General features: G+C 44.6%; 2 protein-coding genes across 8 annotated transcripts; both read left to right on the forward strand.

Annotated features, from left to right (window-relative positions):
* The first annotated feature begins 2,190 nt into the window (after positions 1 to 2,190).
* Positions 2,191 to 68,761, forward strand: LOC146353026 (ovostatin-like). Its single transcript, XM_084835474.1, has 36 exons — positions 2,191 to 2,407; positions 3,042 to 3,225; positions 4,398 to 4,554; positions 5,781 to 5,833; positions 7,344 to 7,364; positions 10,754 to 10,922; positions 13,757 to 13,841; positions 14,095 to 14,206; positions 14,796 to 14,910; positions 15,064 to 15,173; positions 16,237 to 16,395; positions 18,697 to 18,939; positions 20,778 to 20,835; positions 24,334 to 24,479; positions 29,083 to 29,232; positions 29,558 to 29,725; positions 31,329 to 31,464; positions 34,297 to 34,408; positions 39,582 to 39,810; positions 41,341 to 41,467; positions 42,551 to 42,672; positions 44,982 to 45,036; positions 46,668 to 46,751; positions 47,701 to 47,877; positions 48,604 to 48,685; positions 49,583 to 49,739; positions 50,278 to 50,352; positions 51,642 to 51,807; positions 52,852 to 53,072; positions 54,345 to 54,560; positions 56,011 to 56,135; positions 59,716 to 59,806; positions 63,595 to 63,663; positions 63,750 to 63,852; positions 65,721 to 65,796; positions 67,484 to 68,761. The coding sequence occupies exons 1-35, from the start codon at positions 2,331 to 2,333 to the stop codon at positions 65,771 to 65,773; spliced, it is 4,407 nt and encodes a 1,468-aa protein (XP_084691600.1). The 5' UTR covers positions 2,191 to 2,330; the 3' UTR covers positions 65,774 to 65,796; positions 67,484 to 68,761.
* A 17,996-nt stretch (positions 68,762 to 86,757) lies between these two features.
* On the forward strand, positions 86,758 to 106,277 carry LOC146353027 (murinoglobulin-1-like). 7 transcript variants are annotated; one of them, XM_084835487.1, is made up of 9 exons: positions 87,631 to 87,889; positions 93,506 to 93,689; positions 96,789 to 96,945; positions 97,787 to 97,834; positions 99,334 to 99,392; positions 99,723 to 100,049; positions 102,427 to 102,529; positions 102,815 to 102,856; positions 104,765 to 106,277. In XM_084835487.1, the coding sequence occupies exons 6-9, from the start codon at positions 99,927 to 99,929 to the stop codon at positions 104,788 to 104,790; spliced, it is 294 nt and encodes a 97-aa protein (XP_084691613.1). In that variant the 5' UTR covers positions 87,631 to 87,889; positions 93,506 to 93,689; positions 96,789 to 96,945; positions 97,787 to 97,834; positions 99,334 to 99,392; positions 99,723 to 99,926; the 3' UTR covers positions 104,791 to 106,277. The 7 variants fall into 7 exon arrangements, with proteins under 7 accessions (XP_084691605.1, XP_084691608.1, XP_084691613.1 ...); XM_084835486.1 differs by lacking the exon at positions 87,631 to 87,889 and adding an exon at positions 88,708 to 88,786; XM_084835482.1 differs by lacking the exon at positions 93,506 to 93,689 and having other exon boundaries at positions 87,594 to 87,889.
* The last annotated feature ends 3,549 nt before the right edge of the window (positions 106,278 to 109,826 follow it).

Raw genomic sequence — 109,826 nt, forward strand, 5'->3', positions numbered from 1 at the left:
GACCGCCTTTCCGATATTTAGCCAAGCATACCTGTATTCCCCTCTTGTAAATGGCCTCCACTTTGGTGCTGCACTTGCTAGCAAACATGTTTTGATTTTTAAAGGTTGCTTCACTTTACACTGAAGTAAGAATAGCTGCCCCTAAAGTTTCTTCTCCCCTTCTGCCACCAGCTGTTTCAACTGCCCCCCCCCCTTATCCATGTTCTCCATTTTGGCACTTCCCTAGCTAATGAAGACCTTTTTTAAAAAAGGCTGTTTCTTGTTACACTGAAGTAAAAACACCTGCCCCCCCCATCAACCTCCTTCTCCTTCACCCAACAGCCACATTCAGCTCCCCACTCCCTTCATCCTTGTTGCTTCCCTCCACTGGTCTCTGTTGTTAGCTATCACATATACACATGCTTTACAGAGTAGTGAGCAGGATTACTAAACATACACAAATGTCATAGCAAGGCAGTAACACAGAGGGGAAAACTGTGCAAATCTCAAGGCAGGGCAGTAAAATGAAGGGGGAAATGTATGCAAATTTGAAGGCAGAGCAATTTATGCAAATTTCCTAGCAGTGGACATTTGCTCCTGCACACTTGCACAGGACTGGGAAAAATAACTGTGAACATATTTGGGATACTCTCCAGTGTCCTTTCTTCTCTGTTTTTAGGAGAACAGGACAGAGGGCACTGAGAAGGGATGAGAGAGGATGGTGGTGGTACCAGCGAGATCGTGAGAAATGGCAGAGGTTTTTGTCACTCTTGCCAGGTGGCTCTATAGCTGTGCCTGAAAACCCACAATGAAGCCACCTTGCTGGACATCAAGCCACCATAGGTATAAACAGCCCTAAAACAAGCCATGGGTTCTCAGGGTGGCTTGTTCGTGAAAAATAAGCCACCCTGCAGAAACTGCGCTGGGTTTGGACAATACGGCAAGCCACCATAGTTGATCAGCCATGGTGGGTTGTTGTGTCATGTGAAACAGGCCACAGACAAGCTTGTATGGCTTTCAGCCCCACTTGGAGCTCTCCATTGTGCTGTCCTATTATCATTCTTGCCTTCCTGGAAAAGCTGACTTGCCCAAAACCCTGGTAAAGGCCTGATCCATAGTGGAACCCTGTAACACATAGCTCAATAGTAAAGCACATCTTTGCATTCAGGTTCAAAATCCAGCATCTCCAGGTAGGGCTGGAAAACCTCCTGCCGGAAACCCTGGAGAGCCACTGTCAGTCAGTGTTGACAATACTGGGCTAGTTGGACCAATGGTATGACTCAGTATAAGGCAGCTTCCTATGTGTCCTTACCAAGGCCTCACCAGTGCCCAATGACACTAAGCAGTTACCATGACAGAGGCAGAACAGAAAAACAACACATATAGATGGCTTGTTCAGTTGTGAATGCGTTTGTTCTGAAAAACATTCTGAATAATTAAGATGGTGCCAAATATTTTCTAACTTCAATATTCACTTCTGAACTAGTATGTTCAATATAGCCAGACAAATTACTGAAAAATACTTGTGTAGCCAGACATTTACATTGTTTTGATGCTGTTCAGCACCCTTTTGTTATTTTGGCTACTTGGCACCATTTCCTTTTTCTTCTTTGACCTCACTGTCGTCAGCTACCTTTGCCCATAATGCCATGTAATCCAATTAGCTGTAGTTCCCCACATTATTTTGTTTATAATTATTCAGGACATCGTCACGTCAGACATAGCAGAATTATGCCACTGACAAAAATCAAAGATAACAAAGGAAAATGGTGCTGAGAAGAACAGCATAGAAAAGCATTAATATGCTTTTTGATACTTACAAAAATGAACACAAAATGAGATAGTAGTTTAGTATAAGCCCTAAAAATGATAATTACTTGAAAAACTCAAACTTTCGCAAGTAGCTTTTAAAACTCTATAAATTCCTCTAGAGGTAGGGAGGTGGCATAGCCATCAAATCAAACTAGTCTGACAGGCTTATTCTGGAATTTATTTCTTTTTTGTTCTTCTATTTTCTTGCATCAGGTTTAGAAGCATGGTCCAACGTTCTCTATAAAAGGTCATTTAAGATATTTAGTCAGCCACAACTGGACATAGTTGGATGGCAGAAAGTTCACATTTTCTGATAGGTTCTGAGAGGTGTCAGGGGAGGGACTTGCAGAAAGACTCATGCTTTGCTAGGATTATAAAGCTGCTGTCTTCTAAAACCAGGAAGCCAGGGAGGCAGAACTAGCCTTTTTCATTGTGGAGGCTGGAAGAAGGCATGCCCAAGGGCTGTCAAAATAGCCACTAACCACACATTCCTAAAAGGAATCCTCAGCTTTGTGCTTTCTCTCAAATCATTCAGGGCCATGATGTGGCTGCAAGTTTTTCTTGGCATATTCATCTCAAATTTTTGTGTAGATGCAAGAGGCGAAGAGGCAGACCTGTAAGTTATAACCTGCTTTTTAAGTATTTCTTATGATTAGCTTGTCTTAACAATTAATGCTGCTATAACTGCTGCTTATAAACTTTGGGAAATTAGACTAGAATCAGACTAACTTTTCAAGTGAGATGAATAGAATAATTCTTCTAGCCTTAGTCCATAATCTTGTGTATTATTAAAAAGTGATGGACAAGAGCAAAGAAACAAAGTTTAATTATAAGGTATCTCATCTAGGATGTTATTTAGCTTTTTCTTGATGACAGGTAGCCAGGCCCAAAAGGAGAGAAGGCCTCTGCACATTTAGCGGCTGTCTAGAAGAATGTAGCAGACAAGTTTTTTTTCATCGTTCCATGTCAAGCAGCACCTGCCAAAATGCCCTGTTCTGTATGACTATTTTGCACTAGGGCATTGGAAAAGAGGAGCTAGATTGTCTTTGCTCCTGTTTGTGTATGAACAATAAAGTCTTGAATCTGACAATTAACACCTACATCTTCTCACTGAGTTAATCCGTATTGTATGACTTACATGGTAACTTTCTTCATGCATCCTAAATCAGACCTGCTGCCCAAGTAACTTCTGATATGACAAAATGATTGCTACTACCAACTAACACAGCTACCCTTCTGGGATTTCACAGGCAGTATCTCCTAGCAGTGCCCTCAGTACTGCAGACCGACTCCCCAAATACAGCCTGTGTGCATCTCCTCAACCTCAATGAGTCAGTGGACCTGAATGTTCTTCTGGAATATGAAGGGCAGAATACCACTGTTTTGACAGAGCATGTGACGGAACAGAACATCTTCAAATGCAGCAACTTTATTGTAAGTCTTTGTTTCTTTCAGGACAATTAGAAAGAGATGTAGAAGGAGAAAAAAGGAAGCAGAAGAATGAGATAAAATCATAGTAAGGAAGAGAAGCAGGAATATTTCAATATTTGGGAAGGGAATGAAATAACAGTGGAGAAGAAAAAGGCACAATATTTGGCTAGTGGGATGGGGAGGAGGGGCAAAACAGCTATGGGCCTCTAGCAGAAAATATGAGGGAGTGCTTCAAGGCTGGCCATTCTGTCTGCCCTGAAAACTATCTGCAAAGGCAGCCTTTGAAATGTTTCCATCTGGGAGTGTACACCTTCTGCCTGATGACACTCAGAAGTCACAGGAGTTTTCTGACGGATTCACAGAACAGTCGCCGTGGAAATATTGGTAGTGTCAGAATCCACAGTGCTTTTCTGAAGAGAAACACAGAAAAACAATAAAGACTTGGACAGAGGATGGCCTTCAAGTGTGTTCCATCTTTCTTGTGCATTATATCTTGAGTGAAATGGTTTAGGTGGTAAAGTCTTGTCTAGCACAAGAATCTGCCCTGGCATATCTTCATTCCTCAAGGTGGATTAGAGCACAAGGGCCTTGAGACAAAAAATCTAAATGGTATCCCCTATTCATGTTAATTGGCACAACTTATCAGGCTGTTCTCCTACACAAGCCCCAGTGAAATGGATGCCAAGCCCTTAATTGTTGTTCATTTCACTGTTCATTTCACTGGGACTTATGCAGGATTACAGCCTGGAAGACTGCCACATGAATCTGCCTGTTAAATTCATTTTCTGAAATTCTTAAAAGTGTTTAAAATCTGCTGCCAGAGACAATTCTCCCACCTTGCTAAATGATCAGGCTGCCTTTGTCACAGAATTATTCGTGCTGGACCCACAGTCTAAAAAATACACTGCAAGTAAAATTATGCCTTCCATTAGAGCAACTTGTCATTGAAATTCTGCATACTTTCCACATTTTTCATCAGGCTGTAGGTATTCAGAGACAAAAGAATCCAACAATCTGTCTTGTTATATGCCCACACTGATAATTACCAGGCAGGGTTGTAGCCATGAAACTAAGGCGAGGTGGCAGTGAAGGCTGGAATGTTTTGCAAAAATGCAGGGAAACTCAACAGAGGCATTCTTAGAAGCCTAGTGCCCCATTGTTTGTTTTTCTCCCAGGTCCCTCATGCCAGCTCCAACCCTCTGGCTTTCATCACCATCTCTTTCAAAGGCGCCAGTATCAATGGGTCAGAGAGGAGGGCTGTGGCCATTCAGAACGTAGGCAGTGCTGTCTTTGTCCAGACTGATAAACCTGTCTACAAACCTGGGCAGAATGGTGAGTAAGGGTCATCTCATTCTCACTTCTACAGCAGTATTTGTGTGCAAAGACTTCTATCACTCTTATCTAACTGATCTTCAGAATAATAATTCTCATGTTATAATAATTATAAGAAACTAGGGCAAGAACTGTATGTTCAGCAACAGAACCAGGTTTGAAAAACTGGGCCACTACTTTTCAATGGTAAATTTGTCAGGGTGGAATTACCTGCCAGGGAGAAAAGGCAGGCAAAAAAGTGCTAAGTCCTCCCCATCTAGCCAAGGTGTCCTGGATATGTGTCTGCCCTCATGACAGGAAAATGGTTTGTGAGAAGAGTTAAGCACGTCTTCTGTTCTCCAAATTCTGTCCTCATTTTGCAGCTATCTATCAGTGAACCAGGTTCTCGGATTCAGTTTTACAACCAATCACAGAGTTCTGACCTAAGCTTGAGTGAGAAGGCCTATTCGTGCATACACAAAACTGTGCAAACTCAATAGATGACAGGGAAGAAGGAGGTCTGCTTCCCCACCCCATCCTCACCTTGCCTCCATGTTTTTGTCATAGTGTCTAAATGGCATAAATAAAAGAATTCTAAGCATAAACACCAGATATGAACAAACTTTTCAATTCCCCCCTCTCCATTTTCGACAGTTAAGGACTGTAGGTAATATGTGCATAGAAGTCTACCTGCAGCTTTTGAGACATTGCCAGAAAGAGGCTGAAGCCACCACCATGCACTGCGTTTTCCTGTGGTTGAAACTTGAGAACCCTGTTCTAAACCATCACTGCTGCCACAGACAGACATTAGTGATATGGATGATAAGGAGGCATATTATGGATACCAGATGTAGAGGGCAGGTGGACTGATTGTGTTGGCATGTCCATGAGAAGTGCTAAAGATGAGTAGGGGCTGTAAAATGGGAGCAGAGGAGAGAGACAGAGAGGAGTACTAAAAAGGCTGGTCAAGAAATCAGATGGCTAAAGGAAGTGGGACAAAGTAGGCATAACCCACATATGTTTCAAAATAACCCACCTCACAAAGTTGCTGTGCACAGAAGTGGTCTCTTACTTTATGGCCAAACTGGAATTTGAATGCAGATTTTTTAGGCCCAAATCTCTGATATTTCATTTCAAATATTTCATTCTTTTTTACTGGAATCCAGCTACCGAGAAAAAGAGCTCATTATTTGGTAGGAAATAAGCAAGTGAATTTCCCTCATAACCTTTCATTTTTTTTCCCTCAGTGCTCATTCGAGTTGTTGCTTTAGATACAAGTTTCAAGCCAGTTCCTGAGATTGTAAGTATATGGTCAGGAGGAAGAATTTTCAAAAATCTCCTTACTTATATTTAAATCTTTGGGAATCATCTGATCAGATCTAGTTGCTGAAGTTATAACCACAATACCCAAGTGCAGACCGAACTGGAACCTCAATTCTCCCTCTGCCCCCCCGCCCCCATACGGATATGATGCCTTTTCTTATAGTAGTGGCCAATAAAGTAAAAGAAGTACCCAAAGCCTGAGACAAAGGCTTTTGGTCCAGTGTTCACTTAGTCTGATCCTATATAGTAGGTTTCTGGATGCTCTGACTTGGATTCCTGCATTGAGCAGGGGGTTGGACTCGATGGCCTTATAGGCCCCTTCCAACCCTATTATGCTATGATTCTATGATTCTATAACTATGGATGAGACCATATCAACACCCAGATTAAACTGTTTGAATGAGTGTTTAGCACACAGCTGCATTTTTTCTTTGAAGCTAAAACTGAGCTAATAATGTCTCCTGCTAAGCCAGAGGCTGCCTTACTTGTCTGAGCAAAGCTGAATCCATTGTGTTTGTGCGTGTTTTAGAATACTGTTTCTGGGAAGTGATGTAAGCTTTTCCTTGCTCTGAAGTCAGTAAATAAATTGAATCTAACAGCCAGTGTGGTGTAGTGGTTAGAGTGTTGGACTGGGACTCGGGAAACCCAGGTTCTAGTTCACACTTGGCCATGAAGCTGATGGTGTAACTGTCAGCCAGTTACTCTCAGCCTAACCTACTTCACAGGGTTGTTGTGAGGATAAAATGGAGAGGAGGAGCATGATGTAAACCACCTTGGGTTCTTTGGAGGAAAAAAGCCAGGATATAAATGTAATAATAATTAAAAAAAAAAAAACTTGTAGTAGAGGGAATGGAGCATCTAGCCACAGTACAAAGGCAATGATGAAATGTTAGTTATCCATTTCAAAAGTACAGCAGGCTTAGCAGCTGTTCTAACAGAAATTATTTGTATTCTCTGAAACCTATTGAACCAGCATAGCTAGAGTGTCCTCAGACAGTCTTACTATTTAGTATATGTTACCAATGCAGGCAGGCAAAAAATTGAAAATCTAAAATTCCTTTTACCTCCATACTGATTATTACAGTCTCATCATAACTACACTTCCCATTTGCTAACACAAAAGCAGGATCTTTGTGTATAGCTGGCTGCTTGTAGGAAGCATAGTTTTCCTAGACGTGTTTGCTCATCCTCATGCAGTGGTGTTACAGTTTTACACTACACTGTGTTTTGGTAGCAAATACTAAAAGTTTTTAATTTTGGTCACTGCCAGCAGAATTGGTCCCTTTGTTCTTCCACCATCACTGAGACCTGAGTTATTCTCCTCCATATATTTAACTAAGCTAAGCTGTGCAATTTTCATCCAGTGTTAAAAATCATCCCAGCCAAAATTTGCCTATTAGGAGTACTGCTGCTCAACTTTAATAACTTTAAAAGTTATTAAAATATTCTTCAGACACTAACATTTCCTCCTCATTCATCTCTTTCAGTATCCTTTGATCACCATCCAGGTAAGAGACTCTTCTTTTAAAAATATGCTTATCCATATTGTTTTGTGCTTGTGAAGGTGAAGCCGCTGACTCGGATTGGCTATGAGCCAAAAGAAGACATTACACTAAATGTGTGACTTGGAAGCATGTTGGGGATTTTAAAACAATTAATAATAGGTGTATGTATGTGTGTTTTTCATCAGGACCACAGGGAAAGGGGGTTTACCCCTTCCCTACCCAGCTATGATCCTGCTGAAAATCCCTCTGTTCTGTTATTTGCCTTAGGAAAAAAGTTCTCCTTGGTGTAAATGGAGGCTTTATTTATATTAGGGCTGTGCACCGCCAAAGGCCGAAGCCTGAATAACAAGGTGAAACAGGCTGATTTGGAGGTGCCTTGTCTTGCTACGAAGCAGATCAGAACAGCACTGAGGTGCCCCGAAGTGGGTCACCTATGTGGTGCCTCAGTCCGCCTTGTATATTCGGAGCTCTTCTTATGCCTTCTGAGCAGCCCAGACAGGCTGCCTCCAAAATATATCAACTTGTGAAAGATCAAGCCAGAGGTGCCAAATGTATCAGTTTGAGAGAGATCTGGCCACCAGGGGGGGCAGAAGATGAGGAGGAAGGGTGGACGGGCAGAGAAAGAGGAGGGAGTGAACTTTGCTGTGAGTCAGCCTCCATTTGCTCATTGTGAGAGACGTGGTGTTACTGGAGAGGACTTCTGAAAGTTATTTGGCTAGAGCAGTGGTTTCCAAAGTGGGGTGCACACACCCCAAGAGGTGCACAAGACAATCCATTGGGGTGCGTGAGCCGCCTGATAATTGAGCAGCCTCCCACTGCTCAATTGCCATGAGCTGCCATTGTGTGCAATGATGTTGGTGGTAGGGATGTACGAAAGTCACTTAACCTTTAACGAAATTTGATTCGCGGTGGGGGGGAGGCGCTCCGTCCCTCCCCCAAAAATTCTGGCTGGGGGGGGAGGCGCTCCATCTCTCCACCCCCGAATCCTGGCCGGCCGGGTCTGCAAATGGCGGCAGCCATAGCCGCCGCCGTTTGCGTCCCTGCAGTCAGCCGTGATAGGCTACGTAAATGTTTACGTAGCCTATCACGGCTGAGTAAAAAAAAAAAAGTGCTGGCGAACGCGCTGGCATTCGGCCTCCCCGAGATTCATGGCGAAATTCTCTGACATCCCTAGTTGGTGGCAGTGGCAGCAGCAGGATGGGATGGGAGCCAAGAGGGAAGCTCCAGGGCATTTCTCTCTTGGCTTCAATCTTATCCTGCCTATGCTGTGGCCACGGAAAGCAACTGCGCCAGTCTCTGCCAGGCATGGCAGAAGCCTTAACCCTTCCCACTTTCCTTTGGCAGAACAAAGCCGAGAAGAAAGCACATGCTATGACAGCTATGTTAGTGTCTCCCCACCCCACTCTTCTGTAATAGATTTACCATTCATTCTTGTTGTTTGTTCATTTAAAAATCCAGAAAATTTCACTGTAGTTGCTAATCTTCCCCCACCCACCCACCGCCCACACACACTTTTTCAATTCTCTCTCAACCATTAGCTTGCCCTTACTTTGATTATGTCTAGATTTTTTATATATATAGTACTTTCCTTGTTCTTGGCTCCCTTCCACCTCCCCTTCTCAATTCCTGTATTCCTTTCCTTCCCATTTTTGATCTTTTTTCCCTTAAAAAAAATTAAAAACCCTTTCTCTTCTGTTAGGATTACAGTCAGTCCCGCCCCCCCGCCTTACTTGTAATTTAGTGTTTGCTTTTTTCCCCTCGTGTGTGTGTGTATGTCTGTGTGTGCTTGTGCTGTGTGGACAAGCAAACAGTGTGTGTCAAAGGGGAATATACAGTCCACATTTCCAAAAACGGTGGGCAAAGGACTACACACATTAACAGCTATTATTTAAATAATATAATACTACACTCTGTGTTGCAAAGCGAACAAGCCCAATATGAGGCATCTTCGGGGTCTTGGCAGGGCCAGAGGTGGGCGAGGTGCTGCTGTGCCCTCCTGGCAGGGCTGCTGTGTTGCTTCCTGCCTCTGTCAGTCAAGCAGACAACTGTCATTGCTCTTCGTTCAAGTCAGTGTGCCCACCTGGCAGGGCTGCTGTCTTTGTTTGCTTCCTGCCTACCAGCCAGTGTTTTCCCAGGCAATTCAGCCAAAGAGACCCTGAGGTTATTAACTGTGAATAGGAAACCTCGTTGTATTTGCACTAGTCGTATTTGCACTTTAAAGAAACGTACAGCAGAGTTTAGGGATAGCGACCTCCTCACCACTTCAATACCTAACTTGATTTCTGAGTACAGCACATTTTACCTGCACCTTGCGCAAAAACTAGCACGCCAAACTGTCTGAGATTTGGCAGGTAGGATGCCCTCCAGGGGGGCTGTGCATTCCCCAACTTTCATGCACTTCTGTGCAAGCAGTGAAAAGGTATAGCTCTTTTCTTTCAGAGATTTCCTTGAAAAAAATGAAATTTCATCTGCACCTAGCACCTGCACCCGGGCCAAATTGCCTGAAATTTGGCAGGTGGACACCCCTCCAGGGGGCCTGAGAGTTCTTCAGATTTCATGTATGTATCATGAAAAGTGAAAAGGTTATGGCCATTTGTGTCTTTCCATGCAAGTCAAATGGGAAAAAGCCAAAAACAAGTGATTTGGATGTCCGAATCTCGCTTTGGATGTCTGAACCTCGCTTTGGATTCGGATCCAAGTTGAAGTGGATGGGATCTGAAGCAGCATCAGAAGCAAAGCAGGGGGTCTGTGCCTAGCCCTAATTTATATGGCTAATAGCTGTGTGGGGTGGGTGGGGGATCTTTGTCAGGAAGGTAAGGGTAATAAATCTCCCTTCAGCACCTATACTTATTTTTTTCAATCCCTGACATACTTCCAAGTGACGCATTTAGCGTTCAGTATTTAGAAATTCAGCGTGTTTTGGGAGGAGGCTATTATACAGATAAACCTTAGACTGGCACACTCCTATTGAATTAAATGGAATTTAAGTTAGTCATGACTAGCTTAAGTCCCATTCATTTCAATGGGTTTACTCTAGGACTTATGTTGCATTTTGCCCATTGTTTATCTATATTGGGTCTTTGTTTCGGTTGGTTTAGGATTAAAAGATTACACAGATCATAAGGACAAGAATGCCTTTGTGGGACAGGCTGACAGCTGGAAAGATGGACCAGGAGGGAAAGAATATAAGGATGGGTACCTCTTGCCAGACCAGCAGGCCAGAGGTTCCCCATACTGCTAGGCCCGACTGGCTTTCTCACAATCATGTTTTGCCTCTGCGTTGACAACTGAGAGCCAGGTAGAAGAGACCCAGATTTGTCCTGGGACAATCACTTGCTGACCCCTGGATCTTCTGCTTCCTAGCTGAACTTGTCTTTATTCTGCCCTCCCAGGATCCTCAGAACAACCGAATATTTCAGTGGATAAATGTAACATCTGAGGTTTACATCATCCAGCTCTCATTCCAGTTAATTTCAGAGCCAATCCTGGGGAACTACCAAATCATTGTGGAGAAAAAATCACGAACAAAGGTCTATTATTCTTTTACTGTGGAAAAATATGGTAAATATTTGCACTTATTTTCTAAGTATCAGAAAACAGCTAGGGTAGAAATAGTTGGACATTTTAAATGGTTGATTTTAAGCTTGGCTGTGGCTCCCATATATGTATTTTTAGAATCCACTGGGGTGGGGAGTATCACAACACACTTACAACACATCTGTGGAACTGCAAACAAAATGTTTCTCAATCTGTGCTTTGTTGTGCTTTTCAGTCTGTGACAGAACATGCCCCTGCCCCACTGGCAGGGGTTGAGAGAACAGAAAGAAAACCATCTAAAATCTTAATTAAAAATAAATGGTAAAACAAAACACTCCATGAATCAGCAATAAATGAGTCATAAATTAAAATTTAAAACACTAACTCACCAAATGGCCTTTTGAAAGAGAAAAGTCTTAATTCGTCTCCTAAAGGCCATCCATGAGTAGTCCTGCGCCTGACAACATTCCACTGTAGGAAATCACTGAGGAATGAGAGACAGAGACAGAGACAAGAGACAGAGACAGAGGCCTGCTGCTTATAGTCACTAGAGGGGTGGGGACTAGAAATGAGTGTGGAAGAGCAAGTGAGGTGGCAAGCCAGCTTGAAAGCAATTTATGTGATATAGATTTATGTGATATAGATTTATGGAAATATGAACTATTCTCTATGTATACTTTATTGCAGTTGTAGTGTCAAGGGGAAGATTGTTGCTGGTTTTCACAGTCCCTGTTGTAGCTAGTGTTGTGTAGGTATCTTAATGACAGAAAGGACAGGGGAATAGAAATGTTTTACAAAATAAATATTCAGCATGCTACAAAAACAGTAAAGCAAAGTAAGATGCTTCTTACATACAAGTAAGTCATGGGTGTGTGACCTGGAGAAATCACCACTCAGCCAAAGTGGCTTAGAAAGACACAAGTACCAGCCAGCTGGGGTCTGAGAACAGACTGAGCAAACACTTGCCGGGATTTAATTTAAACCCCCACCCCTACACACCTTTTGTTTCAGTCAGAATTCTGATATAATTTGGAGTGGTGTTTGCGTACTGGTCAGAAAACAACAACCTGACATGCTTTTATCAATTTGATCTGCAGACATTGGGGGAAGCTTTTCACAGCATGGAGGTAATGGGTGCTTTCAGGTGGGGGGGGGGGTCCTAGCGCTAACAATCCAAAGGCACTGTGCAGCAATTCCATCATTTCTTACCATTCCATCATTTCAGTTCCATAGGATGGTGTTCCTGACAGATGGAGAGCAATTTCAGCTCCCCTTCCTCCTTTTTAAAAAACCAGCTAGCTAGGCTTCTAAGCCCATCTAACTGACTTACTGTGGTGGATGGGGATGGCCACAGAGAGACTGTAGGATCCTGCAGTTCCATGCCTCTCCCCCCACCCCATCCTTCTCCCTTTTTGGCTTCCCCAAGCTATTCCGAGGCAGGATGAGCGCATGATAAAAGCCTCATCTGGAAGCACCCAATGTTGATCTCCATGCCCTAAAAAGCTTCCCCCACTAATGTCTGCAGATCAGGCTGCTGTTAAAGCCTCAACTACAGGAGATTGTTGAAAAGTCAGCAATAGTAGGTGGATGGCTGCTGCCATCTTGCTGTAGAGCATCAGCAGACATCTCTCTTGGTGAAAAACTAAAAGGGTGGTGTAAGGAAGATGTCTAACAATGCAGGAGGTGAGGTTGCCTTGTTAGGGCTCTGGCCATCTATGGACTTTGTAGCTAGTTGTAGCCTGTCACTAATCAAAGCTGAAGCTTAAGTCACTTCCTGCAGTTCTCTAGAGCTAAATGTCAGCTGCCACGTAATTGCTCCCCCTGACGCCTTAAAAGCATTTTTGCGGTCCTTGTGCACCCAGTGAGGGTTGCCAGGTCACAATACAGCAATAACAATATAAACTACCACTGGTAGAATTCTCCTTCTTTGCAACTCTTAAAGGAACTACAGCCCTCTCCAAGTCTATATTTTGGGCCTAACAATCCTGTTTCCCCATGGACTCCCTGTCCCACAATTCCCAGGCCCCCAAGCCTCCCTTACTTGCCCAGGTCCTGACAATAGTGTACAATCCTTCTCACCACTAGACGCTGTTGCTTTTTTAAAAAAATGGCCTTTTTAATTGGTTCTTCTTCACTTATGCTCTCCTCTTTCACCCGTTGTCCTCTCAAATCCCTGCTTTATACCTCACTGTTGCCTACCTTGTCCTGTCATTCTGTAGCCATTCCACCTCATAGCTAGCCTGCTTAGTACTTTTTCCTTGGGGCCCATAGCAAGCATTCCCTCCTGACCTTAAGGCTGACCAACCCCCTTAGTGCCTCAGTTCCCTGCCTCTTCTGCCATTTTCCTCAGGGCTTCTTCTCCATTTCCCCTTTACTCATGTTCTTCTTTCTCAGTGCACTGCTTACCCTGCACTCTTCCTTTAGACACTTTGACTCAGGGCCCCATGCCCCTTAGCTTCCCTGTGTCCTGAGCCCTCTTCTTAGCCTAGCCCACTGAGCTATTCCTGCTATTCTAAGGGCCCTTTGTGATTTAATCTCAAGAAAAGAGAGATAAATTATCCCTAACCACCAAAGTATCAACATAAAAATATAAGTGAAAAAAATCCCTAAAATGTACTAAAAATATATGCAAAAATATATTCACATAATATAATGATAAAGACTTTTCAAGTCAACAAACAAGAAAAAAAATGTTTTCCTGAAACATATGGAACTAAGGGAAAGGTTTCAAAACTGTATTGAGCAGCTGCCCCTGTCTCCATTTCTCTTGCCCCTCAAACGCACTAAAGTGTTCAAAATTTCAAATTGAGTCACTGGAAAAGCATGCAAAATGTGTCTTTTTCATTTTCACTCTCCAGTGTTACCAAAGTTTGATGTTACAGTCAGTGCGCCAAAAACAGTCTCTGTGGAGAATCTGGGTTTCATAGTGAAGGTGTGTAGCATGTAAGTATCAAGCAAAAGTAGAAGTTCCTAAGGAAGTTATTGCTAATCAACATACATCAGTACAGAATTTAAGTCAGTAAACAGAAGTCAGCTGACACTTCTTGAGGTTTAATGCAAAATTGAACATGAGCATTTGTCAGGGGAAATATACACCCCCAAATGCATTTCTGAATCTGGAGTGCTCTACTTATTTCCAGTTCTTGTTTATGTGAAGGCTGTCTTTTCTCTAATAGCATGTTTCCTTCCTCTCTAGGTACACTTATGGGCAGCCACTTGAGGGAAATGCTCAGCTCAGCGTGTGCAGAAATCTCAATTTTTATGGAAGCTGCAAGAGGGACCCCATTTGTGAATCTATTAACAAAGAAGTAAGATATGTATTTTCTGATCCTTTTATGACCTTCCACTCGCAGACTGAACATGTGGAGGGCGAGTGCAATCATGCCCACTGGGCCTGTATAGCTGAACATAAAAGCCTCTTTCACACCTTCTGCTGGATGCATGGAGGTCATGGGCACGGCCAGCGATCCCTCTTCTCCTTTTCAGCATAAGCATTGAGTAGGTCTGAACAGGGCTATAGTCACTATTGTCCCGACTTCACAAATGGTTATTGGTTCAGCAAAAGCATGCATGAGAAATGATACTTCGATCTGACCTTCTGCACAAGGAAGATTTTTGTCCTCATGTTGTCTTCATACTTTCAGCTCTTTTAGGAGTGCTGCAAGTACAGTACAGATATTGTATGTCTAAGGGCTAGGCATGGCTCCATGAAGTCAATAATGAGTATCAGCCTAAGCAGCTGGACATTCTGATCCAGAGGCAAACATCTAGCATGTATTATATCATGGCCTCTTGGAAGATATTTCCATTGTAATGGGTGGAATTGGGCAACGGCTAAGCAATGCCAATGGATTTTCTTGCTCATGTTGGCTTTTCCCTTCTCCTTTCTTTTATCAGCTGGGCAAGGATGGCTGCCTTTCCCATGTCTTCAACTCTAAGACTTTTGAGCTTAATCGTTCAGGCTACTGGATGAACCTTGACGTGAAAGCCATTATCACAGAGAAAGGAACAGGTAACCCTTCTGCCTTATAAAAAAGAACAAGGCTGCTGGGAAGGTAAAGAAACAGCAGTCATAAAAATACTTTGGATAACTAATTTGCCATATTTAAGTAACCTTATTAAATCCAAGACTGATTACCATTGTTTTCCTTACACTCTCACACAGGGATACAGATTGACCGTTCAGCCTCCATTTCAATTTCTCGGGTACTGGGGGCAGTGAGGTTTGAGAATATGGACCAGTACTACAGAACGGGTATTCCATATTGTGGGCAGGTAAACTGAGAAGCTGAGAATGTTCCAACTGAAATGGCTAAATAAAGAGATGGGTGAATAAATGTCAGGTTTTTTAGGAGTATTATAGTGAAACCCGTAAACTGAATAACTGGCTTTCTGCTTGAGCAGCAGCGCTAAATTTGCCACTGAAATTTCAACTGTTTGAAACAAACTGGGGAGGGGACCAGACATCTGAAAAAAGTTGAAGGAAACCACACGTATTTTGAAATCTCCAGATCTCTTCATCAGGCAAGATGTTACAAAAAGCAGGTTGGCAGAGGTGTGTATGTGTGTGCAGGGGGAGGAGTCTGACTTGACATTGAAGTCATGCTGTCTGTAGAGTCATAGTGTTAAGATGATATGGAGGAGAGTTTGCAGACTTTCGAATTGGCCTGTACCAGTTGATGTGATTGTTTCAGGTTTCAGCACCTTTAGGACAAGAACAAGAAAGTAGCAGACAATTGTTGATCCTCCATTTTTGAAAATATAAAATCCATCTGTTAACTCATAACTGTCTCTGTCCTGGGTGAACCAGACAGGTTCTGTGATTGGTGGAAAACAGAAGCAGAGAGAAATTAGGCAGACTTTATACTAACAGAGCTGGATATACTTTTCAATGATGTACTAGGTAAATGAAATTCGAAGTGAATTTGAAAGCTATTGTAGCATAGCGGCTAAGAGTGTGAGCAGCAAGCTGGAAAATCCCCAACTCAAATCCCATCCCAGCCACATATTCACTAGGTGGCTTTAGACAACCATTGCTTTTCACCCTCAATTTTGTCCCTGCCGTACTGGGATAATAATACTAACCTACTATAGAGGGCTTTTGTAAGAGTAGCTAAGATAATGGATGTGGAGCACTTTGAAACTCACTGTATAAATGTTGACATTAATCTGAAATTCCCTCCTCATGTGAACCATCTAAGGAATTTTAGGGAAACCAAAATAATTTATTTAAGACTAGGGTAATATCTTGGGGCAATTAATCACACATGCCTAATTACAGAACATTGCTGTATCAGAGATTAGTTTATAATTATCTGGGGTTTTGCTTTCCCTTCAGCTGAAACTGGTTGATGTTGATGACTCCCCCATCAGAAATGAATTGGTCCAACTGCTCCTCAACAACAAGAACGTGGGCAACTACAGCACCAGTTCAAATGGCACGGCTCAGTTTTGCATTGATACTTCAGAGATCTTGAGTCCAGATTTCTCTCTCAAAGTAAGTCATCAACAGAGCCAACGTGGAAAGAGGAAGTGGTTGCCAGGCAGAGAACCAGCTGAGTAGGTCCTCTCCCCTGACTTTAGCTCTGCACCCAAACAGGATGGAACAGCATTCCAGTGACAGTGTGTGCCTGTAATGGATTCCAGCCTGATACTTCATTTCAAACTTTTTATTGGGGCAATCATCACAAAGGCAAAGTCATGCAAAGAATAACAAATATATATATATATATATATATATATATATATATATATATTTAAACACATTTTGGAGGAAGAACATTTTAAATTAATACAAAAAAGTCCTGTCTCTTATTGTCAGTTTCATAAAAATTAACAAAAGGTTTGACCCCTGTGTTTCATTCTCACACATTAAGTTAACTTGATCATCTTTCTGACTTCCTTCACTTCCCAAAGCCATTAATCAATGGAGAGTTTTTTAGGCTGCCTCCAGTGAAGGGCATCACCCTTTTTTCTCCAGCAATTAATACATTTATATACAAGTGTGAGGGTGTGATTGCATTCATATCCTGTCATAGGCTTCATAGAAGCATCTGGATGGCCACTGTGTGAACAAGTGGACTAAATAGGCCTTTGGGCTGTTCCAGTAAGTCTCTTCTTATGTTCACTTACCTGCTCTTTTCACCCATGTGGGTAGTTGATACTAGGGATGGCAGAGATATCCACAATGGACACAAATGAGTTATATGAATCCAACCTGCGGATTCCGCAGCAGACTGGCTTTTCTCCTGTTGGGTGGATTCTACAGACCTGTGGACTGTTTTTCTAACTTTCCCAAATTGTGTGCAAATTTCATCATAGAAAATATGCAAAAGTTTTTTAAAAAACGACACATTAGGCGAAAGCGTGAAAATGCACATCTGGGAGAAATTTGTGCATTTTCGCACATGTGAATTCCCGCAAATGCAAATTTGTGTGAATTCAAAAACTAAAAAAGAAATCCGATTCCATCAATGGGCCAGAACAAAAGGCACCTGACAATCCACAAAACACAGACGGGATGGATTTTACACAATCCATACATCCCTATTTGATACTAAGCTGATACTAGAGTTGTTGCAATAGCTATAGAAATACCTGTGGTTTATTCCATATCTCAGAACATGACCTTGAACTCTGAGGGAGCTAGAAGGGCAAATTAACCAGGATATGCAAATGTGTGTAACAGAGCCTTGTAAAGAAAAGCAAGTTTGGGATGGGTTAAGATTTAGTGAAGAATCAGCGAGGGTGGAGGGAGGCAGAGCACTTTATCTTTTTCCTACTCACCACTTCTCCAGTACAAATTGTCCTGATCCCACAACCACCACCAAGGGCTGGGTTCCAAATGTGTGTTTCTTAGAATAACATGGGAGGAGGAACCCACTGAGGGCGATCTGGAAGAGGAAGAACCGAATGGAGAAAAGGTTAATCATTCCTTTCCCCCTGCACAGTTCTCCAGTCCAAAGTTCTCACTCCCAAAGCTGCTTTTCTCTTCTTTAAAAGGTGTTTAAGAGTGCAATCTTATGGCCACTAGACAGAAGCTAGACAGCCATTGGATTTTTCATTTTCTGGGAACCGAGTTCAGAGCCAGTGCTCCGAAGTCGGTTCCCAGAAAACCGCCTCCCCACCCGCTCCCTGCCACCTCATAGGTGGCACGGTTTGTCCCCAGCTCCATGCTCATAAGAGCAGTGTGGAGCAGGGGGAAAAGGGGGCGTTCCTGGGGGCAGGGAGGGGAGAGCGGAAGCACTGTTATGACTCTTCCTATGTGCTGTCCGCCCCCCCCCCCCGAGGCGCCCCGGCTAGACAGCTGGAATCGGCTGTCTAGCTGCAAATGCAGGGCGGCCAGAGCATGGAGGAGAGGATTCCCTCAACGCTCCACCTGACCTGCATTGGATAGTCAGTTAGCTCTGAGTTTGGAGGCAGGCAACTATCTCCATAGGATTGTGCCTAAACCTTCTTTAAAAGGTTAAACCTGTAATGTGTACAGATAGTGCCTGAGACCAGAAATAGTAGAGGGAAATGCCTACAAGAAGAAACCATTTATAGCACATTACTTCAGTCGGACTTGTTCTCAGGTAAGTGTGTATCAGATTGCAGCCTTAATCAAACTACTTAAGGCTAATCCTATTTACAGTTTGTAATCTCTTTACAAAGTCTGTTTATGGCCATGATATTCCACTACTCAAAGACCCTGAGTTATCTGATTTCCTTTATAAAAAAATAACGTGAATTGTACTGATTTCTACAGGCCACAGCAAAATGCATCTGTTCTTTCCACCCTCACCCCCTCTCTCTACAGCTAATATATAAACCCAATGAGAATTGCAACAGTGATGGCTGGTTATTGCCCTACTATCCAGAGGCCTATCATTCAGTCCAGCGCTTCTACTCCAGGACAGGTAGTTTTGTGAAGATACACCAAGTGTTTGAAGACCTGCCTTGTGGCAAGCTCAGGCCAATCAAAGTGTCCTACATCCTGAACAACATCCTGGATAACATTGAGAACATTAAAGGGGGCAAAACTGCAACCTTCTACTACATTGTAAGTACCAAATCACTGGTCAATTTTGTTTTGAGCATTTGCCAGAGTAAAAACATGACTGTAAAAAAATAATAAATGGAATGCAGCTCCAAAGGGAGGAGGTGACACTCAAACAGATGACAAGAAGATATTTTTTATTAAGTTATCTGATTTTTTCAATGAAATCTTTGTCAAAGATGACGGTTGTAAGTTATTCTCTAGCAAAAAGGTGCTTGCTTATTTATTTGTTTGTTTCATTCCCATACCACCCAATAGCCGAAGCTCTTTGGGCGGTTCACAAAAATTAAAACCACGGAGTGCAGCATAAAACAATATAAAATATGAAAGCTTAAAACCACAATATAACAGTATAACCAGAATAAAACCTAGCAGCAATGCAGAGATGTAAAATACAGATTTAAAACACTGGAGCTAAAAGATTAAGAAGATAAAATGCTAAAATACTGGGAAAATAAAAAGATCTTCACCTGGCACTGGAAGAAGTACAACGTAGGCAACAGGCAAACCTCTCTAGGGAGCTCATTCCACAGTTGGGGGCCACAGCAAAAAAGGCCTTCCTCTTGGTAGCCAGTTAGCCACCCACCTCACCTCCTTTGGCAGTGGCTCTCGGAGAAGGACCCCTGAAGATGATCGTAGGGTCCAGGCAGGTACATATGGGAGGAGGCGATCCTTCAAATAACCTGGTCCCAAGCCATGTAGGGCTTTGAATGTCAATACCAGCACTCTGAATTGGGCACTTTGATATTTGGAGTAAATGTGGAAGTTTCTCAGCAGGGAATCAAATCACTTAAAAGATCTGGGAATTATTGGATTTCTCCCATTATTTGCCTCCTGAATTCTGGAGATTTTAAAGTATCTATCTATCTATCTATCATCAACGTCATCATTATTATATAAATACACATTTATACACACATACACACAAAACTCCCCCTGGAATACATCTAGGGATGTACGAAAGTCACTTACCTGGTCCCGCAGCTTGCTTCACGGTGGGGGGGAGGCGCTTCGGTTCTCCCCCCGAAGTTCAGGCCAGGGGGGGAGGCGCCCCGCCTCACCCAGCCGAAATTCAGGCTGGGGGGGAGGCGCCCCGCCTCGCCCGGCCAAAATTCAGGCCGGGGAGAAGCGCCCCGTCTCCCCGGCCGTGAAATACAAAAGTGAATTAAAAAAACACACACACACACCCGTGATAGGCTACGTAACGATTTACGTAGCCTATCACGGCTAGATTTCCAAAGTCAGCTGTGATAGGCTATGTAAATCGTTATGTAGCCTATCACGGGTGACTTTGAAAAACAAAAAAAAGCACGTACGCAAATGGTGGCGCCCATGGGCGCCGCCATTTGCGTTCCTTATTTGGGCCTGGGTAGTCTACGTAAAGATTTACGTAGACTACGGCGAAAATAAGGGCAACGCAAATAGCTTTAGAAGTCCCAAGAAGGTAGCTTTAAAGCAGCAGCTAGAGCGTGTTCAATAAGTTAAGAATTTTCAGGAGTACCACTGGGGCTAGCAGGAGCAAATGCAACTGAGCTCTGCAATAACATAAGGACAGTTAGTAGTAGTAGTAGTAGTTAGTACAGATAGTAACTACTGCAGTGTAAGCACTGCAGGTTTTTGTACGCACATAGTCATTAACACATTTTTGTATGAAGTGAATAAGGACCCACTGGGGAGCTGAGAAAAATTTCAGTGCATAATTTCAACATTATTAAGAGCTTCCAGTCCAGATAATTTGAGATCCTACTGTAAGGGTGATTTGATGTACAAAAACTTTCCCATTCCCTAGAATTGCACTGTCAGATTTTCCTCATGGTTTATTTTCTGCTTGGTATACATAGGTATTGGTGAAAAACAAAATTGTCCACTCTGGTAAATACACCATCAACTTCAGTCATGGTAAGTAGTGTTGTGCTAAAATTTAGGCAGCAATCTCATACCAACCTATTTGGGAGCAAGGCAGGCTCACTAAATCAATGAGACGTAATGTGTAGGATTGCACTATGGGTGAGGTTCAATCTTGAATGTGAAAATTGCCATTTTAAAGGGTGCTAAGAGGACCATGGATACCCACCCCCACCATTCTGCCTTCTAGTTTTACAAAAAAATAAAATAAAAAATGCACCTGTTCACATTCATTGAACTGTTCAGAGTTCACAATTTGCTGCAGCTTCAGTTTTTTATAAACTTGAGTGAGCTGTTTGCCTCAAAAACTGGATTGTTTTGTGAGCATCTCCCTTCCAATACTCCTCAAATCCCAACGCCTTTTCTCCATTGGCTTGCACAGGGGACTGCATTGAAGGGCTGCACCTGGAAAAACTGCTGCTGGGGCGACCCCCCACTCCCACAGTGTAAGAGTCCCCCACAGCAGCAGTATTTCTTGTCCCCCAGCAGCAGTTCCTTTTCTTTTCCAGCCAGGAAATCAGGCATCCACCAATCTTCCTTCGAGGACCGCGCTGACTGCTGCCATGCACCCCCTCTGCAAGCTGAGTTTTTTTTTCCTTCGGGGGGATGCGTGGGGCAGCAGCCAGCAGAGGGACCAGAGTGCAAAGAGAACCAAGGTGGAAGGCCTGCTTGAGGTGGGTGGCGCCTGCCTTGATCCTACTTACAACTATTCAAGCAAGGAAGCTCTCACAGTAAGGAACTCCCTCATTCCTGTTTGGAAGGACTGTGCCTATACTCTTTTGTTTAAGCCACATTGCTTGGAGTCAGTGCTCGTGCTAATGCATATTGATAAACTTCTCTTAAAAATCCCTTGCTGTGCACTGATGAGCATAAACACAATTGTGGAATAAAAATATCCTTTTTAAAACCTTGTGGCTGTATGCTAATGCACAAGCTAGTGTGCATTAAAATACTCTTTGTTGAGCTCATTCATGTGCACTGATATGCATAAACACCTGGATTTTTTTAATTAAGAAAACCTGGAAGTTCATTTCAAGTGCCCTCCTCCCCAGAAAATATTGTCAGAACTTAGGAGTGTTTTTCCATGGGCATGAGAATGTTTGCAAAATTCAGCCAGAACACTAGATGTCTCAGTATGGACAATTTGCCTTGGGGCAGGGCGGGGGGGGGGGATAATGTTGCTCAGATTTGTCTTTATTTGGACTCCAGTTGGGGCAGGTCAGGTACATATAACCTTGGCAGTGGCCTGTCCAGCTGGCTTATGTTCTTTTCGGTTTGTGGATCTCAGGGAGGTGGACAAGGTGTCTGGAGAGGTGAAGGCTACCGCTTGTCTGCTCCACCCTTCTTGGCTAATTAGCTAGGATAGGACTGGCCACATGGCTAATGGAACTGATTAATGCCTCCTCGCAGGAGAGGCATGTTCCCTTTTGCTTGAAGGAGGCAGTAATAAGACCTCTATTAAGGAAGTCTTTAATAAGATCCGACAGATTTTGGAAGGTTCAGGCGTGTCTCAAGTATTCTGTTCTTGGCCAAGATGATCGAGAAGGTAGTGGCCTCACAACTCCAGCTGCATTTGGATGAAACTGATTATCTGGGCCCATTTCAGTTGGGCTTTTGGCCAGGATATAGGACCGAGACTGCTTTGGTTGCCTTGGTGGATGACCTAAACTAGGAGTTGGATGGGGGGAGTGCAGCCCTACCAGTTCTTCTGAACCTGTCATCAGCTTTCGATACTGTCACCAATAGTATCTTTCTCAGCCACCTGGTGGGGCCGGGCCTTGGCAGCGCTACGTTGCAGTGGTTCTGGTCCTTCCTGTCAAGTTGTGTCCAGAAAGTGATGTTGGGGGACACCTGTCTGGCATTCCAGCCATTGGTCTATGACAGGGTTTGGGAACACGTGGCACATGGGCCACATGCAGCCCTTGTTACCCCCTGGTGCAGCCCCCCTCCCCACAAGATTTGAAGTGATATTTGGCCATTTTAGGCTTCTGTAGCAGTTTGCTACAAAAACTGCTTCAGAAGCCTAAAATGGCCAAATATCACTTGAAAACAAGTGAGATTTGAATGCTTTAGGCTTCCTTAGTAGTTTGCCACTGAGTTTTGGCAGCAAACCAGCAATGGCTTTCCTCAGCCTCTCCCAAATTTGGCCACCCCTGCCTGATCTGTGGTGTCCCACAGGGTTCCATTCTGTCCGCTGTGTTATTTAACACCTACATGAAACTGCTGGGGGAGGTCATCCAGAGTTTTGGAATAAATTACCATCAATATGCTGATGACATTCAGCACTATTGCTCCAAGGAAGCAGTTGACACCCTTGAACATTGCCTAAGTTTGATAATGGGCTGGATGAGGGTGAACAAGCCGAGATAAAATCCAGACAAGACAGAGGTACTGTTGGTCAATCTGTTCTGGATGGGATCGTGCTCCCCCTGAAAAATCGGGTTTATAGCTTAGGAATGCTCTTGGATCCTGCATTGTCTCTGGATCATCAGGTGGCAGCGGTGGCACAACTATGTTTAATGTGCCAGCAGCAGCTGTTCTTGAGTCAGTCTAAACTGGCAACCGTTATCCATGCCTTGAATGCATTACAGTTAAACTATTGCAATCTGTTCTGCATAGGGCTACCTTTGAAGATCATCTGGAAGATTCAGTTGCTGCAAATGATGGCAGCTAGGTTGCTAACTGGTGCACAGTATCATGATTACATGACCCCAATACTGAAAAATCTGCAGTGATTGCCAATTATTTTCTGGGCTTAATTCAAGGTGTTGGTTTTAATGGTTAAAGTTCTAAATGGCTTGGAGCAGGAGTGGGCAACTTCAGGGGCCATTTTCAACCCCCAAGAGATCCCCACCCATGGGTTGCACTCCTGCTATTGCAGTGCCACTGAATTTGGCAGCAGCAAAAGAATGGAGAACAAGCTTTTTACCCTCCATATCACAAGAACAAGCTAAATTTGACCTATTTGCTGCCCTGTAGCAGTAAATCACTGGTTTATTTTTTTACTGCCATGAATTTTGGTAGTGTGGCAGTGGTGCAGGGGGGCACAGCCCCCCCCCTTGGCTTAAGGCCTAGCAATTGGACAGACCACCTGTCTTTGTAAGAACCTGCTCAGTTACTCAGTTACTACAGGAGAGCCCCTTTTGAAAATCCCCTCACTTGCAGTGGCCTGCTTGTCAGGCATGTGGGAAAGGGCTTTCTGAAATCTTTGTAAACTGCCTTGGTTGGCTTCAGAAAGATAGTATAGGAATACAGTACATACATACATACATACATACAGTATATACAAACATACACTGATAGATATTTCTATAGAATAGTGCATTGGATCTAAAACTGATCCTGAATGGTGTTTGAGCCTGTGTAAACTCTGGAAGTTATAGTGGACAGTCCCTTTATCATCTTCCTTTGAAGCGCTCTGCTATCAGTCTTGCATTTCAGGAGGATGCCTTCTGCTGATCCCAGCTTCTCTCTTATTGTTTTCTGTGGTAGCTGCCAAAGGCACCTTCAACATCCCATTTACCGTCAGTCCAAGCATGGCTCCAGTTGCTACGCTGTTGGTCTACACTCTGCATCCTGACAGGGAGGTGGTTGCTGATGCTGCCAGATTCCAGATAGAAAAGTGCTTCAATAATAAGGTAAGATAAGCGTAGTGAGATAAGAAATGCAACACAAAAGGGCTAAAATAGACATGTAATTAAGTGGGTGACTGCAATTAATGTGCAGATTTTTAGTTATGTAAAAAGCAGCCCTGGGATAATGCAAGGTAGGGAAAGAGAGTTTAACTCTTCATATCCCTGCCATGATTTCCACAAAAATCTCCTCTCCTAAGTAGGGATGGACATATCTGTCAATTTTGGTTTCTTTCAGTGTCTCATTTTTTCAGTCTGAAGTCTGGTTCATCTCAAACTTTGAGAATTCCTCCACTCATAAGCATTTCTGTGCACATTTCTCCTAATACATGCATTTGCTTAATATACACATTTATTGCAAGCAGTTTTTCTAATGTAATGCATTATTGACATCATTTCTTCAAATACAGAGATTTTGTATGCATTTTTTTCAGTTGGATAACTCAACTGCAAAATTCAGAGAAGTGTGAATTTTGAATGCCACTGAATTTCAGTTTGGATAGTGGTTCAAAAGTGCAAAGTTACCTACGTTTCACATTAAAATGCAAACTGAACAAATGCTTCCCCATCCCTACTCCTGAGGCTAATCTGGCTAATCTGCTAAATTTACATAACAAATGGCAAGATGCATCTGCGTGCTGTTAGTTTTTATTTCCTTGCCTCTCCATACAGATGCTTTTCTCTTTCCTCCTCCTTTCCTTTTGTTCCACATCAGAGCAGATGTGTCCTCCTCCTTGTTTCCTCGGTTGATCCTACTAAGAAGGTTTGCCTGTTTTATGGGCATTGTATGCCTGTTATGTATTCTAGGGGATATTGTGGGTTAGTTATTGTTTTTGAACCTTGGCAGCTCCTGTAGAACTGGAAGCAGCAACAGTGGGTGGAGTATCTGCTAAGCCCTCACTTCTGTGTGTGCTGAATAAGGAGCAGTTGTGTTTGAAGCCTGCTGGTTCCCGCAATCATTCCTACTACCAATACTACATTTTTTGGCAAAGTGGGATGCTGAGAGATATACAGGTAGCAAGGACTGTGAATCCATTTACACAGCTAACTAGTAAGGAGTCGGCTAGACCTACTTAAGAACTTGAGCAACTCCTGTGTTGTTTTTTAAAAGAGAATTAAAATCAAAATGGCTGCTCTTGGACATATCAAAGAGTTTAATGTTACTCAACCTGCTTCCTGGGATTCTTATGCAGAATGACTTTCATTCTATCTTGAAGCAAATAAGATAGCTAATGCTGAACAAAAGCGAGCTGTGCTCTTAACTGTTTGTGGGCCACAGACATTTGCCATACTAAGATGCCTCACTGTTCCTGCCTCACCCAAAACTAAGACATCTGATGAATTTTTAGGATTACTGAAGATACATTTCTCACCAAATCCTTCAGTTATTGTGTAGATATTTAAATTTCACAAACAAATGCAGCAACTTGGAGAGGGCATTGCCACTTATATTGCAGAACTGCATCATCTTTCTCAACACAGAAACTTTGGGGATATTCTAGAGGATATGTTGAGGGATCACCTTGTCTGTGGGGTTTATGATGAAGCACTACAACGATGCCTTCTGTCTGAGCTAAACTTGACATTTGCAGTGGCTCAAGAAAAAGCATTATAGCCAGTGAGACTGCATCACTATATGTCATAGAACTCAAGAGAGATGCAGATGATGTAAATGCCATCCAGAGCAAGCAGGCTGAGAATTGTGGATAGCAAAGTCAACAGAACACAGGAAACGCACCCTCCATAAAATCTGCAGATAGTCCCTGGCTTACCTATTCCTGCTCAGGCTGTGGTGGACCACATCAGTGCTCTCTGTGCAGATTCAAGGATGCTGAGTGCAGGTTTTGCAAGAAGAAGGATCACCTTGAGCAAGTCTGACGTTCAACATCTGTCAGCACAAGGCTAAGGAACTATAACAAGGAATCACTCCACCTAGCGTCTCATGGGGTTGATTATCCACAGGGTGATGAAACTCAACAGTAGGGATGTCAGAGAATTCCGCCACGAATCTCGGGGAGGACGAATGCCAGCGCATTCGGTCCCCTGAAATCAGTAGCGGAACGGTCTGCCCCCCCCGCCCCACCCGGGATGGGACTTACCTTGGGCGGATCTTCTGTGCAGCGGTGGTGCGGCGGCGGCAGCAGCAGCCAGTCTTCCTACCGGCCACCGCCGCCACCATTTCCAGGTAAAAAACAAAAAAACGTGATAGCCTACGTAAAGATTTACGTAGCCTATCACAGCTAGATTTTTTAAAAACACCGTGATAGGCTACGTAAATGTTTAAGTAGCCTATCATGGCTGATTTAAAAGAAAAAAAACCCGCGCGTACGCAAATGACGGCGCCCATGGGCGCCGCCATTTGCGTTCCTTATTTTTGCCGTCTTAGTCTACGTAAACATTTACGTAGACCAAGATGGCGAAAATAAGGGGAACGCAAATAGCGTAGTGTCTACGCTATTTGCGTTCCCCTTATTTTTGCCATCTTGGTCTACGTAAATGTTTACGTAGACTAAGATGGCGAAAATAAGGGGAACGCAAATAGCGCGGTTTTTTTTTCTTTTAAATCAGCCATGATAGGCTACGTAAACATTTACGTAGCCTATCACGGCTGACTGCAGGGACGCAAACGGTGGCAGCTACGGCCGCTGCCATTTGCAGAACCGGCTGGCCAGGATTCGGGGGGGGGATGGAGCGCCTCCCCCCTGGCCAGAATTTCAGGGGGGAGGGACGGAGCGCCTCCCCCCCCGGCCAGAATTTCAGGGGGAGGGATGGAGCGCCTCCTCCCCCCCCACGAATGTCACCCTTCGAAAAGGTAAGTGACTTTCATACATGTTTTGCAGGAGGAGACTGGCCAACACGCCTTGCCAGGTTTCTTGTTGCTCAACATGTTACTCCTTGTGCAACAACAGGAGTCAGTCCTGCGGAGTTACTAATGGAGCTATGTCTAAAATCTTGCCTTGACCGGGTCTGCCCAGACTTGGCTGAAGACTTACAAAGTGAATGGGAGCAAGCTCTGGATGCTGCTTTCTCAGCTCCTACTCTCTGTTCATTTGCCCCACCAGATCAGGTGTTTGCTAGGAACTATGGTACTGGACCGAGGTGGGTTCCTTCCTCTATTACTGAGGTCACTGGACGTGTGTCATGCAAGGCCCAGTGTGCAGATGGGTCAGTGTGGCATCGCCATGTTGACCAGCTGAAAAGGCGTTCTGGCCAGAGTGGGTTGTCATCAGCAGAGGTAGCTGCTGAAGATCTATCTGGAACTGATGAGTTTCGGTTATCACCTGTTGAAGTGCCAGAACCACAAAGCAATGGAAGCAATACTCCTTCCTTACCTACAGCTAGGGATGTACGAATCCCACTTACCAGGCCACTGCCTGGGTCCGCTGAGGGGGGAGGCGATCCATCCCCCCCCCCGGGAATCCTCCCCAGCTGGCTCCGCTCCACAGCAAGGCTGCGGAGCTGCCGGCCAGGGCCAGCCACAGCCAGACTTCTGGCCGCTGCCGGGCTGCTGTGGCCACAAATGGCGGTCGTCATAGCGGCTGCCATTTGCGTCCTTGCATTAGGCCATGATAGGCTACATAAATATTTACGTAGACTATCACGGCAAAGAGCAGGGGCACTGCTCTTTGCTGTGATAGGCTACGTAAGTATTTGCATAGACTATCACGGCCTAATGCAGGGATGCAAATGGTGGCCGCAGCAGCCCAGCAGTAGCCGAAGACAACCCAGAGCCGCCGCCACCGCCACCACAACCACCAGGTAGGTCCGTTCCAGGGGGTGGCGGGGGGCAGTAGTCCATTCCACCATGGACTCCAGGGGGCCGGATTCTAAAGAATCTGACCTCACTGGAGTCCATGGCGGAATTCTCCAACATCCCTACCTACAGCAGTTACTGAAAGGAAGTCATCGGAGCAATCTACACCTACTAGTCGACTGCAGAGTCCGTACCATAAAAGGGTTCCTCCTTATTGGTTGAAATACTATGATAGCTAAGGAGGAAGGAATGTTACGTATTCTAGGGGATACTGTGGGTTAGTTATTGTTTTTGAACCTTGGAATTGGGAGCAGCAACAGTGGGTGGAGTTTCTGCTAAGCCCTCACTTCTGTGTGTGCTGAATAAAGAACAGTTGTGTTTGAGGCCTGCCAATTCTTGCAGTCATTGCTACTACCAATACAACAATGTCCTATGCCAGAGCCATGGGACAGGTTAATACTTGTCTAATAGTGCTCACCAGCTTGAGCTCCCACACAGAGAAGGCCTCACATCTAGGTACCATCCATTGTTCTCATCAAGGGTGACCCATCAGAAGTGTTCAGCTGGAAGATGAAACAAATGTGATTTTCCCTGCCACCCCCCTACATATTCATATTCAGCTTTACAGAAAGCCCAGACTGATAAAGAATATAGAACCTGTGTGGCGCAATAGGCCACAGGAGGCATGTAAATCAGACACTGAAAATGGGGGGATAAAAATATCCAGACATCTTCTTATGCTGCCTTTGTCAGAGTCTGAGATGGAGAGAAGCTCTTATGTTCAAATTGTCCTGAAATTAGATGGAATTCTCATTAATAAAGAGGTAAACTCTTTTAATATCTTCTCAATTCCAGGTCAGGCTCCAATTCTCTGAGAAGCAAGCCCTCCCAGCTTCAAATGTCAGCCTCCATATTGAAGCTGCTGCCAACTCCCACTGTGCCCTGCGAGCTGTGGATCAGAGTGTCCTTCTCTTGAGGCCAGAGAGAGAATTGTCCGCTGAAAGTGTAAGTGTAAGAGCCCTGACTGATCTGTCTCAGTCCACATTAAATCTTGTATACTTTGTGATTCAGAAGAGAATGTTGCCACCTCCCTACTTGTCCTTCATCCCACAGTAAGAGTCACACACCATTCACGAGGTCTGGCATCTCTAGCACTTTTCTCAACATTGTATGGTTTTTTCTGTCCTCCCTCTGCTAGTCAGGGGACAGACATACGTTGTCCACCTCTGAGTTATCAGTCTGAGTTTTTGCTTGCTGATTTCCTGTGTTCAGAATTGTAATTGCTTATGCCTGGTTATAATAAGTCTCTGCACTTGTTTCTCCTTCTTAGGTCTACAGTCTTCTTCCCTATCAGATGTTTGGTTATTACTTCAATGGGCTCAACCTGGAGGATGACCCTAAAGAGCCCTGCATTCCACCTGATAACATCTTTTATAATGGCTTGTTTTATGTTCCTGCTGACTTCAGCTATGGCCCAGATATCTATGGGCTTATAAAAGTAAGATTTGCACATTGTTCTTCTGTGAGAGGTTATAGAAAAGAAGTTTCTAATGTTCTCTATTCTCCAGCGGATTAGGGGGTTTTCAGTGATTCCCAGTGATTTTCTGCCAGTACATGACTAACACATGGATGTGTGATTTGAATATTCCTACTTAGTTTTCAGATTACAAAGCAGTACATGAAATGGAGTCTGGAACACAAATAGCTATACATTCCAAAGCAGTATGTGGCCAATCAGCTGACCTACAGAGGTATCTAGCGGGTAGACTTTAGGTTTGATCAGGGGGCAGGACTGGAGAACAGAAATAAAAGTGGGGAATTACAGCGTAAAACATTATCTTGGCTGATGGAGGACTTCCAACTGCTTGGCTTATGCCTCTGGTGGGCCAAGAGGGAGGTGCCAGCACTATAACCGGGCTCCCATTCTGCAACTCTTGCTAAATATGTGTCTAGGAAGGAGAGGGGAAGTTTACAGTTAAGGGTGATCTCTGTGGCAAACATCACAGAATGCAAGCCAGCAGCAGAAGATGCAATTGGAGATGATTATGAGAACTGTAGAGGCTGAGCTGAATTCTGGTCAAAGACAACATGCTACAACTTGAAGTCCAGAGGCTTAGGCTAGGAAGACAGGAACTAGGTGGGAAAAGCTGGGGCAGGGGAAGAATGTGGGCACGCCTGTAGGTAGGAAAAAAAGAAGACTGACAAAGGCCTAGATGGGTATGAAAGAGCAACATGCAAGGTTGGAGTGAGTGTGTGTGTGTGTGTGTGTGTGTAAGGGGGGTGTCTGTTATCAGGTGTCCACAAAATGAGTTGGCAAAGAGTGGCATGCAATCCAGTGGCTGGTGTCTGCTAGAGCAGCACAGGTCATCTTGCTCAGATAACATCTTGTTTTGTGCTGAAATTCTGAATAAGTTGCCAAGGTAAGAACTTGTTTGTAATCCTTTGATTGAACTATGTGTGAGCTGAGAGAGTGTTGCTCTTCATTCATCTTGCTCCTGAATGGTAGGCACTGCCTTACTATCTCCAAGTAGTAGGGAAGTGGGGAATATAAGGCTGTGCAGGCGCTGAACCAGTGTCTGGAGTCAATAGTCAGCTGGATCAGGGCCAAAAAATGTAAGCTGAATCCCAACAAGATGGAGACTCTGTGGGTAGGAAGTTCTCATGTCCAAGAACTGGGTGTTCAGCCTATCCTAGAGAGCGATGCACTCTCCTAGAAAGAGCAGAGGCATAGGGGATATTCCTTCATTCAGCTCTGTCACTTGAGGCCCTGGTCACTTGAGGAGTGCCTTTTAACAGTTTTAGCTGGTTTACCAGTTATGACCATTCCTGGACAGAGATAGTTTGGTCCATCCACAGTGGCTCACACTCTGGTAACTTCCTGATTGGATTACTGTTAAGCATTGTTTGTGGGGCTGCCCTTGAAGACATCTCAGAAGCTTCAGCTAGGGCAGAATGTGGCAGCCAGTTGGTAAAGCGAGGTGGAATCACATTTGAAGGAGCTGCACTGGCTGCTAATTTGCTTCCGAACCCAAGTCAATGTGCTGGCACTTACTCTTGAGGCATTTATTATATTTTTCAAAAACTCTTCCTATATTTTGAAGAATACAGGTGTAAAGTTTGTAACCAACTCCCGTCTACAACAACCCGTTATATGTTCAAGTGGTCGCCCTTTTCCACATTCTTTTGAAGACTCTGTTGGTCGTTTCCCCACAACCACATCTCGTCCTACATTTGCAGGTAAACTGAGGTTGGGGGTGGTGCAGTCCTGAAAATGTAGATGGAGAATGGACCCCTTGAGGAGTCGGGGGGAAATGGTAGTGCGCTTATAGAACCGTGTTGATATAGAAATTGTAGAAATCATGAGTTAATTGTAGAAATCATGAGTTACAGCAACAGAAAAAGGTCTTGATTCCATTCTGATATCTGTAAATAAGAGATGATCCAAAAGATGGGAAAGCTGGTTCCACATTCTACACTTGAATGCAGTATGGGAAACCAATATTTAATAAAGTTTTCTTCAACTATGAATGATAATAATAATACTATTTAGTGCCAAGTCAAACGTTCAATTTTTCAAGCATTCAGATTGAACTTTTTTGTGGGGAGGGGCTGATTGAGGAAGGAAACTTTCCAAAAGGTTTGTTTGGCCGGGGTGCGTGGGGGCTTGCCTTTGGCAGTGAGTGGCAGAAATTTCTCCTTTCCTTTTCCTTGTCCTTTTCTCTGGTCTATCAGGATTCCATCTCTCTTGCCAGCAGTCCCCTAGTTACAAGAGATTATAATTTGACCTATGTGGTAGGATAGGAATTACCATCCATCCCAATGCCAAATCATTTCCAGATATGAGGGTGATGAAACAAGCAAGACAGTCGCTAGAGTGCAAATGGCAGAAGACTCAAGTCGAATTTGACTAGTCGTATTAAAGTCTATTTTGTGGCAGTGATGAATGCGAAGAATTTGCTTCTCCACCACCACCATATTGGCTCAGTGTTGTTCATTACAGTAGAGCTTTTGTATGAGGTAAAGCGGCCATTTCAATCTGAGCAAAAAGGTGATGAAATAGAAGCCTTAGAACCTGCTCTGACCCATTTATAAGACACTTTCATATAAAATTGCTCATATCTGCTCCAACTTGGATGCCACAGTTATGTCAGAATCAGTTCCGGAGGTCACTATAGTGATGTCTAGTCATTTTTGTTGGATGCCTTTCAGTCTGTGCAACCTGAGAATGTAGACAAGTTATTTGAAGAGGTGATACTTACCATGTATGTTCTGGCTCTTTGCCAATCCTGGCTTATTAAGTCTACTAGCAAAGTCTAGGCAGCTGGACTATAGAGATTAATAAATGTCTCATGGTGGAAGGGGAAGATTCCAGTGGCCCTAAGGGAGGCCCTGGTGAAACCTGTCCTGAAAGAAATATCACTTGACCGGGCTGATCTCAATAACTATCATCTGGTATCAAATCAGCTTTATCTTAGTTAGGATTTGGAGCATGTGGTCATGGCAAACCAGGTCCAGGCTTTCTTGGATGAAACTTGATTGTTTCTGGCCTGGTTTTAGAAGAGAAACTGCCTTGATCACCTGGGTGGATGTTGTTGTGGGATAGACAGGGAGAGTGCAATGCTGTTAATTCTCTTGGATCTCTCAGCAGATTTTTATATCATGCATCATGGTATCTTTCTGGACCACCTTGCTGGGATGGGACTGGAGAATACCATTCTGAAGTGTCTCCACTCCTGCATGGTGGGTTGGTTCTATAAGGTGGTGCTGCAAGAGTGTTGCTCTGCTGTGTGCCACAAGGTTCAGTCTGCATGCTTTTAACTTTTACATGAAACTGCTGGAGAGATCGTTCAGAGATTTGGGCTAGGGTGCCATCGATACACAGATGACAGCCAGCATTATCTCTCGTTTCCATCTGCAAATCCTAGGGAGGAGGTGGAAGTTCTGAATGATTGTCTAGCAGTGGTTTGGGAATGGATGAAGCTTAACAAGCTGAACTATAATCCAAATATGTTGGCTGGATCTTCTGTTCTTGGATGTACTGGATGCGGTTGTATTCCTCTTGAAGCAACAAGCTTATAGTTTTGGAATGCTCTCTCAGATCCAGACCTGAACATGAATTTTCAGGTGACAGCAGTGGGCAGGAGTGCTTTTTACCACATTAATTTTGTTACCACTAGGTTAGATTACAGTAATTTGTTTTATGTGGGCCTACCTTTAAAGCTTCAACTATGAAGCTTCCAATCTGGAAGCTTTAATTGGTCCAGAATGCAGCTAAAAGGGTTCTGATGAGAGCTGGCTATTCACTTCATATTGCACCTGTCCTCTGCCATCTTCACTGGTTACCCATTAGCTTCCAGGCTCAATTCAAGATGCTGGTTTTGACTTTTAAAACTATAAATGGCCTGGCACCAGAATGCCTTGGGAAGCTCATCTCCTGATATGAGCTTGCCCAGGACCTTTGTTCCATGTCAGAAGCTTTCCTTTGAGTCCTGCCACCATTTAACATATGACTGATGGGTACCTAGGAGAGGACCTTTTCATTTGTGGTGCCCACGCTTTGGAATGGCCTCTCAAAAGAAGTCCACCCAGCCCCATGACTGCCTGGTTTTAGGCAGTTAGCAAGGTTTTATTTAAGCTGGATTTTCCCCCCAGAATCTTTATTTTATTGTGAATTCTGATGCTGTTCTAATTGCTGTGTTTAATCTATTGTTGTAGCTCTGTTTTAATTTCTAAGTTGAATTTTATATTTTCCATTTTAATTATGTTGTTAGCTGCTTTGTGTCATTCCCTCCTCCTTCTCCTCCTCCACCTCTGCTGTTGCATGTTTCCCCACATCATGTTGCCATTATGTTGAGCATCTCCATAGTCCCTGCTCCACATTATTGATGTCACACTTCATGCTGTCAGTCTAGGTAGGACAGAAGCAGGAGCATTGTCCAAAACAGGCAGAGCTGCCTCACAGAACAAACACGATCAGATTGGACTTTCATGGGGAATAGCTGTCCCCTGCCATTTTGCTGCTACAAATTCACAGAGTTTAGTCCAACTGGTCTTTTAACATTTTTTTAGATTCTGCTCCTCCACCAGTTCCACCTCCAGGAGACGTATCTGGAAATATTATTATGGAGACTGTTCGGAAGTTCTTCCCTGAAACCTGGATTTGGGATCTGATTGTCATTAAGTGAGTTATTATTTATTGTTCCACTCTTAAAGAAGCCAGCGTCCACAGAGTCTGCACAGAACAATGAGTGTCTAGTTCAGGGATGCACAACCTTCTTTGGTCCTGTGGGCCACACACACAGGGATGGGGAGGTTTAAATCTTCTCTCCCTGACTGCTGAGATCTAAAGACTATCTGGGGTTCCTTAGTGATCTTCACTGAGATCTCTGTTGCTCCACAGCTATTAGTAGTGGAAAACATCAGTCCCTGAACTGGGGTTGCTGGGGGTTGAGAGAGGCAAATGCCTCTCCCAAATACCCCAGCAATCTCCAACAAGATTGTTGTCCCAGCACTTCTAAAAGCAGTGGTGGAGCAGCATTTTTCCCCTGCAATCCAGCTGTGGGGAAAAGTGGGAGGAGCCCCACCAACTTCACTGGCTGCATCAGGAGTCATGGATTGTACAACCATGCTCTAATTTGTTGGCAGTCCAGTTCTACTACAGGTAGAACTCCAAGGGGTGCATTCATTAGTGTGTCACCTGCTGGAGCGGGGCTGGGGGCGGAGGGGGGCCCCTGGGATGGCACAGCACAGTGGTGGATGGAGATTAAAGCAGCATTCTCTCTCTCCCCTTCTCTTTCTTTCTGTATGTGTGCGTGTGTGTGTATGTGTGTGTATACACACACATATATACACATACACACACAATCCCATCCCACCCCCTTTCCTCTCCTCTCTCATTTTCTCTATGTCCCCTTTTCCCCCTCCCTTCCTCACTGTGTTCCTGTGCTATGTTCTGAAAGGGGCTACCTTTCTCAGTGCAGAGTGAGGAACTCAAGCAAGCCAGTGATATCTTCCTGCATTTCCATCCCCTTTCTTAGTACCTAGCATGGGAGGCTAGAGGTTCACTGCCCCTGTTTTGCACTTTTCCCTTCCTGTATTTCTGTTCAATTATGCCATTGGCACACAGGTTCACACAAGCATGACCACATTGCTGACCAACATGTGGAGCAGGGTGGTGAGGTTTGAGCTCATGTGGTGGTGAGGTTTGACCTGGGTCCCAGTACCAGCAAAAAGCCCACTGTCCCAAAAATGCCACTATTTTCACTCAGCATGGGGCACCCAAGAATTTTCTTTCTTTAAAATATTTGTAGGATGCTATTTAGGGTAAACCCTGAAGTCCCAGTACTTTACTGCATGACCTGGGAGTAAAGTCCCAGCACTTTACTGCGTGACCTGGCTTCAGCATACCCTTGCATGCCTGTCTCCTCTAAGTTAGGGGGGGGCTCACTGAGGGTGCTTTGCCTCAAGGCTACCAAAATCTTGGAGCCAGCAATGGCTGGTTGTCACATTCTCTGCATTTAGTTCAGATTCTGTGGCTTACTCATCTGGTTGCTTTATGCAAACCACCGAAAACCTTCCACAGGCCTACCTGGCAATCTCTGCACAGTTTTAATTCCCTTCACCTTTCTTCTTTCCACAAGTAGGGTTGGCATGTTGGTTGCTGCTTTGTCTCTTTCCCTGTTTCTTATTAGGTCCTGTTGCTTCTTACAGCCCTGCTGGTAGCTAAAGGGAAGGGGGCTTAACCAGTAGAGGCTGATGGCTCTGACATCACTGGGGCTGTAAATCTGCTCTGGGTTTCAGCCAGAACTAGTTAGAACTCTAAAGGAGCTATCCAAGGTGCTGAGCCTATTTGGGGGTTAAAGTTCAGCACCAGATTCAGCACCTTGGATAGCTGCTTTAGAGTGCTGATGGAAACCCAGAGCATTGGAATAAACTCCTGCTTATTATTTCTGTCTTAGGCCTGGGTGCAAAGCATCCATCTCAGTGAAACAGAAAGAAGAATGTTAAAACATATCTACACTGCAAACACAGGACAGGTTTATACCAATTTAACTGTCATGGATTCCCAAAGAATCCTGGGAATTGTAGTTTGGTAAACTGCTGAGAACTTTCTTTTAGAGCTCTCCAGCCCCTTCGCCCCACTACAGTTCCCAGAGTTCCTTGGGTAGAGAGCTGACCATTAAACCATTTAAATGATGTGCCTTTAGTACGTATATAAAGCTATTGCTAAGCAATATGTCAATTTAATTAGCTGACAATCCAATCTTATATGTGTCTATTAAAATTCACTGACATCGGAGCCACCGGCCTCCACTGGGCTTAAGTCTTGCTCTGTAGCAAGCAGGGAAGAATTAACTACTGCAGGCCCTCCGCCCACCCAGAGGTTTGGTGGCTGCCCTATCAGCCTGCCCTTGGGTCTCTGGTTGCTGCTGTTAAATGACAGATCAGTAAGACCTCCCTTATCCCTGATGTAATAGTGTATGAGGCAGCCGAACTCGAATGCATGGCCAAGACCTGGATAGGTGAGCAGGAAGGAGTTAGACTTTCCTAGCTGTGCCCACCAGGGTACTTGGTTCAGTATCAGGGTAGACTTCAGGGGTGGGGGTGGGGCAGTTGCTGTGGTCTATAGAAATTCCATCTCCCTCTGCAGGCTCCCTCTCCATCTGACTACTGGTCTGTAGTGTTTGCACCTTGTGTTGGTCAGCGGGGCAGACTGGGGATTCTGTTGGTGTACCACCCACCCCACTGCTCAACACACTCTCTAGTGGAGCTGCAGAGATGGTCTCAGGTGTGCTGTTGAGGTCCCCCAGACTGTTGGTTCTGGGGGATGTCACATTCATGCCAAAGGTGCCTTGTCCAGGGCAGGGCAGGATTTCATGGTCTCTGTGCAACCATGGGATTGTCCCAACATGCCATTGGGGATGTCACATTCATGCCAAAGGTGCCTTGTCCAGGGCAGGGCAGGATTTCATGGTCTCTGTGCAACCATGGGATTGTCCCAACATGCCATTGACCCAACACAGGTGGCGGGGCATACTCTAGATTTGGTGTTTTTTTTCATCTGGACATGGAGATGGTGATCTGAAGGCAAGGGACTTTTCATCACTCCCTTTGTCATGGTCAGATCATCACCTGCTGAGATTTAGACATACGGCAGCTTTTCCCTGCTGCAAGGATGGGGGACCTATTAAGATGTTCTGCCCCCAGAGGCTAATGAATCCAGGTGGTTTCCAGAGGACTCTGGGGTGGAGGGTTCTGGTTGATATGGCTGACTCTCCTGTCAAAACCCTGGTCGATCCATGAAATGCAGAAATGACCTGGGTGGTTGACCCAAGTGCTCCTGAGCCCCTCTTCAGAGTAGAGCTCATACAGCTCCGTGGTATACTCTAGAGCCGAGAGTGATGAAGCAAAATAGGAGACAACTCGAGTGCATATGGAGAAAAACTCCCAATGGATGCAGTCAAACACTGGTGTGTGCCTATGGTCATATATATTCAGGGGTAGTGAGGGCAGCAAAGAAGCAATCTCTTGCTGCCTCTATTTAATCCTCTATATGCTGCCCAGTGGAACTTTTCAGGGTTGTCTGGGGCTTATTACATGCTGGCCCTAAGGATACTGTGATCCAACTGGGGCCTGCTGTAATATACTTGCTAAGCACTTCCAAGATAAACTCTCTTCCATCTGTGAGGGCTTTGAGTTCAATGCTGCAGCATGTGAATCAGGTGAGGTATCCAGAGCACAGCTTTGTCCAGTTTTCTTGAATGAGTTGCAGTTGGTACAGCTTGAGGAAGCTGGCAAGGGCTTGGACAGGTTCATGCAACCACTTCTGTATTGGATCTTTGACCCTCTTGGCTTATAAAAACTGGCAGCGAGGGGACAGCCCACTGAGCCAGGGAGATGATCAATGCCTCCTTGCGAGAGGGAGTGGTGCTGGTCTGCCTGAAAGAGCCAGTGGTGAGACCACTCCTGAAGAAACCCTACCTAGACCTGGAAAATCTTAATAACTTTAGGCCAGTGGCAAATGTTCCTTTCCTGAGCAAAGTCCTTGAGCAGGTAGTTGCCAACCAGCTCCAGACGCTCTTGGGTCAGACTAGTTATCTAGATCCATTTCAGTTGGGGTTGGGGCTGGGGTTTGGCATGGAAACAGCCTTGCTCGCCCTGTATGATGACCTATGTTGGGAGAGAGATGGGGGAGTGTGACCTTGTTGGTTCTTCTTGATCTCTCAGCAGCTTTCGATACCATCGACCATGGTATCCTTCTGGGACGATTGTCTGAGCTGGGAGTGGGAGGTGCTGCATTGCAGTGGTTTTACTCCTACTTGGATGGTCAGCTCCAGAAGGTGGTGCTTGGAGAATATTGCTCGGCCCTGTGGATCCTCCAGTATGGGGTTTACGCCTGTAATGGTGTGTAAATGGATGCTTTACAGATGGCATTTGCAAAAATGGGCCTTTATGATAAAAGCCAAGCCACCATTTTTACGCAAAATGGGGGGTCAGTGAGGGATCAGGGATCCCTGTGCTTGCCCGACTCGGTGCACATCAAGTTGGGCAAATGCAGGGGTACATGAACTAGAGTCCAGGGGGCCAAGCAGGGGGATGTCCACCAGACTCTACCCCCTTCCTGGACTCCTGCAACATCCCTATTCAGAAGCTACAGCTTGTGCAAAATATGGCAGCCAGATTTATAACAGGGACCAGAAGGTCCGTACATATAGTACCAACTCTGGCCCACTTTCGCTGGCTGCCTGTATGTTTCTGAACCTGATTCAAGGTGCTGGTTATGACCTATAAAGCCTTACACAGCTCGGGACCGCAATACCTGACAGAGAGCCTCTCGTGGCATGAACTTACCCATATGCTACGCTCATCACCTAAGTCCCTCCTTCAGGTGCCTCCTTCGAAGGAGCCACAGAAGGTGGCAGTAAGGGAGAGGGCCTTCTCAGTGGAGGCCCTCCAATTCTGTAAGGATTTATTCAGCAAGGCCCACCTTTCTCCATCAGTGTTATCTTTTTGGTGCCAGGTTAAGGTCTTCCTCTACTCTCAGGAATTTGTCAGCATGTGATAACGTCTTTAATTTGGGTCCTGGATTTCTTATTGTTGATTGTTAAAATTTATATTAGAGTGTGTGTGTGCATGCGTGAGAGAGAGAGAGTTTTGGTAAACTACCCAGAGAGCTTTGGCTGTATAGAAATGTAATAAATGAAATGAAAGAAAAAAGGGTAGCAGGAAGCACAGATTTGGAAATATCTCTTGCTGCAGTAGGGAGAGTTAAAGTTTTTTTTAAAAGAACAGCCTCTTCATCTCAGTAATGTGGCCATAAATAGGCAAACTCATTGTTTTTCTCTTCTTGTCAGTTCAACTGGACATGCGGAACTCTCCTACATTATTCCTGACACCATCACGGAGTGGAAAGCCAATGCCTTCTGTGTGGAGCAAGAGGCAGGGTTTGGCATTTCAGGGCCTGCCTCCCTGATAGCCTTCCTGCCATTCTTTGTGGAGCTGACACTACCCTACTCCATAGTTAGAGGGGAAGATTTCCTCCTTAAAGCCAATGTCTTCAATTATCTGGACCAATGCATCCAGGTGCATCCTCTCACATATTCTTTGCTCCCTTCCTTGGCTAGAAGAAGCATTGGAATAAACCCTTGCTTATTATTTCTGTGTTGGGTCTGGGTGCAAAGCATCCATCTCAGTGAAATAGACGGAAGAATGTTAAAGCATATCCCCACAGCAAACACAGGACATGTTTATAGCAATTTAACTGTCATGCCTTCCCAAAGAATCCTGGGAATTGTAGTTTGGTAAACTGCTGAGGACTTTCTTTTAGAGCTCCCCAGCCCCCTTGCCCCACTACAGTTCCCAGAGTTCCTTGGGTAGAGAGCTGACCATTAAACCATTTAAATGATGTGCCTTTAGTACCTATAGAAAGCCATTGCTAAGCAATATGTCAATTTAATTAGCTGACAATGCAATCTTATATATGTCTATTCAAAAATCAGTCCCACTGAGTTGAATGCAGCTTACTCCCAAATAAGTGGGTATAGTAATTCAGACTACAGCCTGAGTTAGATTTGGGGCCGGGGGGACAGACATATTCCCATTTACTGTTCTTGCATATTTATTTAAGCAATAAGATGCAGTTATATGGAAAGGATAGACTATGAACATTTTCAATGCCTCCTGATGGCTTACAGAGGGAATGTTGAACTATTGATTTGGCAGAGGTCTCTGTCTTCTCAACCACATATGCAAATTTTTACCAATACCAGTAACCTTTGTATATGGTCATACTGAATATATATTAATGTAATATAAAACAGAAAAAGATATTTAGTGGCCTAACATTTTTGGCATGTGAGCTATCAAGTCTTGATTGATATAATCAATAACACTTAATGATAGTCAAGTCTTTCTGGATGAATTAACTCCATTTCATAGGAAATAGGAAAACTTTTGGAAGTTAACAGTTCAGTTGTTCTGTTTCAACACATTAGCTGACTGTGCTCTTATTGTACTTCAGGCATTCTTGGAAAGCTCTTGGCAATTATCATTTCTTTTGTTTTCCAAGTAAATATCATCATATAGGTACCAATGAGGAGCAAAAGGACTAGGCTAGCTTGTCTTATTTACAAACCCTTCATACTCTAGGGATTAATAACTTTTTCTGCCTCAATAGGGTCAGGCAGGACAAGCATGATTTCAAAGGGTCATGCAGAGTCTGTAACATATAAGTACGTTCCTTCAAAATGGATGTAAACAGGAAGTGAAAAAGGACAGATGTAATTCAAAATCTGTGAGTCAGGATCTGACTGGTGTCATTTAGGGCCTATCTTACCAAAAATGTCACTTGGCATGCTTTGCTTACACCTGATCTGTGCTTATGGGGCATGGTACCACAGCATGGTTGAATTTTTCTGTTGGTAAGCGAATCTCTGCCCATACAATGGATGAATACTCCTAGAAATAACCTATTGAGGGCCCTGCTGCAGTAGAGGAGACTGAATAAGATACCTTATATTCTAGAGTTCTCTTCCCTGTCTGTGGTTAAACTTTTCTTCTCTGGGGCATGGAAGCCAAGCTTCCTATTAATACTTTGTTTTCCCTTGCTGCCAGGTCACTGTTTCACTGGCACAGTCCCAGGATTTTCAAGCCCAACTTCTTTCACCTGTGGGTGATAACGGATGCCTGTGCGGCAGTGAGAGGAAGACCTACATTTGGAATATCAGCTCTAAAAAACTTGGTGACCTTTCTTTATTTCTTCCATCTGTGTAAATGAAGAGAATTTGTCTACTCATAAACCACATAAAATAATCCAAGATCACCAAACCATAAACACTGAGAAAGGCCTGCACAATTTGAGACCCAGCAAACCTACTGCAGCCTATCAGCCATGTATTGCACTCTACCAAATATGTGACAACCCTTCTGTTTCTTTACAGTCTCATAAAGGCAGCAAAATCAAGAGATTTTATCAAGCTTACTCCTGTGGGCTGCATTCAGCTTGGTGGGTCACAAGTTTGCAGGCCTGCACTGGAGCAAATTGATAGTTCCAGACTTGATCAACTCTAATCTATAGTTACTGACCCTCTTGGAGTTTTTTTTAGTAGGATCTCTGTATCTACAGAACTCAGTACTTTTATTACATCATTGTTCACTTGCATGGACCAACTGTCCACCCACTTAGCATTGGGCTGAGCTCAGCTCCGTTTCAGCTTCCCAGTAAAATCTTGACCCTTCTTGTGTTCAGAGCTGTATCTCCTGAAGAACAGCTTTTCTACACAAGGTTGTTAATTTGCTTTCAGTTTCGTCGCAGAATTGAGATCCACACACTACATGTAGTGCATTTCCTTTCCTTTTTTTCCACTTCATAACCTCTAGGTGACACTGTGGTATAGCAGAATAGTGCAATTACAGAAGTGGAAAAGACATTTTCTTTCCCTTTCACAAATAAAAAAGCTCTAAAAAACTCGCCAAAAGACGCGAAACGTTGTCATCTAAAGAACTTGTAAATAACTGTGGGTAGGGCATGATGAGCGCACAATAGATTCCTCATATAGAAAAGCTTGGAATCTGAGAGATCCAACAATTTGTCATTAAAGGCTCTTGTTAGGGTTTCCTGCATGTTTCCCTGGAACCATCTCAAAAAGGCAACCCACCAGGGGAATCCACTAGCAAATTCAAAAGAGAAATGGGTATAAAGAGAACAAGGGCTTTGTGCAGAGAAGGCAAAAGAGCCAGGGTCTACAATGGGGCTTGAGAGGAGGGGTGGGATTCTCAGTATAGTAGAAAAGCCATTTTCTTTCTCTTGGCAATTTGCTTCCAGGTGAAGTGAAGTTCTCTGTTACTGCTGAAGCACCACAAAACGGTGGCACCTGTGGAAATGGAACATCAGAGGGCTTGGATGTGGGACGGAAGGACACACTGATCAGAGTCTTGCTAGTAGAGGTATAGTAGGAAGACTTAGCCTTGAAAAAGTATACACTACTCTCCCTGAAGAGAACTCTATTAAATTTATTTGTTTGGTTGGTTGGTTGGTTGGTTGTTTGATTTGTATACTGTCCAACAGGCAAATGCCCTTGGGGCGGTTTACAATTAAAAAATGAAATAACGGTGACAACAATGACAACAACAACAACATAACAAGAGGAAAAAATACAACAATAATAGTACAATACTAGACAACAATAATGGGGGCCGTGATGGCTTAGTGGTTAAGACGCTGAACTGCAGACCGGAAGGTCGGCAGGACAGCAGTTCGAGACCCGAGTGCTGCGTGACGGAGTGAGCTCCTGTCTTCAGTCCCAGCTTCTGCCAACCTAGCAGTTCGAAAGCAAGAAATTGCAAGTAGATAAATAGGTACCGCTTCGGCGGGAAAGGTAACAGCGTTCCGTGCACCTCAGTGTTCAGCCATGCCGGCCACATGACCACGGAAGCGACTTCGGATGGCGCTGGCTCTTCGGCTTAGAAATGGAGATGAGCACCACACCCTAGAGTCGGACACGACTGGTTGGGGACACCTTTACCTTACTAGACATTAAAAACACTATTGTATAAAAAAGCAGTAAAATTAATAGTCAGAGCTAGCAGTAACATTAATAGTCAGAGCAGCAAATTAAATGCCTGCTTAAAGGGAAAGGTCTTAACCCAATATCTAAATTTATACAGTCAAGAATGTTGTCGTTATTTGTATTTCTTGCATAATTTATAGTACTTATAGGTAATGGCTGATACCTCCCTGAGATGGTACCACTTTAGACTGCAGAAGGAGGTTCACATGACTGACTGCTCCTCCATAAAATCTCCACATAGAGAGCAAGAGGCCAGAGAAAAGGGCTCTCTCCTAGCCTTCTGACCAGTATGCTAGTTTTGTACATGCAGAAGATAATGTGCCCACACCTGCAGTCTGAAAGGCTACAGCTCAGACACAGGTTGACCACCCCACCCCAGTGAGAACAAGGCTTTAGTTGCAACAAATAGATGTAATTATTTTAGCCATTGTATTTCCAGGGCAGCTGATATAATTTAAATAATAACAGATAAAATGTGTAATTCCCTGCCTTTAGAGGTCAGGTAGGCGCCAACATTGTGTTCCTTCTGGGGCCTCCTGAAGACATTGTTATTTCAAGAGGCCTTCCTTGCACGACCAGCTGTGGTTTGTTAAATTCCACTTTGTTGGGGTTTGTCTTTTTTTTTTTAAAAAATACATTTTAACTTTTTTAACCTACTGTTTTATTCTTTTATCTCTGCCTCACAGCTCTGAAATCTTCTGATGTGGAGTGGCATATAAATATTGTTTAATAATAATAATAATAATACAAAATATAGTACAGCAAAACCCCAGCAGCATAAAGCACCAAATCATAAGCAGCATAAAACCTAACAAGAGCTTAAAAGTCAGGGAAAGTGAAAAGGTCTTTACCTTTCCCCCTAAAAGACTTCAGTAAGGTCATCATTTGGGTACACTTGTTCCTTCAGGTACCTAGATCCCAAGACAGGTGGGTTTTAAACATAAGCACCAGCACTTTGAACTGGGCTTGGAAACAGACTAGGCGCCAATGGAACACTTTAAGCACTGGCACGATATATTCCCAATGCCTGATTCCATTCCCAACTAAAACTTCACAGCTGTATTCTGCACCAAGTATACTTTCCAAGCCATCTTCAAAGGCAGCCCCAGTACAATATACTGTAGTAGTCTAGGTTGGAGGTAATCAGAGCATGGGTAATCATTGCCAGCCTGCTAAATAAGAGCAGGGCAGTGGGGAGGATATACTGTTCCGGAGCAATGACAGTACTCCCACTGCTCCCACTTGTTTTAGTGGGTCTTGTGCAAGATAATTACTTGGTAGATTTTGTCCTAAATATCTAAATGAATTAACAGTAATAAATATGCACATTGAGTGTATTAGCTTTCTGCTTAATACTGCCCTATAATGAGCAGAGTGGTCTGGGACTGCTGATCTCAAGAAGAGATGGGGGAAGGTGTGTGTGTTGGGGAGACTATAGATATGAGAACACAAACAATGTGTATATACAAGGGAATTTGTGGAGGAAGAATCCAGAAGCCTTCATTAGTCACTATAGACAGATTTAAGTTAGCATTGTGTTACATTGCACTGTTTCTTATTATATAGCCTCTCAAAGTATGGATGGTTAGTGATAGTAGAATATCACTTATAAAGATGAACGGTTTTTCTCCCTTTTGCTCTTGCATTCATTCATATGTCCTGGTGTCTGCTTCTTCATTCTGTTAGCCTGAAGGTGTTGAGAGAGAGGCCACGCAGAGCTCCTTCATCTGCACCAAAGAAGGTAAGAGACTGCTCTCTACTGGTGGACTAGCAAGCATGGGAACCTTCTTTCAAAAACTATTGAATGGCTCCTGGGATCCCCAGCTTCCTCCACCCTCCTGTCAGGTCACTCACCTAACCTTCCCTCTGCCCAGACCCCCAGACTCCCCACTTCCTCCTCTCACTCCATCAGATCACCTCCTGCTGTTGCCCAGTTTCCCCACTACCATCTCTTAGCCTGTAGGGATTGTGTCTACCAATTGTTGCTGCTTCTTTTCTAAATCAGCCCTGCTCAACTTGGTGCCCTCCAGATGGGGCTACAACTCCCATCATCTGCAGCCAGCATGCCCCAACTGCAGATGTTAGGAGGTGTAGCCCAACACATCTCGAGGGCACCCAGGGTGTGTTTCCACCACTGATTTACTCCAACCTGGCTGCATGTGGAGGTCACGCTGTTTACATGACGTTGTGGCCATCCAGCAGGCATCCTGGAGTTTATTGCGGAAAAACCGGTTCTTCCGAGACTAGTTATAGTCTGACTTTTCCTCTTTACTTTGGCTCAGTTACAGTTCTGTTGGGGCGTGTTCCATCACCCGCACTTGTGTTGGTATCATAGTCCTGCCCATGGGGGTGTGTCGCTCACCTGCCTGTGACCTCAGTGACCCAACCCTTTCCCTCCCTGTTTTCCTGACGTTTCATTGCCGTATTGGAGCAGGATGTCGAGGGACCAACTTTGAAAACATCATTGAAAATAAGCTCTAGAACACTAGCGCGTATAAGCCTGCTATCGCGGGCAAGCAAGTACTCCCACTACAGCCTGAAAATCAGGTTTATCTCAGGTCGCTTCCCCAGAACTACACGTGGGGAGGATCCACAACTAATATTCCTTTGTGTCCTTCAGTCCCATTTCACAAGCTTCATAGATCATCTTTCGTATTACATGCTAAGGCGCTATCTCATTATAACAACACTGCACAGATCTTCCAGCAATACGCATACCCTCTATGTCAGTATCTCACTATCACTCTGTCGCGAAATAGCACTAACACACATTTGTGCTATCGCACGCTAGCACTATCACACAATAGCGCATTAGTTCAGGGGCGCCTGCTGACTCCTGTTGTAGTCAATGAGGCTTGTTCCTGAAAATGCGCTATCGCGCATTTGCACTATTGTGTGATAGCGCATTTATTCGGAGGTGCCTGCTAATGTGGTAGTCCGGTATTTAGAGGAAAAGCGGGGGGCGGGGGGGAATGGATGGAATGGGGCATTGGTCCGGGAAGTCTGCTCAGAAGTAACTCCCGTTGCGGTTTGTTTCCAAGATTGCCATTAAGGGGAGCAGAGCTTGGAGAGGGGAGCCTCCCCTATTGGTTGAGCAGCCCCTGCCAGTCTGTTGATGCTCACTTCCAATCCCCCCACCCCACCGGGAAGTATGTTTCTGTAAGTGACTTATAAGAGGTGCTATGCAGTCCTTCATGGAGCTCTGTGTGGAGCCATGCCGATTCCATGAAAACTCCAGTGCTCCTTCATTTGCTTCACCCTTCCATTGTCATGGAAACACGGCCCAGGTTGCGGAAGGCTGTTCTATATGAAGCACTTGGTTTCTACACCCCTTTTCGTTTAAAGAAATTAAGTTTCATCTTTTCATTACAGATGCTGCCATCTCCGAGCCAGTATCTTTGAAGCTCCCTGAAAATCTGGTAGAAGGATCAGCCAGAGCTTCTTTCTCTTGTATTGGTCAGTTTCTAATGACAAACTGTTGCCTCTCACTCATTTGGGTAAAGCCTTGAGGCTGGTTTTATTGTAATCTTGTTTTAATCTGTTTTTTTTTTTTTTTTAAGAGCCTGGAGACTTCCTTCTTGTTGGGGGTGGGGGTATAATCTTTCCAGTTAGCTGTTTACTACTTCTCAATAGCTCTCAAGGGTTAATTTCCATTCTCTCTTTGCAATAGATTTCAGATACCATGCAACTCCTTCTCAGTCAGCTATTTTTGTCTTGGCCAAGATGTGAGGTGCACGTGCTTCTGCAACTAATCTTGCTCCCTCAATTAGCTTTCCTAATTCAAAGGTTGCAGCCCTCATTTGCAGGCTCCTGGAAGCAATTTCCACATGGTAACACTCCGTAATGGGGCCAAAATGATTGAAAGCCTTTTAACTGTGTGAACTGCCCAGTTGCATGGAAAGTGTCATGTTTTTGGCAGCCAATAAAGTTGGAGGACTCCATGGAATCAGACTAGTTGTGTGGAAAATGTTACTTGTCTTGCTGCATGGATAATCACCATACAAAAGCAATTTTAGCAGCCTTGTTCAGGGGGCTATATTGTATGAAGTAGTCATGAGATTCTGCAATAATATCACTGCTATAATTGACAAGCAATAGCAAAATTTGTTGTTTTTTTTAAGCCTTTTTAGGCCTTTACAGCAAGTATCCAGCCTCTTCACCGCTTATCATTCAGATCAGAAGAGGCTTTATCCTGTTGGTTAGAATAGGGAGAGGATGGGAAGGAGACCAGTATTATGTTTTACTGAGTACAGCATCCAGCTACACATTTTGCATTTTTTCTAATTTCAACTGCTGGTAAGTCATCAGTTGCTGCCAGAAATGTGTAGACTGGAAAACCTTTGCACAATTGCTTCAGCCTCCATTAGGATGCTGTGCTCACTAAACATGGATGTATTTTTGACAGGAGACCTCATGGGCACAGCCATGCAGAACTTGCAACAGCTCCTCCGGATGCCCTTCGGCTGTGGGGAGCAGAACATGGTGCTCTTTGCACCCAACATCTACATCCTCGACTATCTGAATGCAACAGGGCAGCTGACCGAGGAGATCAGATCAAAGGCCATTGGATACTTAACCAGTGGTAGGAGGCTTACACTTGCCTTGAGTTTCTCTTTGTCTGGAACTGGGGGTGGGGTGGGGTTTTGCTTTAGCTGCCTGATCACAAATGCACACAACACCGATGTTCCTTTGACAAATTCCACTGGAGAGTAAAGACTGTTTTGTTTTCAAAAGCTTTTTTTTTTAGTTTGATATGATAATCTAATGGGCTTTGTGGATCCTGGCTCTTAATCTGTTTTTCTTTTTCTTTTGGTGACTGAGGATGTTCTTATCACATAATCTTGTTTTATGTGACAGCCATGTAAGTAAGTCACCCTGAGCATGTAAGGGATGGCGAAACTTTGGGCCATGAGAGGTCCTCATGGGGCCCACAAGCTTCCCAGCTGCTTTATCTCCCATCTGTGATTGGAGATAAGGGATTTCTGTTCCTCCCTCCCATGCTGCAGTGACTTATTAACAATTACTTTATTAACAAAGTAATAAAGCCTTTTTAAAGCCTTTTTGCAGCGGGGGGGGGCAGGGAGGGGACATTTTCAGGTGCTGCTGCTGGGAAAGACCCTCCCCTCCCCAATGCTGTGATAACAGGTTGCAATCCTCAGCGCCCTTGCTCCATTGTACTACATTTTTACATCCTTAAATTGCAATAGAATGTATTTGGGGCTCTTTGGTTTATGGCAAATGAATGCTTTGTTTTTAAAAATGTGTGTGTTGAGTTTTAACTGGGGAGTATTTCCCACTCCGTTTTCAGGGTACCAGGGGCAGCTGTCATACAAGCATTCTGATGGATCTTACAGTGCCTTTGGCAGCAGGGACAAGGAAGGCAACACCTGGTGAGAGCTTGGAAAGTGTGGGGTGGCTAGCTGCAGTGACTGGCATCCATGGGTCAATGGTATCTTAATGCATTGGTGTCTTACTGGACAAAGTAGAGATTTAGTATTTTGTTTGTCTGATGCAGAGCAGAACTTTATGCTGTTTCCCTTGCCCATCTATACAACCAAAGAGGACCACAGCATGACCAGCACAGTTTGTGCTATGTGCCCAACCCAAGATAGAATGTGGGCTCTTCCATACCACATTGCACTTTTTCAGGAATGTTTTTCTGAATTTCTGTTTTGGTACTGAAGCAGGAAAAGAATCCCCTACAGGCACACTGTTCTGCAAATGCCTAATGAATACAGCACTCAGAAGACCACTATTGAGCCACAGGATGTGGCTCGTGCATCTAAACCAGGCCTGCACAACATGTGACCCACCAAGTTAAATGCAGCCCACCAGCCATGTATGATGGTCCACCAGTGGGTCAATAAACCTCCTGTTTTTGCTGCTTGGCTGGGGGTATAAAAACAAGAATTAATGTCTTTAACTCAAAAATTATGTAAACTGTACTTGCAGAATAATTGTATTTTCTAGCAGAACTTCAGTCGTAAAACCACATTCTGCACCTGTATTGTCTTTAGCTGGCCTACTTATGAGTAAAACATTTTAAAATCTAACATTGCAATCTTATATATGCCTACTCGGAGTAAGCCCCGTTTGGTTCAGTGGGACATACATTGAGGTAAGTGAGTGCAGCCTAAGACTTATCTAGGAGTATAACAAAAATCCATTATGACATGATTTACTAATCTGCTAGCCATAATAATCATCTACTTAGCAAAGAAGCTTGAACTGAGTTTGGCGGTGGAAACTGCTAATGGGTACTGATGTTTCATGATATTCCTTTGCAGGCTCACCGCCTTTGTGTACAAGTGTTTTGCAAGAGCATCACATAACATTTATATTGACACAACTGTCCAAACTCAAAGCTTACTTTGGCTCTCCAGCAAGCAAAAATCAAATGGGTGTTTCCAAAATGTTGGGAAACTCTTCAACAATGCTCTAAAGGTGATACAACTTAGTTTATTAAATTAATAAACTAATAAATTAATAAACTAATTAAATTATATCACTCCTAGCGTGGTGATGCTTTTTAAATCCCGGAAACTATCATGCTTCTTCCGCACCACACCCCCAAATCCTTGGGTGACCCTTGAATATCTCAGCCTAATCTACCTCACAGGGTTACTGTGAGGATGAAATGGGATAACTCCAATGTATGCCACCTTGAGATCCTTAGATAAAAGGTGGGATACAAATATGATTTTTAATAATAATCAAAATGAAAACACTGTTACTGAAGACCCATTTCCAGGATATTGGGGGGATCTGTCCGTCCCCCCGTCCCCCCCAGCACACACAACCTATCCTGGGTGGCTGGTGTTATGTGCTCTAGAGGCTGCTCTTCTCCCCACCCACTGCATGTGGGGAGGGGTTAATCCTTTCTTCTTTTACTATGGTCCTGATGAACCCTGCCCCCTTCTAATTACATCCTTATCTTTCCTCGTTTTTTAACTTCTTCTTTTTCTGTGTTTTGTATTTCTAGGGAGGAGTACAAGATGAGCTTTCACTGTCAGCCTACATCACCTCTGCTTTGCTTGAATCTGGATTACCAACCATGGTATTTCTTTTCTGTCATTATTCAGTTGATTTGGGGTTCAGTTAATTTCGTTCAGGCTCACGTCCTGCTAGCAAGTGCCCATGTTATTGGACTTGGAAGACAAAGTGTGGCTGTACAAGCAGGGGTGCGGAATCTTTTTCAGTCCAAGGGCTGAATTCTAGTCTGGGAAAGATCTTGGGGGCTATGTTCTATCTGTGTGTGTGGCCAAAATGTGATTCTTACTGATTTTAAGCCTAATCAGAAGTAAGCAGGGCAAGCCTCTGCATGTCTACTCAGAAGCAAGCAGGGCAAGCTTCAGTGGGAAGCAGGACTGAATCACAAAGCAGGTTCCTCCTCAGGCACCACCCCCTCTACATAGCAGGGAAAAGTTCTTATTTCTGATCAGCAGCTGATCAGAGACAAAAACAAAATCCCTGTTGAGAACTGAAACGGGCTCTATTTCTCAATGCTCAGGAGGAAAACACTCATATTGAGCTTTTCCCTGCCAGGGAGAGGGGGGTCTGGGCCTGGGGAAAGAAGCTGTTGGGCTGGAGGTTCCCCATGCCTATTATATATTTAATTTGCTAACTATACTTTTAAACTGCCCAATAACCAAAGTTCTCTGGGTAGTGTACAATACACTAAAAACATAAACTACAAACATTAAAAGAAAAACTGCCCAGAATAAAACCAAGATAAAACCAGCAGGAAAGAATAAAACCATTCCAGCACAGAAAACCAAATTAAAACCAGCAGCAGAATAGAACACTAAAAGCACTAAAAACAGTTCTTAAAATGCCCAGGAGAATAAAAAGGTCTTCACCTGGCCCCAGAAAGACAGTAATGTAGGCACCAGGCAAACTTCTCTAGGAAGGGTGGTGCCACCACTTAAAAGGCCCTCTCTCATGTAGCCACTGGTCTTGCCTCACTTGGTAGGGGCACCCAAAGGAGGAGCTCAGATTATGATCTTAATGCCCAGGTTGGTAGATATGGGAGGAGGCATTCTTTCAGGTAAACTTGCCCCAAGCTGTTTAGAACTTTAAAGGACAGGTCCTTGCCAAACTGGAATGAGCTCTTTAAGAAATAATGAATTGCAAAGACATTGAAAACTGCCCTGTGTGGTTCCCAGTTTGAAAATTTTTCTTTAAAGAAATCCCATTCTGGATGCCTCTCAGATCCTCAGTGCCTGTGAAGTTAGATAGGACTAGAGAAGATGAAGTGTGCCAGGAATGCTTCAGAACACCACTTTAATTGCTTGATGTTTTTGTGGCACCTGCAAACTCTTTGACAGAACCTTTTCCCTCCGCTAGCACCCAGTGGTCCGAAATGCCCTGTATTGCTTGGAGGCTGGATTAGAAAAGGGAAATATAACTGTCTATGACCAAGCCCTTCTGGCCTATGCCTTTGGCCTAGCTGGTAATAAGCCCAAACGGGATTTCTTATTGGATGAGTTGAATAAATCAGCTAAGAAAGTAGGTGAGTCACAATAATGTAATTGTCACTGTCTATTCTCTCTGCATTTCATTTCTCTCTGACCTCACTTACAACACCCCCTGTCAACCATGTATATAGTTGACCTCTAACTCTGGATAACATTCCATTTATCTGATGAAGTGGAATATAGCTTATAACAAAAGCTTATGCCATTAAAATGTGTTAATTTTTAAGGTTCTATCAGACTGAATTGTTTTGTTCCAACAGAAAACACAGCTATCCCTATGGAAATTTAGTACATTTGATAGACTGAACTACCTGTACAAAAACAAGAATGAGTAATTCAGTGAATGATATTATATAATGTTGTGGACACTGAAGCACTGACATGTAAAATGAAGATGAAAACCCTTATTAAATAAGGAGAGGTAATTTAGAGTGAATCATCACAGGTGGAGGTTCCTAATCCATTCCCTACCTGCCAGGTTCTCCCTTCCAGGGTCCTAGCTGTGTGTTTCTGGGAATAAGCATGCATCTGGAATTGGGTGAGGGGGGGAAGTAGCTGCGGGTGATTTGGAATGGTAAAGCAGAGGGCAGGAAAACAATTAAGTGGGCGCACATACATATGCACACACACGCACACATAATCTACTCCAAATCACCCCCTTCCAAACTGGCTTTTCTTTAAAATAAATAAAGATGGCATGGGTTCTGTTACATACATTTCCATGTAATGGGTAGTGGAGCCCTTATGGAGATATGCTGCCTGATTCTATCCCTGTTAGGTTCAATAGGACTTCTTCTGGATTTATACTAAATTATCTCCAACCGTATTTATTATTTATAGAAGTGCCTAAAATATGCTAGGTAGTGCATGTGAGTAAAGAAAATACACAGGTCCCCAAAGTCTCCCAATCTCAACACAGTAATGTAGACTGTGTGTGGATAGACAGACAGACAAAGAGATCTTGGGTTCTGTAGCATTCCTCTTCCTGGAACAGGAGGTAGGACATCAGATTTCTGCAAGGAAGCACTGCTTTGAACTGCCTCTGGGCTGCGTTCTTAGTCTCTCTTTGCAATTGTCAGGTGGCTCATTATACTGGGAGCGTGACGATAAGCCACTCGCAGAACAGTCACCTTCCTTCTACTCCCGTGCCTCATCAGCTGAGGTTGAGGTCACTAGCTACGTTCTCTTGGCACTGCTCACCAAAATCAACACAAATTCAGCACAAATGACAACGGCATCACAGATTGTGCACTGGATTACCAAGCAGCAGAATCCCTATGGAGGCTTCTCCACCACCCAGGTAAAATAACCATCAGCTGGAACACTTGGACTATGCCCAGGGCTCTGTTCACTCTACAGTAAAAACAACCCAGTCAAAACCATGTCCACAGTAACTCAACAAGAGTCAGTAGGGTGTACAAGACCGAGTTAGACTGGGGAAGCTCATGGTGTGGTGTTGGGTAAATTCATCTTAATCATTCCACCTATCTACAGAGTTGTTGTGAAGCGTAAATGGGATAACTGCCATTTAAGCTGCTTTGAAGTAAGAGTAAGATAAAACATGATCAATAAAAATACATTCTGCATCAATAAAAGCTGGATTCTGCAGCCTTTACAGATCATGTACATTTTCATGTCTTCTTAAGAATATAAGCAGCTGCCTCATACTAAGGCAGACTACCGATCCCTCTGTCTGTACTAGTGTTTTCTGCCGTGACTGGGGGAATCTCTCCTGGGCCTCAGGAAGGGGTATTTCACATCAACTGCCATCTGAGGTCCTTTTAAACTGGTGGTTAAACATGAGACCTCTGTATGCAGTGCATGTGTTCTGCCACTATGCAATGGCCCTTCCCATATTACTATTTTTTTAGTGTGCCTAGATTATTCTTCATTTTTTACTATCTAAACCTCTAGCTAGTTTAAATGACAAATACTTGTTTGTTCAGCACTCTGTAAGAAACAGAGCATGTGCAAGGTCTGCCACTGATACTTATGTGACGATGTCCATGAATCTTTGACTGGACAAACACTGTTCCATGCACAACAGCAGTTGTTATCATTGCTACAATTTAGTTGACACACCAACAGTATTGTAGCTAGAGCTGCACTGAAATTCTCTATTTTTTATCTTTGAGTTGAAATTTGCCGTATTGTTCGGGTATAAAAGTGTCCTAAAAAACAGAAGTTGTGATTTATTCATCTCTTGTCGAAACTGTTCAGCTGCACTGTGAACCAGATGACAGCACAATGTGATCTCACTAATCAGACTGGTTGAATTCAGATGTCATAAAGGGCAATAGAACGTGAGGGCAATATAAATGAATAAGCAAATATTTTCACAAGGAGTGCTGAAAAACAGCAAAAAACAGGAAGCATTTTTGCCCTGCTGAAAATGTTCCTGAAAAAATAGATGTTTCAGTTCAGCTCTGATTATAATTGCTGTCAGTGAACAGCCAAGTGCATGGGTCCCAAAATGGCACTGGCCTGTACCAAAATTGCTTGTAAATGTCTTCCACGCTGTATTCCAAAAAAACCCCTCCAATGTCCTCTCATTGCCACTATCCTCTTTCAGGACACAGTGGTGGCTATTCAGGCTTTGGCTTACTTCAGCCAACTGACCTTCTCTAAGGATGGTCAGAACTCTGTCAAGATCCACTCCAGCAATCTTTTTGAGAAAGTCTTTGAGGCAGACAATAGCAACCGCCTGCTGCTGCAGCAGACGTCCCTGCCTGATGTCCCAGGGGAATATACAGTGGATGTGAATGGCAACGGATGTGTCTTTGTACAGGTAATTATTCACATAGCTCTAGAGGGTTAGGTTGTTGGAATCTCTCAGTTGTAAAGTTGAAAGTTTTTGTTTTGTTTTTTGGCTACATGCACTTTATTCTTTATGACATTAGCTCTAACCCAGCAGCATTCAGTTTCAACCTTTTTAAGAGGAGGGAAAGAGCCTTGTTGAAGAGAAGTATCCATGCTAATGGGGGGCAGGGGAACCTCTGGTCCTCTTATAATATACAGATCAGGAGCTGTGCTGTGGGCAGGGGAAACAGACACACTTCGAAGGAGAAAGTAATGGAAGTATTCTCCAAAGGTAGGACATTGACAGAAGAGAAAAGGTAGACTTGCTTGAGTTCTAATTTTTTCCATTAAAGAACTACCCTAAGTTCTCATGCAGTAGAGGAGAGAAGCACTTATCTTGGAAAGTACAAGTTTTAAAAAATTAAAAGCCTCTTTTAAAAACACAATTTTTTTGGGTCTGCAGATCACACTGCCAGCTCAGAAACGAATGGATTTTGACCACGGATTGTGTCCAGATTAATATTTGGTCCAAAGGGTGCAAACTGGGTACATCCTAATAAAAAAAAACAAACTGAAACAAATTTCTCATACATCCCTAATTCAGGGGGAAAGTGCCCCCTCTTCCTGCCATGTTTTCACTGCAAATAACCACTTCCCAAAGTTGCTTGGCAGTGGCAAAATAGCCATTGGGAAAAATGTAGATTGGCCCACAAATGCTATGCAATGGATGCCCATGGCTGTGACACAAATATGGTATGCACAGGAGCACAACAGCCAGCAAGGTGGAGACTAGTTTCACCAGCACCCTCAGTTACAGTGTGAGTGCTGGGTTTGTAGCAATGCAATGTAGAGGGACAGTCTCTATTCCTCATTGCAATGGTAAGTGTTATACGCAGAAAACGTAATCTCTCTGAAATTGAAACCACTGTGCAAGTCCTTAGGGATGTGCCTCTCCTCAAGTGGAAAATTTGACAATTAATAGCTGGGTGTCTGCAGCCCAGCCTTGCTTATAAAGGTTCTTCATCCAGCTCTAGGACACAAGTCCCAGTTGCAAAGCAAGTGTGGCTTTTTATGAGGGAATAGATGGTGGCTTGGAGTCTATGGCAGGAGCTAAACCATAGAGTTGAAAGTGATATGAAGAGGAATCATCTCCTGTGATGGACGCACACATTTCTTTTATCCCATGGTCATCTCTGATCAGAGGTTTTGCAGCTTTTTGAGGTACTACAAAGCCCTGCAAAATGTGGAGCAGTGAACACCAATGATAGCAGAATACATGTGCTCACCACAGGCAACCATACCTGCCTCATATATTATTTTTAATTCTCTTTAAAAAGCTATAGACAATGTTCAGACTATGTCAGTCCTTGAAACACACTGTGGAGTTCACATTGACTCAGTTTGTTTTTCAATCATGTTCATTTTCCATCTTTTTCCAGACAACTCTGAGATACAACATCATCCTTCCCCAAAGGTCTTCTGGGTTTTCCCTTTCTGTACAGACTTCAAATGCCTCTTGTTCAGGCAGCTTCCAGATAAAGTTTGCCATTGGCATTACTGCCAGGTACCTTTAATGTATCAGCCTGATATGCATTGATGATAATGTATGTGAATGCCTCACTTAGGCAACATGGCCTGCGCTGAAGCATCAGAGATGTGCAAATCAGTAATCTAAACCCATCTTACCCATTCTCCAAGCATATCAGCCTGCACTGCAAGAGGTAAAGGCTGCTGCATCATGGGAATTAAGGAATGCTTCACAGTACATCTGCAGCTTTCTATAAAGCAGCAGCATGGCCCATCAGTCTTGTATGTAATTCTTCCACATGATGGTGCCACAAGGACTACTCCATTTGGAGGAATTTGAACCTACAATGTAGAACCGCCTAACCAGACCTGCTGTCAAATTACCAGTGTGCTATTGGTCCATATGATGAGGAAGAAGTGTAACTTAGAACCATATGTGAGTCAGTGGTGTAAACAGTGAAAACAATAACAAATGAAGCAGCATATTAAAAATAATAATGAGTCAGTAACTAAAAATCCATATACCAGCAGTAAATCCAAAAGGATAAGTTATTTTAAAAAGTCATTATATGCCATTAAAAGCCCAAGAGAACATGATGGACCTCACTTGGCACCTTAAAAAGAGAGCTGTGTTTGAATGTCACAACAAACCACGCCTCCCTAGCCTCTCCATAGGCTTGCATATGCGCCTTTCTCCTGCTCTGGTGCTGCTGCACCAGCTCTGGTGCTGCTGCAAAGAGATCAGAAGTTTACACTTCTGATTTTGATTAACCACATCTGAACCCTACATTGTGTTTTATCATAACAATGGTTTGTTGAAACAAGCCAGCTTAATAAACCATGATTTGAAGTCGGTTTGTTTCAAACAAACCATAGTTAAAATTACTTAGTTTGTAGGGTTTGAACAATACAACAAACTGCAGATAAATAAAAAATGGAAGCAAATGCTTCCACGTTCCTCTTGGCTGTACCAGGAGAGAGGAGGGGAGATCATGTGAACCTGGGGAGAGGCTAGATTCAGTCCTGTCATAATAAACCATGATTTATTTTGGTTTATCATGACATCCTAAGGTAGTTGGTAATGAAGGCAGCATGTGCATGTACCTAGTGAGGGATCTCCACAATTTGACTACCTCCACAGAAAAGGCTCTCTACTCATTAACCACTTATCTAGCCTTTAAAGGCAGAGGCACCTGAAGAAAGGCTTCCAAAGAATATCTTAACTGATAGGCAGCTTGATGTTGGAGAAGACAGTCCTTCTTATACTCTGATTGCATGCTATTTAAGGCTTTAAAGGCCAAGATCAGCACCTTGAATTGAGCCTGGTAACAAACTGGTAGCCGGTGCAACTTTTTCAAAACTGTCATGATGTTTTTATGGCAGTCATTTCCAATTAAACAATTTTGTATGAGTTTTGGTTTCCAGATGCTTTTCAAGCATATATAACGCATTATTGTAACCTAGCCTGGTTGTTACTAGGGCATGGATAACGGCAGCTAGATCATCTTTCCAGGAAGGGATGCAGCTGGCATACCAGCAAATGCTGGCAAAGGCACTGTCTGCTGGCAAAGGCACTATCTGTGGCCAATGCCACTAGTGCTTTCAGCAGCAATGCTGGATAGAGCAGCAACTCCCAGCTGTGAACCTGGTCCTTAAGGGGGAGTGTGACTTCATTCAGAAGAGGTTGAGTGTCACTCCCCTGGATTCACAATGGCACCTCTGTCTTATTTGGATTGAGCTTCAGTTTATTAGTCCTCATTAGGGATGGCCACTGTGGAGAAATCGGATCCTTTTTGGGTTTGCTGGATTTCCCTTCAGCCCCCTGCTTGAGTTGCATTTGCGAGCCGAGCTGGGGGCTTTTCCTCGAAATCCGGGAACATTAGCGTCTTTTCTCTCTCTCATTAAAATCAGCATTTATGCAAACTTCAGCTGTAATTTGCATAATTTGCGCAAATTGTGGCCTTAAATATGTTTGCCTTGTGCAAATTGCACTTGCAATTTGGGTAAATGCCAATTTTAACGGGGGAAAGACGTGAAAATCCTCAAGCTGAAGCAACTAAATACAGATCAAGTCGGGCCAGCTCACAGATAGGGATGGGCGGATTTCCTACCTGTCGTTCTGCAGGAGAATCTGCCCGCAGGGTGAGGCGATCCATCCCTCCCCCCGGAATCCGTCCAGGCCAGCTCCACTCTGCGTTGATCCTGTGGAGCCGTCCACCAGCTCCGCATCACTGGCGAATTTCATCGATATGGGCAGGCAGCAGCCATTGCCCTGCCGTATTGCTGTATAAGTAAGTCTCCGGATGCAATGGCATAGTGGGCGCCATTTGCAGCCGTAAAGCTGGTAGATTAGCCTAAATGCAGCCATTTACAGCTGCATTTAGGCTAATCTATCAGCTTTACGGCCGCAAATGGCATCCACTATGCCATTTGCGTCCAGAGACTTACTTATACAGCGATATGGCACGGCAATGGCTGCTGGCCATATCGACATTTACCAGTGATGCAGAGCGGGCGGCCAGCTCCGCAGGATCGATGTCGAGAGGGATCCGACCCGGACAGATTCCGCGAGGAGGCGGAGGCGAGTGCTCTGTTCCGCCACAGACTCCAGGGGGCCAGATTCTTTAGAATACAGCCTCATTGGAGTCCGTGGCGGAATTCTCTGCCATCCTGACTCACAGGTAAGCAAGCCGGAGTCCAGGGGGCCGAGCTGCTAAAAGCTTGGCAAATGTGACCCCCTGATGGATTCCTCCAACATTCCTAGCCACCATGGAGCCCGGTACTAACTCCAGGAACCTGTTTAGGGTATCCACAGCTATCCCTGGGCCTAAAGAAAAGGAGAGATGCCATCTGCATATTGATGGCACTCCATAACTGTGGACCAGCTCTACCAGTGATTTCAGGTAGATGTTAACCAAACATATATAACTATTCCTTCAAGGTTGTCTTGATTTTCTTTGGTGTTGGGTATCATAAATGAGTGGAAGACTCAGGCTAAAAGAGTAGCAACCACGCAGAACAATGAAGGTGGAAGAGACAAAACAGATCCCCACAAGTGTATAATATGCCAAAGAGCTGATCCCTGCAAGCTTGCAAATAGGTCATAAATGTGTTATTGATATTGCCTATTATGAAACAACATAGTCACCAAATGACTAAAGATGCTGGCAAGTACAGAAATTGTGTATCATATTAGCAATGATAATGTTATAAGAACTTCACATTGAACCTTGCAACTCAACTACATAGAAGAAGAGGACAGTTGTCTTTTCTATTAGCTGTGCCTCCAATCTCCTATCTACTGGAAAATTACTTCTTCAGACATTTCTGGCTGGAGTCATATTACCAGCCAAGCAGACACAGAATGACAGTGGCTAAGGCATTTGCATCTGAAGAGGTTGCGTGACTGCTCTGGGCTGGTATGAGATTACTGAAATTAAGCTTGGAATGTCATCTCAGGTAAATACAGAGTGCAAACTCGAATTTATAAACTACAAGGAAAAATAATCCCAAATTACCTGCAGGATGAAATGCATTTTAAGCAGTTAAAAAATACTGTATTCCAAGATAACTTTGGAAGAGGTATAAAAATTGTTGTAAGTTTTCTCTCCTTTCAGATACACTGGAAAGCGCAATAGCTCCAACATGGTCATCATTGATGTAAAGATGATTACAGGGTTTATACCTGAGCAGTCATCCCTGCAAAAGGTAAAGAACATCTGGTGTAAAATAAGTGTCTAGGGTGAGGGGTAGGATTCCAGGGTATGAGGAGATAAAAGGACATCCATGATTAATTACAAAAACACTTTGGTGCACAAGGCAGATTTGCAAGTAGGCCAGATTAGGGTTTTGGATTTCACACTTCCTAGAAGAAACAGTGTGTTGCACTTCCCATCGTAGCAATACACTCAACCTGAAAATCAAAACAGAAGAACACTCAGTGCAAGCCCTAATTTCCATGCACATTCGCACCATATGGTGGGCATCTTGCAAGTATGACATAATTTACTGCACACATATTTTATGTAATGTGCTAGCCATGACATTATATGGAAATCAACAGGTTTTCATCATGTCAACAAAAATACAAGTATAAGACCCTTAATTTGATCCTCGGAGATATTTAACCCATGGCAGCCTTCCCCAACATGGCGCCCTCCAGATGTGTTGGACTATAACTCCCATCACCTTTTGTCCTTTAGAGTATTCCTTGTATTGGTGAATCTTTGTAGAAAACTTGCTCCTGGGAAGGATTTTCCAGAATGTGCTGGGCATACAATAAATTCTTTCTCAGGATCTGAAGTTTCCTCCCTCCCTTTTTTCCTGTTTGTGGTGCCATCCTGTTTTCATCAGGGGCCGGGGGCGGGGAGATTAAATACAACTCCCATCACCTCCTACCATGGGGTTAATGGATGTTCTAGTCCAACACATCTGCATGGCACCAGGTTGGAAAAAAGTAACTACCATAAAACATTAGAAGAAATGGACTGGTCAAATGGAGCATATCTCTTCAGTTTTGAAATACCAACATTGTTTCTAAGCACAATTCAAAGTGCTAGTTCTAACACTTAAAGACCTTAACTGCTTGGGAATCAGGAATATGAAGGACCACCTTCTCCGATATGAGCCTGCTTGATTTTTAAGGTCATTTTCTGAAGACCTTCTCCAGGTAATGATCAGAGATTATGCAGGTAAGGACCAGGGAAAGGGCCTTTTCGGCTATGGTGCCCTGTCTATAAAATGTATGCACTCCCCAGGGAGACTCACCTGACACCAAATATAATGGCTTTTAGGTGCTGAGCAAAGACCTTTTTATTTTGTGGTTGTTTATTCGGTCAGTCGCTTCCGACTCTTCGTGACTTCATGGACCAGCCCACACCAGAGCTTCCTGTCAGCCGTCGCCAGCCCCAGCTTCCCCAAGGTCGAGTCCGTCACTCCAGAATATCATCCATCTTGCCCTTGGTCTTCCTTTTGCCTTCCACTTTCCCTAGCATCAGCATCTCCTCCAGGGTATCCTGTCTTCTCATGATGTGGCCAAAGTACTTCAGTTTTGCCTTTAATATCCTTCCCTCAAGTGAGCAGTCTGGCTTGATTTCCTGGAGTATGGACTGGTTTGATCTTCTTGCAGTCCAAGGCACTCTCACAATTTTCCTCCAGCACCACAGTTCAAAAGCATTTATCTTCCTTCGCTCAGCTTTCCTTATGGTCCAGCTCTCGCAGCCATATGCGGACCTTTGTTGTCAGTGTGATGTCTCTGCTCTTTACTATTTTATCAAGATTTGTCATTGCTGTCCTCCCAAGAAGTAAACGTCTTCTGATTTCCTGGCTGCAGTCAGCGTCTGCAGTAATCTTTGCGCCTAGAAAGACAGTCTGTCACTGCCTCCACGTTTTCTCTCTCTATTTGCCAGTTATCAATCAAGCTGGTTGCCATAATCTTGTTTTTTTTGAGGTTTAACTGCAACCCAGCTTTTGCACTTTCTTCTTTCACCTTCGTCATGAGGTTCCTCAGCTCCTCCTCGCTTTCAGCCATCAAAGTGATATCATCTGCATATCGGAGACTGTTAATGTTTCTTCCAGCGATTTTAACTCCAGCCCTTGCTTCATCAAGCCCAGCATATCGCAAGATGTGTTCTGCGTACAGGTTGAATAGGTAGGGTGAGAGTATACAGCCCTGCTGTACTCCTTTCCCAGTCTTAAACCAGTCCATTGTTCCGTGGTCTTTTCTTACTACTTGGTCGTTGCTACTTGGTCGTTATACAGATTCCTCAGGAGGCAGACAAGATGACTTGGTATCCCCATACCACCAAGAACTTGCCACAATTTGTTATGATCCACACAGTCAAAGGCTTTAGAATAGTCAATAAAACAGAAATAGATGTTTTCCTGAAACTCCCTGGCTTTCTCCATTATCCAGCGGATATTGGCAATTTGGTCTCTAGTTCCTTTGCCTTTTCTAAACCCAGCTTGTACATCTGGCAGTTCTCATTCCATGAATTGCTGGAGTCTACCTTGCAAGATCTTGAGCATTACCTTACTGGCATGTGAAATAAGTGCCACTGTTCGATAGTTTGAACATTCTTTGGTGCTTCCCCTTTTTGGTATGGGGATATAAGTTGATCTTTTCCAATCTCTTGGCCATTCTTGTGTTTTACAAATTTGCTGGCATATGGCATGCATCACCTTGACAGCATCATCTTGCAAGATTTTAAACAGTTCAGCTGGGATACCGTCATCTCCTGCTGCCTTGTTATTAGCAATGCTTCTTAAGGCCCATTCAACCTCACTCTTCAGGATGTCTGGCTCTAGCTCACTGACCACACTGTCAAATCTATCCCCGATACTATTATCCTTCCTATACAGATCTTCCGTATATTCTTGCCACCTTTTCTTGATCTCTTCTGCTTCTGTTAGGTCCTTGCCATCTTTGTTTTTGATCATACCCATTTTTGCCTGGAATTTACCTCCAGTGTTTCTAATTTTCTGGAAGAGGTCTCTTGTCCTTCCTATTCTATTATCTTCTTCTGCTTCCGCACATTGCTTGTTTAAAAATAATTCCTTATCTCTTCTGGCTAACCTCTGGAATTTTACATTTAATTGGGCATATCTCCCCCTATCACTGTTGCCTTTTGCTTTCCTTCTTTCTTGGGCTGCTTCCAGTGTCTCAGCAGACAGCCATCTTGCCTTCTTGTTTTTCTTTTTTTGGGGGACTTTTTTTGTTGCCGCCTCCTGAACAATGTTGCGAACTTCTGTCCATAGTTCTTCCGGGACCCTATCTACTAAATCTAGTCCTTTAAATCTATTCTTCACCTCCACTGCATATTCATTAGGAATATTAGTGAGCTCATATCTAACTGATCTGTATTCTCTTTAGTCTGATTCTAAATTGTGCAATAAGAAGTTCGTGATCTGAACTACAATCAGCTCTTGGCCATTTTAAGAAAAACAACAGCAGGAGAATGCTATTGTCCTCATGTCCTGTTTGTGGGCTTCCCATAGTTATTGGGTTGGCCACTGTGAGAAACAGGATGCTGGACTAGATAGGCCTTTGTCTGATTCAGCAGGTCTGCTCTTAGGTTATTAAAGATGAGATTCTCAGTAGCCATTAGAAGGAACATCATACGTAGTCAAGTATGGTGTGCCTTCTAATGCATAATGAGGACAATACTTCACACAGTTCATGCAGCACCACTAATTAAGAAATGTAAAGTCAACTTTAAGGTTATTAGTTTGCTACACATTCTCCACCCACTTTCTTTGGAGAGAGGTTTAGACAAAACATTTTCATCCTGTCTTTCAGTTTTTTAGAAAAACAACTTCCAAAGCAGATTTCGAGTCTGAAATAATAAAATTAATTAATAATTACAAAAATTATTAAACTATGAACAAATAAAATAAACTATGAACAAATGTAGAAGAGCAGAGAAGATAATAACATTGGTAGTTAAAAATACAATAATATCAGCAGTTAAATGGTTTCTGTGCTTCGTTGTTCACAGCTTCGTGATGATAATAGTGTGATGAAGGTGGAAACCAAAGAAAACCATGTTCTCTGTTATCTGGAGGAAGTAAGTACTGTTCAAATTTGTCTCTTGCTTTGTGAAATATTAATGGACTACAAGACTGAGCATTCTCCTGTGCTTTTATATCCTAGCTTTCAAACAAGGAAACCAGTTTCAGTCTCATAGTTGTGCAAGATCTTTCTGTTACAAATCTTAAACCAGCTTCAGTGCGGATTTATGACTACTATGAAACAGGTAGGTCTTGGAGCAGTAATATGCCTTAGGACTTTGGTGTTCATCTGAAGTTCTTCTGTTCTTCACCCAGTGCATAATTAGGTTTTGGGATTTGTTTCTACAAGATGTGGTGATGGGAAGTAGCTTAGATAGTTTTTAAGAAAGTTTTAGACAGGTTTATGGAGAATAGGCCTTCCAACAGCATTGACTATGAACAATATCTAAATGGAAGGTCCATATTCAGGGGCAATATATTTCCAAGTACTAAAAGCTGGGGACAAGCAACATGGGGTGACTGGTGCTTTCATGCCTGTTTGGGAAGCATCTTGTTCGAGGCATCTGGCTGGCCACTGTAGGAAATGGGGTGGTGGATTCGAGGGACCTTTGGTCTAATCCAGCAGGGCTCCTCTTGGGTTCATATGAAGTGAATCGTGCCATGGACATTCATTGGACTTAATGCAAAGTTCTACCATTCGAGAGAGAAGGATTCCAATTAGAGACTGTTTAGCTTAGGGTGCTTCCACACTAGTAGTAGAATTGCCATCCTCTGTTCACTCGTTTTTTATGGAGAATCCAAACATCCTTGCCAATCCAACACATGCCAGTCTTTGTGTTCTCCTGATTTTGTCAGATCTGATTTTTGGCTATTGGGGCTTGTGGAGAGGATAATAAAACACAGGGTATTTCTACACCAGCCTAAAATCCTGCATTTAAAATGGGGCTTTCTACTTCCGTTTTAAATGCAGGATCCCCCTTCCATTCCCGCCCCCCCCTTCTCCCGGTATTTGAGTCTTCCATTATCTTTCATTGATCTCACTCCTGTTATTGCCACTTTAACTCCTTGCATGGAGGAAACTGAAGTGGAACACAACGGGGTAATTTGATAGCTCAGTATCTGCAATCTATTTAAAAACAGAACAAAGGACATTTGGTGCGGGAGACACCTTGGATGATCACAGAGTCATCTAAAGCAGGGGTCCCCAACCCCCGGGCTGTGGACCAGTACCAGTCCGTGGCCTGTTAGGGACCAGGCCGCAATAGGGGTGTGGGAACCCCCCCTTACCTTGGGTCTGCAGGGGGGAGGCGATCCATCCCCCCCCCCCGGAATCCTGGCCGGCTCCGCTCTGCGGCAAGTCCACGGAGCTACCAGCCAGCTCTGGCCCTGTTCTTTGCAGCAATAGCCTATTACTGCAAAGAACAGGGACTCAAATGGTGTCCGCTATGCAGATGCCATTTGCGTCCCAGTGGCCGGAAGTCTGCCTCCGGCTGGAGCCGGCCAGCAGCTCCTCGGACTCACCGTGGAGCGGAGCCAGCCAGGGCCGGCGAGGATTCCGGGGGGTGGGACGGATCACCTCCCCCCTCCCACGTACCCAAGGTAAGGGGGGTTCCCACATCCCTACTGCAGCCTGGTCCCATCCCAGCTCCGGTCCGTGGAAAAATCATCTTCCACGGGACCAGTCCCTGGTCCCAAAAAGGTTGGGGACCGCTGATCTAAAGAACCCTCAAACCTCCGTGAAGGAGCAATCTCAATCACAAGATAAAAGCTCCTTGTGATGAAGTCCACAGTCACAGCACCAACCTGGCCAGTGAGAACTGGCAAAATACTACTGAGGCTTTGCAGGGCTATTATGCCTCCTTGCAGCATCTGATCATCTTATCGCTTCCTGTACAGTATGGCAGCACCATATAGCCTCTCAACTACCCCTTAATTAGTCAGTTTCCATTTCTCATGGGAAGGGAGCTGTTTTAATCTCCTCTCATTTTTTTAATTTCATTTTTTAAAATTGCAAGATAGTGCTAGTAGAGGGTTTATGTGAAATAGAATTCATTTGTCCCAAAGCATAAGGGCTGGGTGCTAAATAACATTTATGTTACTTTCTCTCCTCCAGATGAAGTTGGTGTTGCTGAATATGAGTCCCCTTGCAATGACAGAGATTCTTGAGCCTGTTGGATATTCTGGGGAGGGTAAGTTGGATGATAGAAACACCAACTTCAAAATGGGAGTGAGGCTAATGATATCTTGGCTGGTAAGTGGGAGGAGCAAAGGACATGAAAGAAAGAGGAAGGGGTTTGATACGGTTTCTAAATTGTGTTTTAAATGTCTTATTGGTGAACTTCTATAGCTTTATTGTGAATTGGTATGTGCTTTCAGCAGGAGATCAAAGAGTTTCAGTTGATATGATAGGGGAATCACTGGTCTCATTATCGTCTCTGTGCACCCGGTTTTGCAGTTCCTTGTATTGCTTCACAAACCTGCGAAATCTGCTTGAACAGAGAGAGCTTCAGTAGGACAAAAAGAATGACAAAAAGAGCCAGTGTGGTGTAGTGGCAAGAGTGCTGGACTGGGAGCTGGGAGATCCGGGTTCTAGTCCCCACTCGGCCATGGAAGCTCACTGGGTGACTTTGGGCCAGTCACACACTCTCAGCCCAACCTACCTCACAGGGTTGTTGTTGTGAGGATAAAATGGAGAGGAGGAGGATAATGTAAGCCGCCTTGGGTGCCTTGCAAGAGGAAAAAAGGCGGGATATAAATGCAATAATAAATAAAATTGTGTACACTATAGGAAATGTTGCTTAGTTTATATGTTGTTGTTGTTCAGTTGTTAAGTCGTGTCCGACTCTTCGTGACCCCATGGACCATAGCACGCCAGGCCTTCCTGTCCACCACTCTCTCCCGGAGTGTGCTCAGGTTCATATTCATTGCATCAGTGATGCTATCTAGCCATCTCATCTTCTGCTGGCCCCTTCTCCTTTTGCCTTCAATCTTTCCCAACATCAGGGTCTTTTCCAGGGAGTTTTCTCTTCACATTAGGTGGCCAAAATATTTGAGCTTCAGCTTCAGTATCTGACCTTCCAATGAGCACTCAGGGTTGGTTTCCTTTAGGACTGACTGATTTGACCTCCTTGCAGTCCAGGGGACTCGTAAGAGTCTTCTCCAGCACCACAGTTCGAATGCATCAATTCTTTGACGCTCAGCCTTCCTTATAGTCCAGCTCTCACAGCCATACGTTACTACTGGGAAAATCATAGCTTTGATTAGACGAACCATTGTCGGCAAGGTGATGTCTCTGCTTCTTACTATGCTGTCTAGGTTTGCCATAGCTTTCCTCCCAAGGAGCAAGCTTCTTTTAATTTCATGGCTACAGTCACCGTCTGCGGTGATCTTGGAGCCCAAGAAAATAAAATCTGTCACTGCTTCCAATTCTTCCCCTTCTGTATGCCAGGAAATGATGGAGCCAGATGCCATGATCTTAGTTTTTTTAATGTTGAGTTTCAAACCAGCTTTTGCACTCTCCACTTTAGTTTATATGACATTCAGCTTTATATCAGGACCACGGTTTTCTCTCACATTTCAGATGTTAAGCATAGCAAAGACAGAAAGATTGTATCTATCACCAACTATTGCTTTTGCAAATGATCACTGTGCTTATCTATACATCTGAGTTTTGCATTGACATGTTGCAAGCATTTTATGAACTTTTGACCCCACTGTTCGTATCATCAATCTCTCCATCTATCTGTTTCAGTATCTGTACCTCAAGCATCTACAAGTAGCTCTTAGAACTGAGTCATTCCTTATTTTTTAATGGATTGGTTTCTTTTAACTGAATCACTTTATAATAATAATGGTTTATTATGCTTATCTCCGTAGGACAAAATTGTGTCATTAGAAGATATGTTATCTCTGCAACCAGCCCAGAGCACGTTGGTGGTGCTGGTCGTGGGGAATGTTGTCTCAGGAGAAAATCACTGGAAAATCATAATACACCTTTCAACTGGGAGTTTTGCCACTCCAATGAGAGATGATTGCACCACATCGTTGTAATAAAATCTTACAATTATTAAAGTTACATGTCTTGTCTGTTCATCACAATTTCTGATATTGATAGTCAAATAGGCAAGAATCCAGGTTCAATTTACATTGTGTGGGTGATGTCTTCCAACAAACCTAAGTGCTGATACAGTAGCTACGAAACTGAGTTGTGACCTAGAAGTCCTTCACTGGTTTGAATCTTGCCTCTGTCTGCTGTGAATTCATTTAATGACTGATAAGCCACAATCTCTCAGCCTTATCCACCCCCACATTTGTAATGTGGGGATAATACTTTGCAGGGTTCTTGTAAGGATTACAAGATAATGCATCTTTTCAGCAGCAACTAGAGTCCATGGATGCAAAGAGGAGTGAAGGTGCTGTATGTAATACCCTAAAAAGGTTTCATGAGGCCTCTTCTGTTTTCCTGCCTTTTTTACCTCAGCATTTTTACCCATAGTGTGGTTACTCCTGCCTGGTTTTTGTCTTCAGTGCCTCACAGTAGCAATTTGGGACATTGGAGAAGGATCAGCCCTCAGGATCTCCTCTCCTGAGCAGCCTTCAATCTCTTCCTCTCCCCCTTATGAAGCATAGGGTTGGAGTGTGACAAGAGCCAAAAACGTCACAGAGAGGCCTAGCTTTTGAAGTACAAGCACAGTACAAAGGAATGGCAGCTCCCTGTCTCCCTCCTCTCCTAAGCAAACAGCTCTCCTTCCCCTTTTGAGTGCAACATAAGAGTGTGGCAGTTCTGAAGCCTAGCAGTTCAGATGCAAAATGGCGATGAGTGGAGCTCTCTCCTTTCTCCCTTAGGCAAGCTACCTGCTCAGAGCTGCCTAAGAGGTAAGGCATATATTGGGAACAGACCCAGCATCTTTAGGAATGTTACTTAATTCACATGCAGTGATTTCCCATCAGGCTCAAAGGATTCCCTTCCCTCAGGATTGTTTGGACGTTTTAGTGATTTTCATGTGCAGTGAGCCTCTCAACAAGATTGGGCAGCATCCCCCATTTCTCTGAGTATTGGTCCTTCTGTTCATGAATCTATTGAAAAATAAAATACAAAGAAGGAGCCATGTGGAATTCCTAAGTTGTATCTATAATAATAAAAGAGGGTCTGGGTTTGTCTGTCTGTCTGTCAGCACCAAGACCGTGAAACCTAGACACCTGAAACTTGGCATGCATACTAAGGGGAGCCCAGCAGTGTCAACCATAGGGCTATTTGGTTTTTGAAACACATTAATTAATTTAATTTAAATGTGTCCATGTAATTGAAACCTGCAGTAAGATCTTGAGCCACAAGGGGCAGACTTCCCTAACCAGCACATAGCTTTGCAGTCCATACAGTTTACATCCAGGGGAGAGTAGTATGTTGAGAGACAGAGTTATATGCCTGCCCCTCCACCCTACTGGGGGACAGTTCCCCCCCCCCACGCTGAGACTGGAGTGGACAGACATCTCAGGGGGCTATGGGGATGCACCATGGCAGGGGTTGTACAAGGGGTGACAGCAGGCATGGCTTCATTCAGTCAGGGTGGGTACAATATGTCCAAAGCTGGCAGATGTGTAAGTTTGTTTGAAGGCTTCACTGTATCAAACAGGGCTATTCAAACACATACAAACCCTGGTCTGTTCAAATAAATAGATTCTCTGGGACCAGAAAAAAATCCCAACTCTAGCAATTCTTCTTTTAAAGGTGTGTTCTGAAAAACTGAGAAAGTGGATTTTGGTTGAGTACCAAACTCCCACTACTTCCCAGTAGCAAGTCCAACCTGACACTCCACCCCAAAAGAGAGCAAGTATAATTTAGTAGATACTATGATACACTTTTACAGAGAGATGGACCCCTCCCTACATTACTAGGGGGTGGTCTCTGGGTGGTCCTGAGAATATCATTATTAGGAGGCCCATCAGTACTTTCCCCTCTTCCCCAGAGCCTTGTTCCCCAGCGAAGGTGGAGGGCTTTCTGGGAGGGGGGAAGTCATAGTGCTTTCAATTGTCAGGAGGGTCAGTGTACTTAGGAGGTGGCCCAAGAGCTTTTTTCCTTCCCCTGCCCTTTTGCCTGCTGGCATAGGAGTGTTTCTAGAGTGCCATATCCTGGGGCAGATTTTCAGTTTTTCACAGGTCCATGTCAGAGACAGGAAAATCTCTCAGTGATTGCCTCAAACCAAGGACCTCACTTAAGGAGGGATGTTCACAGCAGGTATTTGGGGGGGAATATAAAATAATACATTTAACATCCATTTCTTTGTTTACCTCAGACCACATAACAGTGATAATTTGATAGGGGCTTTCTTCACACGGAGTTTTACCCTGCGATTGCTCCTTCATGGAAGTTTGCGGGCTCTTTACATGACACCATGATCATTCAAGGAGTCTCCTGCACTAGATGCCCTTTGTTCCATTTTTAAATAGATCTCAGATAATGAGCTATCAAATTATCCCATAATGTTCCGCGTAGGGATGTACAAAAGTCACTTACCTTTTCGTGGAATCTTTTCGTGGTCCTCCCCCCCGGAATCCTCGACAGCCGGCTCCGCTCCGCAGCCAGGCTGCAGAGCAGCCGGCCAGGGCCGTCCGCAGCCGGATTTCCGGCCATGGACGGGCTGGTGCGGACGCAAATTGCAGCCACCGTAGTGGCCGCCATTTGTGTCCAGCCAGGCAGCTGTGATAGGCTACGTAAGAATTTACGTAGCCTATCACGGCTAACCTAACAAAAAAAAAAACGCAGCATATGCAAATGGCAGCGGCTACGGCGGCCACCATTTGCGTTCCCTATTTTTCGTCGATTTATCTTACGTAAATATTTACGTAAGATAAATCGGGGGAAAATAGGGAACGCAAATGGTGGCCACCATAGCCATTGCCATTTGCGTACGCTGCGGTTCTTTTTTCTAAAGAATCCGACCTCACTGGAAACTGTGGCGGAATTCTCCCCCATCCCTAGTTCCGCGTGAGTTCCCTCTGTGAAAAGAGGAAAAGCGGCAAGAAGAGGAGCGAGATCGATGAAAGATAATGGAAGACTCAGGTACAGGGAGCAGGAGGGGAGAGGTGAGGGGGAAAAGGAAGCTTGTGAAAAAGGATGTCATTGTGATCCTGCATTTAAAACGGAAGCAGAAAGCCCCATTTTAAATGCAGGATTTTAGGCTGGTGTAGAGATGCCCAGGTAGTCCATTTGTGTATCTTTGGCTTTGGCTTTCACAGCCATTTGTTTCCATGTTAGTAATGTAAAGAAAAGGGGAGACAACTTTTGGAAAACAGGTGTGTGAGAGTGCAGATTCCCTTAGGACAGAGTTCTGAAAATTATGGCAGTCTGTACCAATATGGAGGATAAGCATTAGAAAACATAAGCTGTTTAGCAGCTGACGCTGAGGAGCATCTCACTGAATGACCTCGTTTGTACAATCACCACAGCCCACTGTAGCATATTTAAGCCACGATGAGCTGCACTGCCTATGGGTATTTCACTGCTTATTCAAGCCCCAGCTGTGGCTTGTCATGTCATTTGAACAGAGGCAGCACTGCTTGTTAGATGGGGAAGCAACTTTCCAATAACCCCCGGCCTGTTGTAGGGTTATTGGAAGGGATGGCAGAGAATTCTGCCACGGATCTCGGTGAGGCCGAATGCCAGTGCATTCGGCCCCCCGAACTCCATGGCGGAACGGCCTGCCACCCCCCGCCACCCCCGCGGATCCTCCCCGGGACGAGACTTACCTGGGGTGGATCTTCCGGGCAGCGGCAGCTTCGGCGACGGCTTCGGTGGCGACGGCTGCGGCAGCTGGTCTTCCGACTGGCTGCCGCCGCCGCCATTTGCAGTCTTGTTAAAAAAACAAAACAAAAAAAATGACGTGATAGGCTACATAAAGATTTACATAGCCTATCATGGCTGGGTTAAAAAAAAACAAAACCATGTACACAAATGGCAGCGTAAATATTTTAGCCTACGTAAATATTTACGTAGGCTAAAACGGTGAATCAAAAAGGGACGCAAATAGCGCCCGCTACGCTATTTGCATTCCCCTTTATTTTCGCCGTCATAGTCTACGTAAATATTTAGGTAGATTAAGATGGCCAAAAATCAGGAACGCAAATAGCAGCCGTAGCTGCCGCCATTTGCATATGTGGGTTTTTTCCCCCCCAGAGCCCTCCGCAGCCGGAAATCCGGCTGCGGAGGGCTCTGGCCTGGCTGTGCCTGGCCGGCTGCTTCGCAGAGCTGCCACGGAGCACAGCGGGCCGTGGAGGATTCTGGGGGGGAGGAACGGATCGCCTCCCCCCCCGTCGAGGATTCTGGGGGGAGGGACGGAACGCCTCCCCCCCACCATCAACATAATCCACGGAAAGGCAAGTGGCTTTCATACATCCCTAGTTATTGGAGGGTTACTGATTTAATTATCACTTTATTTATTTTTCTTGCTAAAGGCCATAGCAGTAGGAAGTTTTAAAATCTCACTTTTGTATATATATATAAAAATACAACAAAGCATATAACTAGAACCATAAGAAGTGCTTTGTTGCAGTATAGCTGAAATGTTTGATTAATTAATCAAACTAATGAATCAATTAAATACCTCCAAAATGATTTAAAAGTGCCTCTGATTAAACAAATAGTATTTTAGAATGTACCAGCATTCTCTTTCCATGTATACTGTTGCATAACATTTCCCTTCAGTCTACCCCTAGCTTGGGTCACTCACAGGTCAGTGGGAAACAGTTAGAGGCTTACATGCTGGTACCATCGGTAGTCCATACCTCAACTCTTGGGGCAGTTGATTTGACAAGGAAATCGGATTATTAGCCCACCGCACCACACCTCCTCTTCCTTTCTTCCTCCTTCCCACTTGCCAGTCTCCTCCACTGCTGGTACATGCCTTCCCCTTGATATCTTGCTCTGATGGGTCCTTCCTCAGAGCAAGGCATTGGCAGAGAGATGACCCTGGAGACTGTCTGTGCTATGGCAGCACAGGTGATCTACAGAGCCACCTCACCCAGAATGCCTTGCTTTGAGGAAGGACCCCTTGCAAAGCGACATTTGGCCCAGCCAGGCCAGCTGTGGCATTGCCAATGGTGGGGCTCCCCAGAGAGCCTACCCGCTCGACGCCTCACTCTGAGAACCGATCATAGTGAGACATCAGCCAGTGCAGCTCTCTGGACTGCCAAGTAGGCCAATGCCTCACTCTGAGAATCCCTCAGAGCAAGGTATCAGCCAGTCACTCTGGAGAACCATAGCAGGAACTCTCTTGCTGCTGCACTTGTCGCATCGGATCGGGAGAGCAGCCACCGTGGCTCTCTGGAGTGACTGTCTGCCTATGCCTTACTCAGAATGAGGAATAGGGTGGGTGGCAGGTGCCCCTCTGGAGAGCCTCAATGGCTGCTTTCTTGCTTGGAGAAAGCTATCTTTGGGCAGGAATTGCCAGTATTGAAAATTATATCAGGTGCAGTAACATAAAGTTTTGCTGCTTTTAAGAACCGCTGGCATTAGCCAACTACTGACCTCTGGGATTTTCTGAGTTTATCACTTTGGAAATGAAATCAAACAAGCACATAACCTCAATGACAGATGACCAGAAAACATTGCTAAAACCTTTCTTGACCTGAGATTCAGACACAACATGAGGAAAGTACTGATTAAGAAAATGGACCATCACTTGGAGTCTCTCCATCAATACCTACTTAAAATGGGGGTTGCACTCCCTCTGAAAGATCAGGTCCATAGTCTGGGGGTACTCCTAGATCCATCATTGTCGCTGGAGGCCCAAGTGGTCGCGGCAGCTCGGAGTGCCTTTTACCAGCTTCGGCTGGTTCGACAGCTACAGCTTCTCCTGGACAGGGATAGTTTGACCATGGTGGTACAGGCATTAGTAACCTCAAGACTGGATTACTGCAATGCGCTCTATGTGGGGCTGCCCTTAAGGCTGGTGCAGAAGCTGGAGCTAGTGCAGAATGCAGCAGCTTGGCTGTTGTCAGGAGCTGCCCCTTTTCAGCATGTAACTCCTCTGGTGAGGGAACTGCACTGGCTGCCTATTCGCTACTGGCCAGATTTAAGGTATTAGTACTAGTGTACAAAGCCCTAAACAACTTGGGACCAGGATACCTGAGAGAGCGCCTCCTTCCCTACCAACCTGCCCAGTCACTGAGGTCATCAGAGGACACGTTCCTGGTGGTTCCGCATGGACCTATGGCCTGGTTGGAGTCCACCAAGAGAAGAGCCTTCAGTGTGGTGGCCCCCTTCCTGGGGAATTCCCTGCCTTTAGAGGTCTGGCAGGCACCAACATTGTGTTCTTTCCAGCACCTCCTGAAGACGTTGTTCTTTCAAGAGGCCTTCCTTGCATGACCAGCTGTGGGTTGTTGAATTCCACTTCACTGGGATTTGTCTTTTTAAAAATGTTTTAACTTTTTAAACTCTTTTAACCATTGTTTTATTCTTATGTTGTTCACCGCTCCGAAATCTTCTGATGAGGAGCGGTATATAAATATTGTAAATAAATAAATAAATAAAATGATCAGTGATTCAGAACATAAGATTAAGACACCATCTCAAACTACCTCAAAACAGTTCTTCTTCTGTGAAGACATCATTCTCAGGAACTAACTTCTTTCCTTTGCATACCAGTGCCGGGAATGTGGATGCAAGTGCACCTCTCTCACCTACTACTAATACTTTTAAGTTCAGTCTTTACTCAACCTTGGCTAAAGAACTTGAACTTTCAACAACCCAGGAACAAACCAACAAGCAAGCCTGTACTGCTTCTATGGATTATGACACCATTATTGCCAAGGAAAAGCTGAATGCTTATATGCCTGACAGTATATCTGTGAGCTTCACCCAACCAGAAAGTGACCCACTGATATACTGGGAAACAAAGAAGCATGTTTTGCCATTTTTACCACAATGGCTGTTTGGCATCCTGCCTGCCATCCAGCGTTGACCGAGTAGCTTTTCTCAACAACTGGAAACATTGTCACAAAGCTTAGAACAAGACTATCATCAAAACGTGTCAATCCTAGCATTCATTCATTCAAAGTATAAATGGATCCCAAAGCAACATGTTTCTCCTCCTCCACCAAGACCTGAGGAAAAAATTCCTCCAGATTATTCAAGCACTGAAGAAAGTGACAATGAAACTGCCTTATTTAGAGAGCGTTTGTCAGATGATGATTACATGAGGCGGATGGACATAAACGTTCCCAGGCTAGGTAGGGAAGTCGGTGCTCATGTTACTGAATGCCAGTAGCCCCAACATTCCCCCTCCAAATTACCAAGCAGGGAAAATGGTAATGGACATTAAGCCAACACTATCGTTTCTCTAGACTTCTATTTGGCTGAAGCCTACAGTTGCCTCCTTAGTGGAGAAGATTGTCAATCGATGTTTGTAGCTTTAAACCAACAGTGTCCTGTCTAATGATGCTTTGTCAAGAGGAATTTGCTGGATGAATAATGTTGTTCCTTTGGGAAGGGCCATAGATCAGTAGCGGAGCACCTGCCCTGCATGCAGAAGGTCCCAGGTTCAATCCCCACCAGGTTTTCCGGATAGGGCTGGAAAAACTCCTGCCTGTAACCCTGAAGAGCCACTGCCTGTCAGTGTTGATAATGCTGGGCCAGCTGGGCCAGTGATCTGACTCAGTATAAGCCAGTGTCCTATGTTCCCACCTCTGCTGCTTCATTCCGCATAAAATATGTCATGGCAGCAGGGGTAGTCCCTGATGTCTAAAAACCATAGACAGATCTGCAAGCGTACTGGAGACAGTGAATCCCTGGTGCCATTGGAGGCACATTTGGTGTGGATGCAAGAGAGGGCCCTCTTGGTGGCCACTCCCAGACTCTGGAAATCCCTGCCGAGAGAGGCCAGGTTGGCCCCCTTGCTGCTGTCCTTCTGCTAGCTGGCAAAAATTTTCTTATTCAAGGAGGCTTTTGGAATATAAACTAGGGGTGGGGGGTGGGGAATCTTCACGACAATGGAATGAGAACAAGAAGAAAAGGTGGAAGACAACAGAAGAAGCCAATGTGGCTTCACAAAAAGCTTAGGGATGACCTGAAAACAAAAAAGGACACATATAGGAAGTGGAAAGAAGGCCAAGTAACAAAGGAAGAGTACAGGCAGGTAGCACAGAATTGCAGGGATGGCGTCAGGAAGGCTAAAGCGGAGAACGAGGTGAGGTTAGCGAGGGATGCTAAAAACAACAAAAAGGCTTTCTTCAGCTACGTGCATAGTAAAAGGCAGAGGAAAGAAATGGTTGTTCAGCTATTAAATAAGGATGGCAAAATGATAACAGAGGACAAAGAAAAGGCAGAGGTGCTCAATTCCTACTTTGGCTCAGTCTTCTCCCAAAAGAGGGTCTATGACCCCCCTGGCAAAGGCGAAGTACAGGCTGAAGGGGCAGGATTGCAGCTTGAGATCGACAGGCATATGGTCAAGGAACACCTCATTACTTTGAATGAGTTCAAATCTCCAGGGCCAGATGAACTGCATCCTAGAGTCATAAAGGAACTGGCAGAAGAACTCTCAGAACCGCTGTCTATTCTCTTTGAGAAATCATGGAGGACGGGGGAAGTGCCAGATGACTGGAGGAGGGCTAACGTTGTCCCTATCTTCAAAAAGGGTAAAAAGGAGGAACCTGGGAACTACAGACCAGTCAGTCTGACATCAATCCCTGGGAAAATTCTGGAGCAGATCATAAAGCAATCCATCTGGAAGCACCTTGACAACAATGCAGTGATTACTCGAAGCCAACATGGATTTGTCAAAAACAAGTCCTGCCAGACAAATCTGATCTCATTTTTTGATCAAGTCAGCTCCCTTGTAGACCGTGGGAATGCTGTAGACATCATATACCTCGACTTCAGCAAAGCTTTCGACAAAGTGCCCCATGATATCCTGATGAGCAAACTAGCTCGAAGTGGGCTAGATGAAACAACGATCCGGTGGATCCACAGTTGGCTACAGAATCGGACTCAAAGACTGCTTATCAATGGGACCTTCTCAAGCTGGGGAGAGGTAACGAGTGGGGTACCGCAGGGCTCAGTCCTGGGCCCAGTGCTCTTCAATATTTTTATTAATGACTTGGAGGAGGAGGTGCAGGGAATGCTGATCAAATTTGCAGATGACACAAAATTGGGAGGGATAGCTAATACTTTGGAAGACAGAAACAAAATTCAAAGTGATCTGGATAGACTGGAGTGCTGGGCAGAAAACAACAGAATGGCATTTAATAGGGACAAATGCCAAGTTCTGCACCTAGGAAAAAGAAACCAAATGCACAGTTACAAGATGGGGGATACGTGGCTCAACCACACTACGAGCGAGAAGGATGTTGGAATTGTCGTCGATCACAAGCTGAATATGAGCCAACAATGTGATGTGGCTGCAAAAAAGGCAAATGCTATTTTGGGCTGCATTCATAGAAGCATCGCTTCCAAATCCCGGGAAGTACTAGTTCCCCTCTACTCAGCACTGGTTAGGCCTCATCTGGAGTACTGTGTCCAGTTCTGGGCACCACACTTTAAGAAGGATGCAGACAAGCTGGAGAGGGTTCAAAGGAGGGCAACAAAGATGATCAGGGGACTGGAAACAAAGCCCTATGAAGAGAGACTGAAAGAACTGGGCATGTTTAGCCTTGAGAAGAGAAGACTGAGGGGAGATATGATAGCACTCTTCAAGTACTTGAAAGGTTGTCACAGAGAAGAAGGCCAGGATCTCTTCTTGATCATCCCAGAGTGCAGGACACGGAATAATGGGCTCAAGTTACAGGAAGCCAGATTCCGACTGAACATCAGGAAAAACTTCCTGAGTGTCAGAGCAATACGGCAATGGAACCAATTACCTGGGGAGGTGGTGGGCTCTCCCACACTGGAGGCCTTCAAGACGAGGCTGGACAGCCATTTGTCAGGGATGCTCTGATTTGGATTCCTGCATTGAGCAGGGGGTTGGACTCGATGGCCTTGTAGGCCCCTTCCAACCCTACTATTCTATGATTCTATGATTCTATGATTCTATGATTCTATGAGAAGCACATTGGAGTATTACCTGGATTTTCATGGAATAGGATTTGGTCACACGAAGCAAGAAAAGCTGAGTGTACCGTACCTTTAAAATCTGGTTTTCAGGGGTCACACAGCACTTCTGGGTGGGGTGGTGGGAGTAGAACTGAACATCAGCAAATTTTGCAGGTGCTGCTCAACCAACGAGAGAAGCTTGTTTTCCAGCCCATGTCCAGGCTCCCCCTGCTACTACATTATTATGAATGGAGAGCAACTAATTTTTCCCATAGTGTGCAGATTTCCCTGAAGAAGCCAAAATCCAGTGCAGTATCTGAAGACTCCCTATGAGAGCATCCCCCCCGCAATTTGGCCACATTCCAGCAATCTGCCAGAGTTTTTGCTCCATTTTTCTCCATTGCGCACTTTTATCTTGAGAAGCCAAAATCCCCAGTTCTCAAGTGCAGCATCTCATAGAATCATAGAATCATAGAATAGTATGAATTCGATAAGTATTCCCTGCACCTCAGCATCCAAGTCATTAATAAAAATGTTGAAGAGCACTGGGCCCAGGACTGAGCCCTGCAGTACCCCGCTCATTACCTCTCCCCACTTTGATGAGATCCCATTGATAAGCACTCTTTGAGTCCGATTCTGTAGCCAAGTGTGGATCCACCAGATCGTTGTTTCATCTAGCCCACTTTGAGCTAGTTTGCTCATGAGGATACTATGGGGCACTTTGTCGAAAGCTTTGCTGAAGTCGAAGTATATTATGTCCACAGCATCACAGTCTACAAGGGAGGTTACCTGATCAAAAAATGAGATCAGATTCATCTGGCAGGATCTGTTCCTGACAAATCCATGTTGGCTTCGAGTAATCACTGCATTGTTTTCAAGGTGCTTCCAGATGGATTGCTTTATCATCTGCTCCAGAATTTTCCCAGGGATTGATGTCAGACTGACCTTTTTACCCTTTTTGAAGATAGGGACAACATTAGCCCTCCTCCAGTCATCTGGCAGTTCCCCCATCCTCCATGATTTCTCAAAGATAATAGACAGCTGTTCTGAGAGTTCTTCTTCCAGTTCCTTTATTACTCTAGGATGCAGTTCATCTGGCCCTGGAGATCTGAACTCAAAGTAATTAGGTGTTCCTTGACCATATGCCTATCAATCTCAAGCCACAATCCTGCCCCTTCAGCCTGTACTTTGCCTTTGCCAGAGGGGGTCATAGACCCTCTTTCAGGAGAAGACTGAGCTGAAATAGGAATTGAGCACTTCTGCCTTTTCTTTGTCATCTCTTATCATTTTGCCATCCATATTTAATACTTGAACCACCATTTCTTTCCTCTGTCTTTTACTATGTTGCTTTTAGCATCCCTCACTAACCTCAGCTTGCTAAGCTTTAGTCTTCCTGACGCCATGCCCGTAATTCTGTGCTACCTGCCTGTACTCTTCCTTTGTAACCTGGCCTTCCTTCCATTTCCTATATGTGTCCTTTTTAGTTTTCAAGTCATTACTAAGATTTTTGTGAAGCTTCTTCTGTTGTCTTCCACCTTTTCTTCTTGTTGGAATTGTTTGTAATGTGCCTTGAGAATTTCCTTTTTTAAAAACTCCCACCCATCTTGGATTCCTTTTCTCATTAGAGTCTCTTGCGATGGGATCTTACTTATCATTGTTCTGAGTTTATTAAAATTGGCTTTCCTTAAATCCAGGGTACATGTTTGGCTACACTCAGCTTTTGCTTCCTTTAGAACCAAGAATTAAAGTATAACATGGTCACTTTCCCCAGAGTTCCCATAACTGCTACTTTACCCGCTACGTCATCTCTGTTGGTTAGGATCAAGTCAAGGATAGCCAATCCTCTAGTTCCTTCCTCCACTTTCTGTAGGAGGAAGTTCTCAGCAACACAAGTCAGAAATTTCTTGGAGGGGCCATGTTTTGCAGAATTTGTCTCCCAACAAATATTGGGGAAATTGAAGTCCCCCATTACTACTACATCATGCTTCCTTGAAACATTGGCTATTTGCTTTTCAGAAGTTTCATCCTCATCTTCTCCTTGATTGGGTGGCTGGTAGTAGACTCCCACCACCAGGTTCCTATTATTCTTTGCTCCATTTATTTTAACCCAGATGCTCTCAATGGGGCTACCAAGCTCCTCCTCCTGTATTTCTGTGCAGAGATATGTATTTTTCACACAAAGTGCAACTCCACCTCCCTTTCTGTTCTGTCTGTTCTTTTTTAACAAGTTATATCTTTCAATTGCTGTATTCCAGTCATGGGAGTCATCCCACCAAGTTTTAGTTACAACTATCAAGTCATATGATAAAATAGTTAAGAGCAGAGACATCACACTGACAACAAAGGTCCGCATAGTTAAAGGAATGGTATTCCCCACAGTAACCTATGGCTGCAAGAGCTGGACCATAAGGAAGGCTGAGCGAAGGAAGATAGATGCTTTTGAACTGTGGTGCTGGAGGAAAATTCTGAGAGTGCCTTGGACTGCCAGAAGATCAAACCAGTCCATACTCCAGGAAATAAAGCCAGACTGTTCACTTGAGGGAATGATATTAAAGGCAAAACTGAAGTACTTTGGCCACATAATGAGAAGACAGGATACCCTGGAGAAGATGCTGATGCTAGCGAAAGTGGAAGGCCAAAGGAAGAGGGGCCGACCAAGGGCAAGATGGATGGATGATATTCTGGAGGTGACGGACTCGACCTTGGTGGAGCTGGGGGTGGCGACAGCCGACAGGAAGCTCTGGTGTGGGCTGGTCCATGAAGTCACGAAGAGTCGGAAGCGACTGACCGAATAAAGAACAACAACAATCAAGTCATAATTTCCCTCCCAATTAAGAGTTCAAGTTTATTCAGTTTGTTTCCCATACTCTGGGCATTAGTATATAGACATAGAAGACTATGTGCTTTATAGTCTGGCTTTCTGCCTACATGTTTATGAAGACTATTATGGGATGCTATTACAGCTGTTCTCTCCATTGTGGTGCATGAGCCTTCATCCATTGTTACCCCCAACTTTACGTCTCCCCCTCCCCTGCCCCCATAGGATTCAGTTTAAAGCCCTCCTGATTACATTCTTCATGCTGTGGCTAAACACATTCTTTCCAGCCCTTGTGAGGTGCAACCCATCCCTTGCCAACAGTCCATCTTCCAGGAAGTATAGCCCATGATCCCAGAATCCAATTCTCTCACGTCAGCAACACCTTCGTAGCCAGTCATTCACCCAGAGTATTTTCCTTTCCTTTTCTATCCCTCTTCTAACTACTGGAAGGATGGATGAGAAAACTATCTGGGCCCCAAGGTTCTTGAGTTTCCTTCCCAAAGCTTCAAAGTCTGACGTGATTCCTTCGTAGCTCCGCTTAGCGGTATAATTTGTTTCCACATGGATGACAAGAAAGGGATACCTGTCAGTGGGCTTTATGAGTGTAGGCAACCCTTCAGTCACATCTCTAATCTGTCCTCCTCGGAGACAGCATACCTGGCAAGTCCATGGGTCTTCGTGACATACTTGGGTTTCGATCCCATGCAGCAAGGAGTCTCCTACAACTACTACTCTTCTCTTCTTGTTGTAGGCCTTGGTTTCATTGCTTCTGCCTGACTGACCTTCAGCCTCTTGCTTGGTCTCATGCAGGGTCCCTGTAATTCTTCCTTGCAGCTCTCCTCCAGTCTCATCCTCAAGTACCTGAAAACGGTTCCATAGTTCCACTGCTTCCAATGGTGCAGAGTGGCTTCTAGTTCTTATGCTCCTGTCATCCTTTTCCAAGGAGTATCCTCTACTTCATTTTTCCTTGCCTCAGCATTTTCCTTTTCTGCCTCAGCTTGCTGTTGCTCTTCTAGCTTCTGTACTTTGCTTTGCTGCTGTGGTTCCACCATTCTAAGAACTCTTTGTCTTCTCTTATTCCCTGGAGGGTCGCCACTCGCCACTCCAGTCCTCTTACTTTTTCTTCCAACAGTGCAATCAACTTGCACTTGTTGCACATGTAGGCCATGTTGATCTCAGGCAAGAAAACAAACTTTGCACAGACCTTGTAGGTCACCACCACTGGAGAGTCTTTTCCTTCCATAGTCTCTATTCCTTTTATGTTTCTAGCTTTCTGTTTGTACTGGTATAGACTGTGCTTTGTCCTCTTTTTACTGGCGGTTAACAACAGAGTCCCATGCTTTGCCTTTGTCTCCTCTTCCACTGCAACTCCCCAACTCCTGTTTGCTCTCCCTGTTTGCTCTCCCTGATCACTCGTTCTCTGGGAGCTTGCTTGCTTTTATAGCCCCTGAAGGCTCCGCCTGAGTGTATCCCCCTGCCATTTCCCCCTATTCCAGCAAACTATTACAGAGTTATTCTTCTCTCCCCTGTTCCTGAATGTGCATACTTTTGCCCTGAGAAGCCAAAATCCTCAAGTACAGCATCTGAAGGCTCCCCCTGAGACCATTCCCCCCACCGATTTTGCCCCATTTCTGCAAACTGTTGCAGAGTTATTGCTTCCACCACCACCCCCTGGCCTTTCTCCTTCTCTGGGCACTTTCTCCCTGCTTGCAGTGACAGACTCCTGATTGGAGAAGTGACTTTACATAACACTGAAGAAGCAACTTTACACAATACTGGAGATGCGATTTAACACAACAATGGAGAAACGAAGTAATGCAGACATCAGAGAAGTGCATCATCAGGGAAGCTAATTACTGGTGAAACATGAGTGCAGGGCAATTCTGAAGGCTGGAAAGGCTCAGTGAGGTCACAGCCAGGTGAAAGACACACCCCTGGGCAGGGTTATCATGTAAAGTAAATGCGGAGGAAAGGGGCATACCATACCAGAAGTGTGGAGAATCCAAATTAAAAAAATAAAATGGAGTAAAAGTCATCTCAGAAAACCCACTGGAAATCTCTGGGGTGGCTGCAGATTGGCCATGACATCACCTGCCACCAACAGCCTCGAAATGCTCCCAATTTGCAGCAAATCCCCCATGAGGAGAGCCTCCTGGTCTATTGCTGAAAGAGAGTTTAATTGGTTGGGTGCTGTCTATTTCTTTTATTATTGTGTTTTAAATGTGTCTTAAAGAAACTATGTTTGTGTTATTTTTAATTAAGATTTTGTTTTTAAACTGTATTTTATTATTGTTAGCCACCTTGAATGCTATTTTGGTAGAAAGGTGGGATATTAATTAATTAATTAATTAATAAGCAAATAGCCTTGAGGTCTAAATTTCTTCACAAGTGCAGTCATCTTTTCCTATGATTTTTGCTCTCCCACTTTGATATTCCCTAACCCATGAGAACATGGGGAAAGCCATGCTGGGCAGATCAAAGGTCCATTTAATCTAGCATCCTCAATGGGAGTATCCTCTAGCAAACTCCCATTGTTGCCCCCACCCCCCAGCAACTAGTATTCAGTGGCATCCTGCCTCTGGACCTGGAGGTTTCATACAGCCATCAAAACTAATAGCCATTGATGGACTTCCTCCATGAATTTGTCTGATCCCATTTTAATGCCATGTGAGCTAGTGGCCATTACTACATCTTGTGGCAGCAAATTCCATTAATTATATTTACGTGTGAAGAAGCACTTTCTTTTGTCTGTCCAGAATCTCTGGTGAATTGGTTTTATTAGATGACCCCAAGATCTAGTATTATTAGAAAGAGAGAGAAACCCTTCTTTTTTTGTATATCCTCCACACCATTCACAGCTTTATAAACTTCTATCATGTCCCTCCTTGATCACTTTTTTTTTTCCTTCAAAATTAGCAAGCTGCAAATATTCTAGTATGTCCATGTAGGGAAGGTGTTCCACTGTCTGATCATTTTGGCTGTCCTTTTCGAGTGTTACCATGTCCTTTTTGAGACCAGACAAACACAACTGAACACAGTATTCCAAGTGTAGTTGCACTACAGATAAAGGCATTATTTTCAATCCCTTTCACATACTTCCTAGCATGGAATTCTCAGCTCCCTCAGACAGCATCAACTTATCATTGCACTATCTACCACAATCCCAAGATCACCAGTCCTGGGTGATCAGTTCAGATTCCACCAGTGTGTATGTGAACTTAGGATTCCCACTCCCCCAGTGTGCATCACCTTACATGTGATGTTGTTGTCCATTCACCCAGTTTGGAAAGATCCTTTGAGAGCTCTTCATAGTCTGTTTGGATTTTCACCATTCTGAATGATGAAGTGTTGTTTGCAGACTCGGCCACCTCATTTCTCATGTTAACTCCAAATCACTTATGAGCAAGTTAAATAGCCCCAGCCCAAATAAAGATCCTAGGGGGACTACACTGTTTCCCTATCCCATAACAGCCCATTTTACCCAAGAGCCTTTGGTGAGGGAGTCTGTTAAAAGCATTTTGAAAGTCCAAGTGTACAACGTTTCCCAGACCACTCTGTTCACACATTTGCTGTCTCTCTCAAAGGTTAGTAAAGCAGGGCTTCCATTTACAGAAGCTGTGCTGAATCTACTTTAGCAAGACTTGTTCTTCTATATGCTTGATAATTTTATCAGTAATGTTTTACACTAATTTATGTGGAACACATGGCAGGGAGAAGGTTAGGCTTGATTCTACCATACTGGTTTACTATGTGCAGGATAGATTTTTGTTTTACGTGTTGGAAAGTCTGGTGTGACTTACAGCAGAGTTGCCTTAAAGAAAGAAAGCCTGGCAACACCATTTAGTATTAGAGGCAATAAACACAAGCTAGAGCCAGTTTAAAAGAAGTTCAAATAAACTACAAGCACCCCCTACTGCTGGGTGTGTGAGTAGAAGTAAGCAAAGACAAATGTTTTATTAAGTCATGTCCCTCAGGTTTAAGCTGCAACTTTTGCCCAGCTACAGTATGTGATTTTGCTGTGTGGTATATGTGCTTTTTATTGCCATCTGTGTGATCCACAGGTTTGTGTTTTGTGGACAAACACAACAGAAATTTTAGAGTGCATGGTCAATTTAAAATGCTGTAGAAATTATTAGTAAGTAAGAGTCTTGTTTCTTTTGACCCTGCAATTATGTATGAAAAGGGGAGTGGGGAGAAACTGGTTCAGGAAACAACATCAAGAGGAAACCTCAAATGTGCACAGGAACCAAGATGAGTTCAAATCTCCAGGGCCAGATGAACTGCACCCTGGAGTAATAGAGGAACTGGCAGAAGAACTCTCAGAACCACTGTCTATTATCTTTGAGCACCTTGAAAACAATGCAGTGATTACTCGATTTGTCAAGAACAAATCCTGCCGGACGAATCTGATCTCATTTTTTGATCAAGTAACCTCCCTTGTGGACTGTGGGAATGCTGTGGACATCATATACCTCGACTTCAGCAAAGCTTTCAACAAAGCGCCCCATGATCTCCTGATGAACAAACTGGCTCAAAGTGGGCTAGATGAAACAACGATCCGGTGGATCCACAGTTGGCTACAGAATCGGACTCAAAGAGTGCTTATCAATGGGATCTTCTCAAACTGGGGAGAGGTGAGAAGTGGGGTACCGCAGGGCTCAGTCCTGGGCCTAGTGCTCTTCAACATTTTTATTAATGACTTGGAGGAGGAGGTGCAGGGAACGCTGATCAAATTTGCAGATGACACAAAATTGGGCGGGATACCTCATACCTTGGAAGACAGAAACAAAATTCAACATGATCTTGATAGACTGGAGCGCTGGGCAGAAAACAACAGAATGACATTTAATAGAGATAAATGCCAAGTTCTGCACTTAGGAAAAAGAAACCAAATGTACAGTTACAAGATGGGCAATATATGGCTCAACAACACTACAAGTGAGAAGGATGTTGGAATTGTTGTAGATCACAAGCTGAATATGAGCCAACAATCTGATGTGGCTGCAAAAAAGGCAAACGCTATTTTGGGCTGCATTAATAGAAGCATAGCTTCCAAATCCCGGGAAGTACTAGTTCCCCTCTACTCAGAACTGGTTAAGCCTCATCTGGAGTACTGTCTGTGTCCAGTTCTGGGCACCGCACTTTAAGAAGGATGCAGACAAACTGGAGAGGGTTCAGAGGAGGGCAACAAAGATGATCAGGAGACTGGAAACAAAGCCCTGTGAGGAGAGACTGAAAGAACTGGGCATGTTTAGCCTTGAGTAGAGAAGACTGAGGGGAGATAGGATAGCGCTCTTCAAGTCTTTGAAAGGTTGTCACAGAGAGGAAGGCCAGGATCTCTTCTCGATCTTCCCAGAGTGCAGGACACGGAATAATGGGCTCAAGTTATAGGACGCCAGATTCTGGCTGAACATCAGGAAAAATGTCCTGACAGTTAGAGCAATATGACAATGGAACCAATGATCTAGGGAGGTGGTGTGGTCTCTCACACTGGAGGCATTCAAGATGAGGCTGGACAGCCATCTATCAGGGATGGTCTGACTTGGATTCCTGCATTGAGCAGGGGGTTGGACACAATGGTCTTGCGGGCCCCTTCCAACCCTGCTATTCTATGACTCTATGATTCTTAGAGGCAACTGAACCACTTTCAAAAGAGGAACTGTTTATGGTCTGTCAGATAACTTAATTCTTTGTGACCTGATGAATAGTGGGCTGAAAAGGAAAGCAACATCAGGGCAAATTGTGAAGAGAAGACTGCATGGGTAAATGATTATATTCTTTGTTGACAGATCCCTGAATAAAAAAGCACATTTGAGCTGTATATAGAAACCCTGGGCCGAATTCAGAAACCAGGTGAAGGCTAGGTTATCTCCCAGAGGAAATTGCCCAAGAATCCTAGCTGTGACTTGGCTTAACGTGCTGCCTTTTGGGGAAGTGACCATGTCTTTGCTAGCTGCCTGGTCTTTGGAGAAAGGGTTGCTGCACTCTCCTCCCAACCTACCCCTTTTGGGGGCAACAGTCATACTTATTTGCAGACATTTTAGATAAATTATTAATCTATGTGACTATGGCCCAATCCAGGCCCTCTGCAAGCTCATCACTGGTCTTCAGAATGAGCCCTACTCCAGGCCCCAATTCAGAAGGCAGCCATTTAATGAGCCATCACATGAATCAAAGCTGAAAATAGACAGGCTCAAGAAAACTCTACAAGTGTGGACTGTTTGAATCTCCAGCCAATCCTGCCTTCTCTAAAAACAGTAACCTTTCAGTGCATTGCCGCTGCCCACTCACCATCCTCATAGCAATTCCACTTCACTCAATCCAAGGAACAAGGAAGTCATTTCCCAATGATTAAGTAGCTTTCCCCTTGCACAGAAGGCAGGATGAAGAGGAGCTTGAGCCATGTGTGTTGCCCGTAAAACCTGGCTGGAAAAATAATGAAAATGGGCACCAGTGTTTGGTCCACTTCTGTGGGATATACGGAATTTTAGGCAGCCAGTTTGGATGGGTGAGACATGTTGGTCTATTTAGGATTTTGATGGGGTCCTGCTCTGTTCAGAGTAATTTATTTAGCATTGGGAGGACTGATTCTAGCATCTGTGAAGTATGTGGTGTGGATGAGACAGGTGATCTGAGGGACGAGAAGGAATTCCTCCTCTACAACCTGAATGAGCTGAGGGTAATGATTCCATTTATAGAGACTGTTTTTCGGGATAGAACTCTTTGGGGTCCAGTGCTGGTAATTTAATACAGGTTTTTACAGGTTACCAGAACCTATGATCAGCTTTAGCTGAAGTGGTACTGTTATTTCCAGTAATCAGACCTCTTTTCTTTGGCCATCCCTTGATCCCCAAGAAAATGAAGAAGAAAAACTTGTCTTCTGTCCATTCAAAGGCTGCCCTTTATGCTGGGGCCAGGTTCCCATCCTCCCAATGTATCATCAGGACAGACAGGAAGCAGGGAATTGGATGAATGCCTTTTTGGGATGGCTGTATTTGGGAAAGAGAGGGAGTATGCAAGGAATAAGGAAGGAGGAGATAACAGGAAGGCAACAGTACCTCTCTCTGTCTTCTGACTGCAGTGTGTGAGGCAGGCAAGGAATGTAGTTTTTTGCCTCTTTATTACTGACTGTGCCTGAATATTAGGAGAAGCAGCCAGTTTTGCCCTTCTCCTTGTTCCCAGGAGATCTAGGAAGGGGAAAGGGAAGCCCACACTGGCCCAGTAGAACCCTCAGGAGGACTGTCTGTGCCTGAACCATCCTTGGTCTTGATGAAGGCAAAGTTGGGGTCAAGGGAAGTTCCTATCACAGAATGTTACTCCAGTATCCTGAGAGGGCTGCATGCAGTGGAAGAAATATCTGGAGGAATAGCTGTATATCAGAATGGATATCCCACCTGACACTTCGCTGGAAGAAAGGATTGTAAGAATGGTTCGGATGCAGGTCAGTGCCTTGCATAAACTCCAAAAATGAACTCTTTTGTTCTCCCCTGTCTGCTAGGGGACCTTCTGTGTGACTCAGAGCTTATAGTAGCTCCCACCTCTCCTTTCCATAGTTCCAATACAGTCTCAGCCACCAGCCTTTATCTCCTCTGCCCTGCAGGCTGTTTGCAGAGAGCCAGTCTAAAGAGATTGGCAGGCTGCTGACTGAGGTGGCAGTACAAGGTGCAAAGAACTACCAGCCTTTATTTCTGCCTGACTTAGCAGCCAGCTGCCCGCTGAGCAATATGGGGAACAACCACTTCCCTAGGGGCCCAGGTATCCTACTCCTGTTCTTCTTCATCCTTCATAGGGATACCTCAGCATCTACCACCAAACCATAAGCTGCTTGATGAAACTGCTTTTTCCTTGTTTCTCACAGAAATGAATTCTGACTGGCCGTAGCTCTCCTACTTCTTCTAAGCTGGTTCATGGTAGGGTTGTGCAAGAAAAGACATAATTTTGTTATTCATGCAGGTTACGGAAAACGTCATCGGTTGATGAACTGGTTGATTATATGAACACGGTGTGAACCTTGAGGGAAAGTGACTGCCTCATCTCAGTATTCATGATAGCAAGGGATCTGAAACTTGAGCATAGTCAGATGTGAAACCTGGACTTTAGGAAAACTGATTATTTCAAAGAGCTCAGAAAAACATTTTGTAGAATGCCATGGCTAGAGATTCTGAGAGAGAAAAGAGTTCAAGAGGGATGGCAGATTTTGAAACAAGGTACTGAAGCCACCATCACAAACTATTCCAATGAGAAGGGAAAATGGGAGGTGTTTAAAGAAGCTGTGTCGCTGCACAGGGAGCTCCCTGAGGAACTGAGACTTAAACAGGACAGGTATAGGCTTGAACCTGTAAGTATGGTGTCAGGAAGGCAAAAACCCAGAAGGAGTTGAGGCTTACAATTTATGCTAAAAAGAACCAAAAGGGCTTCTTTGGCTGTGTTCAGAGCAAGAAGAAGAACTGCTTGGGAAAGACGGTGAAGTGTTAACAGCTGTCAGAGAGAAGGCTTTGGTTTGGTTTGCTCCTATTTTGCTTTGGTTTGCTCCTGTAAGGGGAATTGTGTTTGCCCTGGGAAAATGAGAACAAATGATATAGGGAGGAATTTGTTGCCTGGGATAGATCAAGGGATGGTTAGAGAACACATAGCTACTATAGATGAGTTCAGGTCTCCAGAGCCAGATTAATTACACACCAGTGTGCTGAAGGAGCTTGCGGACATTATTTCAGATCTAATGTCTGTAATCTTTGAGAATTCTTGGAGAATGAGTGGGGTCCCAGAAGCCTGTAGATAAGCAAATATTATCCCTATCTTCAAAAGGTGGGGGAAGGTGGACCCAGGAAACTACAGATCAAGCAACTTGATTAGGATAGGATAGGATAGGATAGGATAGGATAGGATAGGATAGGATAGGATAGGAGAAATCTGGCTTGGCAGCAGGACATGTGAAAGGGATCTTGGTGTCTTAGTTGAGCACAAAGTGGAAGATGAGCCAACAGTACAATGTGGCTGCTAAAGTAAGGAATGCAATCTTTGGCTGCATGAGTAGGAGCAGTATCAAAGTCACAAGAAGTAATAGTTTCACTCTATTCTGCACTGGTCAGACTGTATCTGGAGTATTGTGTCCAATTTTTGATGTCACATGATGAGAAGGACATTGATAAACAAGTGTGTGCTGGAGGAAGGCAATTAGGATGCTGCGGTGTCTAGAAACCAAATCATATTGGGAACAGTTGAAAGTATCGATTTGAATCTGATTTGGCCAAAGCTCCAGGCGCAAACCAAGTTGGGCCCTTTCAGATTGTTTCTGGTACTTCCTGGGGTGAAGTGGACTTCCCTGCAGAACTACCAGAACCAAAGCTGGACCCTCATGAAGCTTTGTCGATGATTCAGGCTTTGGAAAGGCAGAAAGTCAGTCCCCCCAAATGGCGTATTTTGCTTTTACTTCTCTGTAAAAGCTGATGGGTATCAGGATCTGCTCGACCTAGGAAGCTCTGCAGCTCCACCTGGTGGCCAGGTACAGAAGGCAGCCCAGTCCACACTGCAGTACTTGCAGGATTAAGCACTGAGCCTGCAGGTGCTCGCAGGTCCTCTAATGCAGATCAGCTGGGAGCCTCAGGAAGCCCTATAAAGAGTTTCCTCTTCCCTCCAAGCTTTGCCACAGCATTACAAGCCTTTGTCATGGTAGGGTCGTGCTTTTGCCCGCTGTTCCTGATCTTGCTATACCTTGCTGATACTCAACCGGAAGCCTGTTCCCAATGATGTCTCTGGCCTTGACTTGCCTTGCCGGTGTCTGACCCTTGCTTGAGGAACTTTGGTTTTCCTCCCACCTCCATCACCCCTGGTCCTGGTGTTCTAGTCAAGGACACCTGCTGCTCATGCCCCGGACCTGACAGTGGGGGGTGGGGGGAAGGTGTCTCCAAGGTTCTTTTAGGTTTTGTTTCTGTAAATGCAGAGGGTGAGGTGGAGGGCGGTGAGAGGGAATATTGTTGAGTAACTTACAGGCTTACCTTCTAATCATAGTGCATTTTACTAGGGGCTTTCCAATCACTGTGCTTTGGGGGTGGGATTGTGGTTACTGGTGAGCTTAATAAGGGGGTCTGCTTCCTCTGCTTTCTGTTAGTAGGTTTCAATGTCTGAAGACCTTAGGTGTGGTGGTAATTGTTAGTGTTTTTCTGGTGGCTTTTTTATTCTTGTTTCTGATACCTCCTTTTTCCATCCCAGATCATTCCTTCTCCTGTACTGCAGTCTTCCTGTTTTCTACCCTGATCTGTTATTTATTTATTTTAGCCTGTGCTATGTGTATCTCTTCCTTAATATTAGAGTATTTTAAATCCTGGCCCCCCCTTCCCCCTAGCATTAGGGCAGTGCCAGCTCCAGGCTTTTGAGAGCCCTTAGGCAAAGCATCCTTAATGGGCCTGCTGCAAAGCATCCTCAGTAAGGCAGGCCTGCTGCATTCTCTACAAAAACACCACCTTCTTTGCAGTATGGGTGGGCTGGATCCCTCTTTTGCCAGTATTCTCAGAGCTAGGATGAAGCTGCTGGAAGGACTGCTCCAAGCTGGTCCTGCTGCCTGCTGCAAAGGAGGGATGTTTTATCCTGAGCACAGGGGATGATGGGAAGGGCAGCATTAGGGGGGAAATACTTGGGTGCCCGGTAGAATAGATCACACAGCACCATGTATGTATTAAATGAATACACATGCACACACACACCACAAGCCACCCACACCACAGACAAGGTAGAACACTGACGTGTTCTCAGCTGCAGAGGGCAGAATCACAGATACTGCACTTCACCTCCAGTCTTTGGAGCAGCCAGGTTCCCTGACCCCCTCCCCTAATCGGCTGTGTGCGGGGGGGGAGGGGGGAGCTGGCTGGCTATGTGTCTGTAAATGGGCCCCACTCACCATCCCACCCACTTGTGCAGCCCCTGAAGGGTTCCTTGGGGGCTAGTGCAGCCTTACCCTATCCCAGAAGGTTGCTTACCCCTTTAGTGGAGAGAGACTTAAAATGGCAGTGAGGCTGAACTCCTTGACACCATAAGGGAAGTGAAGGAATGTGATTTGAGGGAGGTATCACCTCCCAACGGAATACTGGCAAATATTTCTTTTGTCCCACGATTGCTTCTAGTATAACAGGCTTTGCAGGATTTGGAAAAGCTACAGCAATTTGCCCAGCTTCTTTCCCAGGAGCAAAAGTGGGGTGAGTATCTAAACAATGAGCAGCAATTCCTCTTTCTGTTGGAAAGTCTGGTGTGACTTACAGAAGAATTGCCTGATATAGAGAAAGCGTGGCAACACAGCATTTAATATTGGAGGCAATAAATGAAGGCTAGAGCCAGTTTAAAAAGTTCAAATCAGTTTAAAGAAGTTCAGATCAACTAACTATATTAGTGCTTTTATATACATCATCAGGGAAGGATATTTAACACTGTATAACTACAAGTGCCCCCTAAAGCTGGGTGTGCGAGTGTAAGTGAGCGAAGGTATGAAATATAGTTACTTGCTTCCCTCAGGGAGAGATGGCATGGCACTTGCTTGTTGAGGAGGGAGGGGAGAAACAGGAAACAAGAACTGATTAGGGATGTACGAAAGTCCCCTTACCTGGCTCCGCCAGGTTCCGCTGGGGGGGGGGAGGTGCTCCGTCCCTCCCCCCCCCCCAGAATCCTCGCCGGCTGGCTCCACTCTGTGGGGATTCCACGGAGCCGCCAGCTGGCTCAGCTAGTAGCTGGACATCCAGCTGCTGGCTAGCAGGGACGCAAATGGCAGCGGCCATAGCCACCGCTGTTTGCGTCCCTGTAGTCAGCCGTGATAGGCTACGTAAAGACTTACATAGCCTATCACGTCTGGCTTTAAAAAAACAAAAACAAAACACGTGTACGCAAATGGCGGCGGCTACGGCCGCCACCATTTGCATTCCTTATTTTTGGCCGTCTTAGTCTACATAAATATTTACATAGACTAAGATGGCGAAAATAAGGGGGAACGCAAATAGCGTCCGCTATGCTATTTGCGTTCCCCTTATTTTCGCAGTCTTAGTCTACATAAATATTTATGTAGACTAAGACGGCCCAAAATAAGGAATGCAAATGGCGGCGGCCATAGCCGCCGCCATTTGTGTATGCGTTTTTTTAAACCAGACGTGATAGGCTACGTAAGTCTTTACGTAGCCTATCACGTCTTGTAAAAAAAAAAAGCAACAAGACTGCAAATGGCAGCGGCAGCCAGTCGGAAGACCAGCCGCTGCAGCCGCCGCCGCCACCGAAGCCGCTGCTGGAGCCGCTGCCACCGCCCGGAACATCTGCCCGAGGTAAGTCTTGTCCCGGGGGGATCTGCGGGGGGGCGGGGGGCAGCAGGCCATTCTGCCACAGATTTACGGGGGCCAAATGCACTGGCATTCGGCCGCACCGAGATCTGTGGCAGAATTCTCTGCCATCCCTAGAACTGATCAGACAACAAGGACATTCTCTACCGCCCCATAGTGTCTGGAAGCATGTGGAGCGGTTCCTATCCAACACTTTCAATGTGCCAAAACTATTTTTTTGCAGAGACCTTTCTTTTGTCTTTTCTTTTCTTTTCTTTTTTTACTCCATCTGAAATAATTGTCATGCTGATAGAAATGAGGGAAAAATTACTCTGGGATGATTACCAATTCCTCTGACTAGTGCCCCTTTCCCTGAAGTACTAGTTCCCCTCTACTCTGCACTGGTTAGGCCTCATCTGGAGTACTGTGTCCAGTTCCGGGCACCGCACTTTAAGAAGGATGCAGACAAGCTGGAGAGTGGTCAGAGGAGGGCAACAAAGATGATCAGGGGACTGGAAACAAAGCCCTATGAGGAGAAAACTGGACATGTTTAGCCTTGAGAAGACTGAGGGGAGACATGATAGTGCTGTTCAAGTACTTGAAAGGTTGTCACAGAGAGGAAGGCAAGGATCTCTTCTCGATCATCCCAGAGTGCAGGTGGGCTCTGCCACACTGGAGGCATTTGACTTGGATTCCTGCATTGAGCAGGGGGGTGGACTTGATGGTCTTATAGGCCCCTTCCAGCCCTACTGTTCTATGATTCCCAGACAATACTTGATTCTGGTACCCTTCCTGATCCACACGGAGACTTTGGGGAAGATCTGCATCCAGCTGAGCCACCTAAATGAATCTGTGACACTGAGCATTACACTGGAATATGGAGAGCAGAACAGGACACTGATCAGAAATGCGGTATCGGAGAAAGATGTGTTCCAGTGCATCCCATTCGTGGTGGGTGTCTTGCATACTGTCAATTATTTCCAGTCCTAAACAAGGTTGCTTATGTATTTTGACTGTTATTGTTGTCATTTTTACCCTGCCTTGTCCACCCAAAGGGCCCCAAGGCAGCTTGCAACAATTAAAAGCATTTCAAACAATTAAAAATCATTATTAGAATGAGACAGGGTTCAAAGTGCAACATGCAAGCTTTCAGGTTACACAGAGTTCTTCCTCAAGTTATATAGTCAAGGGGAAAATGATAGGACAAAAAACTAGAGGTTACAGGAGACAAGGGGTTGCTGCTGCTGAAAATAGCATCCCTGTGTCAAGGTCTCCATAATGTGCGTAACACTTATCTCGCATCGCAACATCATGACAGTCAGGGATGGCGGAGAATTTCTCAACGAATCTTCGGGAGGCTGTGTTCGGCCCCCTGAAATTGGTGGGGAAATTCTCCGCCGGCCCCCCGCCCCCCCCCCCGGGATGGGACTTACCTTCAGCGAATGTCCCTCTCGGCGGCGTTTTGGCGGGGGCGGGGGCAGCGGCCGGTCTCCCGACCGGCTGCCGCCATTACAAAATAAAAAAGTAAAGTTAAAAACACACACACACACACCCGTAATAGGCTACGTGACGATTTACGTAGTCTATCATGGCTGACTTTGGAAATCTAGCCGTGATAGGCTATGTAAATCGTCACGTAGCCTATCACGGGTGACTTTGAAAAAAAAAAAAAAGCGCGTACACAAATGGCGGTGCCACATGGGCGCCGCCATTTGCATTCCTTATTTGGACAGGGGTAGTCTACGTAAAGATTTACGTAGACTACGGCGAAAATAAGGGAACACTATTTGCGTTGCCCTTATTTTCGCCATAGTCTACGTAAATCTTTACGTAGACTACCACTGTCCAAATAAGGAACACAAATGGCGGCGCCCATGGGGCGCCGCCATTTGCATACACGCTTTTTTTTTTCAAAGTCACCCGTGATAGGCTACGTGATGATTTACGTAGTCTACCATGGCTGACTTTGGAAATCTAGCTGTGATAGGCTATGTAAATCGTCACGTAGCCTATCACGGGTGTGTGGTTGTTTTTTTTTCTGTACTTTTTTTTTCGCGGCCGGGGAGACGGGGCACTCCTCCCCGGCCTGAATTTCGCCGGCGAGGGATGGGGCGCCTCCCCCCCTTGCCTGAACTTCGGGCGGAGAAGCGAAGTGCCTCCCACCCACTGCGAAGCAAGCTGCGGGATGAGGTAAGTCCCTTTCGTCCATCCCTAATGACAGTGCATTTCCCATTCTTTGCCAGCAGAACCCCAGTGTCAGTGTGTCTTTTCGTATTCATGAATTGTTAGCTGCGGAAATCTTTAAGCTGAAAACGAGTCATCATATATATGTCTAGAAGCTTTTACCGCCTTATAATCAACACCTCTGGGATGATCTCTGCTCAATCATCCCAGAGTGCAGTGCACGGAATAATGGGCTCAAGTTACAGGAAGCCAGATTCCGGCTGAACATCAGGAAAAATGTTCTGACTGTTAGAGCGATACGACAATGGAACCAATGACCTAGGGAGGTGGTGGGCTCTCCCACACTGGAGGCATTCAAGACGAGGCTGCACAGCCATCTGTCCGGGATGCTCTGACTTGGATTCCTGCACTGAGCAGGGGGTTGGACTCAGTGGCCTTGTAGGCCCCTTCCAACCCTACTATTCTATGATTCTATGACCTTCCCTAAATAAATGACAATATTGTGGTGAGATTACCATGAGTGGGACTATTACTATGAGTTTGCCTTCAAGCAAGCGTTCAAAAAGTGCAGTCAATGAGCCACAGCCACAGGCAGCCCCCCAAGCCCTGTCTGGTGGCCCCCCAGATCCTCAGCTGTCACCACTGGGGGAAAAAACTATAAGCGGGGGGAGGGGGAATCCTCCAACTGCTTTCACTGCCAATCAGCATTGCTAAAGCCCCCTTCTCCACCTGGTGATCCTTGCAGTAGCCAGCAGCATGAATGCAGTGATTCAGGACAGATGGTTGGGAGGAGGATGAGACAGGGAGGGACTGTAGCTCAGTGGCAGAGCACCTGCTTGTGTGCAGAAGGTCCCAGGTTCAATCCCCGGCATCTCCAGGCAGGGAAAGAATTCTTCCTGAAACACTTTCCAGGAAGGGGAAGAGTCTTCCCTGCATTACAAGGTGCTTCCAGCCTAAAGCTCACAGGCGTCTCTGCTATGTTTGTCTCAAAAAGTGCCACTTTTGTTACTTCAAGCAGAGACTTTAGCATCCTCCCCATTGCTTGATGGATTGGTATATCACCTTCCCTGACCTCTAATGGCTTTCACATCTCAAACATTCTGGAGACGATCACTGTAGATCTACAATTTAGCTCCCACAAGGGGGTATCCACTGGGCTACTGGCCTTGTTTTCTCAGATCCTCAGCTGTGAACCAGTCCTACCTTAAGCCAAACTGACAGTGATAGGCCTACCCACAGTAAACTCATAACAGAACCCTTAGGTTACACTTGTCTGAGCACTCTCCCATATTCCTGCTCACAGTAATCAAAGGGGGATATTTTTTGGAAGACTTAAACAAGACGAGGATAATGGTATCTTGAAAAAGACTGGGCATAGTGGGCATAGCTAGGTGGGCATAGCTAGGCAGGTCAGCTGGGTGAAGTTTGGTCTACTACCACTTTTTTAGGGGGGGGGGCATTTGCCAGCAGGCATCTTACTAAAATCAAAAATATCCTTATTCTAATGAAATAAAGTTCATTAGATGGGAGCTCCCACATCACCAGTTCAAGTGCCAGTTCTGCAAAACATCCTTAGGTGGGGCAACTCAGTGCTGCAGATGGCATGGTGAACCCAATCTCGCTGTGGCCCTGTAAGGCGGGGGGGGGGCAGTTCCTCGACAACAGCAAATTGTGTTTTGAGCGTGGTGAAGATGCGATTTCTTCATAACTGTGGAACAGATTTTTGGATCCCCCAGCTCCCAGTCATTATTTCTAGGGGGTTGGCTAATGTGGTGTGCGTTGGAATCCTTGGCAGCGACTGCTTAGTGACTCTGCATCAGAGGAAAGGCTCTACCGCTGCTCCCCTTGTGCTCTTTCCTTCTGCAGCTCCACAAATGAAATAGCTCGCCAGAGGCACTTCTCACAGTGTTGGTGAAAAGGCTGACGCTGGAGTTCAGCAGCCGAAAAATGGTGCTGGTCAAGAACCTGGAAAGCTTGGCCTTTGTCCAGACAGACAAACCCCTCTACAAGCCAGGACAGAAAGGTAAACAAGTGGAGAAAGCAACAATTCCTTTCACATGACACATACATTTTTCATACACTTCAGAGCCTCATGCACCTTTGACAAACTTGGGTCAGTGGCTGAAGACCTGTTCCTTTGTGGCTTTGTCCTTCCCTTAGGTAAGGCATGGATTGGCATCCCTGAGGATGGATCTGATAATATCTGTGGGACATTATCTGGGTCAGGCAAACCAGGCAGTGGGAACAAACTGGTGTATCTAAGGATTCCCACATAAGGAGGGCCTCTCCTTCGTAGGGCATCAAGCATGTGGCTACAACTAGGGATGGACAAATCTGTCGAGTTCAAATTCTCTTCATTTCTTATTTTCCCGACCTTAAGTTTGGTTCATCCTGTTTCTGCATCAATTTGAGGGGGGGTTGAGTTTACACAAAAATTCATATTCATTTTCTAGGCATTTCTCTTAATATGCATTTGTGTGCACATTTTTGCGTAATATGCACATTTTGCAAGCAATTTTCTATAATGCATTTTTAACAGTATTTTCACTAATACACATATTTATGTGTGCATTTTCCACTAATATATGCATTCTCGTACACATTGTTTCTCTGGAGAACTCCATCACAAAATTCTGGTAGGAGTTAATTACAAATGATAACTGAATACATGCAAAAATACAAAATTAAGTAAGTCTGTATTAAAATGTGATCCAAATGAATTCCTCCCCATCCTTAGCTAGAACCTGCTACTTTGAACTCCTTATGACTGGAAATGTCAGAGACTGTCATTGAACCATGTCAATCAGATGCACATACCTGCAAAGGCACCCTAAAATGCTTTTCCTCTTCCTTTCTCAATTCAGTTTCGAATAGTCTGTCTGAATGAAGATTTCTGTCCTGTGAATGAGAAGGTATGTTTCACCATTATACCATAGTAGTCTCTGGAACAATTCACCTTGGCCCTAGTTTCTCAGTCCATGCAAATGTTTTGGACCCTTGCCAACAGACCATTCTGTTAATGAGTTAACTCTGCAATAAAGGACTGCTTGATGGCTATTCTGGGTCCCCTAGGGTATAAACTGTGGGTCCCAGGAATGAATGCATTGTGTGTTCATCATGTACAGTGAGGTTCCCTCTATCTCCCTGAGACTGCTTTTGTATGCCCAAATATGCCTCCTTTTTGTGGTGGAGGGTGTGTGGAAGAAGTGCCGGTATATTTCAATGCCCCCAGGTTAGGTGTGCAGTGCATCTGGTGCACTGAACAAAGACATGTTGCATGCTTTGTAAGATCTCTTTCAGTACGTGCTGTGTGTACATCGCTCCTGCACATATTCTGTCTTTGAATTCACTTTTTTTAATCCCTCTGTCTGACTGCACATGTGCTCCCCGTGGACTAAAAATATAAATGTTAAATCTATCTACGGATAAAAAGTAAAAAATAAATTAAAAAAAACCCCTTCTTCCTTGGACAAAACATTTTTTTCCTGTGTATGTATTTAGATGTTACATTGCTCCACCAGCGCATCAAGGATTTTCAGTCTTTATAATGATTAAATGTTGGGAAAAGCCAGCTGCCTTAACTATATAGTGACTACTGCATCTCTGTCTCACACTCACTCCCATCTCTTTCAACATGCACACACGCTCTCGCATGCGCTCTCTCTCTCTGCCTCTCATGGTGGCGTGTGTGTGTGTGTTCATAAGATGCTTGCATACAGACATGTTGCCCCCACCTGATTCCTTTCAGTGAGAACCGGAACATACAGAACATTGGGTAGAGGGCGGTTTTTGCCCTCACTGCAAGAATGTCCCTATGTGCAGGATATTCCTTTCTTGACTGGTATGTTGCTGATTAAGGCTGTCTTCACACCTGATTTTTTTCTTTAATCACTGGTTTTCACTGGAGCTTTAGATGACGCTACTGCTCTCTTGCTATCTCACAACTTCCACTCCCTCTTTCCATGTTATCTGAGAATGGGGAAAACCTGGTGTTTTCTGTACTTGTGACTGAAATCTCCATGTCCTCCCTGCTGTGTATTTCCCCTTTAGCGCTTTGTCCCACTTTGTGTGGGCGTGTGCTAGGGGGTGTTGCAGGGTGGTGTTGAATAGCATTGTCATGACAACAAATTGGTGGGAAGGGGGGGCAGGTCACTGACCACTTCCAGTGACCGTTTCTGCCTCTCTCCCATCCCACTATGGGTTCCGAGATCCCTTGAACACAGCAATGCTTACTTCTGAGTAAACTCATTGGCTGTAAGGCTTTCCTTTCCTGGGAGTCAGTGCCATTGAAATCTATGTGACTTGCTTCTGAGTAGGCATGCATAGGAGTGCATCCCCTTCAGTGCATTGACTTGGAACTTCCCTCTCCCATTGACTTCACTGACTGCTTCTTTTCCCTTTTGCTCACCAGTTTGATGGGCTGTTTTCTCTTGAGCCAGCCCTGACTGGGAAGTCATCAATCCAAAGCTAGTAAGTAGTTTTAAGAAAGTCCCTTTTTCTTGCTCAGCCTCAGCACGCACACGCCCCACCACTTCTGCACTTTGAAGACAGTCATACTGACCTACTTTCTTGGGTGGTTGTGGTAAGGATTACGAGATAATGTACGTGAAGCACTGGTCTGAACCTTCTAAAGTGCTATATAAATGATAATGGTATGTGTTTGTTGTTATATTGGCACTGCATTTCTCTTCCAGTATTTGTATTAAAGTTTGCTGATAATGCAGAAAAGAATGTGGAACAGATGCATTTGTAAAGCTACTGAGTGCTCTGGCCAATGTAGCATTTATATTCATGTTACAGAGTAATTTGAGAGAGAGGTGCTCCCAGCCTGATGTGAGAAAATACCTTTAATTGTACCTGGACTGTCTGATCCAAGTATGGCTCATTCCTTCTGTCTCTGAAGAGGATGGTTCCATTCACTGGCAGCAGCCTGGGAAACTAGAAGAGAATCTCCCACTCTTTTACCCACTGGCTCCCTCTGCAGAGGTAGAAACGACATCCTACATGCTCCTTGCTTATCTCACCAAACAGCCAGCACCATCCCAGGAGGAACTGACATTGGCAACCCACATTGTCAAATGGCTTATTGAGCAACAGAATCCCACTGGGGGATTCTCCTCCACTCAGGTAAGCTCCTCCCCCTCCCAAAAACCCGGTACCAGCCACACAGCAAGGAACACAGTGTAAATCCGCAGCTGCAAAATCTTGAATTCGTAGCAATAGAAGAGGAACTGAATGTCAGGGAGCAGAACTACATGCCAATATCAGTAGAAATGTTGCCAACGTTCATATTCCTTGGCTCGCATTGTGAATCTGGAGGCCTGTAATGCTCCCCATAAATATAAGTTGAGCATGATGACCCCAAAATTCTTTTCCAGTTTGGATTTTGCCTTCTCCCAACCATCCACAAACCTCCAGCACCTTCCCCCGTCTATTGGCCTTGTTGCTGCTCCATCTGAGGCAGCAGGAAGTGAAAGACTCTCACCGCCCCGCCCCCCCCCCTTGTAGCCGTATAGCAACCTGACTTGGAGATGCCATGACACCACTGACATGCACTTCTTTAAGAATAGCTGAGCATAAGCTCTTGTCGGCTGGCACCTGCTTCTTCAGATTCCAGAAATGGAACTCTAGTGAGCAACAGGAGGCAGTTAACAGGGTGTGGTGCAACCAATGTTTCTCCATCTTATTCTGAGAGGAACCTTTCCTTGTATGATGCCATGTACACAGGAATTCTTGGGGTGCCTCATTGCACATTTTTCTATTAATGGTGGCAGGTGTACACAACCTATGACTCTCACAGCCCTCCAGCCTTTTATGGTGGAGGATTAGTTTTGTTGTACCTTGTCGTATCTTAGGGGAGGCCCTTGTCTATGGTTTTCTCAGTCGCAGCCCCTTTCCCTCATAGAACTAAATGGATGCTTTCATCCCAGCCATCTGTACAGAGCAAGAGTATAAGAGGGTTGCAGTGAGGAAAACAAGGGGAAACCTTCTGTCCTTGAAGCTCAGATGTAGTTGTTCCAAAGGCCTGGGGAGTGTGGTGGGAGAGGAGGGTTGAGGCATGTGCATTGCTCCTGTGATGTGATGCCCACGTTGTGGGTTAAGACTGCCTTATTTGGGGTCTCTGTTGCAGGACGCAGTGGTGGCAGTGCAGGCCCTCTCCCTGTTTGGGGCCTTGACTTACTCCAAAAGTGGGGCAAGGGCAAAAGTGAACCTGAGTTCTGGAGGGGTTGACCTGGACCACTTCCATGTGGACAGCACCAGTCGTTTGCTGCTTCAGTGCCAGGTTCTGCCCAAAGATCCAGGGGACTGCAGAGTGGAGGTGACAGGGGAAGGTTGCGTCCACATGCAGCTGCGTGTCCCAGGGGTGCATGGGAGATAGAGGGCCAGGTGCGAGAGAGGGAAAGCATGCTCAGTTCCCACTGGAGATGGTGGGAGGAAGAGAGGAGAGGGAGGAGGAGCATAAGGAGATGAAGAATGTGGGAGAGTAAAGAAAGGGAAGCTGCAGCTCAAAGTGGAGGGGCAAAGGCTGTGGGCTTGCAAACTGTGCCTGCTCCTGTGGCTGTATTTTGGGGATGAATTGTCTCACAGCAAGTACTGGACTGTCTAAAGTGGAAACTGGGGGTGGGGTGGCGGTGGGGGGTAGCACCAGCCTCAACACTGCATATATCCTCCCAGCTTGGTGGTCTGTGGTACAGAATGTAAGGGTCACCTGGCCCACAACACAGCCCAGGCTGCACAAGTTGTTTGGTTCACTAACACAAAAACAGCCCCATAGAGACACACTGGAGTGTTACGTCCTTCCCAGACCACCTTGAAATACAATGTGCAGCCACACCAGGGGGACTCAGCTTTTGCACTGGAGGTTCACACAGTTCTGGAGACCTGCACTGGACCCGACACTCACAGAACATTTGACATTGCTTGTGAAGCTGCCTATGAGTATCGGGATTTACATCCAGACTTGGGCTTTCTTCACACGGAACTTTTATCCTGCAATTGAGGTTGCTCCTTCATGGAAGTTTGCGGGCTCTTTACATGATTCCATGCACTAAATGCCCTGTGTTCCGTTTTTAAATGGATCACAGATAATGAGCTATCAAATTACCCAGCGGTGTTCCGCTTCAGTTTTCTCCGTGAAAAGAGTTAAAGACGCAAGAAGAGGAGCGAGATCAATAAAAGATAATGGAAGACTCAAATACGGGGAGGAGGGGTGGGAAGGGGGTGGAGGAAAAGGAAGCACGTGAAAAAGGGAGTCAATGTGATCCTGCATTTAAAATGGAAGCAGAAAGCCCCATTTTAAATGCAGGATTTTAGGCTGGTGTAGAGATGCCCTTGGTGAGCAAAAAGATGGAAGAAGTGGTAGGAAAACATGGGAGGGTCACATCTCAAGATTTGAAGCACTACCTACGTGGTGGCACTCCAGTGAGGAACTGCTTTCCTGGAGGGTGTGTGTATGTGTATATTGGCAGAATCAGATTTCAGGTGATCCCAACTGCTTCCACAGGTGAGCAACGTGACCCAGAGTTACTCCTTCATGGTGGAGCAGGACATACCTATTGAGGGCCTGAAGCCGGCCTTGGTGAAAGTTTATGATTACTACGAAACAGGTGAGAAAGATCTCTGGTACTCAAGCACCTATGGGCGTCTTTATTTTAATTTTTTAAAATATTGTCATTCCACTGCTCAGTAACTCTCAGTACACCTGACAAAGTTTAAAACCACCATATAAAATTGTATTTAGAAATACTCTAAAACCAATCCATAACAATACATCACAGAAGGGGTAGTGACGGTTAATCTCTATGCAGGAAGTTGGGGTGGGCTGGGGACAGAGTTTGGGAGGGACACATACCTCTGCCCTGACCATCTTTCCCTTTTTGTTATGTTTCCAGATGAATCTGCCGTGGCCCCGTACAGCACCCCCTGCAGTACAGGTAAAGTATGAACCGAGATTACCTCTTGCCAGTCACCCCAAACCCAGCTCTTTTCTTCCAGCAGTTAATTCCAGTCAGTTCCTCTCATTGGAGTTACTGAAAAAGTTCTAGAATTACCCAGTTTTAAAATAATATTTTTTTTCTATCAAGAGATAGATCAGAGGATTTTTAAAAAACTGACTTTCCAGCCTTCCCATCCCAAAGGATGGGGATACATAACCCATTGAAAAGCCAATATGATGCATCCCTGTGTAGAAAATAAATATTGGTTATATAAACTATTCCTTAAGATTATCACTCAGACTGCACTTTGGGGATGTTGGTACTGCAATGTCCTGTTAGCTTTCACATCCTGTAAAGAAGGGGTGTCAACCTATAGTGGGTGGGAGGGCTGAACTCTCACCCATAAAATGCCTGAGGGCCATTTCTAAAACTTAAGCCACCAGTTTTGAGTGGGAATTGTGGCAATAGTGGTACCTGTGGCTGACGTATAAAAATCCCACCCAATCCTGGTGCACTAGGGTTGAGTCTAGGCAGGGGGCTCCTAGCACTACAAATTAGAAGGCCTTGTGCAGCTATTCTGTCTTTTCTTTTTTCCTTAATGGGTTTTTGGTGGTAAGGGAAAAGATGGAAGAAGTGGTAGGAAAATGTGGGAGGGCTATGACTGGAAGACGAAGCTGGGCGATGAAGCGATAAAAGCCTCCTCTAGAAGCACCTTCCGCCTCCATGTGGTGCTTCTCAAACTCCCAGCACCACCACTGTTCCTCCATCTGATATAGCCTAAACACCCCTTGGCAACTGTCAAATACCCACCATCCAAGCCCCCTTCTCAGATGCCACTGCTGGCTCTCCAAAACCTTCTTGCACATCTCAGTGCCCCCATCCCACCTGCATGTCTGTCGTGCAAGTCTCCTTCTCCACTGGCCACCATCACCTATGCCACAGCCTTCTCCCTTGGCTGTAAATATGGGCAAAATGGGCACATCCTGCAGCCCCTCTGTTCTGCTGCTCAGCTTACTGAAATGAGTGAATGCTGAGGCATCCAGCATTTGCCATCACTGAGGTTGAAGTTTTACCGTTATCATACTGCAGTTATAACTATTGGTGCCAATGGGCACCAGTAGTTATCACTGCAGTGTGATAACGGTAAAACTGCTTTGTGTAGATTCAGCCTGAGTTAGTATCTTCGCCCTTCTAAGGGCACTGGCTTCCTAGCCTCTGAAACTGGCAACTGCAACAGAGAAGACAATGAAAAGCCAGGGAGGAACTGACTGGCAGTTTGTTTTCAGATCCAATTTAAAATGCTTTAAGGCCCTAAATGACTTGGGACGAGGTTATGTGAAATACTGCCTTCTCTCTCATACATACCGAACAGAAACTTAAGGTCTTCAGAAACCCTATTCCGAGTGCCCTCACCAAATCAAGTGAAGCAGGTGACTGTTAGGGAGAGGGCCATTTCGGTGGTGGCACCCCAAGTTATGGAACAGCCTTCTTAGAGTGGTTCGCCTGGCGCCATCCCTGTGATATTTTTGGCACCAGGTGAAGACCTTTCTGTTCACCCAGGCCTTTTCAAAAGTTACATTTTATATTGCTTTTGATCTATGTTTTATGTTCTGTTTTGTATTGAAATTATTTTTATGTTTATTGTGAGCTGGACAGAGAATTCTGTTATGGGGCAGGAGACAACATTCTTACTAAATAAGCTGAATGCAGGACTAGCTCTATGACTAGGCAGGGTGGGATAGCCCACTGCATTTGCCAGATTTGGGGACAGCAACTTGTCAGTCATGTGATGGTGTCCTAATAGCAGCTCCATTCCAACTATTGGAGAGCACCATTCGCTTCAGGTACCAAGATGTCTTAGGCCATCTCTGGCTGCATGCATTTATGTTCTTTCCCCCATTGCAGGTAAAGCTAAACAGGGGACTCCCTAAAGAATGAAGACTCGTCTACCCTCTCCCCCCGTGATCCTACTAGTATATTCTTTCCACAAGATAATGAGAGATAAGAGAACAGCAGAAATGGAAGAGGAGAAAGTATTTCTCCAGACACAGTCAACCAAACAATGGCTTCTGGTTCCTTTGCTTGCTGGTACCACAGTATTATAAACCCAAGGTGTATGCCTCAGCCTGTTCTAGCTATCCTCAGAACAACAGGCTGAAAAGCTGTAAAGAACAGGAAAAAAAAAACCCATGGGAAAGGTTTGTCAAATTAGTACTCTGAATCTTTCTACTTTCTCATTCTGAGGTCAGAAGAGAGGTCCTTCTATATGCTACTTCCCTCTGCTGGATGAAATGAAAAAATGCTTCCTATTCCACAGTCCTCTCACAAGTATATTTCAAACTGATAGTTTGCTTCATGTATGTGTGTGGTGGGGTGGGTTTTCCCCTGTTTCTTTAGCATTTTGTATTGTCATCTTGGTTCTTTCCTGGCTAAAAGGGTAAAACTGCATCCCATTTGAGCATGCAAGGTGCTGCTGAAAAGTTGTGTATGTGTGAATGTGATTTCAGATGAAGAAGATGGTGGGTGGGAGAGGTTATTCAACCCTCTGCTGTTCTTCTCATTTTTTAAAACAAGTCGCATTGTACCATTAAAAATCATTTTTTAAGTCTTTCCAGTCATCACCATTAACCACCTTGATAAAATGGCAGTGAATAGAAAGGATACATATATTTGGATGTATGTAAGTGTGTGTGGTGTAGCCTACCCACTGTTGACATGTGGCCCCTGATGTGTTTTTCTGCTGTCAATCCGGCCCTTGGGCTGAAATGGGTTCCCCACCTCTGGCTTGGAGAGTATTCAAAACTAGGTTATCTGACTCCCTACAGAACTCCAGCTGCAATGTTGAGAGCCGAAGTGGAACTTAGCATTGTTGCAACATACATTTACAGGGTCATGCCTTTGTCCTGAGTTAAGCTCTGTCAGATGCCACAGAATAGATTGTGAAAACAAACAAAACACTAACCCTCCCTCCCTCTCTCAATACTTGTCTTAAACAGACAATAGAAAGAGCCCTGCTACCCACCATTATAGCATGGGAAATTTCAATACAGCCCAAGTTGGCTATTTTACAGGAAAAGGAAAACATTATAAGGGCTCATGTTCCGATAAGAGACACTTCAGGATTTTGTGGTTGTTTTTACCAGTAGTACACAAGCTTTTTAAAAGTAAACATGTATGGAAAAAATGTAGCTGTAGTAATCCAGGTTTGCTTAAGAAAGGCTTTACAAGAGTGAGATTCAATGTCCTTGGCTTTTCGGATGGGAAATACACTGTAGCTCCAGTTGGCTGAGACTTTTGTAACTGCTGTCAATGCATGATGGAAGGTGTGTTTCATTATATTTTATACTGTACTTTTTATAATGTCCTTACGCTTGTTTATTTATACTGCTGAAGTAAGAGAAAATATTTTACTTACGGGGTATCCCTGTTTGCTTTGACAACTTATACAATTCAAAACAGATTTGTAAGACATTACTACTTCTTGTTTGAGGGTAACTGAATCTATCCTAGGCCCCATCTTTTAGTCCAGTGCAGCTGCAAGTCAAGGTCCCTCAGGACAGATGACACAGTCACCACTTCACAGCCACCCATGGTTTTCTCCTGGAAAATGCGGATTTCCGAGGAGACATTTTGCTGTGATTTTTTTGGTTTGCCCGCAGTTGCGAGCTGTCTGTCCCTTCCCTGAACCAACTTTGCATTTTGCAGTGGGCGTGTTGTAGGCATGTGTAGTGCTTGCGTCATCCTGTGATGCCCCTTTACTCCCCCTGTCCCTTCGCAGCTGTGCGGTTACAGAGGCACAGAGAGGCATTTTCATTTATTTAATCACACTTTTGCACATTTTTGCAGCTTCGTATCTCCGCAACAGTTGCTTTCAGACCCAGTGCCCAAGGGCAGGGCAGGGTGGGGGATTTGGGGGAAGACCAACCTCATTCTAGCCTCCATTTTGGAGTGATGGGTAGGCACATACCACTCACGCGAACCATTGCAAGAGTCTCCAGCTGCGGAACTGACAAACAAATGGCGTGGAAATGAAGGAGCACAGAACACCCACTTTTTACCTAACAAGGGACGGAAAGACACAACAGAACCCACTGTGAAATATGGATGTCAATTTACCCAGAGCCACTGAGTTGATCAGGCTGCAAGGTTTGGGCTGTTATGAGGTGGAGATAGGATGCATGCACACACCAATGTAGATGAAAGAAAATGAGATTTATTGAAATAAAAGGAATAAGGAAAAGTAGAGCCGCCTCAGATAGTTGCACGTCCCCTGAAGCTTAAGAGGTTACACGCCTCTCAGGTAGCATGCTCTCTGGGGCTTAAGAGGTTACACGCCTCTCAGGTACAAGCTTAACACAAAACAAGTCTCAAGAAGCTACACGCTTCTTGGTCCAAACTTAGTTACCCAAATGTGGTGCATTTAAATGACTAAATATAGTTAGTCCCTATTTGTTGTGCAGCTCCTGGTTCGGCTACACCGCAACCAGCCCACTGCACAACAGTGATACAGTGTCAGCCAGGCCCAAGCTTAAGCCTGCTGTCTTATATCCAAACCCAAACAGTAAGTATAACAGAACAAAGATAGCTGCTCCTTATCTAAGCCCTGGACAGTAAAATCCTTTCCCTGAATTTTACCCAACACATACTCCGCACACGTTATCAAGTACTTGGCCAGAGCACTGAATACATGCCCCGTGGATCGAGGGTACGGCTGGTATGTGCACATACAAATGATCCAGATGCAAACACGCCCCCCTTGAATGCTGGAAAATTTGGGGGTTTTACGCCCTTTTCCCTCGTTGGGGTGCATGAGATTAAAGAGTCTGTTCTCTGTTTATAATACATCATGTTCCCAATCTCCAGGATTGACGGCTGTTGATGATGGACTGGCGCCTTCTTCCAATTCCCCAACATTTCCCAAGGTTGTTTCCGTGGGCATAAAATGCCATCCTCCATTATCAGAACATCTGCAGACACCCCTCTTTTATTGGCCCATTTCCATTTTTTGTAACTGATACTTTACTTTGGCAATCTTCAACACATACCAGAGCACCCCCATTTGGCCTTCCTGCAATAAAACCATTCATTCTCCATTCATACCTCCCTTTCCTGAACTGGGCTAGAATACTTCATGAGTATATGACATGGAATAGTTATAAGTTAACCTTTTTTACATTTCATGATGTTCTCCATTGATACTTAAATGTTTTGGGTCACAGGGCACATTCAAGATTGTTTACAATTCAAACTACATTCAGGGTCAAGCTTTGCACTCTATTTGCTTCTCATCATGTTTGTTACATTTCAGAAGAGAACAAGAATTTACTGTGGTGCCTGTGGTCTGGGCAGGCTTTATGAATTAGAAAGAGTAAGAGAGAAATAGACAGTAAGCTTTTATCAGGAAACTAGTGTGTAATCTTTATTGATAGTAACATAGTTTTGATTATATAAATGAAAAGAATATGAATGGAATATTTATAATTGTAACGTTATAGCTATACGAAAAGACAAATAGTTATAGAGGAATCAAACTTATATTTAAAAATGGAATACTTTGTCTATACACATATTCTGAATGTGTCACCACAAAATACAAAACAGCCACTGCAGCGCCGCACCCCCATGCTCACAGAGCTGCACAGCTGCACATTAAAGTATAATGGCAAAAAAAGGGCACAGCGGAGTCTGTTAGGGGAGCATGCAGTAAACCACGAGCGTATACCACCAGAAGCTAATTCGAAGCTGCAGTGCTGTGCAGCTGCGACGGGGTGGGAGGTGAATGCAGTGCTATGTAGATGGGGCCCTAATTGCTATTTTAGAGTTGCACTAGAAAATATATCTCAGTTTAAATTAACCTGATTAATGCTCTGTTTAAATATTTTTTAACATGGAGGTGCTGGAGAAGCAGAGGGGCCCACAGCTGACTGGAAGTACTGGCTGATCTCCATTTCTCAATGGAGGTTTTGCCAACTGGCAGTAAAGGGAGTGGAGTGCAAGACAGCCATGCCCCCTCAATAGCTGCCAGGCACCTCTCCATGGAGGCCTCGGGGGCAATTTCTGGGTGGAAGTGATGCCTGAGGAAATAGAGTGTGATTCTCTCCCACTCTTTTTAGTCTTGGGGCTGCCTCTTTAGTAATATACACCATGGTGTGCACATGACTGCGTGTGTAAGCTAGTCATCTGTCTTGTCCTGCCCAAAGGTGAGGAAAATCTTACCACACCTTACCAGGGTGAACACTTTTTGCCAAATGATGAGGAAAACAGTCGTACCACTCCTGTCACACTCCTGCTTCAGCGGATTTCTGGTCAGATGCAGAAATGTAGTAAGATTTTCCTCACCATATGGCAGGACAGATGCCCAGCTTACCTAGTGGTTACATGCACAGCATGATAGGTTACCATTTCACAAATGGTCATTTCTTTCCCTAAAGCTGAACTATGTTAGCATTTCATTCCTGTGGTGTTTCTTACTGTGAATAGTTGTTCTATTTGATGTGAAGCTACCGTACATCTCTAGAGGTCTGTGTCAAACTACTGGAGCAGTGGGGTTGTCTATTTCTTGGCATCATTCATGCTTGTCATTTTGGGTGTACAGATGGCACCCATATCCATACTAATTTTTAGACAGGAGTTTGTTCACAATGCTGGTAGCCACTAAACAAGTATTGCCACCTGGCCAATTTTAAACAAGCCAACCAAGGACTTAGGTTGGTTGGGCTTTTAAAAAAAAATCTCAAATCTCAATTGTAGTCAGAAAGTATTTTTAATTTGCATTTTTCTCATTAGTATGTGCAAATGACCAACAGTTGTGTGTGTGTGTGTGTGTTTCCTCTCATGAGAGAGGCGACAACCTTAAATAATGTAAGTAATTAAGTTACTGCAACCCAGTCCTATGGGTTGCACCCTTGATGATCATAAGCCCCTGAACTCGCAGGCTTATCCTCATCCTATGCAGGGTGGGAGGAGT

The sequence above is a fragment of the Heloderma suspectum genome, chromosome 2 (assembly GCF_057233095.1).
Source record: "Heloderma suspectum isolate Gila_16-S chromosome 2, 16-S_ref, whole genome shotgun sequence".
Taxonomy (NCBI): Eukaryota; Metazoa; Chordata; class Lepidosauria; order Squamata; family Helodermatidae; genus Heloderma; species Heloderma suspectum.

Bases quoted from the DNA above. Each gene is read 5' to 3' on its own strand.
- LOC146353026 (XM_084835474.1), top strand. From the start codon at position 2,331: ATGATGTGGCTGCAAGTTTTTCTTGGCATATTCATCTCAAATTTTTGT. The intron at 29,233-29,557 runs GTAAGTGTAAGA...TCTCCTTCTTAG, and splicing joins GAGAATTGTCCGCTGAAAGT to GTCTACAGTCTTCTTCCCTA. The intron at 39,811-41,340 runs GTGCATCCTCTC...CCTTGCTGCCAG, and splicing joins ATCTGGACCAATGCATCCAG to GTCACTGTTTCACTGGCACA.
- LOC146353027 (XM_084835479.1), top strand. From the start codon at position 99,927: ATGCTCCTTGCTTATCTCACCAAACAGCCAGCACCATCCCAGGAGGAA. The intron at 100,050-102,426 runs GTAAGCTCCTCC...CTGCTTCCACAG, and splicing joins GGGGATTCTCCTCCACTCAG to GTGAGCAACGTGACCCAGAG. The intron at 102,857-104,764 runs GTAAAGTATGAA...CCCCCATTGCAG, and splicing joins CAGCACCCCCTGCAGTACAG to GTAAAGCTAAACAGGGGACT.